Source organism: Sapajus apella, unplaced genomic scaffold (genome assembly GCF_009761245.1).
Source record: "Sapajus apella isolate SASKATOON/1434 unplaced genomic scaffold, GSC_monkey_1.0 scaffold12, whole genome shotgun sequence".
In the NCBI taxonomy this organism is placed as follows: domain Eukaryota; kingdom Metazoa; phylum Chordata; class Mammalia; order Primates; family Cebidae; genus Sapajus; species Sapajus apella.
Window position 1 is genome coordinate 30,961,517 of NW_022436952.1, and position 136,084 is coordinate 31,097,600.

Here is a 136,084-nt window from a genome sequence, read left to right on the forward strand (position 1 = left end):
GCGGTAGAGAGGGAGAGGTGCTGGCTAGGCAGGGAGGGCCCCGGGATCGGGGGATGGAGTCTCGGTGGCCTCATGCCGCCGCCCTGTGCTGTAGGTCTGGTTCCAGAACCGGCGCTCCAAGGAGCGGAGGATGAAGCAGCTGAGCGCGCTGGGCGCCCGGCGCCACGCCTTCTTCCGCAGTCCGCGCCGGATGCGGCCGCTGGTGGACCGCCTGGAGCCGGGCGAGCTCATCCCCAACGGCCCCTTCTCCTTCTATGGAGGTGGGTGTGCGCCGACTGGCGGGGCGCGGCCCGGTCGGGGCGGGCTTCGCAGGAAGCGGGTGGCGGCGCGGGGGCCACTGGAGAGTCGGGGCGAGTAGGGCGAAGGATGGGAGTAAATCAAGGGGAGGCGGCGGGACCGAGGGCCCAATTCCTGGCCTTGAAGGACGGGGGTGGCTAGTAAGGGGCAGCTCCGGAGCTTGCGCCCAGTCTCCTCCCTGCAACCAGGCTCGCGGGGGCGCTCCGCGGTCGGCGAGTTCCCCGAATGGCCTTCCCCAGCCCGCTCGAGGGCGCGCCTTCCTCCCTTGTGCTCCCGCCCGCCGCCTGCCCGGCCCTGACGTCCTGCTCCCTCCCCGTCGCTCCGCAGATTACCAGAGCGAGTACTATGGGCCCGGGGGCAACTACGACTTCTTCCCGCAAGGCCCCCCGTCCTCGCAGGCCCAGACGCCAGTGGACCTACCCTTCGTGCCGTCGTCTGGGCCGTCCGGGACGCCCCTGGGTGGCCTGGAGCACCCGCTGCCGGGCCACCACCCGTCGAGCGAGGCGCAGCGGTTCACCGACATCCTGGCGCACCCACCCGGGGACTCGCCCAGCCCCGAGCCCAGCCTGCCCGGGCCTCTGCACTCCATGTCGGCCGAGGTCTTTGGGCCCAGCCCTCCCTTCTCGTCGCTATCGGTCAACGGTGGGGCAAGCTACGGGAACCACCTGTCCCATCCCCCCGAAATGAACGAGGCGGCAGTGTGGTAGCGGGGTCTCGTACGGTCCGTGGAGTTCGTGGTTGTACAGAAATGAACCTTTATTTAAGAAAAATAGAAAAAAGAAAAAAACATAAAAAGCAAGTCCCCACCCCCTTCCTCCAGCCTCGAGAACCTTTCTCCTTCTGGGGAGACCAGATGGAAAAGGGGGACAAGAAATAGGATCCAAATCGGCCTCGAGGTGGGACTAAGATCCACGCACTGGCTGCCGAGGTGCAGAACTGGGGCTCCCCAAGGGAAACGCAGACCTCTCCCTACCTCCCACCTGGACCCGGATCCGTGGACAGACCCCGAGGGCGAGGGCGTGTGCGCCCGGAAGGCGGGCGGCGAAAAGACGCCCATGGCAGCCATTGGTGATGCCAGGAGCCGTGGGGAGGGAGGCCGTGAGCGCAGCCGGGTGAGGGACGTGAAGCGGCCGAGGGCGCTCCCCGGCCAGCCAGGAGGGTTCTAGCTCTGGGACAGCCCTCATTAGTGTTGTCTCAGAGCTCAACAACAGTGACGACAAACTCTTACAGCTTCAGAAACGCCGACCTGCCGTGCATCAGGTGGGACTATATATATATATATTATTTTTGTCTATCTGGATTTTTGGTTTTTGGTTTTGCCAAAATTGCAAGATTCTAAATGTAAAGCCCTCAGTATCAACTCTTCTACCTTCACAAAACTACACACACACACATACACACATACACGGACACACTAGATAGGATGGTCTCCCGCCAGACCGCTCAGTAAAATGACTTGAACATCAGCTATACAAGAACAATATTCTACCTTTACACACACACACAAATTTTTAAAAAGACTATTGAACTAAAAACAGTCAACTGTTTACGTATAATGTTAAATTCAGGAGTTCAGTGTTTTACTAATATATCCTGTTTTGAAACCTCTTGTTCGAAAACAAAATGTTTTGAGCAATCAACCAAAATTGTTCCTTTTCTTTTCCTGTAGATGTTCTGACAGATTTGCAGGGCTTTCGGCTCACTGTGCTAGTATGTAAAAAGGTGTTGTTTACACGAGGCAAAGAGAAAACATGCTATTCAGACAGTTGCCAAATAGAATAATTATAGCACAAATACTGTAAAGGTGCCTGGCACCAGCAACCGGAGAAAGTGTTTAAAAAAAAAAAAGTGTTACAAGGTTTAAAAAAAAAAAACATCTTTGCTAATTTTTTGTCCTGTTGAACATTCATGGAATTGTTAATATGACTTATATAGACCCACACAGGTTTTATTTTTGTGTCTTTAAAATAAAAGTCCAAAATATTTAAATTTTATGGTCAAATATGCAGTCAACAGCTGCTACTTTTTTCTTTATATATTAAATTTCTCATATGTCTTTTATTGTTCTAATAAACCTAAGCTTGTGTGACCTCCAGTGCATATTAGACCATTCACTGTATGAAAGAAAACATGTTGAATAAATTTGTGAGTTTTTAATAAAAATAGAAAATCTGATGTTTAGATAATTGGTGTGTTATTTGATGTTTTCAAAGGGGAGCCCTGATAGGGAGCTGAAGAGGTCCTCAGAAGCCAGGTGGAAAAGAGAGGCAGGATTGGGGTGATATATCTGTTTTTGCCTTGGCTGTGGCTGAATCCTTTTGCTAATGCCAGCCAAGCTTTTCTATGTGGCTTCCTGCTGTTATTAGCTACAGATTTGCATTCTGTGGATTTAACTGACACCATTGAAGAGATTTTTGCTGATAAGTTAATATAGAATTTGAAATAGAAATCAAATCCATGGCTAAAAAATGAGTGGTCCAGGTCTGTGATTAGGCATGAGATCTAAGGCATTCCCTCTTTCACTCTCCCTGCACATGCAAAACTGGGCTTGTGAATATCAGATACTTGTAAATACATAGTTAGAGGTGGTCCTTTTCAGTTTCAATTCATTTCCCATAGATAATCCGGCTTACTAATTTGGTGGTTTGAAAGATAATGTAAAGGCTTTCTAATTTGGTGGTTTGAAAGGTAATGTAAAATGAATGTGTAGTACAGCTAGAAATGAAATACTTTAATCCTTTCACAGAACTGATATGAAATTGTTGTTTTATAGTATTTGTTACCTTTGAAGTTCCCCAGAAAGAAAACTATTTTGCCTGGCACAAGATACATATTTTTTCTCTGAAAGATGAACAACAACAACAAAAAAACGAATATAGAAATCAAATTTCAACTGGGAATTGCCATAGGTTCTAGAAGTAGCTCAATTCTTTCCAGTCCTTCCCTAGACTTGGAAGAAATTTGAATATTTTATCTACTATGAAATATTCTTATGGATGTGTGTGTTTTAATATCAGATGCTATTAAGAGTTCCAGAATTTCCTTTCCATATCACCTAGATTTCACCCTGGATTATTTATTTTCTTATTTAAAAAGTCAAAGGTTTGACATTAAATTGTATATAATTTCCAGTGCTGTTTTCAAATTTTGTTAAGACACAGCCAAGTTTATCTTTCTTGCAGAGAGAGCTTTAAAATAAGCAACATTTCACTGCATCCATATGATGGCTTATCTAATGGGGGAGGAGGCTATCGGGAGGAATCTGGCAATGTTCTTTCAAAAATAAAAATTTATAAAATACAGAAAAGACTCTGGAAACTCCTAGCCTCTGCATGCAGTACATTTCTTTATTTGCTTTATATGCAATCACTGGATCGGCTTGTTTTTACCTTTTTAGCATTTATATACATTAAATCATAGCTAACTTATTCATTATAGACGCTACTCCCTAGCCCCCTTTAAAGACAATCATTTAACTGAACTGGGCGCATTGGGAAGCTGCATTTTCCTATCAAGGCTGCTGAATTATTTAGCAGCTTTATTGTGGAATCGGGGTATTTAATAAGAAGCGTTTCCGAGTTGAGCACACGATGTGGATTCGATTCTTCTAACTCGGTGGCAGTGGCGCAGTCTCTCCACTCGGCGCGGGATTCTGAATCCTGGCGAAAACCCGAACAGGTGGCAATGCTCAGCAGTCAAATTTGGAGCCGAAGGCTCTGAGGAGGAGGCCTGAAAATGTCAGGGCCTGTTCCCCTCCCCATCAGTGGTGTGCTGCCCCTCTGGCCCCAAGGTGCGGGGAGGCGCGGCACCATCCCTAGGCGGAGCTCCCGGGGGAGGCGCAGCAGGAGGGAAGCGCCACTGCAGTCCCCTCTAGCCTAGAAGAGCAGCCTGGTTTCTCCCTGCGGCCATCTTAAAGCACCACCTCTGTGCCTCCTGCCACCTGCCTTCAGGGTTCCAGCAGCGGGGAGCCCCCGTCTGCTCTGGCAAGGGAGCTGAAGCTCACCCACCCAACTTCTCTGGGCTGGCTACCGCTGGGGAGCTGCATCCGGTGAGGCACTTGGGCAAGTGTTACCCATGGAGAGCCAGGACAGGCATTGCCAGGGGCTGGGACCTGAGGGTGGACAGCATCTGAGGAGGGGCAAGTGGGAACTTGGTTTTCCTAAACTCTTGAAACTCCTGGTCAAGCGAGCAGACAGTTGTTTGGGACAACTGGAAGGTGTCACTCCTGCCCATCATCTGCTGTGCCTAATCACCTGCCACTTTGCAGCCCTCAGAGAGCAGGCAGAGGGACTGTGGACTGGGTGTCCCAACGCCTTCTCTGGAGAAGGCTGTTCTGTTGGGGAACTGCTCGCCCTTATTCTCTTCTCCCTGTTCCTCTCATCTCTAGAGCAGTCAGGGGTTGAAACTCCTTGCCACAGTCCACTCTCCATCTCCTACCCTAGCAAGAAGCCCTTCCTACACCATCTCAAGACACTGGAATTCAGGTAGGGAGGGGCCCCCAGAGGGAGTATTTGAGAGTTTGCTCCCCTGTCCCGCGCCTCAACTACTCTCAGTTGCATCTTAATTCCTAGAATTATTTCCTCTTCCCTCCACTTCTGGAGTCCTCTTTCTACCTTCAGTATAAGCCCAGGCAAGCATTTTGGGGGATGTGTGTGACAGTAGGACAGTCTCGATTCCTTGCTAAAATGGCTTCTGAAGTCAGTAGGGACCAGGACAGGGAAGGGAGAGTAAGTAAACAGGTCTATGGCATTTTCTGCAGAGTATTTGCCCAGCAGAGCCCCCAAATTGGCCAGCAGTGTCCTGTTTGCATGACAGCTTAGAGGTGGTCTCTGCACTGCTTCACCTCCCTTTCTCTCTTCTTCCTTCTCTTTACCTTGAAGGCCAGGTTTCTAAGCATTATAAGCGCCCAAAATAGCAAGGGAAGAGGAATGCAAGAGATAGTTTCTTAAATGTGGGGTTTGAAGCCCAAGGCAATAGCACCTCACCCAGGCCCAAGGAGCACACTTTTGCTCAGGAGGCCCAGATGCAGGCACAAGACTGCAATTAGAGGAAAACAAGAAACTGTCCTCCTAGGCTGAGTTCTCTTATGAATGGTGAAAAGCAGTTTTCTTCTCCTGAGTCCCCTGCCTAGCCTGGCATTCTTTTCCTTCCATATCTGAGGGCGTTTACCCTCAGTCAGGTTCTCCTTCCCCTCTGCAGCCCTGGCTGTCTTCATTCTTCAAGAGCCACTTTACAGGGACATGGAGCAGGCTCCACTAAAGTGGTGTCCTCTCATTGCTCTTGACCCTGAGGGCATATGATGATTGTGAAAGTCAGGAATCCTCTCTTCCCTTGGTTTCCATGGGAGACAGTGGGAAGCTGAGTGTTCCCCGGTTGTTCAGCTGTGGGATCCAACTGGCCTGGGCTGTACCCAAGAAAGGGGACTACCAGAGTGCACCACTAACGTCTCTTTTCTGGATCCTTTTGAGGTAGATTCTGTTTAGAGGGTTCTAAGTCTCCACAGGCAACATACAACAGATACCCTAAGAATAGACCACTTTGTACTCACACTTATCCCTTATTGCTGCTTCTGTTTACATGTTTGTCTACCCTCCTAGGTTCATCACGGTGGGGAGAGAATCCAACTTACTTATCTTGTATCTTATCTAGCAGTGCCTGCCACATAGTGGGCAGTCAGGGAATGCTTGATGAAGGAAAGAGGATGTAAAGGGATTGTGTCTTTCCGGGTGCAATTACTTTTATACTATTAAGTCCATATTTTAAGTCTGCCTCTCTAACAATAGACCTGAATTTTTCTGCATCTGTGCACCTGTTTAAGGTGTCTGAGTATGCCCTCATCTCTGAACAGCAAAGATAATCAATACCGAGGGGTGCGCAGTGGAGTAATCCACACCCCACCCCGAGCAAGGATACTTGGAGAAGCTACAGAAACTACTTTTAGCCACAGGGATTCCTAAGTATTCCCATTAATAAAGACCCCAGCAGTCCGCCGCACACTTACACATGCATATCTCTGACACAGGATCCCCCAATCCTGGCCGCTGAAGGGCGGGAGGTGTGTGCCTCAGACTACTCTAAATTGCGAAATGTCAAACCTGTTTTGGGTCCCAGTCCCTGCGTGCCCGAGTGCGCACCCGCCGTTCGAGCAGCTTACGCTTTACTCCCTCCTCCTTCCCAAATCAGCCACCGTGGGCCACGGCTACGCTATGCTTTATTCCTAAGGGAATCTCCCACAAATCTCGAGGCATATTTTGTGCATGGGGATACCGGCCGCGCGCATCGCAATCCCGGCTCAGCGCCAGAAGCGGTCACGTGCCCTCGCGCGCTTCCGCACCGCCTCTTCCCCCGCGCGCGCGCGCACACGCACACGCGCCCGCACCGCTCCAATCCCTTCAACCTTCTGCGCGCTTCCGCCTTCATCCTAGCAACGCCCGTGGTGACGCGCAGGCCCCGCCCCCTCCCGCGCGCCTCCCGGAAGTTGCCGGTCCAGAGCTGTAGGGTGGCCTCCGCGCGGTCTCTGGCGGTGTCGGGGAATCGGATTCGGGCGAGAGGAGCAGGCTGGGAGGGAGCTTCGGGGCCGGGGGTTGGGCCACACATTCACGTGCGCTGGGCGGAGTGGACCGGGACCTGGTGAAGATGGCGGGGCCGCAGCCCCTGGCGCTGCAACTGGAGCAGTTGTTGAACCCGCGACCGAGCGAGGCGGACCCCGAGGCGGACCCCGAGGAGGGTGAGGCTCGACTGAGGCAGGCCACGTGCGGAGCGGTGGGCCGGGCCCTCTGGGGCCCTGGGGAGGCCTGGAAGGGGCGTGCGCGAGGCCGCCGGGCCTGTGCTCCTTCGCTTGGCTCAGAGGAACCTCGCCTCCCGCGGGGGTGTCCCCCGGGCGCGGGAGGAGGGCTTCGACTTCTTTTCACACGTACTCGAAACTTGGTGCTCGGCCGGGGGGCGGAACAGACCGAGGGCTCAGGCCAGGAGGAGCTGGACTTCGGGTTCACTTGCTCCAGGGCTGTTGGAGGGACCCAGAGAGTCTGCTTGCAGGTTGGAAGTCAGCTTTGAGGATGCCCTTATACTGGCATTGCATTAGAAAGGGGGAGAAGAAAGTCACATGTTTTTAACTCTGGTTGCCCTTAAAAACTAAGTTGGAGACTGATGGAAGGATTTTCTGGTGCTGTTTAAGCCTCTTGAGGTCTCAAGACACTTGCTTCGTGGCTGATGACTGAGACTGCTGTTCTGTAAGCTGATGTTGAGAGTCTAGCTGGGGGTAATCCTGCTTTAGACTTGAGTCGGAACTGTGAGAAAGGGAGAATAGGGACCGATAAATGTGAGTGCTGAACCATGTTGAAGGAACCTGGGGCTGTTTAGCCAGAATAAGCAAAGAAAACTCCCCGAAGAATGGGATGGAGGGGAGAACGTGATGGCTGATTGAAGACATTGGAGTGGCTGTCACACATGGAAGAGGAATTCAACTAGTTTGGTAGGATCCAAGGTATAGAAATATATCCTACCAGTAGATGCGGGGAGTCAGCTTTCTGTTTAGAAACAGCAATAAGACAGTGTTCTACTTTGGGAGAGAATGAATTTCCTATTCCTGGAAGTTGGTGGGGATTTTGCAGAGGATGTTCAAGTATGAGATGAATGGGTCGACTGGGGTTCCCATGAAAGTTTCTGCTAACTTGTTCTGATTGCTTTTCCCTCTCCCCCAACAGCCACTGCTGCCAGAGTGATTGACAGGTTTGATGAAGGGGAAGATGGGGAAAGTGATTTCCTAGCAGTGGGTAGCATTAGAAAACGGGCATCAGCCTCCCTCTTGGACACAGACAAAAGGTATTGCGGCAAAACCACCTCTAGAAAAGCATGGAATGAAGACCATTGGGAGCAGACTCTGCCAAGATCATCTGGTGAGTAGACATTTTTGCGTGGAACTTTTTCTTCCCTAATTTTTTTAGCATTAAAATCCTCCCGCCACCCGCCGTGATCTCAGCAAGACTACTCTGCGTCCTCCTACCTGTTATCTTAGGAGAAACCATTGATTTGGTATTAGAAAGGGTGTTAGAGGTTACGTCATTTCGCTTCATAAGGAATCTAAAGCCCAGAGTGATTAAGTTGCTATACTCCTTATGTTCAGACTAATGGCTCACCCTAAAATGGAGTGACAGAGGAGGCAGTGGATACTGGATATTGGAGAGGGTTATGAGCTGAAAAAGCACTGTGTCTGATGAGCATGTTACCCTCGAATTGTGACCCCTGTCCTTCGGTTTTTCAGGTCTTGCGTTGAAGCACTGTGTAATACTAGTTATTTGTGAAACTCATTTTTTGCCATTGTAAAAATCACATAATCCTTGTTTTCCCTGCAAAAGAGTTAGGAGTTTGTGTGCTTATAGTTTTAAAGAATTATAAGTTTCTCAGAGTGGAAGAAAGGGCTAGATATGGTGATTATTGAGAGAATGCCATTTGTTTTCCTTTTGAAAGGTCAGGGGTATCATGTTGAGAATCCACAGATAATATAAAATGAACTATCATTTAGGTTATAATATCTATGATTTAGTCCTTGATATAGTTCTGGGAGCTCCTGATAACCTCATTTCATATTCTTTGCCTAGAGACTGATAAAGGGACCAATCATGAGACAAATGTAATATTTATTGAGTTCTCACCATGCATCAGGCACTAACGAGCTCTACAATTTAAATTCTAAGAGCCTGGGACACACTAAGTCCTCAAAAAACAGTGTTATAACATTACCTGGAATTAGACAGATTTTTATAAAAAAAAAAATCATCACTACGTCTATCACCTAATTTAATCCTCCCAATCTCCCACAAGGTTATTACTACTTAGTCCCATTTTACCGGTAAGCAAATTGAGGGACAAGTTGGTTAAGTAACTTTGCTCAAGGTCATATAGTTAGTGGAAGAACCAGGATTCAAATGAAGGCCATCTGACTCCAATATATACAATTTAGTAAACACTGTATGGATGTTTCTTAATCTGAGAAATGGCAGACATTCAAAGAATTTAAATAACAATTTCTGTTTACTGTTTTGGCACTTAGTTTTTGTGTTTATATTTTTGACAGCTTTGTCTGTGTCTTAAGTTTATGTCTAACTCTTTAAAGAAGTGCTGAAAGACCCATCACATTTTCCTAAAATCTTTATTTTATTGAAGAAAGTTTTTGGAAACCAGTCCCTGGATCTAAGACTCGTGGCTTGCAACACATGGGGCTTTTATGTTAAACCTTGGAACAGATTGGATACACTGTCAAAACCTCTAAGTATCAGATGATGCTCTAAGCATGAGGAAAACCAGGAGCCTTAACTTGCACTCTATCTGCTATAGGATCAAGATCAGAGTCCTCATGAAAGACAAAGACCCTTCTTGATTTGGTCCCTGAGCAACTTTCTGGTCTCATCTCCCATCACTTCCTGTGCATTCTGCACTCTAGTGCAGTTTCCTGTTTTTCTTACCCCTTCTTTGTCTCTGAGCTGTTCCTTATGCTTCATAAGTAAAATTATGTCTCCTTCTCCACATGAAACCATCCCTCACCTTTCCAGGAGAGTCAGGTGGTTCCATCTCCATATACTGTGTGCTAATGGCATTGTCATATAATTATTGACATGCATATCTACCACTCCTACCAGACCATGAACTCCCCTGCGGATATTAAATTCTATTTGCCTTTCCTTAGCCTCGGGCTCATAATAAGTGCTTAATAAGTATTTAGTAAATAGGTCACATGGGTGTGATAGATTGTACATTTTTTCAGATCAGGTTTGGGAAAACTGGTAATTCTCTTACACCAGCTGAAATGTTACTGTTCTTCAAGGACGATACCAAATGCTAGCTCTTCCTTATAACTTTGCTTGAATTCACTTGCCCCACCATTACAATTTCTCACTCTCTGGGTTACTGAAATTTTGTCAAAGCACTTCTGATTCTTTCCTGAGTTGTAATTTTGTGAATCTGTCTTTCCCACTAGTTCCTTTTGTTCTATTCATCTTTGCTTCTCCCTTTGCATTCGGAGATTGAAGATGTGTAATGAATATATTTGTTGAATTGAATTGAGTACAATAAGATATTTTTCCTCCTGATGCCACAGTGCTTTAGTTGAAATGAATTATTTGGCTTGATATTTTTCTCCAGGTAACACCCATTTTTCTCTTTCTTCCTTCTCTTCTTGTTCAGATGAGGAAATATCTGATGAGGAAGGGTCTGGAGATGGAGATTCAGAGGGACTGGGTCTGGAGGAATCTGATGAGGATGATCTGGGTACTGCTGAGGAACAGGAGTCTGGTGACCATAGGGAGAGCAAGAAGAGCAGAAGCTGCTCTGCAAAAACACCGGGCTTCAGTGTCCAGAGCATCAGTGACTTTGAGAAGTTTACCGAGGGAATGGATGACCTTGGGAGCAGTGAGGAGGAGGAAGACGAAGAGAGTGGCATGGAAGAAGGGGATGACGAGGAAGACTCCGAAGGTGAGAGTGAGGAAGAGAGTGAGGAAGACAGGGCTGCAGACAGAAACAGTGAGGACGATGGTGTGGTGATGACCTTCTCCACTGTCAAAGTTTCCGAGGAAGTGGAAAAAGGAAGAGCCGTGAAGAACCAGATAGGTTTGTACATGGTTTTGCTGATTGCCGGTTTTTCAAAATATCTGCATTTGGTCTGCTTTTCGTTTGTTTGTTTTTGGCTATTCTCTCTCTCCTGTGTCCTTTCAATTAGTTTGTGACATGCCCCACTTACCTAGAGGCCTAAAGCCCTATTCCTGTATGCTTAGCCAGCCATTTCTGCACTGAGCTGCTTAGCTGGTTCTGCTCTAGTACTTCCGGCAACTGGGGAAGATTGAAGAGTGTTTTCTCCTCTCCTTGGGTTTTAGCATTCCCACTCTGCTGTAGCAAATATTTGCTTCATAGATACTGAATTTATTTCCTATAATAGAGAATATTTGTTTCCATGGCATAAAACTGCTAAGCTGTGGTGCTTAGAGACTGGTGTGGTTTTCTGTTCTTCCCTACCCCTGCTACCTCACCCCTAGAACATTTTATTATTGAGGAATGGGATTCTCTTTTCTTCTTTCTCAGCACTGTGGGACCAGCTCTTGGAAGGAAGGATCAAACTACAAAAAGCTCTGTTGACCACCAACCAACTTCCTCAACCAGATGTTTTCCCATTGTTCAAGGACAAAGGTGGCCCAGAATTTTCCAGCGCCCTAAAAAATAGTAAGAATACGTATGTCCTCTTGAGATGCTTAAAACCACTTTGTCAAATGAAGACAGCTTTGATTGAAGTGGATTAGGAGCTAAAGCCATGTTTGTTCTGCTTTCTTCTTGCCTGCTCTTGTTCTCCCCTCCCCATCCCCCTTGGCTTTCTCAGTTGCTTCTTTTTCTTTTTTTTTTTGAGGCAGAGTCTCGCTCTATTGTTCAGTCTCAAGTACGGTGGTGCAATCACAGCTTACTATAGCCTTGGCCTTCTGGGCTCAAGCAGTCCTCCCCACCTCTATGATCCTCCCACCTTAGCCTCCTGAGTAGCAGGGACCACAAGCATTGAACCACCATGTCTGGCTAATTTTTAGATATATTGTAGAGACAGTGTCTCACTGTGTTGTCCAGGCTCATACTCCTGACCTCAAGCAATCCTCCCACCTTTGCCTAGGCCCAAAGTGCTGGAATTTGAGATGTGACCTACTGAGCCTGGCCCTGAGTTAACTCTTTAAAGCTCAGGGTATATTGTTTGAAAACCCACTGGTGTACAAAGGGAAAGAAAGAATGTCTAACTCAGCTTATTAAACTTGGTTGTATTATGTGCTTAAAAGATGCCTCCTGTGTTTGAGAGGTTTTTAAAACAATGTGCTAAGATGATCTTATTTATATCTTTGAGTGGCATAGAGGAGTACAGAGGGAGGAACACATTTTAGAGGAGAGTTACTGAGCTATAAATAATTCTAGAAGAGAAAAGGAATTGAGAGACTATTTTTTCCCAATGTCTTCATTTTACACTTGAGAGGATTGAGACCCAGAATGACTTGCCCAAAGTTGCAGAGCTTATTTGTGTATGGTAGAGATGAAGCTCCAGCTCTTCTACCCTATGATGTCGAAGTCTTTCCTCTGTACCACACTGCCTCCTGTGTGCTGCTTGCCTGTGTGCCCAGTGGCACCGAAGGACTGGGCAGAGGGAGATTTAGGGTGAGTGTGCTGTGTTTGGGATATATATATCTTTTTTTAAAGATAGACAGTCTTGCCACATTGCCCAGGCTGGTGTTGAACTCCTGGGCTCAAGCTGTCCACCTGCCTTGGCCTCCCAAAGTGTTGGGATTATAGGCGTGAGCCATTGCACTCAGCTGGGGTCAGTATGTCTTCTTTGCATGCTGAGACTTCGTGTTTTCATTTGTTCTTTAAACCTTGCTTTAATTTTTTATTTTTGGTGATGGAGTCTCACTCTGTGGCCTGGGCTGGAGTGCAGTGGCACAGTCTCAGCTCACTGCAACCTTCACCTCCCGTGTTCAAGTGATTCTCCTGCCTCAGCCTCCCTAGTAGCTGGGATTACAGGTGCCTGCCACTATGCCCAGCTAATTTTTTGCATTTTTAGTAGGGACGGGGTTTTACCATGTTGGCCAGGCTGGTCTGGAACTCCTGACCTCAGGTGATCTGCCCGCCTCTGCCTCCCAAAGTGCTAGGATTACAGGCATGAGCCACCACGCCCAGCCTGAAACTTACTTTGTTAGTATCATGGAGTAGAGTTGGAAGGGACTGAGAAGGATATCTAATTTGGCATTTGCCTGTAGGTAGAACCACCGTAAGCCATTCAAGATCAATGTATAGGATTTCCAGGGTCGGGAGTTCAGTGAACGTTTCTTGTAGGTGAATACCTGATGTAATTAGGAGTGGCTTCATTGAGTCCAGTTTTTTGTTTTGTGTCTTGCCACACTTGAAATGTGCTTCTTCCCCTGTGGGAAGTCTGAGCAGACCTTCCAGAATCCATGTGTAGCCTGTGAGGGTGAGGTGGGCTGTTTATATCCCCTCCCCTGTCTTTGCCTCCTTTCTCTCTTTCAAATAGATGACAGATTGATGGCTTTCAAGTCTTTTGAGATTTTTGGAGCACTTCTCTGCTATTTTTAGTGCCCTAGTACCCTACTTCCTGTTATGCCTTTGAAATGAGACCTAGACTGCTCTAGATTAAATGTTTTAAATGTTTCACAATAAGACCTTTTTCATTTTGTCCCTCATTCTTCTTGCTTGAGCCTTTTTTATTTTTAAAAATACATCTTAAAATATAGATATTTTAGGAGTTAGTCAGTGTCCAGTATAATGGACACATATTCTTGGATACCCTTTAATTTATTTTCTTTATGAGGCAGGGTCTTGCTCTGTTGCCCAGGCTGGGGCAGTAGTGTGTTCATAGCTCACCGCAGCCTCGAACTCCTGGGCTCAAGAGATCTTCCCGCCTCAGCCTCCCAAGTAGCTGGTACTACAGGCATGAGCTACCATGCCTGACTAATTTTTTCTTTTTTGTAGAAATAGAGCCTCACTATGTTGACCAGGTGGGTCTCAAAACTCCTGGTTTCAAGTGATCCTTCCATGTTAGCCTCCCCAGAATGCTGGGATTACAGGTATGAGCCACCATACCCAGCCCATTTAGTTTCTTTAATCATTGCAATGTTATTTAACTTGTGTTTTGTTCTAATCTTTTTACTCTTTTTTGTACTTAACCAATTGCCTCTTTGCCTCATTGGTGAATCTCAATTAATCTGTCAGTGTCTATTAATCTGACAGGGTGGGAGGATGGAGAAGAAAGAAAGTTTGTTTGGTATTACATGTGCTAAGAAGGGAGGGTAGGGAGATTTCTAGTAACCAGAATTTCTGTGAATTTGAAGAGTAGCTAATTTTTGTCTGTTTCAGTCTTCTTGTGGCAATATGGCATAATATGTTGTACACTCACCTATCTTGGTAAACAGAGTTTAAGAAAAAATTATTGGCCAGGTGCAGTGGCCCACACCTGTAATTCCAGCACTTTGGGAGGCTGATGTGGGCAGATCACCTGAGGTCAGGAGCTTGAGACCAGCTTAGCCAACATGGTAAAATCCCTTCTCTATCAAAAATACAAATATTAGCCAGCCATGGTAGTGCACACTTGTCGTCCCAGCTACTTGGGAGGTTGAGGCAGGAGAATCACTTGAACCTGGAAGGCAGAGGTTGCAGTAAGCCGAGATCGTGCCATTGCACTTCAGCCTGAGCAACAAGAGTGAAACTGTGTCTCAAGAAAAAGAGACAGAGAAAGAGAGAGAGAGAGAGAGAATTCTTGGGCATATTACTTCAGATGACCAATTTATATGGTACTATATCTATAGCTGGTGAATTTGTACCAACCCCAGAACAAACCCTGTGACTTACTGTCTTTAATTAAATCTCTTTTCAATTTGCTTGGTCTTACAGAGTAAAGTCAGACTGTCTTGGTTTAGATTTCATCTCAGTAATCGATTAGCCATGTGACCTTGGGCAAGTTACTTAACTTCACAGTAAGATGGGGATAATATGATAATATGGTTGTGAGGATTAAAGGACATAATCAATAGAAAGCATTAGCACAGTGTCTGGCACACATCTCACCATAAATGTTAGGTACCAGTATTATCTTCTTCTGCTGAAAGGCATTTGGCAATGTTCACCCATGTGAGTAATCACTCAATAGTTATCAGTATAACTGAGCATCACCAGTCTTCAGTATCTTTTACTTTTTTATTAGTATTTAGATTCTTTATGTGATTTAAATTAACTAATTGTTCTGGAAAGTGTCATAGTTTACCAATACTTAAAATGCAGTGTTGGCCTCTTAAAAACACTATGGAAAGATGGCTACAGATTTCCTTATTGCCAAAGCCAGCTGCTACCTCCTTGAAGTGTTTAACTTTGCCTTGAAATACTTTTCTTTGGCTTGGTGACATTACCTACGCTGTTTGGGTTCTACCTTTCTGATCTCTTCTCTGGCTCTTTTTGTATCCTCTCAATTTTCATTGCATTTAGAATCCTGTCTTCAGGCTGTGTTTTCCCAATATAGCCTCTCCTTGGCACTGTCACTTACTCTGATAGCCCTACTGTGGCCTCTAAAATAACAGACTTCCAGCTGTATTCTAGCCCCAGTAAACTCTTGAGCATCATGGCTTTGTAGCTCCAGCACCCTGAACTCTACTTTTCAGAAATGAAATGGCTATCTCCTTCCTCTCCACACGCCACCCCAAACACATGAACTTAGTCCCCAGTCACTTTGCTGTTACATGTTGTAATTTAAACTCTTGAACCATGGAAGTAATTTCAAAGACATCATCTGATGTTTTAGTGGCAGCATAAGTGGTAAGTCATGGAGTAATCTGAAGAAAATTAGGGGTTTTCTGTGCACAAAACCATTTGTCTAAAAAAGTTTGCTTTTCCTTTCTTTTAAAATTTTCTACAGTATTAGGAGGTATGTCTTTTATGTTGGTGGCAGTAATACGTAAGGAAGAAGGTAAGTTAAGGAAATCTCAGCATGAGTTGTTTAAAACTTTTCATTGTGGAATATATTAAATTCATATAAAAGTAGAGAAACAGCACAATGAGCCCCCATATGCCTTTACCAGCTTAAGTGATAATCAGCTCGTGGCCAGTCTTATTTCATCTGTAGCTACAACAGCCCAGCTTACCTTCTGGATTATTTTGAAGCAAATAATGCACATCCCCTCATCAGTAAAATTATAATACCATAATCCCACATAAAAACATTAACAGTAATTTAATAAACATAACTCTGCCTGGCACAGTGGCTCATGCCTGTAATCCCAACACTTTGGGAGTCTAAGGCAGGTGGATCATCTGAGGTCAAGAGTTGGGGACTAACCTAACCAACATGATGAAACCCCACCTCTACCAGAAATATAAAATAATTAGCTGGGTGTGGTGGTGGGTGCCTGTAATCCCAGCTACTTGGGAGGCTGAGGCAGGAAAATCACTTGAACCCAGGAGGCGGAGGTTGCAGTGAGCAGAGATCACACCATTGCGCTCCAGCCTGGGAGTCAGAGTGAAACTTCGTCTCAAAAAAATAAACAAAAAACATAACTGATTTAGATGGGTGGCACATTGTGAGTGCATGTTGTTTTTTTTTTTTTCCCCCTCTCTCTCTTCTGTAAGACAGAGGGTCCTAGAAAGAGTATTTCTGTAACAGGTATTCACTGTCTTCTTCAGAGTTTGCTCTATAGCTTTAAATGAAGTGATTAAAGGAAGGCTAAACTTCAGTCATACCAAGTTGACCTTTCAGTGAAATGCGTGTTATTAATGTATTTAATGAGATGCATTACAGACTGCAGTGAGCACCATGTTTCATTACAGGTCTAAAATGCAGTATCATTAAAGACCTTTAATAGAAACAATGGTTGACATTTTGATATTTCCCATAAGCAAAACATCCTAGAACACAGTATAATATAATATAAATACAGAGGAAGTATTAAGATTTTTTACTTGCCTAAGAGTATGAAAACAAATTTCACTATTAATAAATCATATTTTGTTTGTACCCTCTCATTTCCCACTTCATACTTACCCTCTCATATCTTTGTGGTCCTTCCCCAAGACCCCCACTTATTTTGATTTGACTAACATTTTTATTTTATTTTATTAATTTGAGATGGAGTCTCACCGTGTCACCCAGGCTGGAGTGCAGTGGCGCAACCTCCGCTCGCTGCAACCTCTGCCTCCCGGATTCAAACGATTCTCCTTTCTCAGCCTCCTGAGTAGCTGGGACTACAGGTGCATGCCACCATGCCCAGCTAATTTTTGTATTTTTATTAGAGACGGGGTTTCATCATGTTGCCAGGCTGGTCTTGAACTCCTGACCTCAGGTGATCCACCCTCCCTGCCCTCCCAAAGTGCTGTGATTACAGACAGGCCTGAGACACTGTGCCCAGCGCCTAGACTAAAATTTTTGATGGTAATTTGTCCTCAGCAATAATAGACACCTTAAAAAATAATGTTTTAAATTTTGCATAAGCTATGGGCAATTATGGAGTCTTGATAGATAATATTTTGTTTTAAAAATTTTGCTTATTTTAAAGTAGACAGTACATTTACATGATTAAAAATTCAAAAATACGAAAGACTATACAGTACAGTGATAATCCTGTACCCCTGCCGCCCAGTACCCTATCCCATAAGCAACTAATTTTTATCAGCAGAATCCCCTCTTTAACTTAGTTGCCTTAGGTGACAAATCCGTGAACACTTATTTCAGAGTTCTCTCAATTAACGCTTTATGGGTTCATGGCAGAGTTCTCACAACTATCTGTAGCATGTTGAAATATTTTTAATTGCTTGGAATGGGTTTAAGTATTGCTTGGGACAAAGGCACTTGCAACCTCCTCCAGAAGTGTAACATTGTGTAGGCTTAAGGACCCTTATTGTTGCAGACTTCATCTAGCCAAGGTGATGTGAATAAGATTGATCTTTTTGTTTCAGCCGATGGCTATCATTTTTTAAAATAGCTTCAGTGTTCTAATTATAAAAGTATGTCATGCTTATTTCAAAGATCAGAAAATACATAGAAGCATAACAAAGAAAATAAGGATTAGCTGTAATCCTACTGCCCAGAGATAACCACAGTTGTCATTTTGATGAATATCTTTCCAGACCTTTTCACGTGCGCGAGCACACACACACACACACACACACACACACACCACGCTTTAAAAAAAAAATGGAATCGTAAATATGTACTATTTTCAAGCTTATTTTTTCTACCGAATTCATGTCAGTATATTTAGATGTACGTCAGCAGTTTTAGGAGCTACAGAGTATTCCTTTTTATAGATTTGTTGCAATTTAGTTAACCAGTCTGTATTGATGAGTCTTAAGTTTATTCTAGCTTTTCGCTTGTATAAAACATGCTTTGATAAACATCCTTATACATACATATTTGTGCAGTTTGTCTAAAAGTAGCACTGTCCAGTAGGAATATAAGGTAAACCACATGTAATTTAGAAATTTTTAATAACCACATTTTTTAAAAAAGAAATGGGTAAAATTAATTTTAGATTTATTTAACCCAGTATATAAAAAACATTTTAATATATGATCAATATAAAAATATTAATGAGATATTTTACATTCCTTTTTTCATGTTAAGTCTTTGAAATCCAGAGTATGTTCTATAATCAACAGTTCATCTCAATTGGGACTACACACATTTTGAGTGCTCAGTAGCCATGTGTAGCTAGTGGATACTGTATCAGATTGCACAGATCTGTGTTCCCGGGAAATGTAGTTGCTGGGAAGAAGGACCCATACATTTTTTTTTTTTTTTTTTTTTTTGAGATAGAGTTTTCACTCTTGTTGCCTAGGCTGGAGTGCAGTGGCACAATCCCAGCTCACTGCAACCACCGCCTCCTGGATTCAAGCAATTCTCGTGTCTCAACCTCCTGAGTAGCTGGGATTATAGGCACCCGCCACCACACCCGGCTAATTTTTGTATTTTTGGTAGAGACCGGGTTTCACCCTGTTGGCCAAGCTGGTTTTGAACTCCTGACCTCAAGTGATCTGCCCCCATTAGCCTCCCAAAGTGGTGGGATTACAGGCCTGAGCATGGCGCCCGGCCTTGTACATTGTTTTTTTTTTTTAAAGGCTTTTAGAATATATTGCCAAATTGGTCCCTAGAAGAATTATAACAATATAAATTCTCATCTGTAACAGTTGTTTTCCTGTACTCCTACCTCCAAAAGGTATTATTGATCTGTTTTTCCTAAACTGTAGGTGGGAAATGAAGGCAATCATTTCTTGATAAGTTTCTGTTTTATATTTACATAATACCTGTTAGCATTGGAATAACGTATGCTGTGTTTTATCTTTGTATTAGAGAGTAGTGAGTTCTGTGTAGGAAGACTTTCCGTCCCTTTTGAGCTACAGCTTGGTCCAACTTAGTTAATCAGGCATTTATATAATGTAGAGAGTAAAGCTGGATCACAGATCAAGAGCTTTTCCAAAGTCACCAGGTGGTGGAACCAAGAGGGGAATGTCAGATTCTTATGCACTGATTCTACCTACCCTGAGAAGACGGGTCACAGAGCCATGGGAGCCAAGGGCGGCTTAAAAACTACTGATACCATTCTAGGTAGAAAATTCATTTTACTGTTTTGGGGTTGGATTTCTTAGGAGTGAGAGTTGTCTTCAGCACCAGAAACATTTTTTTTTTTTTTTTTTTTGACTGCTCCATAGACAGGGCAGGGCTATCCCACAGGCAGAGTGACCCAGAGTAGCTCAGAAAAAAAATTTTTTTTTTTTTTTTTTTTTTTGGGGGGGACGGAGTTTCGCTCTTCTTACCCAGGCTGGAGTGCAATGGCGCGATCTCGGCTCACCGCAACCTCCGCCTCCTGGGTTCAGGCAATTCTCCTGCCTCAGCTTCCTGAGTAGCTGGGATTACAGGCACGCAGCACCATGCCCAGCAAATGTTTTGTATTTTTAGTAGAGACGGGGTTTCACCATGTTGACCAGGATGGTCTCGATCTCTTGACCTCATGATCCACCCGCCTCGGCCTCCCAAAGTGCTGGGATTACAGGCTTGAGCCACCGCGCCCGGCCAGAAAAATAATTTTTAATAGTAACGAGTTAGATAAGAAAATTGTCCTAACCTGGAGTAGCTAGTAGTTCCATGGCAGGATCACTGTGTCACTATATTCGTGGTGAAGTTGTACATGTCATTGCACGATGGAGCCTCTTTATACTTGCATTTAATTAACTCAGACATAACTATATGTGCCTGGCCAAAAGAAAAAGAGGGAGAGACTGGGCACAGTGGCTCATCTGTATAATCCCAGCACTTTGGGAGGCCGAGGCAGGCAAATCACCTGAGGTCAGGAGTTCGAAACCAGCCTGGCCAACATGGAGAAACCCGATCTCTACTAAAAATACAAAAAAATTAGCCAGGTGTAGTACCCGATGCCTGTAATTCCAGCTACTTGGGAGGTTGAGGCAGGAGAATAGCCTGAACTCGAGAGGCGGAGGTTGCAGTGAGCCGAGATTGTACCATTGCACTCCAGCCTGGGTGACAACAGTGAAACTCTGTCTCAAAAAAAGGAAAGAGAAACTGTTTATATAGTGCCAGTAATTCTGCCTGCCATTTTATTCATGGAGTGTGCATGAAATGGCAGATGGAATTTTTTATTGTCTTGGCTATTTTTTGTTCTTGGGTACCTCTTTAGTGAGCATCAATAAACAGAATATCATTCTAGTGCTTAAAGTTACAGCATGCAGTCTTAGTAGGACAGTTCCTAAATAGAATCATCTATGTTTAATTGACAAAGTGCTGTATGGGCTAATGTCCGAGGGGAAAGACTGTTCAACTTATTGAAAGGCAGCACAATTCCATTTATTATGGACAATATAAGGGATTTTCAAAGTGGTTTTGTTAAAACTTGATTTTTTGCTTTATGCTTAGACTTTAGAACCTAATTGCTGCATAAGGTGATACTCTATTATTTATGTCTTAAAATCTGTTCTTAAATTGTTTTATTAAAATCACACAGGAATAAGATAAATATACAGAAGCCTTCAGGAAGACAATACTCCTTTGAGTGACATTCAGTTTCATTTGTTTTACTTCTGTAATTTTAGATAATTTGTTTATATCTCTGTCTTGATTTATTTATTCTCCAATATGAAAGGTGAGACTGCTGCTAATGGAAGTAAGATGGGGATTGAGAATTGACTATCTAGCAACATGGTGGGCATCCTTGATGAAGTGTGATGGAGTGGTAGGCTTACAGCCTTGACTGGGATGAGTTTAAGAGAGAATGGAGTGGCTGGGCACAATGGCTTACACCTGTAACCCTAGCACTTTGGGAGGCCGAGGTGGGGGGATCACTTGAGCTCAGGAGTTCAGGACCAGCCTAGGTAACACGGTGAGACCCTGTCTCAATTTTAAAAATTAATTTAAACAATATGAAACAAACAAAAAAGAGAGAATGGGGAAAATGAAATAGTAAGTTTAGGCAGCTCTTTGAAGGGATACTGCTTTCAAGAAGAGCAGAGAAATGGGACGTTAGATGGTGAAAGATGTGGCCAAGAGAGGAGTGTTTTGCTTGTTTGTTTTTAAGGTGAAATATCAGCATGTTTGTATGTTGATAGGAATGACCCCGCAGAGAGGGGAAAATTGATGATGCAGGAGAGAGGGGGCATCTGCTGTCACAGCATCCTAGAGTGGGTGACTGGAGATGGAATGGAGATGGGCCAGTGTACAAGAGTGCTTTAGATTGATGGCAGTGTGGACTGTCTCAGTCTGGCAGGTGGGAAAAGAACATATAAAGAGACTCAGGTGGAGTCTGTGGAAATTTTCTTTGAGTTGTTCAATTTTCTTTGAAATAGAAACCAAGGTCATAAGTTGCGAATGAGGAATGGAGAAGAGGTAGTGGGAATTTTGAGGAGAAAGTATGAAATTGTCATTTCATCTTCTTTCCACTACAGTTTTACATTCTGCCCTGCAACTGCAACCAGGATTCCAATGCTTTATTTATATGTTGACCCAGAGTGGAAATGCAATAAACTAGGCTGGGCGCGGTGGCTCGCACCTGTAATCCCAACACTTTGGGAGGCCAAGGCGCATGGATCACCTAAGGTCAGGAGTTTGAGACCAGCCTGACCAACATAGTGAGACCCTGTCTCTACTAAAAATACAAAAATTAGTTGGGCATGGTGGCAGGTGCCTGTAATTTCAGCTACTCAGGAGGCTGAGGTGGGAAACTTGCTTGAACCCAGAAGGTGGTGGTTGCGGTGAGCCAAGATCACACCACTGCACTCCAGCCTGGGCGAAAGAGCAAGGCTCTGTCTTAAAAAATACTAAACCAAAATAAAATAATAACAATAAACTGCATTTACAGTGTAAGTACCATGTAAAGAAGGTAGACTACTAGGACAGGGAAGAATTGGAAGATCATATTTTCTTCCCTGTTTTTTCAGTCATGGCTCCTAGCCCACTCAAAGGAGAATATTCCTAGTTCAAGTTTTTAGTTGCTCTCCATTACTTGCTTAAAATCATGCTATTTTTAGTCTGCTTCCTATTAATTTATTGTTTTTCCCCTTAGCTTTCTAATTTTTTGCCCCCCCCCCCCTTATGGCTCAGTTTTATCATCTCCATCCTTTTTTTCCTAAACTTTAAATCTTGCCATCTCTTGTGTTAAATTTTCCGTTTTGAGCTGGTTGTTCTCTGCGAGCAGTGCACAGCTGTACTCTCAGGCCTCTCTCATTGCTCTTCTGGAAAGAGCTACTGCTTTTGGGCTTTCAGGCTGTCTTCTGTTATCTCAGTTTACTCCATCAGTTTGCTGCCAAACATGCATCGAGAGTAAGTTATCCGAGTTCTTGTAAGGTTTCAAAATACTCTGCCCTCATTCCTCATTGATATATTCTTGTTTGATTGGGTAGACCTTTTTAGGTTGAAAATTACTTTCCCTCAGAATTAGAAAGTATTGCCTGTTACTGGTTTCCTCTTGCTGCTGTAACAAATTACCACAAGCTTGGTGACTTAACAGCACACATTGATTATCATATCGTTCTGGAGGTCACAAGTCCTAAAATCAAGGTGACAGCAGGGCATTGTTCCCATAGGATCTAGGGGAGAAATCTGCTTGCCTCTTCCACCCTTTGTAGGCGGCCACATTCTTTACCCATGGTCCTCTTCCATCTCCAAAGCAATTCCATCTTTCCAGCCTCTCCTTTCCTGACTCTGACCCTGTTGCCTTCCTCTTATAACGACCCTTATGATCATATTGCACCCATCTGGCTTATCCAGGATAATCTCCCCATCTCAAGACCCTTAATTTTATCTACAGAGTCCTTTTTGACTTTTGAATACATTACTGACAAAAGCCGCTTTCACATGTTCTGGGGTTTAAGATGTAGATAGCTTTTGGGGAGCGTTATTCAGCCTACCATGTGCCTTATTGTCTTCTACCATACTGGTGTTTTCCAGTGACAAGGTATAAATCTCGTTCCTTTGTAGATGACTTTTTTTGCTCTCTGGACATGTTTGCGATCGTCTTTTGATTATTTTTTTCTGTATTTGTATTTTTTACCAAGAGAGGGCCTTGGTCTATTACCCAGGCTGGAGTGCAGTGGTGCAGTTATGGCTCACTGCAGCCTTGAACTCCTGGGCTCATGACCCTCCCACTTCAGCCTCCCAAGTAGCTGGGCCTTAGGCCCCACCACCATGTCCAGCTAATTTTTTTCTTTTTTATTTTTTGTAGAGATGTGGTCTTGCAGTGTTCCCTAGGCTGTCATTATTCTTGATTTTTTTGAAATTGCCTGATGAGGTGTCTAAGTGTGGGTCATTTTTTCTTTATTATGCAAAACATTTACCAGTAAGTATGAAGACTGGGGTCCTTCAGTTTTGTGAAAATCTTTTCTAATATTTCTTTGATAATTTCCTTCCTTCCATTTTTTTCTGTTCTCTTATATTTTAAGCCTGGATTAGTGTTGTATCACTTATGTGTTCATTAACATTTTCCATCTTTTTGTGATTTTACCATGTTTATGTTCTGAAAGGTTTTTGAAGCTGATTTCCAGATTAAAAAAAAATTTTTTTTTTAATTTTTATTTTAAGCTGCTAAGTTCATGTTTTATTTTAAGATAGGGTCTTCACCTATCTTAAAATAAAACATGAACTTAGCAGCTTAAAATAAAAATTAAAAAAAGATTTTTTTTAAATCTGGAAATCAGCTTCAAAAACCTTTCAGAACATAAAAGAGGATGTGGAGAAATAGGAACACTTTTACACTGTTGGTGGGAGTGTAAATTAGTTCAACCATTGTGGAAGACAGTGTGGCGATTCCTCAAGGACCTAGAAATAGAAATTCCATTTGACCCAGCAATCCCATTACTGGGTATATATCCAAAGGATTACAAATCGTTCTACTATAAGGACACGTGCACACGAGTGTTCATTGCAGCACTGTTTACAATAGCAAAGACCTGGAACCAACCCAAATGCCCATCAACAATAGACTTGATAGGGAAAATGTGGCACATATACACCATGGAATATTATGCAGCCATCAAAAACGATGAGTTTGGGTCCTTTGTAGGGACATGGATGAACCTGGAAACCATCATTCTCAGCAAACTGACAGAAGAGCAGAAGATCAAACACCGCATGTTCTCACTCATAGGCAGGTGTTGAACAATGAGAACACATGGACACAGGGAGGGGAGCACTACACACCTGGGTCAGTTGGGGGGAAATAGGGGAGGGACGGTGCAGGGTGGGGAGCTGGGGAGAGATAGCAAGGGGAGAAAGGCCAGATGTAGGTGATGGGGAGGAAGGCAGCAAATCACACTGCCATGTGTGTTCCTATGCAACAATTTTGCATGTTCTTCACATGTACCCCAAAACCTAAAATGCAATAAAATAAATAAATGGGGAAAAAAAAAAAAAAAAAGATAGGGTCTTGCTGTGTTGCCTAGGCTGGAGTGTAGTGATGTGATCATAGCTCACTATAGCCTCGAACTCCTGGGCTCAAGTGATGCTCCTGCCTCAGCCTCCCAAGTAGCTGGGACTGCAGGTGTGCGCCACCATTCCTGGCTAATTTTTAAAAATCTTTTAGTAGAGATGAGGTTTCACTATGTTGCCCAAGCTGGCCTCCTGCAGCTTCCCAAAATGCTGAATTACAGGTGTGAATCGCCATGCCCAGCCCAAAGTTTTCTTTTTAAATCATATTTTTAATCTTTAAGGGGTCCTTTGTTTCCTGAGTGTTCCTTTTCTGTATAGTTAATAAGAGTATATTATGTAAATTTAAAGTTTTTTTGTTTTTGTTGTAAAGTCATTTTAATTCCTGGAATTGTTCCTGTCTCTACCAGATTTTTTATTTATCTTGGACATTTTCCTTTTTGCGGGGGAAGGGAGGGAGGGGATAGAGATGGGGTTGCCCACCATGTTGCCAGGCTGATCTCAAACTCCTGGCCTTAAGTGATCCTCCTGCCTGACCTACCAAAGTGCCAGGATTACAGCCATGAGCCACTGTGCCCTCATTTAAAAATTTGTATCCAGGCCAAGCATGGTGGCTTACACCTGTAATCCCAGCACTTTGGGATGCCGAGGCAGGTGGATCATGAGGTCAGGAGATCGAGACCATCATGGCTAACACAGTGAAACTCTGTCTCTACTAAAAATACAAAAATTAGCTGGGCGTAGTAGCATGTGCCTGTAGTCCCAGCTACTCGGGAGGCTGAAGCGGGAGAATTGCTTGAACCTGGGGAGGCGGAGGCTGCAATGAATTGAGATGGCACCACTGCACTCCAGCCTGGGCGACAGAGCAAGACTTAGTCTCAGGAAAAAAAAAATTTGTTCCAAGTTATAAATGTATACAATTGAAAGAGTTGGATAATTCTAGGAAGCTTGTTACGAAAGCCAGTAGTTGGCTGTTTGTGTGTATCACCTCTGTACCATAACCCTTTCCCCTGAAACAACAATTATATTTAAGTTATTTTGTTATACCTTTTTTTTTTAATTCATGGATTTCTCTAATTAACATGCTTTGTTTCTACTTGATTTTTTAGTTTTAGGCATTACCTGTTGACTCCCCTTTATAAAAATGAAGATTTAGCTCTTATTCCTACTACACTCATGCATACTTTCTGGTTATGTTGTTAATTTGTCTCTTCATGGTTATATTGTCGTCCGGTTAGATCAGCGTTCAGTATTATGACTGTAAATACTTCTCACAACTGAGCCATGTAATAAATATACTATGATTATTTTCCTTTCCCGTACATTGTTTTGTTTTCTAGAGTTAATTATTACATGTTTGTTTGTTTAGTTTTCTATGTAGTAATTCAAGCCCAAACTTGTCTCCTGTTAGCTAAATCTCAGGTCTTAAGTTGCATCAAGTATTGCCAGTTTATGTTCCATAAGAAGTCTCTCCCAGAGCTTTTTGACCTGCTCTCGTCTGGCCTGTTCACCACCTGAGGTATCCAGCTGTCATGCTGGGATCTGCCTTCACTATCATCCTGGGGGTTACCTTAGCTTCTTGCTTCTGTGGATCTATTCCAGAGTCTTTCTTGTCTACTTCCAAGTTTTGTTGCATATCCTCTCATAGCTTGCTGAGAAAGGGTGTGTGGGAGGTCAATGTTTTTAGACTTCAGTTGTCTGAAAAACCTTTATTCTGTCATCATGATTGATCTTTTGTATATAGAATTCCATAGAATATTACATTGTATTTCAGCTTCTAAAGTTGCAATTGGTAAGTCAGAGCTGTTCTGATTCCAGATCTTGCTTTTTTTTTTTTCTTTTTGGAAACTGCAGACTTTTCTTTTTCCACAGAATTCTGAAATTTCTTAATGAAGCACTGTAGTGTAGATCCGTTCTTGTCTGTTGTTTGGAGCAGTTGGAGGGTCTTTTCAATCTAGAAATTCATATCTTTCAGTCCTGGAAAATTCTCTTGAAATTATTTGGTTTTGTGTTTTCTCTCCTGTATTTCCTTTCTCTCTCTCTTCTCTCTTTCTGGGAGGCCTGTTATCTGACATCAGACTATTTCTGTGATTCTTTTTCTCTTCAATTTTTCATCCCTCCCTCTCTCTTCTAAGACATTTCCTCAGCTTTATTTTCAATCCTTTCTATTGAGTTTTAAAACTTTCTTCTATCCTTTTTTTTCTTTTTCTTTCTTTCTTTTTTTTTTTTTTTTGAGATAGGCTTTCACTTCGTCACCCAGGCTTGAATGCAGTGGCTCAATCTGGACTCACTGCAGCCTTGGACTCCTGGGTTCAAGCAATCCTCCTGCCTCAGCCCCACAAGTAGCTGGGACTACAGGTGCATGCCACCATGCCTGGCTAATTTTTTATACTTTTTGTAGAGATGAGGTTTTCCCATGTTGGCCAGGCTACTGTCGAATTCCTGAGCCCAGGTGATCTTACCTGCCTTGCCCTACCTAAGAGCTAAGATTACCGGCATGAGCCACTGTGCCTGGCCTCTTCTATGATATTTTAGTTTTATTTGCTGTTTGGGTTTGGTTTTTTTTTCTTTTTTTGAGACAAGGTTCCACTCTTTCACCTAGGCTGGAGTACAGTGGTGTGTGATCATAGCTCACTGCAGCCTCTAACTCCTGGGTTCATGTTATCCTCCTGCTTTAGCCTCCCAGAGTACCTAGGACTACAGGTGCATGCCATCCCACCTGGCTGTTTTTTATTTTTTGTAGAGATGAGGTCTCTCTGTGTGGCCCAGGCTGGTCTTGAACTCCTGGCTTCAAGTGATCAAGTGATCCTTCCTCCTCAGCCTGCCAAAACGCTGATATTACAGGTGTGAGCCCCAGCACCTGGCCTATGTATGGTCTTCCAGCATAGTCTGTTTCCTCCAAGCTGCCTTTTTTTTTTCTTTTCCTTTAACTCCGGTATAACATGTTACATGTTTTTCTCGGATACTTGGTGATCCTTTGAGCTCTCTGTTGATTTTTAAGTGTAGCATACCAAAAAGTTGATTGGGAACTTTGTATGTTGGATAGGGCTTTTAGTGTGTGGTTTCCATTGTAAAGCAATCTATCTGGGCCATTTTGGGAAAATTCCCCAATGGCAGTATCTTTAGATGTTTGCTTTTTATGAGATCAAAATCTAGAGGACTTCCAGTTTCCTGCCTGGTAGCCAACATTCTAGGAGCAAGTAGGCTTGGGGATCTCGACATTCAATCTGCAAATTTCAGCTTAGTCCCTGTTTTCAATATTATGCCTTTGACCTTAACTATGTCTGGAATCTCCCTGTCCAGAGACCCTCTCTTAACTCTCTTCAAGGATAAACCTCTAAATTTGGCCTAAGTAAGAAGATACAACATTTTAACTGTTCCAATTGTTTTTAGGCCTGCTTTGATCTCCTTTTCTGGAGGTGCCGGGCACTGCCAATTCCTGAATCCTCTGCATTCTGTTTCTGGACTGCAAGTGGGGTTGCATCTGATTCTTCATTGCTAGCACCCCAGTCTTCTTGCTCAGGTTTGCTAAGTCAGTTATTATTTATTCATTTGCTTTTTCAAAAACTGGTTTATTTAGGTATAATTGACAAAATAAATTGCCCATATGTCTAGTGTACAATTTGACATCTGTGTACACCCAAGAAACCATCACCACAGTCAAGATAATGAACATATTCCTCATCTGCAGAAGTTTCCTCAGCTTCTTTATAATCTTTCCCTCCTGATCCTCCCTGTGTGTCCCTAGATAACCACTAAATCTGCTGTCATTGTAGATTAGTTTGAGTTTTCTAGAATTCTCTATAAATGAAATTATACAGTTTGTATCCTTTTTAGTCTGGCTTTTACTCAGCATAATTATTCTGAGAGTCCTTCATCGTTTTTCATGTGTCAGTAGTTCGTTGCCTTTTACTGCTGAGTAGTATCCCATTGTATGGATCTACCACAATTTGTTTCCAGTTTTTGGCTACTGCAGATAAATCTGCCACAAACATTTGTATACATGTTTTTATATGGACATAGACTTCCATTTCTCTTGGGTAACTAAGAATAGAATGACTGAGTCACATGGTAAGTGCATGCTTAGCATTTACAGAAACTGCCGAGCTATTTTCCAAAGTGGTTATGCCATTGTACAGTCCCACCAGTGGTGTATAAGCAGCCAGCAGTTGCTCCACTTCCTCATAACATTTGGTGTGTTCTTAAATTTTAACATTCTAATAATTATATAGGTAGGTTGCAGAACTGAGTTGCTATCCTTTCTCTCATTCTTTGCCTTTCTTTTTTGGGTTTATTCCTTTTAAAAGCTACTTTCTAAAAAAGTTACTTTCTGAAATAGATCCATACAAATAATGAGCAGTTGACTTTTAAAGGTGCAAAGTCAAGTCAGTGGAGAATGGATAGTTTCTTTCTTTCTTTCTTTCTTTCTTTTTTAGGAGATGTTTTCTTATTTTGTGGAAACTGATGTGCAGTGGCACTATCATGGCTCACTGCAGCATTGAGCTCCTCGCTCACACAGTCTTCCCACCCTAGCCTCCTGAGTAGCTGGGACTACATGTGTATGCCATCATGGCCTGCTAAATTTTCTTTATTTTTCTTAAAGGTGAGGTCTTGCTATGTTGCCCAGGCTGCTCTTGAACTCCTGCCCTCCTGCCTCAGCCTCCCAAAATGCTGAGATTACAGGCATGAGCCACCATTCCTGGCCTGGATGGTCTTTTCAACAAATGGTGCTGGGACAGTTGTGCACTCTTCTTCAACTTGTACCTCATACTTTATATAAAAATTTAACACAAGACGGTCAATTTATATTGACTTAAATATAAATCATAAACTATAAAGTGTTTTGAAAAACACATGGGAGAAAACTCTTCATGCCATTGAGTTAGGCAAAGAGTTCTTAAATGCAATATGAAAAACAGAATCCGTAAAAGAACAAGTAGATAATTGGACTAAATCAGAATTAAAATCTTTTGCTCTGTGAAAGATATGTTAAAATAATAAAAAAGATAAGCTACAGACCAAGAGGAAATGTTTGCAGATCACATAATTAACAGTCAGCTTATGTCCAGAGTGTATAAAGAACTTTCAAAACTCAGCAATAAAAAATGCCCATTCAAAAAAAAAAAAAAAAAAATGGGCAAGAGATTTGGACACTTAACACAATATATGTTGTCAAATGAGCACATGAAAAGATGTTTAACTTAATCATTAATGTTTAGTGAGATGCAAATTAAACCCACATGGAGATAACCTCTACACACCTATTAGACAGACCAAACGCAAATACACACCTGACAGCACCAAGTGCTGGCAAGAATGTAGAGCAACTGGCACTTTCATACATTGCTGATGGGAATGCAAACTAGCACAGCCACTTTGGAAAAACAGTTTGGCAGTTTTTAAATAAAGCTAAACATATATTCATCACATGAGCCTGATCCAGTAGTCTTTCCTCTCCGGTATCTAGCGTACAGAAGTGAAGACACATGTTCACTTAAAGTCTTGTGCATGCATGTTCATAGCAGCATTATTTACAGTCACCAAAACCTGGAAACAGCCCACATGTCCTTCAGTGGGCAAGTGGAGAAACAAATTATACATTAGTCAGCAATAAAAAGGAATAAATTATTGATACATGCAAAAATGTGGATGAATCTCAAAGGTATTATACTAAGTGAAATGTGCCTGCCTCAAAAGGTTATATACTTGGAAATTCCATTTATATGACATTCTGGAAAAGGTAAAATTATTGGGACAGATCAGTGGCTGCAATGGGTTAGAGATGGGGAAAGGACTGAGTACAAAGAGGCAGCCCCGCTTTCTTCTTTCTTTTCTATGAGTTTCTATTTTCCTCTCCACTAATCTTGTTTCCTTGGAGGATTTTCCACCTGTTTTCCACAGTGACTCACTGTTGAACCCTTCAGCTTGGCTTGATTGTTGTGTACGTTTTGCTTGGATTGAGGGAGGGGGTATATGTGTGCTTATTCCCAGATAACTCTGGGAATATTTCTTATGGTAATGGATACATGATACAGTACTTGTAGGGATAGAGGAATGGGCTCCATCAACCTGTAGTGTCATTTTTGCTTGAAATATATATCTTTAATACTAAAACCTTACCCAGAAGAGAATAATAGATTACACAGACTTCTAGATTTTGATGTGGGTTAGAACTGAAAAATGAGATGTCTTTAAACTCTTTTTCCTTCTCTCTTTGATAAGTGATATAATGTGGTTTGGACACTCAGAGATTCCTGAGATTCCAGGTTCTGGTTGATGATTTACTGCAAAATTGCTTATAAATTGAAGTAGAAAATGTTTTGCAGACCTGGCAGCTTTCTGGCTTCACACCCATTTGTCACCCAGCATTTCCCTTTGTGTATAGAACAAGAATTAATTAGGCTGCACTGCAGGAAAAGTTTATAGCTATAATTTATATAGGATGAATTTTTTTTTAAGGAGACAGCATTGTTTTGTTACACCTATATACATATAAGTGTATGTGTATATAAAGTGTTTTTTTCCCCTCTTAAAGCAGTATCTGTAAGCTTCTGTGGTAAAAATTTTTTTTTTTTGCTTCTGTGGTAAACATTCTTTTTTTTTTTTTTTTTCTTAATGCAGGATGGTAGGGTAATAGATGCATTTATCGTGATTGCTTTCAGATGAAACTGTTGGATTTTTTAATTTGTTTCTTGTTTTTTAATTCGTTGTCTACTTGTGAGAACACTCAGTTTCGGGTTTGCATTTTAGACATTGGTCAGACTTGTCTGGTTTCCAGAGCTTTGTATTCTTTCTGTCTCTTAGAAGACTTGGGATTCTGTCTTTCTTAGGGTCTTGCTCATTCAATTAATGTTTTCATAATCAATGCAAGTCAGAACTTGCAATTTGTTCCTGATTTGCACATTAAAGAGCTCCATTAATTAAGAATCCTGGTGTTTGGCATGTTCCCGCAGGATCTGTGCATTATTTACATGGTGAAAGTGCAAGATGCAAGTTTCTCAGTTGTAGGGGCAATTGCAGTTAATCCTGCTTTTTCTTTCTTTTTCTTCTTCTTTTTTTTTTTTCTTTTTGCTTATGAGCAACAATTATTTCACAACTCATTGAAACTCCTTAGGGATACATTGTACCAAAATAGGAACAAATGGTTCAAAAGAGGGGGCCCTGGTGAAAAAGTAGAAAGTAAATCCTTTGTTTAAAGGAAAACATTTTCCTAGAAGGTATATAACATTTATGGGGTGGCCCCTACTTGGCTAAATGTATTACAAAACGTATAATAATGTTGAGTTGTAATTCTGTATATTCTGAATTTGTGGATTTTTCCACCTTGATAATAGTAGCTGTACTGATAAATGAAGTTGCCTTTCAAAACACAAATAATCTCAGAAATGGAGACAAGCATAACCCTATGCTTATGTCAAATACCTGTTTTGTAATATTCCTGTTCAGTTGCTTTTGCTTGAAATGACTTTTCAAGAGCATTCGGGTTGTTATCGTTTCTTTTGAAAGCCTTTGTCTAAACCAGTGGTGGTCTTCATCTTGATGTGTAAGAGAGTGTAAAAAGCAGTTGGAAACATGAAATCAGATCAGTGGTTCAGCAGGTTCCTCCTTTCTAGTTTTAACCATCACTAATGCTTTATCTATTCATAATATATATTCCTAATACTAGCTAGTCTGTCTCTATAAGTATCACTAGAAGCTGCAAAGCATTTTCAAAAATAATAGAGGCTTTTTTTCCCCCTGGTATTTATGAAAGTTGCTAAGGGTTTTATGGGACTTAGTTTAATTTGTCCATATGTTCTTCTATTAGTTATGTTAAAATGTATATATAGCAGTACATCTTCACTGTGAAAAAGTGTAAATAGTATAGATGTATATAAAGGAAAAAGTAACAGCTCTCCTCGTTTCCAAATTCCTACATCTACTTCTCAGAGAAAACATTACTAACAATATATATACATGTATATGTTTTACACATGTCTAGAAGTTGTTGTTAATATGTATATATTTTCCTCCATTTATATTTTCTTCTGTGACAGTTTGACAAGGAGAGGAGGCTGGGGATGGTGGGGTGAGGGAAAAAAAGACATAACATAGGCTGTAATGTTACTTTTGAATTTTCTGGCAGACAGGGTGGCACACAAGCATCTGTAGCCCTAGCTACTTGGGAGGCTGAGGTGAGAGGATTACTTGAATCCAGGAATTTGAAGTTGGAGTGAGCAATAATCATGCAGCTGTACTCCAGCCCAGGCAGCAGAGCAAGACCCTGCCTCTTAAAAAAAAGAACTATCTTAGAGAGTCTGTATGTCGTGATACCTTAAGACATAAAATTATCTCTTGATTATTATAATATTATAATTGTTATATTTGTAACCCTTGCCTAAATAAGTTTGCTCATATGACCTGCTTTGAAAGTTTGCTGTACATGGACACACTTACCTTTAGCTTGTGTTCTTAGGTAATTTTAAATGCCTTTCATGTAATATGGATTGTTTTGCTTTATGTTTAATCTCAAATCTACCAGTTCCTATTTTTCTTGGGACAGTTGAGTAAATTTGCCTCTGAAAAAATCCAAAAGGCTACTATTTTAAGAAATTCATACCAGCTGTTCCCACAGTTTCATACAAGGAAAATGTTTACAGGTGGAGAAGCTGCTCAGACAATCTCTTAAGGATTACATCCTAAAGATGAGGCATGGTATATGCTACACAGATGTCAACAGTGGTGAGAGTTGAGGGTAAGGGCAGAGACATTCTAACTCAACAAGTTAAAAAGCATTTTTGGTGTCCCCAGTAAGATGCACAAGATAGAAGAGCATGAGTAAAAAAAAAATTAAAAATAAAAAGATGACATTTTGAGAATAGGGATTAATTTTCTTCTGTCTTGGTATTTTTACTGTGCAAATACAATGCTAGATGCCAGCATATGCAAAAATAACAAAATAGCTCCCATTTGTTATTTGTGCAGTACCTCCCGTGTACTGTACTAAGCCTGTACGAACATCTCATTTAGTTCTCACAACAGCCTGTGCAGTAGGCTCTAGTAACTGTGTTGTACAGACGAGGAAATCAAGGCTTAGAGAGGTTAGATAACTTCTTTTGGTCACATGATTGGTGAGAGGCAAAGCCAGTGTAGAAACTGAGGCCAGCTCTGTCTCCCAAACATTGCTGTTGACCACACTGCCCAGTCACTGTGCATCTGGTTTAACTTGACTCTTTTATCTGAGGGTTTTCTCTCCTTTTCAAAGAAAAGTATGAGTAACCATAGATATGGAATAAATGTCACAGCTTAAAGGAATGAAGGCAGGAGAAATATGGAGATGAATTTGTTGTAGGACAGAGGTTTAGAGCACAAAAAGTAGACATGTCCTTCAGTTTTTCTAAAGACGCTATTTGCTGCATGCTGTTTTATTTTGTAAAAGATAGACTTTCAGGAGATCAACTGATCTAGTCCTTCTCTAGGTAGGTAAGACCTTTTTTAGGTGATAAATAATGGATTTTTTCTTATGATAAATTATAAATGTGTAATATGTATTCATTGTATAAAATTTAGAAAATAGCCAAGCAGTCTGGGCATGGTGGCTCATGCCTGTAATCCCAGTACTTTGGGAGGCCAAGGCGGGTAGATCACCAGAGGTAAGAGTTTGAGACCAGCCTGGCCAACATGGTGAAACCCTGTCTCTACTGAAAATACAAAAATTAGTCATGTGGACGCACCTGTAATCCTAGCTACTCGGGAGGCTGAGGCAGGAGAATTGCTTGAACGCAGGAGGCGGAGGTTGTAGTGAGCCAAGATTGTGCCACTGTACTTTAGCCTGGGCGACAGAGCAAGACTGTCTCAAAAAAAGAAAATAGCCAAGCAAAATTAAGGAAACATTTCTTCCCTAATCCTAGCAGCTAAGTTTTTTTGTTTTTTCTTTTTTTTTAAATATTTTGGTATATGGTAAATATCTTTTCCACCACTGGTTTTTTTTCTCTGTGGGTATGTACTTAGAACAAAAATGAGACCCTATTCTGTAATTTGTTTAGCAGTCTATTTTTTTCTACTTAACAGAGATCATGAATATTTTTCCCAGTGCTTAAATATTATTTTATAACATTCTTTTTAATGATAGCATAGAGTTTCCATTGTGTGGATAGTTTGTCCAGTTCTTTATTGTTGGACATTTGAATTGTTTCCAGGTTTTCATTTATATAAATAATGTAATAAACATAATTATTACTAAATCTTTACTCATATGCATGCTTACTTTGTAACATAAAGTAAATTTCTAAATGTGGAATTAGTACATTTTCTAAGAATATGCAAAATTTTAACACTTTTTATCTATACGACCAAGTTGCCCTCCAGAAAGTTGTATTTGTAGATTTTCACCTTTTTATATGATTGTCAGTTTTTCTTATTCTTGTCAACATTGGATGTAATAATTTTGCCTCATCTTGTCACTTTGACAACTGGTATCTGGGAAGTGGTGTCTGTTATTTTAATTTACATTTCCCAATGTTTAATGAAGACAAACACTTTGCCCCCTTACATTTATTGGTCCTTGCTATTTCTTTTGTGAATCAAACAGGGAAAATCTTGAACTAGTTCTAGGGATGGATGATCTCCTTGTCAGTCAACCTTAAGGCCACTGTAATTCTCCTATTTTTATTTTAATCTGTTTCTTCTTCTTTGGTTTTCTGGAGTTACATCTACCTCAGGAGACCTCCTTGTAGTGTTGAAGATCTTTATTTAATCTTAATTGCCTTAAAAAAATAATAAAAGTAAAACTTGTTTGTTGTGAAATATTATTTTTTTCAGACAATACTGAGTCTACTCCACCCCCAACAATGCTTAATGAAATATATAACATAGATTGTGAAAGTATTCTTTTTCCTACTCATAGAAGTGTCCTCTAGAGACAACCATTTTAAACAATTTATCTATCTTTCAGATGCTTATGTCAGTATAAAAATTTTTTCAAAACATAAATGAAATCATGCTTTACATCTTCCGATGTCAATGCCTGTAGGCCTACTTTTCCTTTCTTTAAAAAACATGTGTCTTGTATTTGTTTTTTTTTCTTTTTGAAGCATTTTAAAGTAAGTTACAATCATGCCATTTGCCTCTCAATATTTCTGTGTGTGGCTCTAAAAAAGGAGGATGTTTCATAGTAACACTATCATCTCACCTAACTAAATATTCCTAACATTATATGTGTACTTCATATTCAGATTACTTTATTTAGTCCAAAAAGTTTTTTTTTTTTTTCTTCTTTCTCTAGTCTAAGGTTTAATTCAGGTATAAATAGCCCAAAAAGGTTTTTATGGTTTGGTTTTTTTAAGCCAAGTTCCATTTTATCCTAATCTTTTCAACAGCTGCACTAAAAGTTATCTGGCTAAACTAAAATTAATTTAAGTAATCCCCTATAAAGGGACACTTAAGATGTTTGCAGAAACTATTATAAACAATGCTGAAAATAACATTTTTGTACCTACCTCTTTGCTTTAAAATTATTCCCTTAGGGTTAGTTTCTGGAAGAATAGTAGGGTCAGGAGCTATGCATGTGTAAAACTTGGATACATTTTGCCAGATTGCTTTCTGGCTATGTCATGCTAACTAAACTCATCAGTGGTGTACGCAGAGTGCCCCTTCCTCAAGTTCTTGCCAGCATCAAGCAATCAGAAAACTGTCCCATTGTTTTAAGTTTGTATTTAAAAAATTATTTTTCTTAGTAAGGCTAAGCATCTTCTCTGATATACGTGGGCATTTGAATTTTAGAGACTGTTAATCAATTTGTTATCATTTTTCTTCCAAATTCAGCAAGTATTGCTTTATCTTGCCTTACTGGACCTGCTTTCTGTCCATGTGATGTGGACTTCCTTTAGTTTCTCCACTGTTTTTTCAAGTGTGGGAATCAAATTTGGACATGACATTTTAACCGAATCTCAGTAGTGTTTTTTATCATGTGATAGTATTGGGGAAGGAAGTTTTGTCATTTTTTTAGTAATTGAAAATTTCATTACACGCTGTTTCCCAGATAGTTTTGATACATAACCCTCAAGGGCACATTGATCTAGAAAGTGAAAACTGTGCAATTGTTTTTTAAGCTTATAGTAATGTTTCATTTTCTGTATCTGTAAAATGGTGATTCAATAATAGTATCTATTTTAAAGGATTCCTGTGAGGATTCAAATGAGTTAATACATATAAAGTGCTTAGGTGAGTGTGTGGTGCTTAGTAGGTCCTAACTAAGTATTAACTATTAATCTGAATAGTGATAGTACAATCTTTTAAGGGTATAGCTCTTGGGCCACAGTATTTGTTTTCCTCTTCTTGAAAGGCTTATATATATAAATACAGTACTATACATAACAGTTCTTTGAAGATGTGAAATCTACATGTAAAAAATACATACCAAGAAAGATATTAGGATTTTATTTTTTCAGTTTTTCATTCAGTAACATAGAATCTACCATTTGCCAACACTAGACATACCCAAGTGAGTGGTTAACAGTTTCTGCTCTCAAGGAGCTCACAGTAAGGTATAGTTGTAGAGAAGCTACTTTTAAAGCATATTTAAGTGTTTTTACATAAACACAACCTCTCAATGTGTTTCATTTTGGGTTGGAGAATAAACAACCCTTAGTCTTACTAGTATTAAAAGAAACACAAAACAATCTTTCATTTTCTGAGTCTCGGTTTTTCAATTTAAGTAATGGTAATTACTAAATTTTCAGGAGAATGCATTGTAATGTGCCTAGCAAAAGTTGTTAATTAGTTTTGTTTTTAAATTCCTGTCTGACAAAATGGTTTTGAGACACTTAAGAGTAGCCTGTGTGTCATATGGTTGGTATATTAAAATAAATTGTTGTTTGACCACTTGCTTAACAAAAGGTCAGTTTGTTGAAGATACATAGTTGATACTGACGTTAGGAAATATGTAGTCTACATTTCATTTGCTTGTCAGCAGTTAGATTTGGAAACGGTCGTGTAATCATATTCTGCCATATGACTTAGGCAGCATCTCTCTGAGATGAAGAAAACATTTGTAGAATACCTTTTATGGCCCAGGTGATGTGTTGGATGCAGGATGACAGACTGAGGCTGCCCCGAAGCAGTTTTCAGACTCAGAGTACAAAATGGTAAGTCTTGAAGGATCCTGAGAGAGGAGTGATTAATTTTGCATTGGATCCCTGTTTTAGAAAGGTATTTTCGGAATCTCCATTTTCATCAGTTTTTTCTAGATCCATACTATAGAGGGAATCTGGGCATTTGGTTGGAGACAGTTTCACCACAGCAGAGGCTGTTTTTTTTAAAGACGTTGTAATATGAAAGAGTCAGACTTTTTAAAAATCAGAGGGGGTTATTTGGATTGTGGTTCTAATATTGTTTTTAATGAGTTTCTTTTCTTCACAGTTTTTTAAGTTTTAATAAAATTTTAAATTATAAAAGTAATATATGCTTATAAAATATTCAAACTGTTCAAAAGTATATCAAATAAAAATGAAACTATCCCCACTCTCCCTGGGTAACTGCAGTGAGACAGTTTAAACAATTACAGTACTTGTAAATAAACTTGGTTTTTAAGTACCTCATATTCTGAGCATTTACTCTTTTCTGTTTAAAGGGAGTAAATTTTCCTTTTTGGCAAAGTCCTCAACAGTGATGGAGGTTGTCTAGGAACTGTGAAGTGGAAGGTAACTGTCGTAGATTTCAGAAAGTACATTGACCAGCTAGATTGCGGTGTCCTACAGGGCTTTTTAAGGATTTATTGACACACTTCATCAAGGTATTTGAGAGAGTATTCAGGGAAACCTAAGAAATTCTGCAGTTCTTTTCCCTTCCTTATAAATTCATGCCTAGTCAGAAATTACAGCTTGAGTGGGATGTCCCTCCACAGAACTCAAATGCACACTATCTATCATGTTACTTAGTGTGGCAGTAATGTAAAATGGTAAGAATTTTTTTCTTTTTTTCTTTTTGCTTCTTTCTGTGAGGAGGCTTACCCAACATATATTTTATCATATGTCTCTTCATCTCTCCCTTATTTCAACTTCTACTTACTCCCCCAATTCCCCACATCATTCTGTTAGAAAAAAAATAAGTTTTGTCCACTGAGTTCTCTTTCCTATTTGATTTAATATATCTTGGGTTGAATGTTTCTCACAAAAACACTTTGCATTCAGAATTAGCCTATCAAGCTGTTTCCTCTGTAGACTCCTCCATAGATCGCATGCCTTTACTGTGGTGCCCGCTGAGATATGAAAAGCCACGTCTGCTTTTGGCTTAACCTTCTTGATTTTGGAGCATAAGTCTCTACGCTGTGCTTTGGAAAAGTTGTCCTTGTGGTTATTTTGTACCAGTAAAAAAAATTCTACTTTTAGTCCACAGAACTCACCTACATACTGGGGCAGAAGTCCTGTCACTATTCCATTTAAAACCATGGTCCTCATAGTAGCACACACATTTATCTAAATCTGAATATATATACACACATACCTGTATATGTGTATATACACAGGGATATGTAAAAATTCTAGTTGGGTATATGTTGGAAATGATAGTAACTTATCCAAATGGTTGATATTGAGGAATTTGTAACCTGCAGTCCTGTCTCTTACTGGTAACGCCATTCTGCTTGGGGAATATAGAACAAGCCCTAACAGTAATACTGACAGAATTCGGAATTATGATACAGTGGAGCCTTCACGTAATTCTTTGTTGAAGAAGTTAGGGCCTAAATGTTAAGGCTTATTGTTATTCTGAGTTGATAATCTCTGCCTTGCTTTAATAATTTTTCCTCATGCCTGGGTAGCCCGCGAGTTGCACAATAATCACTCACACAGCTTTGTAATCAATGCCCAAAGTAATAGGATTCCTCTGGCCACCGGCAATTAATAAATTTGTGTCTTTTTTAAAACACTAGCAAGTCGGGCCTGAAATACGACTGACTGGCTCTCCTCATTTGCATATTTATTGCAGTGGAAAAATTCTTACCAGATGATTGATGCTGAGCCTGCCTCTTGAATTCCAAGCAGCACATTATTATGAAATGAAAAATGCCGGCCATACAGTTGATTAAAGTTGAAGACAGTGGAATCGGTGTTTTTTAAGATTGTGGGAGAATTAAAGGCATATTTTAATAGATGTTGACAAGAAGTGAACTAACAAAAGCAAAGCAAAGGATTTGCTTGAAAAGATTTAATCAAACGTCTTTCTTGGGGGATTAATTGCTGGGGATGACTAGTGCAAGTGGCAGGCTTGTGTGGATTTGAATGAAAAGTATTGTTCTCAGGCCAATATATCGTGTGTCATTTTGACCTATAGTTTAGCTCTAGTTCTAGAGTTACTTTTGAAGGAGAAAAAAAAATGCTCTTGTAATCTGTAAATTCCAAATCAATGTATTTATATGGGGTAATATGAATGTGGGAGTTTGTGTATACTTGTACATAAATAATTGTAATGTTTGCGTATTTATTTAAAAACAACGATATAGATACTTAAAAACTGATAAAGTAAGCTTTATTTATTTAATACACTCACTCTTCCTGTTCCCACTTCACCCCATTGCCAGAAATTGCACTTATTGGTTTATAATCTAATTAATGAACTGTGTGTCCATGCTTAAACTTATTCCCTGCTTACAGTTTTGTTTATGTTGGACAGCCTAGATGAATCAGGGAAAAAAATAAAGCTGTTAGGTGAAAATGGTTTTTAGATTGGTGACATTTTATATATAGAATGCTTGCATATGGGTAGCATATAAATGAATACCTAAATAAGAGTCTGTGAATATTGTCCAATCCTAGTACAAGCAGAGCTTAAGATTTTTACCATGTGAAAGATGATTTTTGATAGAAATATGTTTTATAGCATTAAAAAATTATAAAATACCTTAACATATAATAACACAGTTACTATTTTTACCTTATTTCTGTGAGATCAACAAGAATTGATCCACATTTTATAAAGAATTGTCCACATTTTATAAATGAGAAAATTGAGACTCAAAGAGATTAAATTGGTCCATTCAGCATAACATGACTAGTTAGTGGCAGTGTCGGTTAAAATACAGGGCTCCTAACCCCCAGTAAAGTACTATTTACATTTACTCTCTACTGAAAATTATTCCTAAAACTGGAAGCCAGATGCTTAGGATGAATCTTGGTAATATGATGAGGCATATGTCCTTCTTAATCTCCTCTTAAGGGAAAGACCTTTTGAAATGGACCATGTAGGGTAAAATAAACATATATATTCTTGACAGTATCCATTTGTTTTGTGGCCATGTGCCAAGAGGGAGAGGGATGAAAGTATATGAATCTTTACTGCTTTTCTTAACTTTTAACTCTTATAATAATTGGGAGAAAAATTAGAGGTGAGTTAGAAACTATTGATTCATTCTGTTTATTATTCACAGGATTGAACAACTAGAATTCAGCCCTGTATGAATAATAGAGAGAGTTTTTAGAAAACAGTGGGTTTATTTGTTTGTTTTGGTTGGGAAGAATTCACTGTTGGATTTGAGTCTCCAGGAAAGAGGCTTTCCTCACTCTTGTCAGCTCTGGTTTGGAGGAGGCCTACCACCTGCAGCAAAGGATTGTCCCATTGTCTCAGGTTTTACATGCCAACTAGAAGGAAATGCAGCCCTAATATTGCAAAGAAATAAGAATTGTGTTCTGTCTTCTAAATCTCTCTATAGGAAGTTGTCTACATATTGGGCCGCTGGTGACATTTACTTTGATAAATTTTTTTTTTTTTTTTTTTGGTGGTTAGAAGCGCAGAATTGCAGATTTCATCTCTGGTGGGTCTCTTGACACTTTGATGCATGGTAGTGCTATCCCTGAATGGAGCCTAAATACTTCAGGGCTACTTTCTGACTGGGTGAAGGGGTGTATAAAATAAGAACATATGAGAGAGTATTAACAGAAAGGCACACTTTGATTTACTGATACTGGTTCTCTGCTTTCTTGTTGGATTGATATGCTGCCTAATATATCTGCAATGGATTTTTTAAAAACTGACTTGAACAAAATAAAAAGGCTCGTGTAGCTACCTGAAAGTGGCCCTTAAAAGTTGTAGTCTTTCGTTGGGTGTTTTCATAATTCTTGGGTATGCTACATGTTAGAGTCAGATTCTGACTTGCATGTTGGGGACAAGCAGCTATAAATAATATAGACAACTTTGCAGCTTATTCTCTGGGTAGTTCTTTTTTTTTTTTTTTTTTTTTTTTTTTTTTGGGAGGGAGACGGAGTTTCACTCATGTTACCCAGGCTGGAGTGCAATGGCGCAATCTCGGCTCACCGCAACCTCCGCCTCCTGGGTTCAGGCAATTCTCCTGCCTCAGCCTCCTGAGTAGCTGGGATTACAGGCACGCACCACCATGCCCAGCTAATTTTTTGTATTTTTGGTAGAGACGGGGTTTCACCATGTTGACCAGGATGGTCTCGATCTCTTGACCTCGTGATCCACCCGCCTCGGCCTCCCAAAGTGCTGGGATTACAGCCTTGAGCCACCGCGCCCGGCCTCTCTGGGTAGTTCTTGATTTTATTTTTTAGATCATGGACACGTGGTACTTACAGGAATTAAGTGCCAGATAATTTGCTCTTCTTGTTCTTTTAATTTTTTTCTTTGTTTTTTTTTTTTTTTTTTTTTGAGACAGGGTGTTGCCCTGTTGCCCAGACTTGAGTGCAGTGGCATGATCATGGGTCACTGCAGCCTCAAACTGCTGGGCTCAAGTGATCCTCCCACCTCAGCCTCCCAAGTACCTGGGACCACAGGCCTGTGCCACCACATCTGGCTGATTTTTTTTTGTACGGCCCTGGTCTCACTTCTCACTGTGTTATATAGATGGGTCTTAAATTCCTGGGCCCAAATGAACCTCCGCTTTGGCCTCCCAAAGTGTTGGATTTACAGGTGTGAGCCATGGTAACCAGCCAAATTTTTCATTGTGGTACAAAACGTACAACAAAATTTATTATCCTTACCATTTTTAAGTATATAGTTTAGTAGTGTTAAATATATTCACATTGTTTTACAACCAATCTCCAGAACTTTTTCATCTTGCAAAACTGAAACTCAACCCATTAAACAACTCCCCATTTTCCTCTTTCTCCAACCCCTGGTAACCACCATTCTGCTTTTTTCTGTGATTTTGACTACTATAGGTACTTCATATATTGGAAATAGTATTTGTCTTTTTTTTTTTCTTTTTTTTTTGAGATGAAGTTTTGCTCTTGTTGCCCAGGCTGGAGTGCCGTGGCATAATCTCAGCTCACCACAACCTCCGCCTCCTGGGTTCAAGTGATTCTCCTGCCTCAGCTTCCCAAGTAGCTGGGAGTAGCATGCACCACCACGCCCAGCTAATTTTGTATTTTTAGTAGAGTTGGGGTTTCTTCATGTTGGTCAGGCTCGTCTTGAACTCCTGACCTCAGGTGATCTGCCCGCCTTGGCCTCCCAAAATGCTGGGATTACAGGCATGAGCCACCGCACCTGGCCTGTATTTGTTTTTTTCTAGCTGGCGTATTGTACTTACCATAATGTCTCCAAGGTTTATCCATGTTGCAGCATGTCAGAATTTTCTTCCTTTTTAAGTCTGAATAATATTTCATTGTTTTTTTCCTGTTCTTTTTGAGTAGGTTCAGTTTGAAGGATTATAGACGACTCTTTTCTATACAAAGATGAACTGGGATGATGGGATTATTTATTACACTCTGGTTTTGGGATTTTTTTAGGTGCTTTTTTTTTTTTTAGATGGAGTCTCACTCTGTCACCCAGGCTAGAGTGTAGTGTCATGATCTCAGCTCATTGCAACCTCTGCCTCCCAGGTTCAAGCAGTTCTCCTGCCTCAGCCTCCCGAGTAGCTGGGACTATGGGTGTGCGCCACCACACCCAGCTAATTTTTGTATTTTTAGTAGAGATGGGGTTTCACTGTGTTAGCCAGGATGGTCTCGATCTCCTGACCTTGTGATCTGCCCTCCTCAGCCTCCCAGAGTGCTGAAATTACAGGTGTGAGCCACCACACCCAGCCCAGGTATTTTTTTTATAATGGTGGTAAAATAGACATGACATAAAGTTTATCATTTTAAGTGGACCGTTCATTGTCATTAAGGACATTCACATTGTTGTGCAACCATCACCACCATCTACCTCCAGAACTTTTTCACGATCCCAAACTGAAACTCCATATCCATTAAAGAATAATCCCCCATTTCCCCTCTTCTTAGCCGTTGGTAACTACTATTCGACTTTCTGTCTCTATGAGTTTAATTCATTTTAGGTACCTCATGTAATTGGAATTATACGGTGTTTTTCCTTTTGCAACTGGTTTATTTCACTTAGCCTAATAATTTCAAAGTTCCATCTGGGAATTTTTTTGTGTGTTTTTTTGTTATTTATTTATTTATTTATTGACGCGGAGTTTTTTGCTCTTGTTGCCCAGGCCGGAGTGCAATGGTGCAATCTCGGTTCACCACAACCTCTGTCTCCCAGGCTCAAGTGATTCTCTTGCCTCAGCCTCCTGAGTAGCTGGGATCACAGGTCTGCGCCACCACACCAGGCTAATTTTTTGTATTTTTAGTAGAGGCAGGGTTTCTCCATGATGGTCAGGCTGGTCTCAAGCTCCCAACCTCAGGTGATCCACCAGCCCTGGCCTACCAAAGTGCTGGGATTACAGGCCTGAGCCACCACGCCTGGCCTAGTGTTTGTTTGTTTGTTTTTTTAATTTTGAACAATTTTATTGTTAGAAACAGGCTCTTGTTCTATCACCCAAGCTGAAGTACAGTGTGGTGTGATCACAGCTTACTACAGCCTCCACCTCCCAGGATCAAGGAATCCTCCCACCTCAGCCTCCCAAATAGCTGGGACTACTGGTGTGTACTGCCATGCCTGGCTAATTTTTATATTTTTTTTGTAGAGACAGGGTCCCCCTGCATTGTCTGGACTGGTCTTGAACTTCTGGTCTCACGCAGTTTGCCCACCTCAGCCTCCCAGAGTGCTGTGATTACAGGTGTAAGCCACCACATCAGGCCTTAGATTTTTTTGTTTTTGTTTTTATGTTTTTCAAGATGGAGCCTAACTCTGTCATCCAGGCTGGAGTGCAGACACAATCTCACCTCACCGAAACCCCCACCTCCCGGTTCCAGTGATTCTTCTGCCTCAGCCTCCCGAGTAGCTGAGACTACAGGCATGCGCCACCACACCTGGCTGATTTTTTTTGTATTTTTAGTAGAGACAGGGTTTCACCATGTTGGCCAGGCAGGTCTTGAACTCCTGACCTCAAGTGATTTGCCCGCCTCGGCCTCCCAAAGTGCTGGGATTACAGGTGTGAGCCACTGAGCCCAGCCTGGTTTTTGCTTAAGATAGAGAGCAGCTGGTTGAGGATCTTGGTTTGGAACAAAGGCATTTTGGGTTTTTTAGGTGATAGTTCTGTATTACAAATTCTCCCAAGTGGTATGATATGCATATGGTAAAGGATTACAGAATTTAGAAATGATATGATCAAAGATCTTATTTTAAACAAGGAAGTTATATTTATATGGTTTTATATGCAGATTATTTGAAGGAATACAAAGTAGTTATTGGACCACTGAGTTCCTTCTGACTAGTCTCAGATGGCTTTCTCAGGTAGGTTGGTTCTCAGGCCTGATGTTGAAATAGTATGCTGTAGTATGAAATACATGGAGAACTTGTCTAACTCATGTATTGGTGTCCTACTGCTGTAAAAGGTTGGGATATAAACTAGTGAGAAGGCTGCTCATGCTGGACGGGGTAGAAGCAGAAGCGGAAAAGAAAGAGTAAGACCTAAAAATCATTTCACTTAAGTTTGTGTGGTCTACAGTTTGTGTGGAATGTAAAATAAAATCGAATGTCGGGATTGTTGAATGGAAGTAGAGATGCTTATGAGACTAAAGTTACGTAAGTGAAAGGGAAAGAGTGATAGAAGCATGGCCAGAGGTAAATGGGCAATTAATAGTGACAGTAAGAATGGAAAACGTAGAATTCAGCAACCAGTTAAACATCTAGAATAAGAGCACCCAAATGTGAGTGATCCATGAAAACACATTAAACAATGCACAGAGGTTCAGACAGGGAGAGGTATTAGGTAGAAAAAGGTTCTGTTTCTGACATAGTATGCTGAAGGAGTGATGGAAAAACCCCGTGAAGGTTTTCCAGTAGTTGCTGGAAATGGGAGAGTTTGATTATAGGAGAGGTGTCTTGAGTCCTTTCAAAATATAAATGGTGACTCTCAGTGTCTAGTTAGCACCTTTAGTAGAGTTATTCTGATAGAGAAGGTAAGAATTCTGTTGTCAGAGGACGAGTTTTGTTTTTTTTTGGGGGTGCGGTTTGGAGACAGGGTCTCAGTCTGTTGTCCAAGCTGGAGTGCAGTGGCATGATGATAGTTTACTGTAACTTCAAACTCCTGGGCTCAGGCAATCCTCCCATCTCAGCCTCCCAAGTAGTTGGGACTACAGCACACACCACTATACCCAGCTAGTTTAAAAAAAAAAAATTTGTAGAGCTGGGGTCTTACGGGGTTAACCAGGCTGGAGTCAAACTTCTGTGCCCAAGCAATTATCCCATCCCGGCCTCGCAAAGTTTTTTTGTTTTTTTTGTTCGTTTGTTTTTGAGACGGAGTCTCACTCTGTTGCCCAGGTTGCAGTGCAGTGGCATGATCTCAGCTTACTGCAACCTCCACCTCCCAGGTTCAAGTGATTCTTCTGCTTCAGCCTATGAGTAGCTGGGGTTATAGGCGCATGCCACCATATCTGGCTAATTTTTGTGCTTTTAGTAGAGATGGGGTTTTGCCATGTTGGCCAGGCTGGTCTCAATCTCCTGAACTCAGGTGATCCACCTCCGCCTCCCAAAGTGCTGGGATTACAGGCATGAGCCACTGTACCCAGCTTCCAAAGTTCCGAGATTACAGGCACAAGTATTGCCCCTGGCTGAGGATGAGGTTTGTTCTGTATGCATGGTGTTTTTTGGAGACAGGGTCTTGCCTTCACTCTGTTGCCCAGGCTGGAGTCCCATGGCGTGATCACTGCTCACTGCAGCCTCAACCACCTGGGCCAAAGCAATCCTCCTACCTCAGGGTCCCTCTAATAAGTAGCTGGAACTACAGGTACGTGCCACCATGCCTGGCTAAATTTTTTAATTTTGTTGTTGTTGTTGTTTTTAGAGCTGGGGTCTCACTATGTTGCCGAGGCTGGTGTTGAAACTCCTGGACTCAAGCAGTCCTCCTAGAAGACCAGTTTTTTTTGTTGGTTGGTTGTTTTTCAGACAGAGTCTTGCTCTGTCACCCAGGCCAGAGTGCAGTGGTGCAATCTCAGCTCACTACAACCTCTACCTCCCAGGTTCAAGCAATTCTCCAGCCTTAGCCCCACTAGTAGCTGGAAAGACAGGCACCCGCCACCATGCCCAGCTAAATTTTTTGTATTTTTTTTTTTTTTTTTTTTTTTAGTGGAAACAGGGTTTCACCATGGCGACTAGGCTGGTCTCAAACTCCTGACCTCATGATCCAGTCGCCTTGGCTTCCCAAGTGTTGGGATTACAGGTGTGAGCCACTGTACCCAGCTGACCAATTTTTATTCTAAAAGTTTTTACTCATAGACTATATACATAATCTTGACCAGCTATATTACAGATACATCTTATTGGCTACAAGGAGAACCAGGTGAGAATATATTCTCAATGCCCACATTTTTAATATACAATTCAGTACTGCAAATAGAAAGCCATTAGCTTGGGTTTTCATATGTGAACAGGAACTTTCCATAGGGATATGTGTTGAGAGATGGAGTGAAGGGTGTGGCAGCGCAAACCAGAGGCAAATGAGATCTCCTGGGGGCAGGGTGGAAGTGGTGGTGGTGAGGATTCCCAGACAAAGTCCCGCTCTGTAGGAGAAGAGAAGGAAGTGCCCAAGGAGCTGATTGGGAGAAGGAATAGTCCAGGAGGTCAGTGGGTAACCTGTAGGAAGATACCTAAGAAACAACGCCAGCACAACAAATGAATGGTCATAATGATGGACAGGGGAGGAGTTTGTGAAACTTAACACATTTAAGAGCCGACAATGCAGTGGACTCTATTTGCAGACACTTTTCTAAGCACCTTACACACATGGTCTTGCTTATTCCTCACAACAATCCTGTGAGGTAGGCATGTTGTTATTTCCATTTGCAAATCTATATTTCACAGAGTATTTAGTTCCTGTGTGTATCCTGTGCCTCCCCTTTACTCCCCATAGCCAGAACTCTCAGGGATCATGAGTTATAGGCATCACCTACTTTGGAGAATTGTAGGTAATTAATTGTCCTATTCTCTGTCCTTTATTTCCCAGGTCACAAGGCACTTAAAGCATTGTTGAGGTCATTGGTAGATCTTCAGGAAGAGTTGCTTTTCCAGTACCCAGACACTAGCTATCTCGTAGATGGGACAAAGCCCAGTGCAGGAAGGTAAGAGAACAGAACCATGGAGTTGCTTATTTTCTTTTTGTTTGGGTTAGTTTCCCATCATTTATGAAAGAGAAATTCAAGTTCTTTTCAGGCAGATATTAATGTTAGTAATATAGAGTCTCTTATGTTTAACTGGTGGTTAGAATGGCACATAGTTGGTGATTAGATTTTAGATTTTTGTATTTAGTTGTACCTGATATGCTTTGTGGTCTTAGACAAAAGGCTTGCCTTCTCTTTAGATCTATTGGAATTAGAAGATAAAAGCACTTTCTTTTTTAGAGATGGGGTCTTACGCTGTCATCCAGGCTGGAGTGCAGTGACGTGATCACAGCTCACTACAGCCTCAAACTCCTGGGCTCAAGCAATCCTCCTGCCTCAAGCCTCCTATGTAGCTGAGACTGCAGGCATTTGCCACCATGCCTGGCTGGTTTTTTCTTTTTTTTTGTAGAGACAGGTCTTTCTGTGTTTCCCCACCTTGTCTTAAACTGCTGGGCTTGAGCCATCCTCCTACCTCAGCCTCCCAAAGTGCTGAGATTATAAGCATGGGCCACTTTACCTGGCCAAAAGCACATTTTAAATATTAATGCTTAATTAATGTTTATGAAACCTTCTGTGCCCATATCATAGATTCGAATCACTGGTCACAGCTAGCTACCTCCTTTGAGTAAAAGCCATTATTTTGAAAGTTGGAAAAATTTCAGAAAACAACAGCAAAATAATCATTTTTCTCCCTGAAATTGTTACATTTAATGATTTTCCCCCTTTTGTTTATACCTGCTATAGATACCTGCTTGTTTTTTTTTTTTCCTTGGGCTTGTCTTTTATTTTTTGTCTACTGAACTAGTTAGGAGGGCAAAAAGGAAGCTCTCATTTATTGAGCACCTATTATATGTTGGGGTTAGTAATCCAGTGAGTACAATTGGCAGATGGTTGGAGGTTGTATTACATTGTCATGGCAGTTGCATATATGGCATTGCAGGTTAGTTAGCACTAATTCTGTTGCCTACCACTTTGAGTTTTCTTCACATTCAGCTTCTATTCTATTTGGTTCAACTAATATTATTTATCTTTCCTAAACAGTTGGTTACAGAGAGACACATTTCCCTTATTGATCTGGGGATTGAGGTCATAGACATATGATTATATGCTTCTTTTTTTTTTTTTTTTTTTTTTTTTTTTTTTTGAGACAGAGTTTTGCTTTTTGTGACCCAGGCTGGAGTACAATGGCACGATCTCGGCTCGCCGCAACCTCCTCCTCCTGGGCTCAGGTAGTTCTCCTGCCTCAACCTCCCGAGTAGCTGGGACTACAGGCATGCACCACTATGCCCCACTAATTTTTGTATTTTTAGTAGAGACGGGGTTTCACCATGTTGACCAGGATGGTCTCAATCTCTTGACCTCACGATCCACCCGTCTCGGCCTCCCAAAGTGCTGGGATTATAGGCGTGAGCCACCGCGCCCGGCCTATATGCTTCATTTTTAAAGATTGTTCTATAATAGTACAGTCCTGGTTTATACACATTTCTAATAATTCTTTTAAAACCTCATTTATTTTGATGGTTTGCTTATCTTTTAAAAAATATTTTGAAACTAGTTTTTTTTATATTTATTTTAAAAGTTACATGAGGCTGGGCATGGTGGCTCATGCCTGTAATCCCAACACTTTGGGAGGCCCAGGCGGGTGGATCACTGGAGGCCAGGAGTTCGAAACCAGCTTGGCCACCATGGTGAAACCCATCTTTACTAAAAATACAAAAAAATATTAGTTGGGCATGATTGCACACAGATGTAATCCCAGCTACCCATGAGGCTGAGGCATGAGAATTGCTTGAACCCAAGAGAAGGAGGTTGCAGTGAGCCAAGATTGCGCCACTGCACTCCAGCCCGGGCAACAGAGACTGTCTCAAAAAAGAAGTTACACTAGTTTTTGATTGATCTTGTGAACATTCTTCTCAACAGCAAAAGCTATCCTCATATCTTTGGTGTTATTTTAAATGGAAACAGAACAGGAGGCCTAAATATTCTCTCTCCTTTATGTGAGCCTAGTTTTTTAAATTTAAGTAATGTTTGTTTACATTGGCTGTAGTACTCTTACTGGTTTTCTAGTGAGGAAATTTCTAGTGAAGATGATGAGCTGGTAGAAGAGAAGAAGCAGCAACGAAAAAGGGTCCCTGCAAAGAGGAAGCTGGAGATGGATGACTATCCCAGCTTCATGGCAAAGCGCTTTGCTGACTTTACAGTCTTCAGGAACCGCACGCTTCAGAAATGGCACGATAAAACCAAGCTGGCTTCTGGAAAACTAGGGAAGGCAAGTGTGTGTATGCATGCATGTATGTGTAAGCTAGGTTGAGGCAACCTGAAGCAGTTTTAAAAAATTGGAACCACAGCTCATTTATGTGGATGTTGTCATGTTGTAATGGTAATCATTTACTTCTACAGCAAAATCTGCTGAACTTCTGGCACTGGGGTTTATACAATTCAGACTTGGGATTTTAACTTTATTAGAAAGAATGTTTTATCCTTAAAATTGAGGCTTTATAAGTGTTCAAGTGCTGAAAATACAAAATATTTCAAAGGAGTGAATTTCAAAGCAATAATTATTAAAATATCAGAAGTTAATCTGTGCGCATAGAAAAGCAATATAACCTGCTTAAGACTAACTTTTTTTAAAGAACAATTATAGCCACTCACAAACTCAGTCCTTTACAGAAAGTCTCTCCTGAAAAGACAATCGTCTCTCTGGTGACACAGAAAGATAGAGAAACCAGTGTAGCTGCCTTCAGCACTGATTTTCTGCATTATCTGACACTGCTTAATGTTGTTGCAGGGTTTTGGTGCCTTTGAACACTCAATCTTGACTCAGATCGATCATATTCTGATGGACAAAGAGAGATTACTTCGAAGGACCCAGACCAAGCGCTCTGTCTATCGAGTGCTTGGCAAACCTGAACCAGCAGCTCAGCCTGTCCCAGAGAGTTTTCCAGGAGAACCGGTAATAACTCTGTGATGCAGTGATTCTGGGGAATAGTTTCTATGAGGCTAATTAGCTGACAAATTTGTAGCTGTTATGTGTTTGTATAAGAGGTTAGTGAGAGAAAGGAAAGCAACACTACTTTGCTGGATTATTGAGAGAAATTTAAGTGTATGTTAAAGGAGAAAGTTTTTAAAAATGGAGCTTCTATTAACTCCTATGTGTCATTGTCTCTTAATTTTGAGTTTGATGCAGCAGTCTGGTAGTGGAAGCAGTCATAATCCAATTTTCAAAATCCAATTTTAAAGCTACTTCTGTAGAAATGTCAGTATTGAAACAAGTGTGTACTTTAGGCTCAATGTTTGCCATTTAGGTACTTTAGAACGGGTCCCAAAGTGGAATAGTCAAATTCTTTTGTTTAAAGGAAACATTTAAATTTTTTTAATTATAGAAGAAATATATACTTAATGCTTTTTTAGTTTATAACAACTTAAAATGAAAAGTAAAATTCTCTACTCTGAAAATTTCACTCCTCAGGTTTTACCAGTATTAATAGTTGTAACAAGTTTTTGTTTTTTTCTATTTGTGTAACTATATAGTAAATATATATATATATGAATATGGTTGCCTTTTTTAACTAAATGAGATAGACATTTATATGTGCATAAATATGTAAAATACTACAAGCACATTTAAAGTCTTGCAACTTTCAAAATCTAATGTATCCTAGATACTCTTTCCATTCATTACCTAGAGATCTGCCTCATTTTCCTAACGACTGCAGGGTATTCCATTTATGGATATGCACTATCATTTATTCAACAAGGGATATTATGTTGTCTCCAGTTTTAGAAACAGTGCTACAGGAAAGATTCCTGTACATTTATTACGTGTTCGTTTATAAACATGTAGGTAGATTTGTTGAAGTGGAAATGTTAAAGAAAAGACACCGAATTCTGATAGATGTTGCCAAATTGCCTCCAAAAAGGCTGCATAAATTTCCAGTCCCTCCAGCTGTGTTCTTTAGTACTAAGTGTTGCCATTCTTAGAGGTGAAAAATGGTATCTTCTCATTCTAATTTACACATACTTAATTAGAATGAGGGTAAACATGTTTTCATATGATTATTTATGGTTCTTTTTCTGTCAACTGCTTGTTAATGTTTTTGCCTGTTTTTATATTGGACTGTTTCATTTTTTAATTTTAAGAACTTTTTATATCTTAAGGAAAACAGTGCTTTGGCTATTCTACATATTATTTATAGTAGCTACATTAGTTAGATAGCCTTACCGGGATTCACTCTTTTCTTACTCCTTGTTAATGTAGGAGATCCTTCCTCAAGCCCCTGCCAATGCTCATCTGAAGGACTTGGATGAAGAAATCTTTGATGATGATGACTTTTACCACCAGGTGAGACTTAGACACTCTCTCATTACAAAAGGTTTTAGCATTTTAAAGCAGCTTATAGAATTCTCTGAACAAAAATGTTGCTTATTTTGGAAGGATAGAGTCAGACAGTGATTAGAACTCCCACATTCAAAACTGACTTATGGTGTCATTGTGGATTTGTTGCTTTTCTTCTATTTTATGTTTTCCCTTTGAGATGAAAACAGCTATAGTTAACTTTGTTAGTTGTTGCTTGAGTGTAAATTATCTGTAGAACAGTTTTAGGTTTTTCTTTGAGTCAAGTGGTTTCTTCTTTCTGAGCCATTTTTGAGGATGGAGGATTTGTTAGTGTTTGGTTTCTTGTCTCATTACTATTAGAATGGGACGTGGAACTGGAGGGCTGGGATCCCAGAGTTCTTGAATTGCACTACTGATTCTATTACTGTTAAATCTTGTTCTTAATGTCTTTTGTGCCTGTTGAAGTCAGTTAAGTATGTACTGAGAATGTCTGCAACTGTTGATTATAATAAGAGTATAGTGCATTGAAGATGGAACTGGTAGAAGTTGAAAGATAGCCCAGTTCGCAATATGTTTTCACAGACTCCCTCACTTCTTTCCCTGACATTACTCTCTGCTGGCATGCTGTTCTTTTTAATGATGCCTGCCGGAGACTGTTAAGATAGACTAAACATTCGGGCTATTCTAAAGAACTGAAATAACTTCCTGTATTCCTGAGTCTCTTGACAAGTTATACTTCTTAATAGAGAGTGTGTTGAGCTTGCTGTACCCTTTCTAGCTTAGTGGAGAATCAAGGACTCTGTTCAGCAGTGATATGTCAATTATTGTTCAGCCATTGTTTATCAAGATAATTTTTTTCTCTGTCAAATTTTTAATGTGCTAACTTTTGCCGAATAATTTGCGACTGCTTGTTGAGGGTTTAACCATGACTGCTGTACTGTGTCTGTGAATATGAAGAAAGGGACTTCTTAGGAAAATTACATGTAAAGTCAATATAGAACAAGTGATTCTATATTGGGGATACCTCTGGTTTTGCCCTAAAAAGAGAAAGATTGACTTTCTATTAATTTTTTAATTCATCCTGTAATGTTTGATAAAATTATTGCCATAAGTAAGTCTTAAAAGTAATGATGAGAGGGTACAGGAAAAAGGATTGGTGTGGCTGCCACTGTTCCCTGTCAGAAGTCCTGATTCTTTTTTCCGCTTCTCGTATTATATTCATTTGTCAGAAGAGTAAGGAACTCTATTTTGTTCTGGAGTGTCTAAGGAAGTACCTGATATGGGATATTAATGCTGTATAATTGTGTGAGATCACGGGAGACAATCAAAAATGTTCCAGTCCTCATTAATTGAAGTGTACATTGTTCGATGGAAAGTGCATCATAAATTAAATAGGCTTAATAAAATAAACTGAAATTACTGGGGAGAAGTTGCCTCTATTGGCAATCCTTACTCTGAAAGATTTTTTTTTTTTTTTTTTTTTTTTTTTTGCCTGGAGATCCGTTTAAAAAGAAGTAGCATTACTTGATTGGCCCTTCATCCCAATTAATAATTTTAACTTCGATAAATTCTGATTTCAGAGTTATGACTAGTCACATCTTAGCTTTTCCCCTTGCCGGTTAATTGGGGTGCTGGGGTTAATCTAAATTAAAACTTAAACTAATAGAGGTCAGCAAGGCAGCTGAAACACCTGAGTGAAACAAATGGGGCTGCCAGGCACAACTTTATCTTGGCTGTTTCCCAAGAGGGAAGTGGCAGCAAATTGGAGTTGTTTCAGCCTTCTGTAAAGGTGAATGATGGGTGACACTTGTTAATGTACAGCATCTCCGGAAGCATTCCAGATTGCTTTGCTGCTACACCAACTGCTGCCATCCATGCAGAGTCAGTAGGAACTGGACCAGTTGCCAACATCTGGCAGCACAGCAAGGAATGGGTGCAAGTCTTGAAACCCCGCAGATTCTAAATATGGTGCTTAGAACTGTGCAGGCTTTAATCACTTACCACTCTTTGGCAGCAGGCTACGACAGCTTATCCTAGCCTCGTACATCACATTCCGACATCTGCTGAGCTGCAAGGCAGCTGCACATTCATTTTCTTTTCTTGCCTTTTCTCTTTGCTTCCCATTCCCCTTTTTCTTCCCACTCCCTCTACCCTTCAGTTTTCCTCCCCCCTCCCCAATATGCTTCTTGGGAGAGATGATCTATAAAGATTACTGCTTCATTGTGTGCAAGTAATTGTGGTGATGCCAGGCCCTTGACAGACACAAGGTAGCACCTGTTCTGCTGACCTGGTTAATTTCTTCTGTTGAGTGGGATTTGCCAGAGATTGGAGCTGAAGCCAATTCAGTGATAAGGCTAAAGAAATCGGCTGTATGTTTTCTGTCACCTCCCAATTAAATTGGCTTCATAAAGTGCTTTCCTTTATTTGTTAGAGTAGTAAGCCTGAGCTAAGTGTTGCATTCAGAAGTGGTTCAATATATTACAGTGGGCCTGTGAGTTTTCATTTGTGTGTGTGTGTGTGTGTGTGTGTGTGTGTGTGTGTGTGTGTGTTGTGTGTGTGTGTGTGTGTTTTAACGTGGTCATATGGAAGAGCTGGGTGGTGAATATAACACATTTCAGTTTTTTTAAAACCATACTTGAAACCAGACTCTTTGGGTTCATGTTTTGTAAAGACGAGATTATAGCCACATTGAATTTTAATGTTCCATTGTAAGGGTTTAAAGGCTTACTTGGTTAATTCAGGTGTCTTGAAGCTGTGTAAATGCCCTAACTACTGAAAATGATGTGTGGGGTCAGAACACTCCCCCTCTACACACACGTACTCATTCACAGTTTTATTCTTTGTTTCTTAATGGGCTTTAAGTTACTATAACTTTTAAAATGCATTTGTATTATTTAACAGTGGTACGTGTGTGTGTGTGTGTGCATATGAGTTTTCATTTCTGTGTTTTTTAATGTGGTCATAATGAGTTTCACATATATGAAAACTTACATATGTATGCATATGTATGTATGTGGGCCATAGAAGATAGTATCTGATATCATAAATAATCTTATTTTTAGAGCTGAAAAGAACCTTAGAAGCAACTGAGACCCTGAGAAGTAACTTCCTGATAACATAGAGTAGAAGGCAACACTGGTAGTTAATCTCAGGATTTCTTAGACCAAGTCTTGTTCTTTCCATACCTTTATTTCTTTTCTTTTTTCTTTTTCTTTTTTTTTTTTTTTTGGAGACAGAGTTTCGCTCTTGTTACCCAGGCTGGAGTGCAATGGCACGATCTCGGCTCACCACAACCTCCGCCTCCTGGGTTCAGGCAATTCTCCTGCCTCAGCCTCCTGAGTAGCTGGGATTACAGGCACGCGCCACCATGCCCAGCTAATTTTTTGTATTTTTAATAGAGACGGGGTTTCACCATGTTGACCAGGATGGTCTCGATCTCTTGACCTCGTGATCCACCCGCCTCGGCCTCCCAAAATGCTGGGATTACAGGTGTGAGCCACCGCGCCCAGCCTATTTCTTAAATATTTCATTACTGAGCCATAAAGAGATTTCACTGTAGTATTACAGTTTTCAGTTTGTGAATAAGTAAGCTTTATTTTCATAGAACCAGAAAAAGTATTTTGTGTTAGAAAGCAATATTTTTCCTTAGAAGGCAAATGATTTATTCAACTTCTGTTACTTAACAATTCTAATGAAAAAATTAGCTTTATAGTTTTGTTACCAGTTTGGAAACTGGAATTGCTGAAAGTGTGAAGTATAGCCAGTGGTGAAGGTTTTACGAGAGGAACTGTTTCCCTGCTGCAGAAAAGCATTGCAGGATTTTACTTCCAAACGGAATTACTTTACATTTGGCCTATTTCTTGTCAAAGCTCATTCCTAAAGGCAATTTCACAAAACATGAAGGTTGTAAATGACCATGAAGGATGAGCCATTCAGAAACGTTTTCAGTATCTGCTTGTTATTGTCATGATCCTATCTGCTACTTTATAACATTAAGTCTTCTTCAGATGTGTTGTCTGTGTCACCATTTAAGGCTTTTGTTTTGTTTTGTTTTAAAACCATCAGATGATCTTTTTTAAAGAATCAGGGAAGGACCAGGATTTGCCAAACACTAGCGGCGTGCCAGTCCCTGGGCTAAGCAGATAGGTACTTGGCACGTGTCTTGATTTAATCCTCACAAGATCCTCATATTGTGATATAACTGCACTTAGCAATAAGCTATATAAAGTGATTGGTTTTATTCTTTTCATATCCCAGATCACAAACTAGTTTCTTGTCACTTCATGAGATATTTTGTTCTGAAAGGACTAATTGAGCCTAGATGTCGACAGATCAATACCTGGATTTCCAAGGGTTCATTAGGATTTTATATGTTGCTTCTAGCTCTGTTTAGTTTTGATCTGGTTTGTCCTGTCACTTTGAATCTAGCCAGGAGTGTCTAGAGAAAGGCATAATAGGTTTTGCTCTTTTGATGACCACTTTGATGGGTTAAATTTCTTCTTTCATTTGCCATCAGGACATGTCTATAACTGACATTGCCACATGCCGAACTTTTGTATCTAAGACGTTGGATAATGCCATAAACAAGTAATTACTAATTCAGTGAACTATTAAAAGTTGGTAATGTTGAGAAATAGAGAAGAGGCAGGGTTTCTGACAAGATGGTTTACTTTAATTGGTGAGTGATTAATATGGACAGGTGATGTGGTGGAATTGTATGCATTTAGATTTCAGTGTGAATAAGAGATGTCTCAAGCTACACTTATGTTAATGGTAATAGATATTTTTTATATATCTTGTTTTTATGTATTTATTTTGTTTGTTTGTTTTTGAGGCAGGGTCTCACTCTGATGCCCAGGCTGGAGTGCAGTGGTGTGATCTCAGCTCACTGCAGCCTCAACTTCCTGGGCTCAAGCAGTCCCCCCACCTCGGCCTCCCAAGCAGCTAGAACTATACACAGGCACCACCACATCCAGCTAATTTTGGTATTTGTTGTAGAGACGGGGTTTTACCGTGTTGCCCAGGCTGATCTTGAACTCCTCGGCTCAAGCAAATCCCAAAGTGCTAGGATTACAGCTGTGAGCTACCGCGCCCAGTCTGGCAGGATGATATTCTTACTATTGGCATGTATTTTTCCAGTGGTTCAATTGATGGCTAATAACATGTTTTAAAGTCTGACTTGAACCTGCCTCTATGAATGAGTTGTTGGATAATATATGCCTTCTGTTCAGGGCAGTATTTTGCTTTAGTTTTACTTTAAAATATTGCTGTTATGTGAGATCTGGATAGTGTTTCTTAAAAGTTGGGTGAAACTTATTACACATAGATTTATGATTATTTTAGAGAGGACATATGTATGAAGTTGATGAATTTTAAAATTGGCCAGCCATTGTGGCTCACACCCATAATCTCAGCATTTTGGAAGGCCAAAGTGGGTCAATGACTTGAGCCCAGGAGTTTGAGACCAGCATGGGCAACATGGTGAAACCCTGTTTCTACAAAAGCAAAAAAAAATTAGCCGGATATGATGGCTCATGCCTGTAGTTTTAGCTACTTGAAGGCCGAAGTGGGAGAATTATCTGAGACCAGGAGATTGAAGCTGCAGTGAGCCAAGATCATACCACTACACTCTAGCCTGGGCTACAGAGTGAGACCCTGTCTCACAAATATATACATACATGAAAATTTAAAATTGAAATTATGATTGAAGATATAGCATGGAATTAGGTTTCTCGGGGCATAGTAATGGTGTTTTTAAAAAACTCAAAGAAAATACCTACTGGGGGCCAATTAAATTCCAGTTTTAATAACTGCAAGATTATTTTATATACCATGTATAAGAATTTTATTGGAACTACATGGTAGTTTCTGCTTAAGACATTTTCCACCAACAGTGCTGCCATTGTATATCTGTCAGTGTTTAGACCCAGGTATGGCATCAATATTAGCATTTGGTTGCTAGCTTGGGCTCACTATTGTGGAAGCTGCACAGAACAGGAAGCAAAAGCCACATTTTAAATGCAAAGTCTAGAAATTTCATCAAACAGGAGTGTCAAGGTAAGGTGCACATGACTGGCCCTCATTTCTTTCGGCTTTCTTGCTTTAAAAAACATCAGAGCATGACTTTAGTACTACTACTTTGTTTAAACAAAGGTAAAACCTCAGAACGAAGCCTAAAACAGTACATTTTACAGGGCTAGCAAGGAACGAGATAAGAATTGGCTTAGAAGTATTGAAGAAACTTTTTCAAACACAAGTGATACCTGGAGAGTTTGCTAGGCAAATATGTGGCCAAAATTACCCTTTTTGTACTAGTGTACAGCTGCCCAGTGTCAGCTGACTGAGTATAAATTAAACACAGGATCCCAGCAGTATTTTAGCAGCCTCAAGTACAGAATTTGGCACTCCTCAAGAAATGGAGACATTACCTCTTCACTAAAGTAGGCATGAGGTCTTGATATTAATGTGTTGCTCCTTTAAAAGTAACGTATAGGAAAAAAATGATTTAGCAAAGAAAGGGGAAGTTAATAGGCATCTTCAAAAATGTGTATATATTATGAGAAAATCTTCACAATCTGTACATCTGACAAAGGACTGATAACCAGATTCTACAACAAACTCAAACAAATCAGTAAGAAAAAAAAAAAAACAACCCCATCAAAAAGTAGGCTAAGGACATGAATAGACAGTTTTCAAAAGAAGATATACAAATGGCCAACAAACATGTGAAAAAATGTTCAACATCACTAATGATCAGGGAAATGCAAATGAAAACCACAGTGTGATACCACCTTACTCCTGCAAGAGTGGCTGTAATCAGAAAGTCAAAAAACAGTAGACGCTAGCATGGTTGTGGCGAACAGGGAACACTTCTACACTGCTGATGGGAATGTAAACTAGTACAACTGCTGTGGGAAACAGTGTGGAGATTCTTTAAAGAACTAAAAGTAGAATTACCATTTGATTCAGCAGTGTCACTACTGGATATCTACCCAGAAGAAAAAAAGTCATGACTTGAAAAAGATACTTGCACACTCATGTTTATAGCAGCACAATTCATAATTGCAGAATTGTGGAGCCAACCAAATGCCTGTCAATCAACGAGTGGATAAAGAAACTGTAGTGTATGTATATGATGGAATACAGCCATAAAAAAGAATGAATTAACAGCATTTGCAGTGCCCTGGATGAGATTAGAGACTATTACTCTAACTGAAGCAACTCAGGAATGGAAAACCAAATATCATATGTTCCCACTGATATATGGGAGCTAAGCTATGAGGACACAAAGGCATAAGAATGATACAGTGGACTTTGGGGACTCACAGGGAGGAGTGGGAGAGGGGCAAGGGATAGCAGACTACAAATATGGTGCCGTGCACACTGCTTGGGTGATGAGTGCACCAAAATGTCACAAATCACCACTAAAGAACTTAGTCACATAACTAAATGCCACCTGTATCCCAATAACTTACAATTTGGATAGCATCTTAACTCTCTTTTTGCAAGTGAGGAAAATGGACCCTGAAGGAAGTATGTGACTGTTGTAAGATTACCCACTTAGTGAATTAGGACACTGAAACCTGCGTTCTTGCTCCCAGTTTGATTTTCTTTCTGGCACATTATAGTCCCTTCTTATTGGACAAGTTTCAAAATTCTTTGAGCATTTAATTTTCAAATCTCTATCTGTTTAGGAAATTTGAGATCTACTGTATCTTTTAGCACTCTGACAATTCACAAATATCACTTTTATACAGTTTTAAGCTTTATTCAGTTAACATTTATTAGTCTGAGCATGGTGGCTCACATCTATAGTCCCAGCACTTTGGGAGGCCAAGGCAGGAGGATAGCCTGTGTCCAGGAGTTCAAGACCAGCCTGGGCAATATAGTGAGACCCTGTTTCTAACAACAACAACAACAACAAAAGAACGCCTTTATTATGCCAGATGCTAGGTTTATAAACGCTAGTAAAACCAAAATCCCTGCCCAAAGAATTGTGTTACCTAACAAGAGTGAAGATCTCTCTAATTCTCTGTAGTCACAAAATTAATGTGACTTTAATAAAATTAAGGTGGAGAAAACAAATGTTGAAAAGAACAATCAGGTATTTGATATAACAATGCACATGTGGTTCTCTACCATTCTCACAAACATGCCTCAAACATTTATTAGCTTACTGGTTTACCCCTCAACATAAGCATGATCTAATTCTACAGTAATTTCTCTATAACATGTAAAAGGCCTTATGAGGCGCTATTTGACATAAACATTGGATAATACAAATTCCATATTTTCCAAGAATGTAATCATTGTTGGAAGTCAGATTGAGATGCTGGTTTCCACTGATACTTATTTCAGGATAGAAGAACCTTCAGACTGATGATAGGTAGAAGAGGGTTCATTTTGCTATTGTCTGCCTTTGTGGATGTTTGAAAATTTCTATAATAAAAAGTTAAAGATGAAAAAAGTCATATTTCTTTTTTCCTTCCATTCGTTCAACAATTATTTGAGTATCTCTGTGTATTTATTGAGTAACTGCTGTCCTAGGCTGTGCTGTCTAATGTTGTAACTACATGTGACTGTGGATTTAAATTTTGGTTAATTTAAAAAGAGTAAGATAAATGGTTCAACTCCTCAGTCACACTAGTTATATTTCAAGTGCTAAGCAACCACATGTGCTAGTTGCTGTTTTATTGGACAGTGCAAATGTAGACATTTCCATTACCACAGAAAGCTCTCTTGGAGCTCCATTACAGGCTGGAAGAAAACAAAGTTCCTGCCCTCATGAGCATTCATTCTAGCTTAGTGGCAGGATAAAACAGGGAACTACATTGTGACAAATGCAGTAGAGAATGATGAGATGGGGTATGGTGAAAACGAGCCCTAGGATAGGGAAGTGATGGTTACTGTTTTCACTTAGGATGTTTAGGAGATAAAGATATTTGAGCAGAGACCTGAGGAAGTGACAAACAGAGCTATGCAGGTGTCTGGGGAAGAGCGTTAGGGACAAAGGGGATGGATGATGGCAAGTGCACAGACTCTGAGGCAAAACCGAGGCTAGCATGTTCCAGGAAAATCAGGGAGGCCAAAGTCACTGGGGAACCGTGGGGGAGAAGGCAAGAAAGAGGATGGTAGGAGAGGAAATCAGAGGTAATGGGAGGCCAGGTCCTGTGAGACCTCGTAGGCCACTGGAGCACTTGGATGTGGCTGAGATGGGAAACTACCAAAGGATTTTGAATATAGAAGAGTAGTGTGATTGGACTCATATTTTAAAAAGATCACTGATGGCTGTGTTAAGAGTAGACACAAGAGAATACGGGACAGGGTGGTAGACAGGGGACCAGTTAAAAGACTCAAGTGATAATGCAGGCAACGAATGGCAGTGGCTTACACTAGAGTGGTTTTGGAAGAGAGAAGTGGTTGGATTCTGGATTTATGTTGGAGGTTGAGCTGACACAGGATTTGCTGGTGGATTGTATGTGGTATATGAAAGAGAGTAGTCAAGAATGACTATTAAGGTTTTGGTCTGAGCAGTTGGAGGTATTAAGTTGCTATTTACAGAGATGGAAAAAAACAGTGAGAGAAGCTAGTTTGGAAGAGAAATCAGAAGCTCAGTTTTGGTTATATTGTTGCCTCCTCCCAACCCCTGTGGACCTATATTGGCTTTATTTTGGTTACAGATTAGTTATATTGTTTATGATACTTCTGCCACATTCATGCGGAGTTGTTGAGGAGATAGATATATATATATATTTGGGGTTCATGGGAAGGTCCAGGCTGAAGGTATAAATTTGTGAGCCATCAGCATATAGATTGTAATTAATACCATGAGACTGAATGAGATTACCTAGAAAATGAAGGTAGAGAGAAAAAGAGAAGAGATTTAAAGCCCAAGTCCCGGGACATTCAAACATTTGTAGACTGGGGAGATGGGAAGGAGCAACAAAAGTGATGAAGAAGGAGCAACCAGTGAAGTAAGAGAGAATAAAGAAGAGTTATTTTCCAGGTTGCATGTAAAGAAAGTGTTTCAAGGAGGGGATCGCTTGAGCCCAGGAGTTTGAAGCTGCAGTGAACAATGATCACACTACTACGCTCCAGCCTGACAGAATGAAACTCTGTACCAACCCCCTCCCCCACAAAAAAAGGTGAATTCAGTATCATCGTGATACCCAAACCAGACTAAAACATCCCAAAGAAAATATTATAGGCCAGGTGCAGTGCCTCATGCCTGTAATCCCAGTATTTTGAGAGGCCAAGACAGGAGGATTGCTTGAGCCCAGGAGTTTGAGACCAGTCTAGGCAATGTAGGGAGACCCTGTCTCTATAAAAAGCAAAAAATCTAGCTGGGCATGGTGGTTCTTACCTGTAGCCCCAGCTATTTGGGAGACTGAGGTGGGAGGATCTGCTTGAGGTTGGGAGGTCGAGGCTGCAGTGAATTGTGATAAAGAGAAAGAAAGAAAAAGAGAAAAGAAGAAAGGGAAGGGAGAGAAAGAAAGAAAGAGAAAAAGATAAGAGAGGGAGGGAGGGAGGAAGGGATGTTGAGGATGTAGTGAATTGTGATTGTGCAAGGAAGGGAGGGAGAGAGGGGAGGGGAGGAAGAGAGGGAGGGAAGAAGGAAAGAGGGAAGAAAGGAAATGAGGAAGAGGAGAGAAAAAGGGAAGGAAGGAGGGAGGGAGGGAGAGAAGGGAGGGAGGGAGGAAGGGAGGGAAGGAGGAAAAGAAAGGAGAGAGAGAGATAGAGGGTTGGGAGATTGAGGCTGCCTTGAATTGTGATAAAGAGAGAGAAAGAAAAAGGCGAAGGAAGGAAGGAAGGGAAAGGAGAGAGAGAAAGAAAAAGAAAAGAGGAAAAAAAGAAGAGAGGGAGGGAAGGAGGAAGGGATGTTGAGGCTGTAGTGAATTGTGATTGTGCAAGGAAGTGGGGGAGGGAAGGGGAAGAAGAGAGGGAAGGAAAAAGGAAAGAAGGGAAGGAAGGAAAGGAGAGAAAGAGAAGGAAGGAAGCAGGGAGGGATAGAAGGAAGTGAGGGAGGGAGGGAGGGAAGCAAGGGAAGGGAGAAAAGGGAGGGAGGGAAATAAATTACAGGTAGTGCTCGACTTGCGACCACGGTCAGTACCGCGGACCGGTCATAACACGATTTGGTCATAAGTTGAGTAGGCTATATGTACAGTTGAAATGGTGCATGCGGAGATGGTAGTGCTGCTGGAAGCTGGTCCGCACTGTCATACGCCCAGCTGGGCCACGTTTGCACTGCCAGATGCGGAGCAGTCGTGGCTAGTGATTGTGGTCGTAAAGTCGAATGGTCGTAAGTTGCATAGGTGGTAAGTCGATCAATACCTGTACAAACCAATATGTAAAATTCAGCAAAATACGGGAGGGAGGGAGGGAAGGAAGGAAGGAAGCAAAGAATTACAGACCCATATGTAAAAGTCAGCAAAATACTAGCAAACAACCCTGCACCAAGGATTATACACGCTGATAAAGAGCATCTATGAGGGCTGGGCGCAGTGGCTCATGCCTGTAATCCCAGCACTTTGGGAGGCCGAGGTGGGCAGATCATGAGGTCAAGAGATCAAGACCATCCTGGCCAACATGGTGAAACCCTGTATCTACTAAAAATACAAAAATTAGCTGGGCGTGGTGGCACACGCCTGTAGTCCCAGCTACTCGGGAGGCTGAGGCAGGAGAATTGCTTGAACCCGGGAGGCGGAGGTTGCAGTGAGCCAAGATCATGCCACTGCACTCCAGCCTGGCGCCTGGCAACAAAGTGAGACTCTGTCTCAAAAAAAAAAAAAAAAAAAAAAAGAGCATCTATGAAAACCACAAATTACATCATACTCAGTGACCAGAGACTGAATGCTTCTCCTAAGAATAGTGGCAAGGATATCTGCCCTTGCCACTTATTCAGCATTATAGTAGAGGTTCTAGCCAGGGCAGTTAGATAAGAAAAAGAGATAAACGACATACAAATTGGAAAAGATGAAGTAAAACTATCTTTTATTTGCAGATGATACAATCCTGTGTATAGAAAGTACTGGCTGGGTGCAGTGGCTCACGCCTGTCATCCTAACACTTTGCGAGCCAAGGCAGGTGGATCAGCTTGAGGCTAGGAGTCGAAACCAGCCTAGCCAATATGGTGAAACCCCATCTTTACTAAAAATAGAAAAATTAGCCGGGCGTGTTGGTGCACACCTGTAATCCCAGCTACTTGCGAGGCTGAGGCAGGAGAATTGCTTGAACCTGGGAGGTGGAGGTTGCAGTGAGCCAAGATAGCATCACTGCACACCAGCCTGGGCAACAGAGCGAGACACCATCTCAAAAAAAAAAAAAAGTACTAAAGAAGCCACCAAAAAATTACTAGAGCCAATTAATAAATGAATTCAACAAAGTTGCAGGATACAAAGTGAATGCACAAAAATCAGTTGTGTTTCTATACACTAGCAATAAATGACCTGAAAAGGAAATTAGAAGAATAATTATTCTTACAGTAGCATCTAAAAGAATAAAATATCTAGGAATAAACTTAACCAAGAAGGTGAAAGATTTAACCTATGGAAAATTATAAATATTGCTGAAAGAAATTAAAGATCTAAATAAATGGAAAGCTATCCCATGTCCATGGATTAGAAGACTTAGCATTGTTAAGATGACAGTACTCCCCACATTGATCTAAAGCTTCAAAACAATCCCTATCAAAATTCCTGTTGCCTTTTTTCTCTTTTTACAGAAATTAACAAACTGATTCTAAAATTCACATGGAAATGGAAGGACCCCAAATAGCCAAAACAATCTTGGGCGGGGGGTAAACAAAGTTGGAGACTCACACTTTCCAGTTTCAAAACTTACCACAAACCTCCAGTGATCAAGACATTGTGGTACTGGCATAAAGCTAGGCGTGTAGATCAATGGAATACATTTATAGTTAATTGATTTTCACCAGGAGTACCAAGACAATTCAGTGGGCAAAAGAACAGTTTTTTGTTTCATTTTGTTTTTTAACAAATGATGTTGGAGCAACTGGATATCCACATGCAAAAGAATGAAGATGGAGCCTTCCCTCACACCTACACAGAAGTTAACTTATAGTGGATCATAGACCCAAATATAACAGCTAAAACTATTAAACGTTTAGGAAAAAACAGGAGTAAATCTTCATGCTGCAGGTAGATCAAGTAAGACGAGGGCTGAGAGAAAGAATTGATCTTGGTTTTAGCCAGTAGAAGCCATTGGTGACCTTGATAAGAACATTTTTTTTTTTTTTTTTTTTTTTTTTTTTTTTTTTTTTTGAGAGGAGTCTCACTCTGTCCCCAGGGCTGGAGTGCATTGGGGCTCACTGAAACCTGCATCCCAGACTCAAATGATCCTCCCACATCAGCCTCCTCAGTAGCTGGAACTACAGGCATGCGCCACCACACCTGGCTGATTTTTGTATTTTTAGTAGAGATAGTGTTTTGCCATGTTGCCCAGGCTGGTCTCAAACTCCTGATCTCAGTGATCTGACTGCCTCAGCCTCCCTAAGTGCTGGGATTACAGGTGTGAGACACTGAATCTAGCTGACAAGAACTCTTTTAGTAGAGTGGTGGAGAGAGTTCAAGAGAGAATGGGAGGAGGGCAGGCATGGTGGCTCATGTCTGTAATCTCAGCACTCACCTGAGATCAGGAGTTGGAGACCATCCTGGCCAACATGGTGAAACCCCGTTTCTACTAAAAATGCAAAAAATTATCCAAGTGTGGTGGCATGCACCTGTAGTCCCAGCTACTTGGGAGGCTGAGGCAGGAGAATCACTTGAACTCAGGAGGTAGAGGTTGCAGGGAGCCAAGATCACACCACTGCACTCCAGCCTGGGCAACAAAAGTGAAACTCCATCTGAAAAACAAAAGAATGGGAGGAAATAAATTGGGGACAGTGAGTATAGACAACTTTGAGGAGGTTTGCTGTACGGGAATAGAGAAATGGGATAGCTGCTGGAAGGTTTGAGAGAGAGTTTTAGATAAGAGATGTATTTTGTATGTGGATGGAAATGATCCTGTAGAGAGGGAAAAATGGACATTGCAGGAAAGAGGTAAGAACTTCTGGTCAGTACCTAAGTAGGGAGGGGTTGGTGTGACAGATAGAGGGAAGGCAAGACGTATGAACACAGTTGCAGGGAGGTAAGGGCTGAGAGCATGTGCGGAGTCCTCATGTGAGTACCTCTGTGTTATTTTATGTTATTTTTTATGAATGAAGGAGCTGAGAGTGATAAGATGTAGGAGGAGATGGGGGTTTTGAAAAGAGAGGGTAAGAAAAAGTCACCTCAGAGAGTGAATGGACTAGGAAATCATAGTTGCACTGTCAGGTAGCCCAAAAAACCCACAGAAGGTTACTGGTGATCATATGAGAGTGAGGCCAGCTTGCAAGATCTCGTCTTTTCTCTCACCGCATTCATCCATGTGGATGCAGGTACTGAGATTTAACATGGCTTGGGGTTTTGCCAGGGAAGTACAGGTAAATAAACCTTTCCCCACACTTCTGAGATTAAAAATCTGAAAACTCATAGCTTTTGTTTAAGCTTGGCAAACTATTGTGGTAGCAACACCTGATGTGAATGAACATGAAGCTGCGTATAGGCCTTATTTATTCCCTTTATGTGGGAATATGTATTTTGCTACAGAAATTTTGTGTTTGACTTTGGAGTGCTGCCCCAGACTCTGCTGACACGTTTCTAACATATGCAATGTGTTACCTTTCTAAAATACGAAACATTCTGAATTCCAAAATACACCTATCCTTAAGGGATTGTACAACAAAGGGACAGCTTGCAAGGGAGTTCAGGGAGTATGTCAGGGGTGATTATCCTGATGGATTCTGGAATCTCATTCACCTGAGTAAGGAGGGAAGCGAGCCCAGGAGGAGAGGAAGAGGGATGCTGAAAAGGTAGCAGGATTGATGGTTTATGGATTCTGGTGAGGCTGAAGAATTATTGGCATCTGAATGCTAGAGGGAGAATGCTGGAAATACAGGGAGAGATTAGTTTCAGCTGGGCTTTTGGTTCTTAAGGGACATAATTACAGAATACAAGTTAGTACTGCCCTTTCGCTTTCTTGTGAATTCTTCTCTAGTTCAGAATGACTTCCTTTTTATTCTTTAAACACAAATGACATATCATATAGTAAAAGAAACCTTGCTAAATAAGGAATGCTAAAAAATAGTAGCTGAGCTGGTATCGGAGAGGATCTATAACCCTTCTTCCTACCTTTATTATAAATGGAGGGGGAGGTACCCACCCAAGACATCCATCTAGTGATCAGTGGGCAGAATTGTTGAAGTGGAAACTCTTGGAAAATCTAAACAATAGCCCCTTCCGTACATTGTTACTTTTAGTATTGACTAGAAAGTATAACTTGCTGGGTATAGTGGCCCACTCCTGCAATTCCAACACTTTGGGAGGTCAAGGTGGGAAGATTGCTTGAAGCCAGGAGCTTGAGACCAGCCTGGGCAACATAGTGAGACCCCATCTCTATAAAAAATAAACAGTAAAAAAATTAACCAGGCATGGTGGCTTACACCTGTGGTTCCAGCTACTCAGGAGGCTGAGGTGGAAACTTGAGCACAGGAGTTCAGGTCCGTACAGTAAACTGTGATTGTGCTGCTGCACTCCAGCCTGAGTGACAGTGCAAGACCCTATCTCTTAAAAAATATATAAAAATAAATAAAAATAAAAAATAAAAAAAAGACTTCCTTAAATTTAAAAAAGAAAAAAAGGGGGGCCAATGGCTGTTGCCTGTAATCCCAGCACTTTGGGAGGCCAAGGCAGGTGGATCAGTTGTTTGAGACCAGCCTGACCAACATGGTGGAACTGTGTCACTACTAAAAATACAAAATTAGCTGGCTGTAATGGTGCCTGCCTATAATCCCAGCTACTAGGGAGGCTGAGGCAGGAGAATCGCTTGAACCTAGGAGGCTAAGGTTGCAGTTGAGCTGAGATCACACCATTGCACTCCACACCATTGCACTCTAGCCTGGGCAAAACTTCATCTCAAAAGAAAAAAAAGAAAGAATGGCATAAGTCAGTCGCCAAGTCCTTGTAAAATTCCTTTTATTTGTTGGAAACAGAAAAGCAAATTGGCAAGAAGTTCTTTAGCATTCGAATTGCTTAATTCTTACTCTGTCTTCACTCATCAGGGCCTAATACTAAGAGTGATTTACTTACACTTCTAGTTAATAATTAGACATTGGGAGACATTATATATCATGCCTAATGGAATATATGGGGTCTGATGAGAAAGTTTTCTGTGTTGACTAATAAATTTTAACCCAAATGGCCAAGCTTAGTGAAATATTATGGCCTTTGAAGTATTTTAGGGCTTTTGCTGAGAAAACAGTACTGCTTTATTCAATGAATGAATTTATCATTCCTTCCAAATCACAGGCCTTAGCGCTAGCTCCCGAGTGGAGGCACGCTGCAACTTGGAATCAAAAAGTGGAAAAACTAATCAAATCCTTAAAGACCAAGGGCAATGAGGCAGAATTAGGCTGACTTTTTCAGTGGTAGCCTCTGGCTATACATTCTCTTATTTGAGTAACCAAAAGTGAACTATTTGTAACTTTAGTATTAAGATGCTTCTTAGACTTTATTTGCACACCCTGATTTCCTTTCATTCTTCCCTGTGTTGTTCTTGTAAATATTGCACTTCCCCTTGCAAAAGGTGGCTGCTTTTCATGCTTGTTGACAAGATCTAGAAGACTGATTGCTACTTGACTCTTTGATTTTAGGAATATTATTTTGAGATAGGATCTTGCTCTGTCACACAGGCTGGACTGTAGTGGTGCAGTCATAGCTCACTGCAACCTCACATTCCTGTGTTCATGCTCTCTTTCCATCTCAGCCTCCTAAGTAGCTAGGACTACCTAGCCACCACACCTGGCTAATTAAAAACAATTTTTTTTTTTAGAGACAGGGTCTCACTACATTGCCCAGGCTGGTCTTAAACTGCTGGCCTCAAGCAGTCCTCCTCCCTCAGCCTTCCAAAGTGTTGGGATTACAGGCATGAGCCAGTGTGCCCAGCCCTCAGAAATATTATTGAATAATCACTGTATGCAAAGGCAGTGTTGGAGTTCCAGTTATTAGGGGTGAGAGTTTGCCTTAGACGTATCCCCTACCTGCAAGAAGCTTATAGTCAGGCAAACCAGATGACGTTATAAGCATAATAACCAGAATGCTTGGTTATTATCTTATCTGGTTGTAAACATCAGTAACATGTAAACCTATATCTTGTCTGGTTATAAGCATAAATAACCAGAATGCTTGGTGAGGGTGCATTGAAGAATTCAGAAGAGGGAGAAAAATAATAGTTTCAGGGAATTAGAGAAGGCTCCAGGGAAGAGGACATGGCATTTGATCTGGGCTTTCAAAGAAGGATAGCCAGGATTTTAGATAATCTAAGTTTGGGAAAAGGCCTTCTACATAAAGGAATTGGGTGATCAGGAGATTTTGGGGAAGCTCAAGGTCAGGGAAAGGGAATCACAGGTAGTTCAAATAGAATAAATGGTAAGGGAGAGGATGACTTTTGCTCCAATTTATCATGGTCTAGTTTGGAAAAGTTCTACAACCAACAGCATACTTTTTCAATGTATGACTTAACATTTTTGTGGATTTTCTATACTTGATACATTTTTATCCTTTCACTCTTACTTGTTACACATCTTATTTGTTACCTACTTTTGAAAATCAGTAGAAAGGAAAATTGAATTAGTGTACTTGTTGATTGTTAGCAGCTGTGGTGATTTAGCTGTGGAAGATGATTTATTTTAACCTAAATGGGGTTTAGGGATTATCTATGAGCATGATCTGATGTTCACAATATTTCTGTTTATTGAATACTTATGTTTTGGTGAGTGCTTTACTTTTATCATCTTCTTAATTCCCAAAACAACTTTATGAGCTATAATTACCACTATAAGATGAGGAAACTGAATCTCAGGGAGTTCAAGAAACTTGTCTGAAACTACACAGGTAGTAAGGGGCAGAGCTAGAATTCAAGATAGGTAAGTTAGACTCTTTCGCAGATAGTTACAGTTGAACTGTGCAGCACACACACTTCACGTAAGTGAAAACTGATACCTAGAAGCATTAGATCTTAGAGAGTGGGAGATGGAAACTTGTAACTGGTATTTGACAAGCCTATTTCATAAATAAAAGATATTTAAATAGAAAACCCTGTAACTAGGCTGGGCATGGTAGCTCATGCCTATAATCCCAGCACTGTGGAAGGCTGATGCAGGAAGATCACTTGAGGCCAAGAGTTCAAGACCAGCCACGGCAATATAGTGAGACCCCATCTCTACAAAACCTAGAAAAAATTAGCTGGGCATGCATGCCTGTAGTCCTCGCTACCCAGAATGCTAAGGTGGGAGCTCGGGAGGTCGAGGGCATAGTGAGCTATGATCATGCCACTGCATTCCAGCTTGGGCGACAAAGCAAGGCCCCATCTCTAAAACCACACACACTGTAACTGAAATTAATTCAGACTTTTATTAGACAGATGTGAAGACATACGTCTTGCAGTAAAAGGACCAATACACATGCCTGTAAACTCAGCATTTTGGGAGGCTGAGGCGGGTGGATCACGAGGTCAGGAGTTCGAGACCAGCCTGACTAACATGGTGAAACCCTGTCTCTACTAAAAATATAAAAATTAGCTGGGTGTGGTAGTACACACCTGTAATCCCAGCTACTCAGGATGCTGAAGTAGGAGAATCACTTGAACCCAGGAGGTGGAGGTTGCAGTGAGCTGAGATCGTGCTACTGCACAGAGCGAGACTCTATCTCAAAAAAAAAAAAAAAAAGGACCAACTTAAAGAGACTACAGAAAAGGTTAAGAATTGTGGGGAGTATAGAGGAAGCACCAAAGATGTGCTTGCCCTCTTTTCCTGAAAAGAACCAGCTCTTTCCTTTAATAAATGAGACACAAGAGGGAGCATAGATCTATATCATTTTAATAGTCAAAGAATGAGTTTACATAGTTTAATGGCATGTGTGTGTTTGTGTGGTTTTTTTTTTTGAGATGGAGTTTTGCTCTTGTTACCCAGGCTGGAGTGCAGTGGTGCAATCTCAGCTCACTGCAGCCTCTGCCTTTGAGGTTCAAGTGATTCTCTTGCCTCAGCCTCCCAAGTAGCTGAGGTTACAGGCATGTGCCGTGATACCTGGCTAATTTTTTTTTTTTTTTTTTTTTTTTTGTATTTTTAGTAGAGACGGGGTTTCACCATGTTGGCCAGGCTGGTCTTGAACTCTTGTCCTCAGATGATCCACCCACCTCGGCCTCCCAAAGTGCTAGGATTACAGGCGTGAGCCACCGTGCCCGGCCCCAGTTAAATGGTTTTTTTTTTGTTTTGTTTTAAATTCAAGTACTCTTGGAACGGTTAAAAAGAGGCTAATTCTCATCCACGTAAAACCATCCAGGCTTGTTAAATAGGCCATTCTGTGTATTTGTTGTGTAGGCCATCTGGCCTATGTAAGACATGTGAGAAGGAGAATATTGTAGTCATATCATTGAAAACGGCAATGACAAAGACAGTTCAAAAACAACTGACAAAAACAGATAGGCTTCTCTATTCCTAGGTAGATAATGGTGCCCTGGATTAGAGCCAGGTTATTATATTAATTCCTTTTGTGTAGAAACACTGAAAAGGTATGTGTGTGTGGCCAGGGAAATGACAAAGCAAACACAAATTTGGCATTTTCTCTCAGAAATAATTGTTTTACCCTCTGTGTATATATGGAGCTCCTTCAAGGGGCCCCTGCAGGGGCTAGAGTGGTGATTGTGTTCAGATGGAGTCTCTGCTCTCACACAGCACACAGTCGGCAAGGGGAGGAAGGAGACATGAATCAAGGAGTCCCTGGGTAGCGTGTACAGTAAGAACAACAAAGATACGGAGCCTGCATGTGAGTGTAGCTGTGGTTAAGAAAGGTTTAGATTTAACAAATGAGTGGAGGAGGAGGCGTGGGAGGTCAGTGGCAAGGGAGGCCTGTTCTGGCAGCGCATGTGCAAAAACAGCCTGCGGTGCAAGGGCCCTAGAGCATTTCACATACAGGATAAAGCCTGGTGGGACTGCAGCCCAGAGGCAGAGGTGGGTTAGGATGGAGAGGTAGACAAGGGACCTGTTAAATGTCCTGACACATTTGCTTTTTGAAAATACTACTCTGAGTACAATGAGGAGACAAAAATGGAGGAGGGACAAGAGTAAATCATTATACTGCCTCAGGTGAGACCATGTCTCCAGTGTACTCAAAAAATATGTATGTGGGCCAGGTACAATGGCTCATGCCTGTAATCCCAGCACTTCAGGAGGCCCAGGCGAGCAGATCACCTGAGGTCAGGAGTTTGAGACCAGCCTGGCCAACATGGAGAGACCCTGTCTCTACTAAAAATACAAAAATTAGTGGGGTGTGGTGTTGCATGCCTATAATCGCAGCTACTCGGGAGGCCCAGGTGGGAGAATTACCTGAAACTGGGAAGCAGAGGTTGCAGTGAGCAGAGATCGCACCACTGCATTCCAGGCTGGGCGACAGAGCGAGACTCCGCCTCAAACCAAATATATATGTATGGGGTAAACAAAGATGATAGTATCCTATACTGGGTGAAGGCAGTGGAGATGGTTAAAAGTGGACGAATCTGTGAATATAAGACTTGAGATAGATGAGATATTGGGTATAAGGGAAGAGAAATTTCCAGGGATAACTGTTACGTAATTGAAGCCTTGAGAAGAAGAGGAGGTTCTTGGGGGAAAGCCTGTGGAGTGAGAAGAAAAGGAAGATTGGAACTGAGTCGTGAGGAGAGGTGGTATTTAGTGGCTGGCTAGAGGGGCCAGCTGAATGCGGAGCAAAGCCAGAGAGGTGCCTCACCAATGCCAAGAAAAGAATGTTTCAGTGAGGGGAGAACATCCAGTGTCATTTGCTGCTTCAAGATGTCTAATAGGACGAGTAGTGCCGGGTGCCCACTAGACATGGAGATCTCCATACCTTTGCACAGGTTGTTTCAGTAGAATAGTGGAAGCAGAAGCATTAGGTAGCGGACTTGTTGGTTTAGGAGTGAGTGGGCAACGTGGAAAGGGGACATATAGTTGGGGAGTGGGTCATTTTGTGCCAAATTGTACTATAGGCATGTATAGTAATTCCTTCCGAACTATCTGAAATTACAGTATATGCAATTTATTTTTTGTATGCCTCAAATGTGGTGTTTAAAAATTGCAAGTGACTTCTTTTTGGGATAGGTTTTTTTTTTTTTTTTTTTTTTTTTGAGACAGAGTCTCACTGTGTTGCCCAGACTGGAGTGCAATAGTGCACGGCTGACGGCAACCACCATCTTCCAGGTTCAAGTGATTTCTCCTGCCTTAGCCTCCCTAGTAGCTGGGATTACACTCATGTGCCACCACCCCCAGCTAATTTTTTTATATTTTTAGTAGAGACGGAGTTTTGCCATTTTGGCCAGGCTGATCTCGAACTTCTGGTTTCAAGTGATCCACCTGCCTTGGCCTCCCAGAGTGCTGGGATTACAGGTGTGAGCCACCAGGCCCAACCCTTTTGGGGATAATTTGAAAGACTAGGGAGCTGAGAACCAAAAAAGGTGGTAAGGCTGGAGACAGAGCAAAAGTAGTTATATTTTCACTAAGAATTCTTGTGGAAGAGAGAGGGAATTCGCAGGAGGAGTAAACCCAATCCTTTGAGTCTGCTTTTGTATCTCCCAGTGAAGAAATTTGAGGAATCCTGACCCAGCTAGCCCAAGTTAGTTCGATAGAGGGTTGCTCCAAGCTTTTTCCATCTCAAGCATCAGTGGCTATGAACTGTGGAAGCCAAAAAGTAGACATCAATAACTCTGGGTGACAAATACAAAAAGCCAAGGAATATGTGGTTATAAAGCCAAAAGCTTTTAAAAATTACTTGGTTTTTCAACAAGGGTGCCAAGACAACTCAGTGGGGAATATCTTTTCAACAAATGGTGTTATTGGATATCCACATGAAAAGAATGAAGTTGGACCCCTACCTTACACTATATACAAAAATTAACTCAAAATGGATCATAGACCTAAATATGAGAGCTACACTATTAATTATAAACCTCTTAGAAGAAAACATAGGAGTAAAGCTTCATGACCTTGGGTTGGACAATGGTTTCTTAGATTACAAATCAAAACACAAATGACAAAAGAAAAAATTGGACTGCATCAAAATTAAAAACTTTTCCGCTTCAAGTGATACTATCAAGAAAGTGAAAAGACATTACAGGAGGGAAGTGAATAAGGGACTGGTATCCAGAATATATAAAGAACTCTTACAAGTTAATAACAAAAAGACAAATAACCTCATTTTAAAATGGGTAAAAGATCTGAATACACAAATGGCCTTACGTAAGCACAGGAAGATGCTCTGCATCATTAGCCATTAGGGAAATGCAAATCAAAGCTGCAATGAGAATGTATCACACCTGCTAGAATAGTTGTCAGTGTTTACATAATTATTACTAAGCTAATGTTGTTCTCAAGTGTCTTAGTCTGTTCTGCCTTGCTATAAAGGAATACCTGAGCGTGGGTAATTTTTTGAGGAAAAAAGGTTTCTTTGGCTCACTCTTCTGCTGCTGGGAAGATTGGGCTTCTGGTGGAAGCCTCAGGCTGCTTCTGTTAATGAAGGAAGGTGGAGGGGAGCTGGCATGTGCAGAGATCACGTGGCAAGAGAGGAGGCTAGAGGACTGAAGCACGCCAGGCTCTTTTCAACAGCCAGCTCCCGGGCTCTAATAGAGTGGGAACTCACTCACTCCCCACAACCAAGGGAGGACTTTCATCTATGCACGGCCCAGACAACATTGAGAGCAAATTTCAACACGAGCTTTACAGGGGACGAACATCCCAACTATAGGAACAAGTGCTATATTATGATTACGTTTTTCTTACAAATTTGTTTTTTCCTAGAGTTAATAATGCCTGTTTTTAAAAGATTTGCTTAGTTTTCTGTGTTAACTATTGCTGTTTTTCCCTATATGCTCCACATGCCTTGAACATATAGAATAACCTATCCTTTTGCACCTCCCTCTTACTTCTTTCCCCCCTTGGGGACCTCAACCTAGAGCTCTCTGGGCTCTTCTGGTATGGCTGCACAGCAGGCCTGCTGGCTGTATTCCTCGGACTTGCCTTTGCTTCTTTCCTAGTTAGACTTCTCTTTTCTAATATCTTATGTCTTGATTTTTGTATACTCATTTACTGAAGTACATCTTCCTGTGAAAGAGTACATAGGATGTAAACTGTTGAGTCCTTTCGTGTTTGAAAAATGCATTTATGTAACTCTCATTATACTGGGTTAATAATTTGGCTGAGGAGGCGGAGTTTGCAATGAGCTGAGATTGCACCACTGTGTTCCAGCCTGGGTGACAGAGCGAGACTGTCTTAATAATAATAATAACAGTAACAAGGCTGTACATGGAATCTGAGTCTGGAAGTCATTTTCTGTAGAATTTTGAAGGTAACTTGCTGTCCTGTGCTATCTGCTCTTGCTGTTAACTTGTCTTTTCCCATTTAGATTTTCATTCTTTAATATGTAGGGTGACCGTATAATTTGTTATCAAAAATGGAACATGTAAGGTGCTAGCCTGACAGCATATTAGGAAAACAAGTATAAACCAGGACTTTCTTGGGTAAACTGGGACATATAGTCACCCTATTCATAGGTAACCCATTTTTTTCTTTAACTGCTTAGGATCTCCTCTTTACTCCTGGTAATCTGCATTTCATGCTGATGTATCTTGACAAAGGCCCTTTTTTATTCGTAGCACTAGGTCTTTGCAGGTGCATTCCTATTCTTTCTTTGATTTTGGAAAATTTTCGGTATTACTCCAAACATTTTCTCCCAGCCTTTGTTAGTTAGATATTTGACTTTCTGGATTATCCTCTAAATTTTTGTCTTGTCTTGCAAAAAAGCAAGAAGATATTATCTTGTTGCCTTTTGGTTTTCTTTTTATCAGAGATTTTCATTCATTTAAGTTCTTCTGTTGGATTTAAAAAATTTTTCTGGCCGGGCGCGGTGGCTCAAGCCTGTAATCCCAGCACTTTGGGAGGCCGAGGCGGGTGGATCACGAGGTCAAGAGATCGAGACCATCCTGGTCAACACGGTGAAACCCCGTCTCTACTAAAACTACAAAAAATTAGCTGGGCATGGTGGCGCGTGCCTGTAATCCCAGCTACTCAGGAGGCTGAGGCAGGAGAATTGCCTGAACCCGGGAGGCGGAGGTTGCGGTGAGCCGAGATCGCGCCATTGCACTCCAGCCTGGGTAACAAGAGCGAAACTCCGTCTCAAAAAAAAAAAAAAAAAAAAAATTTCTGTTTAGTGTTTATTTTCCCATTTTAGTTGTTTTTCACAGTATCCTGCTCTCATCAGAGTGTACCCTCTTCCACTCCTCTGGGATATTCCTTGTAAGTTTTGGGGCTTTTTCCCTCCTTTTTAAGCATTTATTTTGTTCTCTGCATTGCTTCCTCGAGCCTCTTTTCCATTTGCTTGGTCTGTGCATGAGGATTCCCTCAGTTGCAGGCAATCCTTAACTGTCTGTTCATATTTAAGAATAAAGCATTAAAGTTTATTATTTGGAATCGCTGACAGTTGGGGAGAGCTTTTGGCTTCTTTAAATATAATTATGTAGTAAACTGACCTCTTTGTTAAAGTAGCCTTGGATGTCGGAATTTGTATTTGTTTGCCTAGTTTTCTATATGTCTATTTGTTTGTGCTGCTATAGCAAAATACCACAGACTGGGTAATTTTAAAAGAGGAGAAATTTATTTCTCACAATTCTGGAGGCTGTAAAGTCCAAGAACAAGGAGCTGGCAGTTTCTGCAGTTTCTGTTGTCTGGCCAGGGCTGCTCTCTGCTTCCAAGATGGTGCCTTGGTTCTGAATTCTCCTGAGGATATTCACGTAGGAAAAGGTGGAAGGGCAAAAAGGACAGACTCCCTCTATCAGGCCCTTTTAGAGGAATGCCTAATCCCATCCACGAGGGCAGAGCCTGCATGACTCAGTCACCTTCCAACACTGTTCATTGGGGATTAAGCTTTCAACATGTGGATTTTTGGGGGACACATGCAGAAGAACATAGCAACTTCGAAATCTAATTTTGGGGGTGGGGGAACAGACACCATTCAGTTTCTTCTAGAAAAGACTCCTCTGTTTTCCTGCCTAGGAAATTATAGCATGGGCTGTTAGCTTTCTACAAATAAGATGGGCGAAAGGGAGGTGTTTTAGAGATTAACATAGAGCTTTTCCTTTGTACCTCATTCCAGGCTTCTTTACTCTGGACCTTCTGTGGTTCAGTTTTTCCAAAGAATAAAATTTCTTTTCTCTCAGCGAGTGGGGGGAGGTGGTAGAGATGGTTGCCACTTGGCTCTGTGGGATAATGGAGAAAGCCCAAGTGGTTCTGCTCCTTCCCTTTTTCCCACCTTGCATGGTACCTGCCAGAGAGCTGATCCTCGTAGGAATTCTGCGGCCTAATACAGTGTCTTCATCTTCACCTTTATTCACTCTGGGCATTTGGGTGATAACTCCTCCATCTTCTTACTGTCTTGGAAAAATTTATGAAAATGTGCACTCATTAGCTCTCCCTTTCTCTTTTTTCTTGTGGGTTAATATTTATTTTATTCTTCAGCTGCCTCTTAGAGGGGTTGAGAAGAGATAAACTAATGTGTTCAATCCGCCGTTTTTAGCTGTTAGCTGTTTCTAGGGTGCATTTTTTCTAGTGTGAGTGTTGCAAATGTTGATTGGATGCTGAATAGTACTGTTAGTACTTTTCCTCTTGTATATTGGTATGGGTTAAATAGCTTTCCGTGGCCGACCTGAAAACCTAACTGTATCTGTGATTTTCCCTTAGAACTAGAGGTGTAATCAACCCTTTCTGAATTGATTATCCAGAGGAATTTTAACGGACTAGAGCAAAAACATTTTCTCTCTCTCTCCATTTTCCAAATCACATAGAAAATTATTACAAATACTAAATCATCATTGTTGAAATAAAAAGCTCTAATAATTGTAACAGAAACTTGAATTTTAGTAGAAAAGTTTATTTGTAAAGTTAAAGCTATACAAGTTAAAATCAGAAGTAAAATCAAATTCTTCAGCCAGTATCCCCAGAGCTTTTTTTTATAAGTGAGTTTTTTGAAAACAATTTTCTAATTAAATTTAAAGCCAGTGATAGTGGTAGCTACGGGAAATAGTAATAGCCATGGGAATCATTTGTTTAACTGTATTTTTTGTTGTTGCTTTCTTTTTCTTACCGTGGACACAACAGAATCTTCTGAAATATGGTACTGAATAAACTTGACCTGGCCAGATAGACCAATAAAACAATCTTCCAAGTCATGAATGACTAGGAATAGTCATGCAAAGCACTTGTGTGTGAAAATGCAGCTCAGAATATGTATAGTACACAAAGTGCTTGAAAGTAAATGCTACACCAACTTGGTGTTTGAATTGCAGAGACCACTGCAAGTATAATAGATCCACTTGTGAGCTCCAATTTCCAGCCTTCAGCAAGGGCCTGTGAGGCTGTCTTCCCGAGGGTCGGCCCTGTGGTGCTGGGGCAGCCTTCCATGAGTGCCTGCTCCCCAGTGACCCTGACTGCCCAGTCTTAAGGGATCTGAGATGATTAGGAAAACCAGAAATGGTTATTGTAATCTCTTGTGTGGCTCGAACAAGGTAAGGGCAATGAAATGCAGTTATTCCATTATTTTCCTTCCTTTTTATTTTTCTTTCTCTTCTTTTTCTTTATTATTATTAACCACTCCCCCTCACTCCCCCTACTCCTTGCTTTTGACAGAATATTGACTAGGAACCAGAAGCCCATTTCTGCTTAGCCTTAAGGGCAGCTGTTTACACAGCAGCAGTGTTACATAGGTTTACTGTGTCGTATGTCTGTGTAACACTGGATTTGGATCTTGTATTTAGCTGCCAGAAGTGACTGTGATGAAGTAGGAGAGATAAACTGATAGATTGGCTGCCAGAAAGATGTTGGGAATCAATCAGATAAACAGGGTAGAGAAATAGCTTGCTGTTTTCTAGTGATAATAAAACCAGCCGCTTCTGGTCCCTGCATTCTTAAACATAATTGCTGTGGTAATAATGTCCAAAATAAGCAAATGAAAAAACATCATGGGAGGTTTTCTAATTGCAGTTGAGATATCTTTTTCCCTTTTGCAATAGAGATTCATCTTTTGGAAGCGAATATTTTTATAAATTTGTTTTACTTCTTCCAGTGCCTACTTACATAAACAAATGAAATTAGAAAGAGACCTGCTTTCAGAGGAATTTATTCCTCTTTCTTCATCTTCTCACAGGCTTCAGCTATTTGATTTGGTGAAATATCTCTATTGCCACCATGTCTCACCTACAAAATAATTGCTAATTTTTATGAAGAAACAAGTTTTAGGGTCAAGCCTGTATTATTGTCAGATGATTAGCAGAACTAGTTTATCTTAGTGTCTTCTCCTAAGTTTCTCTCCGAAGATTTTTGGAATTTTAATCTCTATTTCTCTTTCTCCCTAGATAGCACTTGTAGTTTTATTATCATAATTTAGAATTCTTGTCCTTTAGTGTTTAACTTTAAAATCCATTGCCTCTCTTTACCCAGGACTTTAAGATCCGGTGCAGATTCTTAAGTCTGTATGAAAGGTACAGATGTAGATTTCAGTTGGGTGCAGTGGAGTCAGGATTAAGATGACAGTAGGAGAGTCATTTAGAATCACGCCTGTGGAGTTAATTATATGGGATGAGAGACTAGTCCTCTGTCATATATTTTCAGTATATACAAATCACTTTCTTTTTTTTTTTTTTTTTTTTTTTTGACGGAGTTTCGCTCTTGTTACCCAGGCTGGAGTGCAATGGCGCGATCTCGGCTCACCGCAACCTCCGCCTCCCGGGTTCAGGCAATTCTCCTGCCTCAGCCTCCTGAGTAGCTGGGATTACAGGCACGTGCCACCATGCCCATTTTTAGTAGAGACGGGATTTCACCGTGTTGACCAGGATGGCCTTGATCTCTTGACCTCGTGATCCACCCGCCTCGGCCTCCCAAAGTGCTGGGATTACAGGCGTGAGCCACCGCGCCCGGCCTACAAATCACTTTCTTTAGGTTCCCTCTTAAAATTTTTGTGTCTATGAATGTGTCGGTAACATATGTAGTAGCTAAATCACTTAATAGCAAGCTTGGTAGAGTAGCAGCTATGGAAAACAAGAATATGATGCCCACACTTTTAATTATATGCAATAAAGGCTTTTTGCCTGAGGAAGACCTTCCTGACTGCTGGAGGTTATAGTTCAGAAGTTAACCTTGTGCCATTATCCTATTGGCGAGAAGCTGGTGTATTTTTCCCTTTTTGCCACACAGCCCTCCCACCTGACCTTTTAAAGATTCTCCATTAATATCGATGGAGTAGACAAAACTAATTATAAAAACAATGAAGGGGGCTGGGCGTGGTGGCTCATGCTTATAATCTCAGCACTTTGAGAGGCCAAGGTGGGCAGATCACGAGGTCAGGAGATCGAGACCATCCTGGCTAACATGGTGAAACACCATCTCTTCTAAAAATACAAAAGATTAGCCAGGCATAGTGGCATGTGCCTGTAGCCCCAGCTACTCGGGAGGCTGAGGCAGGAGAATCGACTGAACCCAGGAGGCGGAGGTTACAGTGAGCCGAGATTGTACCACTGCACTCCAGTCTGGGTGACAGAGTGAGACTCTGTCTCAAAAAAAAAAAAAAAAAATGAAGGAAATGCAGTACAGTAAGTCTTCCAAATGGGCTTCTGTTCTTGGCTACCGCTATAGCCACCTTTTTAAAGATATATAAATATGAAAGGGTTAATAGGAATTCAGTAATGCTCTTGCCATTGGGTTGTCCCTTATTGATTGTAGTTTTAGAGCTGTCACTATGCCATTCAAAATTCCTTCTGTCCCCTTTTAAAGTCAGTTGTACTGGAAGATGATAAATAAATCTGTTGCTTTCCTTTTTCCCCTAGCTCCTTCGAGAACTCATAGAACGAAAGACCAGCTCCTTGGATCCCAACGATCAGGTGGCCATGGGAAGGTAATCTAGATTTGCTTTCTGTTCATGCAAACAGCCAATCTAATAGTTTCTCCTCTTGAGTCCCTTTAATTCTACCTGCAAAGCAATGATTGGTCCTGTACCTACTGAAGTTAAGCAAGATAATAAGAGCTAGAAAGACAATGTGACCAACTGTTTACCCTACATTGCCTTAAGTGCAATTTGAAAAGGAATTATAAAACACCTATGTGTTTATTTTTAGAGTTTATTTTCCGGAGCTTTTCTTATGCTCTTTGCTCCCTGGTTTGCGTTGTGATTGTATCCATATCAATCTGTTGACCAGTGGATACAAAGCAGCCACCCAAATGTGTGCTCTCAGCTGTCAGAACACGGCACTTTGCACAACAGGTTCCTTGCTCTCAGTCGAATCTGCTTTGTTAGAGTCTGCCCTAATTTAGACCTCCACCCCTTCAGTAAAAGCTTCAGCACAATTAGAAATGGAACGTGGCAGCATTACCCAGATGTCGGGTTAGAATGTAAAGTAGTGAAGGAAGGCTCTTGTGTGTATGCTTCATCCTGTGGTTGGAAAATAAAAAGTGCATTTAGAGTGCTACCTAATGAATAGTGTACATTTAAATAGCCATGAGTTATAATTTGCAAAAGCATGAAAGGAAACAAAAGCCGAAAGTGCCAGAATGGGATTCTAGGCAGAGCAGCCTTTCGAGAAAGCAATGAAAAATTTGTGTTGATGAAATAATTTTGAGTAAAATATTTGAATTTTATGGTAGGATGTTGTTGATATTTCGTTTATCTCTGGAATGTTATGGAGAGCTGTTCACTATAAATTTAATGTGATAGAGCAAATTGCATTTAACTGGTGATTATATTGTACATTTATCTGACTTTACAATAAAATAGATTATGGTAATTAAGATTATATTAAGATTACAGTAATTGGATTTCTCTAGATTTTTTTTTTTCTGATGTTGAGTTTTCGTTACATAAATCATGTAAGATGACTAGCTGCTGCTGCTATTTCTCCTTTTTCTTTTTTTCACTTTTGTTCATATAAGCAATTCATGAAGATTTTCTTAGCCTAGTATCCCTTATTGAAAAATTAATTCCTTCTTATCTAAAATGACTGTAGAATATGTGACTCTTTTTGGGATTCTGATCCAAACAAGCCAACTGTAAAATTGAGACATTCCAGGAAATGTGAAGACTGACTGGATATTTGATAATAAAGAATTATTGTTGACTTTTTTTTTTTTTTAGATGTGGTAATGGTGTTGAGATTGTATTGAGAGGAGAAGAGTCCTTGTCTCTTCTCTTGTATGGCAACATGTACTGAAATATTTGTAGATGAAATGAAAATTAACAGTTTAAAACAAGTAAAACAAATATAAACAATTTAAAACAAATAAAAACTAGTATCAGTAGTGGATAATTATTTAAAAATTAGCAGAAATTTGGAAAGCACAAGAAAAAGCACTGGAGGATTACCAAAGGGAAAGTTAGATTTAAAAAATTCATACACTCAAACCAACCAGCAGTTGCAACATTAGTAATAGAACATGCTGCATAGCTTAAACATTAAAAAGAAACCCAAGCAGCTATGCTCAGTTTGATGGGTCTGCCTGCAGACTGGTAGATTTAGTGCTTGTCACAGCAACTTCAAATACTAAGGAGCATTGGTAACCAAATTTGCTGTAGAATTTCCCAGCTGCCATTTGTTTTTTACCATTGCACAAATCCTGTTCAATTGATTAGTCAGTCTGGCCCCAAACTAGCTTGAGAAACTTGATGTAGGTTGATGATTTCTTTCTGCAGGGTTGTTAGTAAGAAAAATTCCAATTTGTCAATATGTATAACTATTTCTGTTAGTGATGGTGCATAACATTGTTCGTGAATTTTCCAGGCAGTGGCTTGCAATCCAGAAGTTGCGAAGCAAAATCCACAAAAAAGTAGATAGGAAAGCCAGCAAAGGCAGGAAACTTCGGTGAGTTACTTTTTCGAAAAATGTCAACATATATTGTATGTGTATATGTTGCATTCAGGCTGTTAGGCTGTGTTTTCTTTTCTTCTGATGATTCCGTTTTTAAGGATCAGGAAAATAATTAAACCAATATTTGAAGGTTTATCGCAACTCAGGTTTTCTTATTCTAAGATGGAAATATAGTTCCATTGACTTTTGTGCTACTGTTGTGAATGGATGGGTGAAATAATGTATGCATTCCTTGAAAGAGAAAAAATAAGAAAACAAAAGTAAGATAGTTGAAATTATATTAATTTTAATAATTTATATAGAATGATATAAAAATATTACGGCCAGGCACAGTGGTTCCTGTACTCGGCAGGCTGAGGCAGGAGAATCACTTGAACCCGGGCAGCGGAGGTAGCAGTGAGCCAAGGTTGCGCCACTGTACTCCAGCCTGAGCAACAGAGCAAGACTCGATCTCAAAAAAATAAAAAATAAAAATGTTATTGTCTTATTGATCCATTTTCATGATGCCATATGTGCACACAGTATGTTAAAAAGACATAAATGAAGGACTGCAGGAAATGTTAACAAAGTTATTAAATGAGATGGGAAATAAAATGTTTATGGGAAAATAGAGAAATTTTCTGACTTAGAAAATCCTCCCCTGTGAGCCCTTTAAGGAGTTTTATAAGGGTACAGATGAGAAGGAGCAAGAGTAGAACCTGGCATCGCTATACTTTTAGACTTGGTAACTGTCGTGTATGTGTGTGTGTGTGTGTGTGTGTGTGTGACACAATATCATCACACAAAGTCTCCGTATCAAAGAAACTACCTGTAATTCAGGTGCACACTGAGAAAATCGTAAACTTGTGTTAGGACAGTTTTAGACAGACAGTTAATCCCACATCCTTTTTAGAACCTACCTATCATTAAATTCCCTTTAGACAAATGTGAGTCTATCTGATTTTTTAAAGATCTTCAGAGAAGTAGATTTCTCAATTACTTGAATTAACTTGTTTTAGTATTTAACAAAACTCATCAGGAAATGCTTATTTTTCTTTAACTTCGCAAAAGTACAAAGTATCATCAACTTTGGAAAGCATCATCCTTTGATTTAGTGTCTCTTTTTTTCAGTCTCAGGTTAAATTGTTATAATTTGTTAATTTCCAAATCTTCATCGTTCTCTAGGTTCATTTTTAGAGGTTAAGAACATGGATTTAAGAGGCAGACTGCCTGAGTTTGAATCCCAGCTTTGACGCTGATTAGTAGTTACTTTGGGCAAGACCCTTAAACTCTGCTAGTTTCTTCATGTGTAAAGTGAATATGACAATATACAAGCCTTGAAGGGTTCCTGTGAGGATTAAATGAATAGTGTATGTATGGCCGTTAGAATAGCGCCAGGTACATAGTAAGCACTATATAAGTGTTTGTTGCCATTATTACTGTCATTAGTATTGCTATCAGTACTCCAAGGTTGAATTTGTCTCTTTTCCTAGTGTTCATTTATTTGCTTACTGACATGTCTCTTCTGTACCTGTCTCCCCCACCCCCAGCTCCAAGGCTTTAAAGAAGAATGTTACTAATAGTACTTCATAGGTGACCAGATTAGATGATTACCTTATTCTTTTTTTTTTTTTTGAGACGGAGTTTCACTCATGTTACCCAGGCTGGAGTGCAATGGCGCGATCTCGGCTCACCGCAACCTCCGCCTCCTGGGTTCAGGCAATTCTCCTGCCTCAGCCTCCTGAGTAGCTGGGATTACAGGCACGCACCACCATGCCCAGCTAATTTTTTGTATTTTTAGTAGAGACGGGGTTTCACCATGTTGACCAGGATGGTCTCGATCTCTTGACCTCGTGATCCACCCGCCTCGGCCTCCCAAAGTGCTGGGATTACAGGCGTGAGCCACCGCGCCCGGCCTAACCTTATTCTTTATTTTTGGGATCAAATTTTTCTCCAATACTATACTTTTAAAATTATAATTTTATGAGGACATAAATGTTCTATAGAAGGAGGAGCTCAAGATTTCAAATCACCAGACTTGCGTTCACATCTTGGCTCTGTCTGGCAATATAATTTTGGTTGTTCTTTATTCTCTGGGCCTCACTTTTCTCATTTACTGAGTAGAGATAATAATCCCTGCTTCAGGGATTTGGTATGGAAATTAAATTAAATCATGTGTAAATATCTGGTACATAGTAGGCACTCAAAAATGTTTATCAGTTTGAAAGAAAAAAAACAGGATTTTTTTTTAATAGCAACTGCTTTTTATATTAATGAATTCAACTAATTTCATTAAATTGTTCATTACAGGTATGTGTCAATGCAATTAGATAACTTTGCTTTTTCAACATTTTGATAGCAGTGGAGATTCCCATACATTCCCATATATCCAGAGGTAGTAAAATCTTATTCTGGCAACAGACAAGCAAGAGGCATTGTTTTTAAACAGGGTTAAACATGAAAATATAATAAGTAGTTTTAGTGTCCTTCTCCTTCCAAGAAGATGGTCATTAGATGGTAGGTAAGACCCAGTCTGCCCTCAGGGAACATTCGCAGTCATCCGTGGTATCTGTGGAGGATTGGTTCCAGGACGTACAAACAGTCCCACACCCCCACCCCTGCAGGTACCAAAATCCACGATGCTCAAGTTCTTTATATAAAATGACGTAGTATGTGCATATAACCCACACACATCCTCCCTGTACTTTAAATTATCTCTAGATTACTTGTAATACCTAGTCTAGTAGAAATGCCATATAAATAGTTGTTACACTATACTGTTTAGGGGATAATAACAAGAAAAAAAATTGGGACATGTTCAGTACAGACACAACCATTTATGTCTTAAGTATGTTTGATCCGTGGTTGATTGAATCTGTGGATGCTGAACCTGCAGATACAGAGAGCCAACTAGTCTGGAGAGGGTGGCAGGCCCTTGCCGACTGAGGTGCTGTGTGGGAGCTGCAGCAGTAGAAATAACCCTGCTCCACCCTTGAGGGATGCAGACTGCTCTGGAAGACTTGCACAAGATATGACATCCTCACTGAGCCTTGAGAAATTAGTAGGCATTTGCCCAGTGAAAGCAAAGAGAATGTGTGCAAAAAGGTTTGTAAGCTTGAGAGATTGTGGGGTCCATTTTGGAAACGCAATTATTTTGTTTTGGCAGAGACTTTTGTAGCAAACTGAGATTTGAACTAATTGGTCTGATTCCAGACCTGTTCTTCTAACCTTCTTCAGTGAGTTGTTTCACTGGCAGGACCAACTGGCCTACATAGCCACCAAAAGTGAATATGTGAGAATAGCAGAGTGAGGCTACATTCATGGGTGAGTGCTAGATCATGGCCATGTTAAGAATTTTGGGCTTTGGGCCGGGCGCGGTGGCTCAAGCCTGTAATCCCGGCACTTTGGGAGGCCGAGACGGGTGGATCACGAGGTCAAGAGATCGAGACCATCCTGGTCAACATGGTGAAACCCCGTCTCTACTACAAATACAAAAATTCAGCTGGGCATGGTGGCGTGTGCCTGTAATCCCAGCTACTCAGGAGGCTGAGGCAGGAGAATTGCCTGAACCCAGGAGGTGGAGGTTGCGGTGAGCCGAGATCGTGCCATTGCACTCCAGCCTGGGTAACAAGAGCGAAACTCCGTCTCAAAAAAAAAAAAAAAAAAAAAAAAAAAAAGAATTTTGGGCTTTATTCTGTAGATTGACTCATTGAAAGATTTTAGAGAGAGGAATATTATTATCACATTCACATTTTAGAAAGATAATTGGCCAGGCGCGGTGGCTCACGCCTGTAATCCTAGCACTTTGGGAAGCCAAGACAGGCGGATCACCTGAGGTCAGGAGTTCGAGACCAGCCTGGCCAACATGGTAAAACCCCATCTCTACTAAAAATACAAAAATTAGCCGGGCGTGGTATTGTCTGCCTGTAGTCCCAGCTACTCAGGAGGCAGAGGTTGCAGGAAACAGAGATCGCGCCACTGCACTCCAGCTTGGGCCACGGAGCAAAACTCCGTCTTTAAAAAAAAAAAAGATAATTCTAGGGGATTTTCTATAAAGGACTAAAAAGTTATGAGAGCAAGGCCTGGAAGGAATAGGAGATGACAGATTGAGAGACATTTATAAAGGTGAGTAGTTATTACTTAGGAGTGGCCGCCCATGAAGTGGTAAAAGAAAGTGAGAAGGCTACAATGACTCCCAGGGTTTCAGGGAACTGGATAGGTCTTGGTAGTAATCACTGAGATGTATAAGAGATAGGCTGCAAGAAGAAAATCTTTTTTTATTGTTTTTTTGAGGGAGGGAGAAGATTCAGTTTCTGAATATGTTGAAGTTTGACACAACCTTGAGAAATCCAAGTTGAGATATTTTTTAGTTGATAGAAGGATGTAGGTGTTTATTAGTTGATAGTTTGGCAACAGTTTAATTGCTGTTTCCCAGGAAGGTACAGTGTGACAAGAATGCAGAGTGACAAGAGTAGAACCCTGAAGAATGTCAACATACGTGAGATAGACAGGGTAAAAGAATCCCATAAAGAATGCTGAGGAACAGTGGCCATTGAGGGAGGAGGGCAAGGGGAAGTTAGTGACAGCAGTGAATACAGGGAAGTGTTTAGTAAGGGGTCAGGAGTGCCTGGTGCCTCCGACAAATCACCAAGGGCAGCATCGTTTCATTTGTGATCACATTTCTTCACATGAAATGCCTTTGGTTCCTGAAGAATTCCAGAAACTGCAAACTAAAACTGCATGCTTGAAAGGCCTCTAGAATTTCTTCGTAAACTTTTACTGCCTTGATTGGTTTGTTTCATAAAAGCCTTTTGGAATCAAATTGATGTGCCATCAAAAGGTCCTATACCATTCCAGCTATTAAATGTAGAGAGGATGAGAGAAATAGAAAACCACCACTAGGGAAACCCCATAGTAATATTTTTTGCAGGCAAGGTCCACCAATAGATGATAAAAATCAATGGGCAAAAGTTTGAGGAGAGACTGTATTTGTATGGTCTCTAAGTATCTCCCTCAAGATATTTGTCCATTACAAAGAGAAACATCGTGGCTTTACAGTAATCTAACAGATGCCACCTTAACCTAGTGTTCAAGATGAACAGCACCAGTAAAAAGACATGTCTACACCCCTCTGTCTTCAGTAGAAGGATACAACGTCATTTCTGTGGTATTCTTGCCAAAAATGCCTAACCTTAATCTCATCATAAAACCGGCATACAAATCCACATTGGGAGACACAATACCAAATAACTGACCAGTACTCATCAAGTGTCAAAGTAATGAAAAAACAAGGACCGAGAAGCTGTCATAGATTGCAGGAGACTAGGGAGACATCACAACTAGGTGTAATGTGGGGTCTCAGGAGCCTAAAATTATTACGGAATAAAAAGGTTTTCACGTCATAGATAAGTTCATGTGTGTTGAATTGGTTTGGGTTTTGTCATCTTGTACTCACCTGGCTCTTCTTGAGACCGTAAATGTGAGGAAGTGGTCAGAATCAGAGTAGTCTTTACTCATAGCAATAGCATAGCAACTAACATCTCCAGAACTCCCAGGTCAGGCACTGCTAAGCAATTTACATGCAGAGGCAGAAAGAGCACAAGCCCTGGAGCCCACTGCCTAGGTTTGAAAGCTGACTTTTCATTTCCCAGCCTTGAGACTTCAGACAAATGACTTTACATCTCTGTGCTTCAATTTCCTCATCTGTGAAAGGAATATAATCATAGAAGTGACATTTCATAGGGTTGTTATGCAGATTAAACGAGCTAATTCATGTGAAGTAACATCCCCAGCGTTACATAATTAGTAAGTAGCAAACTGGGATTTGAACTAATTGGTCTGATTCCAGAGTCCATTCTTCTAACCTCTGGATGTTGAGTTGTTTCACTGGCAGGACCAACCCTATAAAGGCACCACAATTACATCTTGGCTACCTTAGCATTCTTTCCTAAAGGGTTAAACCAGGGGGCCCCCCAAGCTAGATGAGAATATTATAAACAACTTTCTTGAGTTAGACTTCAAGAACAGACAATGTATGGCCAGCTGTCATTGCTGATACTAGGTCCCACCATTGAGTAATTTTTACTCTTTTTTTGTGATAGGGTTGTATATATAAGAAATGTTGTAGCAAAGATTAACATTACCTTCTGGAAACAGTTTAAATAATAACACATCATTAGTTTAAATGATACAGCTTGGTCAGACTTGCTAATTGGATGCTACAAAATAACCTTTAAAAAATTTGGGTTTTTGGAAATACAGTAATTATAATTATTGATTGTCAGTATTCTACTCAGCATTACATATAAGTGGATTTGGTTATGATTTAATCAGAAATCCTAATGTAAATTGATCAAACTCCCAAGCCTTTAATAATATGATGTCTTACTTTCTTGGGTCTGTTCTTCCACAACAAAATATATTATCTTTTCTTAGTATAGTTGGTAAAAGGCAACTTAATATTAAAACATGCGCCCATTTTCAGTGCACTGAGATTAGAGGAATCCATTGCACTAAGTATACTAAATAGTCTTTAATCTGATTTCTTCATAAAGCCTGTATTTCATCATGTAGTTTTAATAGTTATTGATGATATTGTATTTAATGTAAAGATATTCTATGGAGTATTTCCATCTAATAAAAATATTAATGTGTATTATATATGCAGTTTTAAATGTTCTAGTAGCCACATTAGAAAAGCAAAAAGGTGAACTTAATTTTAATAGCAAATTTCATTTAACTCAATATATAAATATTTTAACAATTTACTATTTTAAGAATTATTAATGGCTGGGCGCGGTGGCTCACGCCTGTAATCCCAGCACTTTGGGAGGCCGAGGCGGGTGGATCACGAGGTCAAGAGATCGAGACCATCCTGGTCAACATGGTGAAACCCCGTCTCTACTAAAAATACAAAAAATTAGCTGGGCATGGTGGCGCGTGCCTGTAATCCCAGCTACTCAGGAGGCTGAGGCAGGAGAATTGCCTGAACCCAGGAGGCGGAGGTTGCGGTGAGCAGAGATGGCGCCATTGCACTCCAGCCTGGGTAACAAGAACGAAACTCCGTCTCAAAAAAAAAAAAAAGAATTATTAATGACATATATTCTTTTTTTGTCCCAAGTCTTCAAAATCTGGTTTGTATCTTATACTTAATTACAGTACATCTCAATTCAGACTAGTCACATTTCAAATGCATGGTAGCTATGCGTGGCTAGTAGCTACTATATTGCATAACACAACTGTAGGGTATAGTTCACAGTCTTTGTCCACACAGCCAAGAATAGTAGTTATACTTTCAGATGGACACTGAAGTTTGGTGAGGCCTAAGGACATTAAAATATATATGTAATTAACAGTATTTTTGCTTTATATTTAACTAAAAAGGTTGTTCATACATTGACACAACTTTTGGGAGGGCATTTTGACTTAGTCAAGTTTACATATACATATCTTTCAACTCAGCAATTTCACATCTAAGAGTAATGTTTTGGCTGGACTCAGTGGCTCATGCTTGTAATTCCAGGGAGGCTCAAGTGGGAGGATTACTTGAGCCCAGGAGTTCAAGACCAGCTTAGGTAAAAGTGAAGTCCCATCTCTTAGAGAAAAAAAAAAAGTTATCTGTTAGGTATTAGCCAGGCATTGTGGCATACACCTGTATTTTTAGCTACTTGGGAGGCTGAAGTGGTGGATCACTTGAGCTCAAGAGTTTTGGTCCAGCCTCAGCAACATAGCAAGACCCTTCCTTGTCTCTTTAAAAAAATAAAATATATATATATAGTATTAATTTTTTGGTGGTTACCAGAGGCTGGAAAGGGTAGTGTGGAGAGCAGGGGAAGAAGAAAGGTTGGCTAATGAGTATAAAACTATAGTTAAACCAGAAGGAATAAGTTTTAGTATTTGATAGCACGGTAGAGTGACTATAGTTATCAAGAATTTATGGTATATTTCAAAATTGCTAGAAGAGAAGATTTGAAATGTACCCGACAAAAGAAATTATAAATGTTTGAGGTGATAGATATCCCAGTGACCCTGATTAGCTCGTTACACATTGTATGTGTGTATCAGAATACTGCATGTACCCCATAAGTATGTACAATCATTATGTATTAATAAAAAACTTTAAAAGTTATATATTTTATAATAAGAAGCTAATAAGCAGACTTCAAAAAAATTTATGTGACTGGACATGATGGCTCTTGCCTATAATCCCAGCACTTTGGAAGGCTGAAGTGGGAGGATCACTTGAGTTTAGGAATTTGAGACCAGCCTGGGCAACATAGCAAGACCCTATCTCTAAAAAAAATTTTTTTTTAAATTAGCCAGGAATAGTGGTGCATACTCTAGTCCCAGCTATTTGGTGGTGGTGGGAGCTGGGAGGCAGAGGTTGGAAGGATGGCTTGAGCCTGGGAAGTCAAGGCTATAGTGAGCTATGATCACACCACTGCACTCCAGCCTGAGTGACGAAGCAAGACCCTACCTCAAAAAACAAAACAAAATGTCACCAACAAAAAACAAGGTGACATAGAGGCCTTTTTTCATTTTATAAAAAGTCAAGAATTAGACTGGGCATGGTGGCTCACACCTGTAATCCCAGCACTTTTGGAGGCCAAGGCAGCTAGGTAAGTCCAGGAGCTCAAGACCAGCCTGGGCAACATGGTGAAACCCCATCTCTACTAAAACTACACATATTAGCTGGGCATAGTGGTAGGTTTCTATAGTCCCAGCTACTCTGGCCAGGTTTTTTTTTTGCTCTTTGTAGAGACAGGGTCTTGCTATGTTACCCAGGCTGGTCTTGAACCCCTGGGCTCAGGTGATCCTTCTGCCTCAGCCTCTCAAAGTGCTCAGGTTATAAGCATGAGCCACTGCAATGCCAACTGCATGTGTTTTGTGTGTGCTTTGTTTTTAAATTTTCTGTATTTTATGCCTTTTCTATTATTTTTTTCTAGTGTGTGGGGGGTACAGATGGGGTCTTACTGTGTTGTTCAGGCTGGCTTTGAACTCCTAGCCTCAAGCATCCTTCTCCTCGGCCTCCCAAAGTGCTGGGATTACAGGCATGCACCATCACACCCTGCCAATATTACTTGTATAATGGGGAAAATCTTATCAGTATTATTCTTGTAAAATTTATTTGCTGAGAAAAAGAATTACCTTTAGGAGGCTGAAACTGTGGGTGGTATAATAAATAATTAAATTATTTGACGTGTAAAAATGTTCCTAAAACTTTAAAACATTATGTATTAAATACATGAAAATATCACATTTTGTTTACGGATAGTGTTTTGTGCTAGTAGAGTTTTTTGGGTTAGAATTTCATTTTTTGTGTATAGAGAAGGCACATTAAAATGAGTGGAAAAGGATACCCTTTTGAATTATCGTTGGTATGATTTGGTCTGTATAAGGTCATATATTTTCTAGAGAATCTTAAATATATCATACAAAAGAAACTTTTTTTTCCAGTTTGTGGGAAATGTAGGTGATATAACTTAAACTTCGTAGTACCTAGATTGAAGATCTAGGAATCATACTTACTGTGAACTCAGTTGTGCTTCTCCATTTAAAGATGGGGGAAACAAAAGACCCCATGGATTTAGTGCATGGAGATGCTGTGGAATTGCAGATGCCTTTTCTGACATGGGGAACTAGTGTCAGTGAGTGATGGTGTTGGTGAGGTGTTGCATTCAGATGCCGTACCACTCACTACCTGTGCTGCTGCCAGGAAATGACTTTTATGACATCTATTAAAATGAAAAATGTTTAAGATATATGTAGAGGAGGAAAATGAGGTAGTCAATTCCTCATTGTCTTTAGTCTGGAATAATATTTAAGGATTGTATATTGTTCAGCAGCACAAGTGCACCTATTCTTTTTTGGAGCTGTGATATAAATGAATCTGTGTTGAACTGTCATTTACAGTAATCTGTTTCAGACTTTTCTCCTGTAGCATTAAGGAAAAAGAGGGAAATGTAGCAGTCACCCCTACATATTCGTGAGTTCCACATCTGTGGATGCAACCAACCATGGATTGAAAATATTCAGGCATGGGGAAAGGATCGTTGTGCTGTACCTGTGAACAAGTGCAGACTTTTTTCATGTCATTATTTCCTAAACAATACATTATAACAACTATTCACATAGCATTCATATTGTATTAGGTATTTTAAGTAATCTAGAGATGAGTTAAGTATGTGGAAGCATGTGTGTAGATGACATGCAAATACTATGCCATTTTACATATGGAAATTGAACATCCATGAATTTTTGTATCCATGGGGATTTCTGGAACCATTCCCTTATGGATACCAAGGAATGACTGTAGTTGGTCATCCAACGACAGTGCTAAGTGCCTATGAATTTTTTTCCCTATCCCGCTTTGTAGCCAAATGTTCTAGTGATCAGTTCTGGAGTTTGTTAACTCATGGAATGTTTTTCCTTTCCTAGGTTAATAGTTACTAATGTTGCTGCCTGTTTGCTTCCTGCTTTATTTAGGTTTCATGTCCTTAGCAAGTTGCTGAGTTTCATGGCACCTATTGACCATACTACAATGAATGATGATGCCAGGTGAGTAATGGATTAATTATGTGTCTCAAATGGCTTCATGACAACCTGATATTGACCTGTTCTACAGCCTTTGCCCTCTCCATTTCTTCTTATCAGTTAACCATTTGTCATTCTCATCATAGTAAGGGTCACATCTCTTCACCCTCATAGTTACTATAAAACCAAACCAGAGGCCGGGCGCGGTGGCTCAAGCCTGTAATCCCAGCACTTTGAGAGGCCGAGGCGGCTGGATCACGAGGTCAAGAGATCGAGACCATCCTGGTCAACACGGTGAAACCCCGTCTCTACTAAAAATACAAAAAAAAAAAAAAAAACTAGCTGGGCCTGGTGGCGCGTGCCTGTAATCCCAGCTACTCAGGAAGCTGAGGCAGGAGAATTGCCTGAACCCAGGAGGCGGAGGTTGCGGTGAGCCGAGTTGCCATTGCACTCCAGCCTGGGCAACAAGAGTGAAACTCCGTCCCAAAAAAAAAAAAAAAAAAAAAAAACCAAACCAGAGACTCGCATAAACCTCAGTGCTGCCTTTGGTGGTTTGTTTGTTTTTCCTGTTTTGTTTTGAACTTTAGCCCACCTGCCTGGGACATCTGAGCTCTCTAGGACAGGGCGGGTGGCCCACGTGCTTGCCATTTCTACTTGCAGCTGTTGTGCATATTCTTTCCTTTTGAAAGTGGCTCTAGTGACTGCTCTGGAGATGTGCATATGTTGTATTTGTTGGGGATTGTGAATGTTTCTACAAAAGATGTATGTACTGGCCAGGCATGGTGGCTCACACTTGTAATCCCAGCACTTTGGGAGGCCGAGGTGGGCGGATCACCTGAGGTCGGGAGTTTGAGACCAGCCCAACCAACATGGAAAAACCCCATCTCTACTAAAAATACACAGTTAACTGGGTGTGGTGGGGCATAACTGTAGTCCCAGCTACTTGGGCAGCTGAGGCAGGAGAATCGCTTGAACCCGGGAGGTGGAGTTTGCAGTGAGCCGAGATCATGCCATTGCACTCCAGCCTGGGCAACAGAAGTAAAACTCCATCTCAAAAAAAAAAAAAAAAAGAAAAAAGTGTCCTCATAATATTACTATTCAAAGATAACCTTTTTAAAATAACAGTTTCTTCTGTATGTATTAATTGGCATTCTATAATGAAGAGCTCCCTCTTCTCCCTCATTTACTGTTTATTTATTCATTTATATCAATATGGACTTGTGTTTTCCTATTTTATTCAATGGGTTATATTTATTTTGATGATAAAATTGTCCCAGATAGTGTAAGTGCCTTCAAAGTTGTCTTCAGTCATTCTTTGAATACTTCCTTACTTTCTGGCACAACAAGATGTTTAAGGCTCATTTTAGACTTTCCATCTTCCAGCCCTGAAATCAGTCTTTCTTGAAGGAGCCCTGGTTCTGTTTAGTAGTGCTTTTAAATGGTATTTAGAAACCAAGATCTAGGTACTGGGGGTGCTCCTCATTAGTGAGTACTGTTATTTCTAGGCCCTGTCAGCCTACCGAGATAGAAAATGTATGTGTATACATTCACACATACACAGAAGACAGCCGCTTTGAACATCTCACAGTATTTCATTCCAGTTTTTATAAGTTCCTTTTCAGTATGTTCCTGTTTTTCTTTTTTGTATAATTGAAATTATATTTGGGAAATATTTTATATACTGAGAGCATTTTCATGTCATTAATTTAAAATTTTTTAATGACTAAATAATATTGTTACAATATTTATTTAGCCATTCACTGGTTGTTGGACATTTAAATGGCTTTTAATTGTCATTGTTGTAAATAATGCTGTGAGGAACATTTTTAAACATATTTAACAAGTGAAATTATTGAGCATAATAAAGGCACAGGTGGTTTTTGCTAGTTTTATCCCTCAAACTACATATAACCTTTTTATTTAAGAGTATTTTGTTTGCTACCAAATGCCATCAGATTCCCCTCCTTGCCTGAAAAGTATGAGATCTGCGAATTTTGGCAAACACTGTTATTATTTTTTATTTGGTTTATTTAGTGCTTTGAGCACAAAACAGTTTATGGATGGTTCTGAGTACATTTATATCTAGCTTTGTGACCCCCATCTGCTGTCCTGTGCTTTGCAAGTGCATGTCTAGATATGGCTGTGGCTTTTTTGTTCATTTCGAGATCTAGCCTGTTATTGCACAGTAAAATGAGTGCCTCTTAGATTCCCTGTCAGGATGCAAGGAAAAAATGGCATCAAGAAGAAAGCAAAACTAGATTTTGAAAATTAAACCAAGCCCTTTAAGGTTACGTTATTATCCCAGGCACAAAATGAAACCTGGTTTAGAAATTAGTGGCATCTTTTGAACATAGCACTATAAAATCATTCAGAAATCAATGGTATGCCATTCTTTGTTGGAATTTTACTTGAATCCCTAGAGGGGTAGTTTTTCCAGAATCTTATCTATATTCACTCAATTTTTGAAGGTCTACTGTTTGCTAGGAATAAAAATTATTTGAATGTGACTCTATTAGGATTAATTTGGGTATGGTCTATAAGAAATATATAACCTGACTACGAAGGCATAAGCAAATGGAAGTCCATCTTTCCGACAGGATAATTCTCGGGGTGAGAGGCAACTGTTGGCCATGGCTTTTGCTTCTCAGTGGTGTTTAGATCAACATCTCTCAGTCTTTCCCCTGTAGTCCCAAGATGGCTGTTGCAGCTTATGCCATCAGGCATGCATTCAATGCAGGAAGAAGAGGAAAGAGTTGTGCCAGCCATACCTGTTTGTTTTTAATCAGAAAAGTAAAGCTTCCCCAGAATTCCCTTCAGCAAACTTTTTGTATTTCACTTGCCAGAACTGTGTTACGTTGCCACTCCAGGTAGAGCAGGCAAGGGAGAAGGGGTTGGGAATGTGTTTGCTGGGTGACAGTGACATAAGGAAAAAGGGCTATTCCTTGTGGACTGATTGCTAATTACCAGCATTGTTCTCCAGCTGGTTTAGCTACTTAAGGAATGTAATAATAGTCTTGTAGCTGGAGAACTGAACATTGTTTTTACCAAAGTGCACGCCATTCTCATTGTGTTTCCTAAGGATAGAGAGACGCGTCCATATCAACTACTCGTGCTTTTGGTTTGAATAGGCCAGATTAACCATGGGCACAGTAACTAGGCATTAGCTCTCTCTCCTAGTATCAAAACTTTTAGAGCCAGTAGGTATTGTTAACTTTATCTTAAGAAAAAGGAAGCAGTAATAGCTTGTCCTTCTTTGTTTTTCCTTACTGGAAAAACGAAAGTGGAAATAATCTAGTACCATTCCATCCTGCGTCCCATTTGTACACCACAAATAGGAAGCTTTTATAATTGTTAGAGTATCAATATTACTGCATGCTACTTTTCCTCAAGTAAATAGTTTTGGTTTTCCTAAGTTACACATATATCATTCTTGGTGTGCTGGGGGAGTAGAGAAAAAATTTTTTAATGATTTTAAGGTAGTAAAGAACTTTATAAGCATGACTACAGGGCCAGAAACTATAAGGAAAAATATTAATAGACCTGACTACACAAAAGTCATATTGAAAAAGACATCAAAAACAAAGCTAATAGGTAAATGATGAACAAAAAAATCCAGCAGATGACATATTTTTCTACTATGTAAAGAGTTTTTACAAATCTCTAAGAATATCCCAATAAGAATAATAGACACAGCACGTCAACAAGCAGGCTTCAAAATCAAAAAAGAGGGCCAGGTGCAGTGGCTCACACCTGTAATTCCAGCACTTTCGGAGGCCATGGCAGGTGGATCACAAGGTCAAGAGATTGAGGCCATCCTGGCCAACATGGTGAAACCCTGTCTCTACTAAAAATATAAAAATTAGCTGGGCACGGTGGCATGCACTTGTAGTCCCAGCTATTCAGGAGGCTGACGCAGGAGAATCTCTTAAACCCGGGAGGCAGAGGTTGCAGTGAGCCAAAATCATGCCACTGCACTCCAGCCTGGGCAACAGAGCAAGACTCCATCTCAAAAAAACAAAATCAAAAAAGAAAAATTTCAAGGGCCAAAAATCAAAGAAATGAAAGTTAATATAATGAGATTTCTTTTTATTATTTTTTTTGAGACAGAGTTTTGTTCTGTTACCCAGGCTGGAGTGCAGTGGCACTATTTGGGCTCACTGCAACCTTTGCCTCCAGGGTTCAAGTGATTCTCCTGCCTCAGCCTCCTGAGTAGCTGGGACTACAGGCGTGCACCACCATACACACCGCCTCCCCTTTTTGTTGTCCTTATTCAGTTAGAAAACATGAAAAGGATTAGTAACACCCAGTGTTGATGATGTAAGGAAAAATGCACTTTTGCATACTGTTGTTGGAAATGTAATTGGCAAAATCTTTTGGAAGGACTAGTTGACATTGTGTTTCCAACTTTTTTTTTTTTTTTGAGATGATATCTTGCTCTGTTACCCAGACAAGTGTGCAGTGGCTCAATCTTATCTCCCTGCAACCTCTGCTTCCTAGGTTCAAGTGATTCACCTGCCTCAGCTTCCCGTTGGTCAGGCTGGTCTTGAACTTCTGACCTCAGATGATTTATCTGCCTCAGTCTCCCAAAGTGCTGGGTTTACAGGCATGAGACATCGTGCTTGGCCTTGTTTCTGACTTTTAAATGTGTCTGTTAACACAGAAAAATCTACTTGAAGGAGTTAACTAAGGAAATAGCTATTAATAGTTACCAAATACATTGTGTCAAGGATCTTTATTGCTGTATTATTTGTAGACAAAAAACAATCCAAATGATCAAAATTAAATAATCACAGTACAATCATTCAATGAATTTATTACTTTTTTTTCTTAGTAGAGACAGGGTCTCACTGTATTTTCCAAGCAGGAATGCAGTGGTGCAATCATAGCTCCCTACAACCTCCAATTCCTGAGCTCAAGTGATCCTCCCACCTTAACCTCTTGAGTAGCTGAGACTAACAGGTGCACACCACCACACTCCACTAGTTTTAATTTTGGTAAAATACACGTAACAGAATGTTCTGCCCTTTTGATTTCTTGTTCCCAGAGACACCTTTGCTTATGGTTCTTAGCTTACCCACATCCGGAAGAAGAAGCCCTTTTCTTTTCCTTAGTTGCTCCTTGGTTCCAGGTTTTATCTTTCCACACGTGTGCCTAAATTGGATTACTGCTCAGTGGTTTTGCTGGGGGGGGGGCGGGGTGATGTATCCAGTTGTGCATCCTTGAATCCCCCACATATCCCTTTTCCAGTTTGAACTCAGTAAATATGCCCTTGTTTGACTTAAATTGAAACTGGAACATAGCTTATTAAGGGAGAGAGAGAGATCTTTAACACAGGGTATTATCATGGTGGAGAGAGAAATGCTATCTTTAAAAGGATAGTGGTATCTTCATTTTGTTTCTCCTGTTTTGTGTTGTGAATAGTATTATCTGTTTAGTTAATTTTTGCTGATAAAAGTTCTTTTCTCATGTTAGGAATTTTTCTCTTTGAGGGATCTATTTAAAAAAAAAAAAAAAAAAAAAGACAACTTTTAAAATGCAAAGTGGCCAAGTTGTGTCCCTGTGTTGCCAAGTTTCCCTTTGGGACATTTCCTTCTAAGTGGACGCTGGACACTGATTTAATGTTTTTGGATCTCCTTTGTTAGTGAAAATCTCATGCAAACCCTGATATTCTGTGTGCTGGTCTAGTAGATCTTTACTCTTCTCCATTATGAGGTTTATAGGTGGTTTGTATTGCATGCCTGATGAGCATTCCTAATATTGAAAGAAAACAAAAGAAAGCCCAATTTGTCTGTGTATTATGTGTTTGCTTGCAAGGGAATAGGTTACCATGAGCCTAAAAATGATCCCTGACTTTGCTAAACCCTTGATACTGTTGACATGGAGCAGCTCATCTCTAAGAGGCAAAGGACCACTTGATTCTGTAGAAACAGAGCTATCAGTGACCTAAGGAAAAGTAAAGGCTTGGCATCTCATTGGTAGAGAATCCTCTAAGCATAGTATCACCAGCAAGGGCAGATGAGTACTTCACTTGCATGATTTGCAGGCTGTTGTTCAATTCTCTATTATAGTTATTCTAAGCTCATCAAGGACCTTTTAGAAACAGTGCTTATATTGCCTAGTGTGAAATCCCACCGCGCCCCATGCTGTTAGACCAGAGGGAGTATGATGTGAATATTAAACGTTCTATGTGGCAGGGTGCGGTGGATCACACCTGTAATCCCAGCACTTTGGGAAGCTGAGGCGGGCAGATCACCTGAGGTCAGGAGTTTGAGACCAGGCTGACCAACATGGAGAAACTCCGACTCTACTAAGAATACAAAATTGCCAGACATGGTGGCGCATGCCTGTAATCCCAGCTATTCAGGAGGCTGAGGCAGGAGAATCGCTTGAACCCGGGAGGTGGAGGTTGCAGTGAGCCGAGATTGCGCCAGTACACTCCAGCCTGGACAACAAGAGCGAAACTCCATCTCAAAAAAAAATTCTATGCGTATATCAGAATATCACATGCACCCCATAAATATATACACATATTATCTATTAATAAAGAAAAAGAAGTGCCAGTATTGGATACTAAAATGGTTTGAATCTGTGTCCCAGGCAAATCTCATGTTGAAATGTAATCCCCAGTGTTGGAGGTGGGGCCTGGTGGGAGGGGACTGGATCATGGGGGTGGATTTCTCATGAATGGTTTAGCAGCATTCCCTCGGTGCTGTCCTCATGACAGCGAGTTCTTGAGCGATCTGGCTGTTTAGCAGTGCGTGGCTCCTCCCTGTCCCCACTCTCTCTCTTGCTCCTGCTCTGGCCATGTGAGGCATCTGCTCCTCCTTTGCCTTCCGCCATGATTGTAAGCTTCCAGAGGCCTCACCAGAAGCTGGACAGATGCCTGGCACCATGCTTCCTATACAGCCTGTAGAACCGTGAGCCAATTAAGCCTCCTGTCTTAATAAATTGTCCCGTTTCAGGTATTTCTTCACTGCGCCACAAGAATGGCCTAATACAGATGCAGTCCAAAAATAAAAATAAAATAAATGCAGATGATCTTTTACTATAGTTCTAACAAAGTGAAGAATTTGGGGTTATGGAAATAAGCATCTGCTTTTTGCCTGTGTTTTTGACAGACCCTATAAGGCAGAGTTTTAAAGAAGTTAATTGTCATTTGTTGTGTGGATATAAGTCAGTAAAATGCTAGTGTGAAAGAGCAATCAATACTGACTGAGACCCCTGAGACAGGAAGAGCTGTGTTCCTCAGAACTGACCTCTGACTCAAATTTGGGAAGGGGCATCCGTGTGAACCTGCTCTGTTGGCATGGGATTTGGTTGTCAGGATGGAAAGGGTCTGGTGACAGCAGTCAGCTTGATGCATGCCAAAGAAAATAGGTGTCTGCCTTGCATTAGGTGCTGCCACAAGGAGACATTACTAGATAGACGTAATCCTGGTACTGTCTGTTAAAAGTGTAATTATTGAATTTTTTTTAGTAGATTCCTCCCTCATTCCAAAAATGGTAGCAAGATTAACATTTTGTTGGTACTCAATTCCTTTGCAAATAACTTAAAGAAATTCTCAATATGTACAGCAAGAGTTTCAATTTTAGCTCCCTGCTCTGTCCCCAAAAATAAAAAACCACCTTTTCCACTCCTTTTATAAAGCTGCTGGCATTAAAAAAGAACAAGGAGAGGATCCTTGAATGATAAGTACTGAGCACCAAATACATTATTGTTTTATATCTGGAGTTTTAGAAAAGAAATGTACAAATGTAATCCAGCCTTGTAAAGTGCTTTGTCAACATCACTGCCACGTTGTTCTTGAGATGCCTTGGTATAATAGAATTTGTACAGGCAATTTATCTTCGGCTTGTCATTTTTGTGTATGGGTCTGCACCCTAAATATGGGCATATTCTATCACTCTACTGATGATATTCTTTTCCCCCAGTTGGTAACCCAGAGTTTAGTTAAACCATTTCTTACTCCTCCTTACCTATATTATAGGAGTATGCACTGAATCATGGTGAGATAGTCTGGCGTAGCTTGTTCAGCATTTGAGAACACATCAGCTAATAACCCCTGAAATACCCTCCATAGAACGTTTTCTGTTGGTTAAAAACTTGCAAGCAAGAATGGTTAGAGTACAGATGTTTTCTCTAAGGCTTCTTATCTCCTAAAAAGACACAGGTTATTCTGACAGGTGAAACAAGACCAGGCAAATATGCAACATTGATCTAATCAGCAGGAACAAGAGCAATGTTTTAACTGGGGCTGCCTCTTACCAGCGTCATTAAAGGCTCCCATTACTCTTTTATTAGAGGTTCCCTCTCTTCCTTATCAGATTACAGAATGAACATAACTCATGGCAGTGATTTGATCTCTTGTTAAAGAGGATTACAGCTTTGCATTACCTCGGATTGACACAGTTTATAATTCGCTTGCTGATTCTCAGGCGGGTAGCACCAGACGTTTGACCCCCCAGCACTGCTGAGGGGAAAGGACCCGCATATATCATCATTAAAGATGGCGGCCAGCACAGAGATAGGGGGCACAGGACCTTCTTCCTCCAGTAATGTCAGAAAGGACAAAAGAAACACTCTCAAGTTCAAACCTAAGGCTTGGGCCAGCATTTTAAAACTGGGTTGGAAAGAAAACACTGCTGTTGTCTCTTCTCCTTTTCCTGATTTGCTGCTGTTCAGTCTCTTATTCTAGAGAATTTGCATTGTCAAAATGAAGCCTTGGCTCCAAGCAGGAGGTAGCATGATAAAAGCGCATCTTCTAGAAAGAGATTTGTAGATGCTGAACAGATAAATCCTTCCTCAAAATGGGCCTTTTTGACTATAGTTCTCATTTCTGCAGTTATATTCTCATCGCTTCTTCAAAGGATTATAAATCCTTTTTTCCCCCAAAGGGATATTTCACATTCTTTAAAATGTGTGTAAATGTTTCTCTTAAGGAGTTGTTTTAAAATTTTTATTATTATTGGCTTTCTAAATATATTGCAGTATCTTATAGATATTGTATTAATCACAACTAAGTAACTTACAAGTTACTTGTGAGCGGGTAGGCAATAGCTAAGTTTTTCGACTTGATTTAGTTAGTCATAACTATGTTATTAATATTTCCCACAGTGATCACTGAGCCAACATTAGATTGCTAAGTTACCATTTCTAAGTGCAGTTGTCCTTCGCTCTCATTTATCCACTGTAAGTCTGTGCCCTGTGTCTGATGGGCAATGAAATGACATAGAATAATGACATCATATTTCACTTACTGAGCATTTACTATATGCCAGACATTGCATTAAGTCCTTCACATACATATTCTTTTTTTTTGAGACAGAGTCTTGTTTTGTCGCTAGGCGCCAGGCTAGAGTGCAGTGACGTGATCTCGGCTCACTGCAACCTCCGCCTCCCGGGTTCAAGCAGTCCTCCTGCCGCAGCCTCCCAAGTAGCTGGGACTACAGGCACACACCACCACGCCCAGCTGATTTTTGTATTTTAGTAGAGAGGAGGTTTCACCATAGTGGCCAGGATGGTCTCTATCTCTTGACCTAGTGATCCGCCTGCCTCGGCCTCCTAAAGTGCTGGGATTACAGGCATGAGACACCGTGCCCAGCCCATTTTCATTTGTTCCTTATTTTAAAAAAAAAAAAAAAAGAAAAAAAGAAAAACAGTGATTGACGTTATCCACTTTTATAAGAATATTAAGGTGCTCTTGAAGCTCGGCAGTTCAGGACTTGTGATATCTGCTGTGGTCACGAGGGACGAGCGGCGGCCTGGTTGGCAGCGAGTAGCCTGCAGCATTCGCCCGTGGTTACGATGAGTTTACCCCTCAATCCCAAACCTTTCCTCAATGGACTAACAGGTGAAACTTAAGTGGGGAATGGAGTACAAGGGCTATCTGGTATCTGTAGATGGCTGCATGAACATGCAGCTTGCAAATACAGAAGAATACATAGATGGAGCATTGTCTGGACATCTGGGTGAAGTTTTAATAAGGTGTAATAATGTCCTTTATATCAGAGGTGTGGAAGAAGATGGGGAAATGAGAGGATAGCATATTTTGTGGGAGATTTTTTTTTTTTCCCTGACCCCAGCCCCCGGGATATTATATATGTGTGTGTGTATGTATATATATATATATATATATATATATATATATATATTTATATTTCTAGACAATAAAGATTTGTTTGTTCTTAAAAAAAAAAAAAGAAAAAAGAATATTAAGGCATAGAACAATTAAGTAACTTGTCCAGTTGAACAAGTAAGTAGTGGAACTGGTATATGCATCTAAGAGTGTGGCCCGTAACCTCCACTCCTGTTTCCAAGAAGTTAACAAGCTTTGAGAAATACTTGGGAATGACGTGCCAAAGGGAAGCCCTCACCTCACCCCTAGCCACTCTTTAAAAAACTTCTTTGGGGAGAAAAAAACGACTTTGGATTAAAATACTTCCCCCCACTTTCTTTTATAAGAGAGATATTTTCTATGCAGGAAGGTTTGGCCTGTCAGTAATTCATATTTGAGTATGAATCACTGGATTTCCAAACCTGGTTTTATTTTCTATCATTCTGGTTACAAAGACTTTAGACCTCATAATTAGCTTTGAATCCTGATCCAGTATATTTAGTCAGTTTATGCTTATAATTCTGCTCTTTGCCATAGTCAGGCATCTGTCACCTACTTTTCTTAGAGACAATATCTTTTTCCCTTATAATAAAAACAGTACATGCTTATGGAAGAAAATTTGAAAAACATAGAAAGGATAAAGAAAAATATGTCATCCTCCTATTAAGAATAGAACATTATTGAAATGCAAATCAAAACTAGAGATACCACCTCACCCCAGTTAGAATGGCGATCATTAAAAAATCTGGAGACAACAGATGGTGGAGAGGATGTGCAGAAATAGGAACACTTTTACACTGTTGATGGGAGTGTAAATTAGTTCAACCATTGTGGAAGACAGTGTGGCGATTCCTCAAGGACCTAGAAATAGAAATTCCATTTGACCCAGCAATCCCATTATTGGGTATATATCCAAAGGATTATAAATGCACACGAATGTTCATTGCAGCACTGTTTACAATAGCAAAGTCCTGGAACCAACCCAAAGGCCCATCAGTGATAGACTGGACAGGGAAATTGTGGCACATATACACCATGGAATACTATGCAGCCATCAAAAACGATGAGTTCGTGTCCTTTGTAGGGACGTGGATGAACCTGGAAACCATCATTCTCAGCAAACTGACACAAGAACAGAAAATCAAACACCGCATGTTCTCACTCATAGTTGGGTGTTGAACAATGAGGACACATGGACACAGGGAGGGGAGCATCACACACTAGGGTCTGTAGGGGGAAATAGGGGAGGGGCAGTGGGGGGTGGGGAGTTGGGGAGAGAGATCATGGGGAGAAATGCCAGATATAGGTGATGGGGAGGAAGGCAGCAAATCACGCTGCCATGTGTGTACCTATGCAACAATCTTGCATGTTCTTCACATGTACCCCAAAACCTAAATTGCAATGAAAAAAAAGAACATTATTAATACTTTTACATGTTTTCTTATAGAAATTTTTGTGTATGTATTTTATACAGATATATACATATGTGTTTGAACTTTTCAGATTAACTTTATAGTATAAGCATTTTAATGATGTATTTTTAAAAGCATTTTAATAATATATTATAGAATATTATTGTTGGACATTTAGGTTGCTTGCAGTTGCTTTCCTTTATTTTCAGGTAGTGCTGCAGTGAGCATATATATACAGAAATCTACGTTCTCGGTTTTGCTGTGTCTATAGAATAGATTTCTCAAAACAAATTTCTCGAAGAAAAACATTTTTCTTTATCCTTTCTATATTTTTCAAATTTTCTTCCATAAGCATGTACCATTTTTATTACAAGGGAAAAAGATATTGTCTCTAGGAAAGGTAGGTGACAGATGCCTGACTGGCAGAGAACAGAATTACCGAATGACTAAGTAAACTGACTAAATATACCAGATCAGGATTCAAAGCTAATTATGAGGTCTAAAATCTTTGTAACCAGAATGATAGAACATAAAACCAGGTTTGGGAATCCAGTGACTCACACTCAAATATGTAAACTTTCTAATGATTCTTGATGGGTTATTCTAAGTTATATGACTCCTTTCTTTTCAGCTGAGGCTTATGTCATTTTATCTTTGCTAAGAGGGAAAACTATCTTTTTCCTTTTTCTTTTTTTCTTTTCTTTTTTTTTTTTTTTTTTTGAGACAGAGTCTTGCTCTGTTGTCCAGGCTAGAGTGCAGTGGTGCAATCTCGGCTTACTGCAACCTCCACCTCCTGGGTTCAAGGGATTCTCCTGCCTCAGCCTCCCAAATAGCTGGGACTACAGGCGTGCGCTATTATGCCTGACTAATTTTGTATTTTTAGTAAAGATGGGGTTTCACCATGTTGGCCAGGCTGAGCTTGAACTCCTGACCTCAGGTGATCCGCCCCGCCTTAGCCTCCCAGAGCACTGGGATTACAAGGGTGAGCTACTGTGCCTGGCCGGGAGAGCTGTCATTTTAAAAATATTGTCTATTTAGTAATGATAAAAGTTACTTATTGTTTTAAAGTTCATAACAAATGACACCTTACTGAGGACCTATAATGTAGTAGGCAGTGGGCTATAATCTAATGTTTATTTTCTCATGTAATAGTAAATTTGAAGAATATTAACCATTTATTTGTATCATTTGCAGTTCTGTTTTTATCCTTTGCCCATTCTCTTTTTGAGTTTTAGCTTTCCTTTATGAATTGTCTTTGTCTATGAATTCTCTATATTACGGTTATATAACATTTCCTGGTTTTTGTAGATTTTTGCATTTTGCTTGCCTGTCAATATTAATGATTTTTATTGGTCACATAGAAGTTTTACTTTTTAACCTAATTAAATACATAAAAACTTTTTGGGGGAATGTTTTTCACTGTTTTGTGATTAGGTAATCTCTCCTGTATCCCAGATCAATTACTGTTCACCTATATTTTATTTAATTTCATCTGATTTTTTTCCTTTCTTTTAATCTATTTGGAACTTTATTTTAATATATTGCTCAATGATCTTCACTTTTTATTTCTACTGCCTCTTTTTTTTCCTTGTAGAGACGGGGTCTTGCTATGTTGCCCCAGCTAGTCTTGAACTCCTGGACGCAAGTGATCCTCCTACCTTGGCCTCCCAAACTGCTAGGATTACAGACATGAGCCACCCCCCCTGGCCTTTTTAATTTTCTTTTTTAATTCCCACATAGACTATTACACTAACAGCCTATTAACCAGTAGTCTCTGTTCTTATCCGTTCTGTGTTTCATGGCCAGATTCACCTTCCTCAGGTTTCATGCTACTCTTTTCCTCTAGAGTAAACCCATACTCAAGCCTGCCAGTCAAGGCCATCGATGACTTGCTACCTTTCTCCCCTTATCGCCTATTTCACTCCGTGTTCTGTCTGGAGCAGACACCTGCAATCCCTGGGGCACACTGTCTATTCCGCATGTCCGTTCATTCTGCTCACTTAGCCTGCAGCATCTCCCACCCTCATCTCACTGTCATTTCCTGTTGAAATACTCAGTCACAAGGGCACCAGCCTTTCTAGGGAGACTTCAGATTCTCCACCCTCACTGAGCAGGTGGCTTTTTCTTCTTTGAACTCATTCTATTTGTTCCTCCCTAACAGTATTTATTACAGTTCACAAATGCACTTATTAGGGTTTTTTTTTCTTTCTAAGAATGTTAACATACAAGTCAAAGAAGTATGCCTTTGTTTACTGTCATCTTGTATTTAGTATTAGGATTTTATGTTCATGTATTTGGAATAATATATTTTAATTTCAATTATAGCTTGTCTTATATAGCATTTTGTAGCATTTTAGTATTTGCAAAACACTAATTTAAGGTCTTTTTCCAGTTGTCAGCTTTGTCTAAGCTCAGCAACTGCCTTAGTATTCCTGAGCAGTCATGCCTTCGTTCCTATGCGCTGCCTCCCTGGGAAGGCTTCTTTATGTGCCGTGGTTTCTTTTACATAGTGAAAATAGTCCTCTTGTTCACTAGATTCTTGAGAATAAAATGTTCCTTTTAATTTTTTAATTTCTGAGGACAATTTTAAATGTAATCCCTAACAGATAATTATTTAAATAAACAAAATTTGTGTTTTCACATCTGTGTATTACACCACTATCCCTCAGCATGAAATACAGACATACCTATTTCTGTGCAAACTTAAAAAAAAGTTGGATAGAGGCTTCCTGTCTGAGATGCTTTTAAAGGCCTCTGCATATGTTTGTTTACAGTTTGCTGTTTATAAGATTATTTTTGCAACTGTCCTATAAGATGAAGATGAGTTTCTTGCCTCTTTTGCTGAAATCTCTCCAAATCATCTTACTTCTTTAATATACTTTCCTCTACTTCCATGTCACTTTGTCTGGGTCCATATTATATATGGCGTCTACCACCAGGTTGCTTCCTAATTATTCATAGGTTAGGCCTCCATGTGAAAGCATCGTGCTGCTTGAGGGCCAACGCCTTATTTTGTTCTTAGCTCGTGGCCATGTTGGAAAAGCCCCAGAATGAAAGGTTCTACTCTGGGACTTCTCATTCCCAACCCTTTGCTTAGAGGGTTTTTTGTTTTTTTTTGAGACGGAGTCTGTCTCCTTCACCCAGGCTGGCGTGCAGTGGTGTGATCCTGGCTCACTGCAGCCTCCACCTCCCACATTCAAGTGATTCTTCTGCCTCAGCCTCCCGAGTAGCTGGGACTACAGGCGTGTGCCACCATGCCTGGCTAATTTTTTGTATTTTTACTAGAGACGAGGTTTCACCATATTGGCCAGGCTGGTCTCAAACTCCTGACCTTGTGATCCGCCTACCTCAGCCTCCCAAAGTGCTGGGATTACAGACATGAGCCACTTCACACAGCCTTTAAGGTCATTTTTACTTAAGATTGAACCTTGGGAAAAGATCTCTCAAGATCACTCTTACATTTCCATCACATTCAAGAGTGTAGACCCTAAACTTTGTACATGCTATAGGTTTTCTCCTGCTGTATGCTATATACTATAGGTTTCTCCTGATATATACTATAGGTTTCTGTGCTGTTTAAACCAGGTTTTGTTCTAGTGGCCTTCCTGTAAATTATTACAGGTTGAGGATTACCTATGGGGAATTCTTAGGTCCAGAGGAATTTCATATTTCAGATTTTCTTGGATTTGGAAATATTTACATTATTCCAGTTCAGCATGTCTAATATGAAATCTAAAGTGCTCCAGTGAGCATTTTCTTAGAGCATAGTTTGTGTCAGTGCTTAAAAAGTTTCAGATTTTGGAGCATTTCAGATTTCAGATACTTGGATTAGGGATACTCACCATGTAGTTACTATGGAACATGAAGAACACCAGCGGAGCTCTGCAGTGATTTATAGCTTCCAGTCAGTTTTCTGGACTACTTTCAGGATTTGTTTTCTTTACGAAGAAAACAGTTTTGGAATGGATTCTGTAAGTACATTAACAAAGCATAAAGGCCTAGCTACCTTTTGTTATTTTCAGTGTTGGTATTAAGTGTCAGCTAAGAAAGGATATTTAGATCAAGGACCTTGCCTGTGATACTTGGAGTTCAAGTTGCTGGGAACACCTGGCAATGGGAAGCTCTCACCAGCCAGCCTCGGACGGACGTGAGGTCTTGAAAGAGCCAAAACCACGCCCCATGCCCTACCATCGTCTCCCTGGGGAGCAGAACACTTCATAAACATTAATTATTTGACCCCCGCTGGGTGCTTCCACGTATAAGGTAAATAAGACTGAAGGCCTTTCTTCTGCAATATAGATGAGGAAACATCAGCCCAGAGAGGGAAATTACTTGATCAGAGAGGAGCAAGCAGGCGTGGGCCCCAGGGTGTTTGGAGTCTCAGTAGCTGACCTGCAGCAGCAGTGGTGGCTGCTGACACCCAAGAGACACAGTCCTGTTCGGTTCCCTTTCTGCTTCTCAGAGAGTGGTGGGGGTTGGGCCTTTTGTCTCTTGTGTGGAATGTGAAATGCTGCAAAGACGAGCAATTGTTCTTCAATGCTTTGTGCTCCCCTATAAGAAAGAAGAAATCAATACACATTTTCTCATACACACACTTGGCAGCGCTCTGCCTCCTCTTCCACAGCTCGGTCCTACAGAGGGAGGCACAGCTATGCAGCCAGACAGACTCTCCAGCGTTCAGGGGAAGAAATGCAAACTGCTCACTTTGCACTTAGCAGTCAGGATTTTTAGAGCCAACCATATAACTGGCTGAGGTAATCAAACTGCTGGCTTCAGGGACTAGTTGGTGAAACTGGCATGGGAGAGACCCTGTTACAGACCCCCTGTTGCAGGCCTGCTCAGTGCTGCTGCCGAAAGCCCACTGGCAGGTGTCTCGGACAAGTGCTCCTTTTGCTAAATTTCTCTCTATATTGCAGAGCCAGGGAGGAAGTTCTTTGAAGGGTACTATTAAAAACTAAAAAGTATGGACAGCCTTTAGAAAAAAAAAATCAGTTAATAGGCATACAGTCCAAACAAGAGCCCCATCTCAGACTGGATTTTATTTTTTCATCAGAAAATATGATATCTATATCTGTAATTTTGTCTTACAGCTCGCTGTCATTAAACAGTTGTGTGGTATGTGAATAAAAAAGAATTTGCTACCATTATTAGGAGAAATGGCAGCTTGGGTGTCAGGAGAGCTTTCCAAGATAGGAGATGAGTTCAGGGCTCGGGAGTGCGGGAGAGGGTTGTGGGGTCCTTTGCACAGAGGAGACCATTAGACCTTTAGAGTGTGTGGGGAGTCACCAGGGGAGCATGTCGAGAGGGGGGAGGAAGCCGAGAGCAGAACCTGGGAGAAGGAAGGCAGAGGAGAGCCAGGAGAACACATGCTCCTTGAACGCTGGGGAGGAGGGTCCTGGCGGGGCAGCTGGCCAGCAGCTGGAAGGGCATGCTCCTGAGGCCCCAGCCGTCCTCTGTGTCCTGACTCGCATTGCGGAGCTGGCACTTTGTATTTGCCCACTCGGTAGTGCTCTTGTGCACTTAGATTGGTACCGGATTTCTAAGCAAAACAAATCCTCCCAACTTTACCAGAAGTAATAGCAGAGTACCTTGCTGAAACTCTGTGGGTTGACATTGAATACCCTCACTAATTCCTGCGTGTTTTGGCCCCAGAAAAGTTGAAGTTAAGCTAGAGGTGAGTGATGTATCCTGTGCGCCCCCAACACACACACACAGACACACACACCCAAGCCCTGGGTTGTTGGGCAGCATCCTGATACGGATACAAATGTAACTGGAGTGTCAGTCTCACCTTCTGTGTGGTTGGAGGAAGTGATTCACGTCTAAGCAGTGAAGCATCCCCTGGCTTTTAACAGGAGCTGTTAGAGGGGCTGCTGTTTGAACAAGGAGCTTCATCTTCCTGAAGCCAGCAGTCACAAAACCGTAAACACAACACTGGCCAACTCTATTGCGGGGACCGTGGTGGTTTGACGTTAATATTAAACATCTCCAGCAAGGCAGAGAGCTCTGCAGCCCAGCTCCGGAATAAAAATAAATAAAAATAAAGAGAAACCCTGCTAAAAGCAGTGTGATGATTTGTCGTCTTTCCTTTGTGAGGCCATTTGTCTTCTCTCACATCAAATCTGTTATAAAACAGTCAAACTGTGAAAGTGGAAATCATCCCGGGAATATGGAATATTAATGCGCAGGAAGGAGCGGTGCCCCTTTTGTCTGAAGAGTGGCTCCTCCCCCATCCGCCCCCCCTTTTTTTGCAAGTCCACTAAGGTAAATTATTTTTCTTTAAAATAATATGGAAGATTTGAGGCTAGTAGTAGGGATGGTGGAAGTTTGGAGTGTTTTTCTTCCTTTGTGAAAGTGCAGGGGATTTGTAACCAGCTTGAGTAAGGACAAAGCACAAGTGAGAGGGAAACCTGTACTCATGCGGTCCCTTCTCGCCCCGTCCCTCTTCCCTCTCCTCCCTGTTCCCCAGCCTCTCAGTTCCTTTGTTTGGGGCCTGAACCTGCTTCTTGGAACATTTATAAATCTTGAGTCTGTCTGATCTTTAGGAGACAGGCCACAGGCCGCCTGTCACCACGTGTAATTTAGAGCTGTAGGGCTAAAAGCTTTTGCAGAGGTTTGAAGGACCTAGTTCTGACCTGACCAAAAGAACGAATTGGAACAGACCTTCTAGAGTCTCCTTCAAGCACAGGGGAGGATGGTGATGAGAGCAGACACACCAGGTAATTTATGGGCTCCCCTGACTGGTCGTTGGGTCCACTTAGAAATGAGTCATGTACTGCCACCTTGTGGTAGATTTGGGTGGCTGCGGTTTGGCTGCTTTGGAACCTTGTGAGGAGTTCAGCTAGTGTCCGATTGGACATGATTTGCCTTGTATCTAGATTTAGGTAATTACTGATAGATGAGGGGTGTCTCTGAGTTACTCTTATATTGCTGATTTGATCCTGTTAGAAATAAGTCTTAACTGGAAGAAGGTTGCTTTCTTTCCCCTCTACCTCTTTTCTTTGGTGTGTGATTTTTTTGTGGGGGTTTTGTTGTTCAGGTTCAGTTTGTTTTCTGGTTTGGAGTTGTGACGAGATTTCAGGAAAGAAGCCTGTGATGCTCCTTTGCTTGTTGGGGGATAAGAGGAGAGTGAGGGAGACCTAGTACCGACTTTTGGGCCTTATTCGGAAGTCCAAGTTTTTCTTCTATAGTGATTTTTGTGTTATTCTGACTAAATACTAACTCCTTATAAGTACTGTCTTTTTACATGGATTACCTTCCCAGCAGTCCAGCCTTCTTGGGGAGCCAAGTTCTTTTTTTCTTTTTTTTCTTTTTGTTTGTTTCGAGATGGAGTCTCACTGTTTGGCCCAGGCTAGAGTGCAGTGGCACAATCGTGGCTCACTGCAACCTCCGCCTCCCGGGTTCAAGCGCTCAGCCTCCCGAGGAGCTGGATTACAGGCACGCACCACCACGCCCGGCTATTTTTTGTATTTTTAGTAGAGACAAGGTTTCTCCGTGTTGGCCAGGCTGGTCTTGAATCCCTGACCTCAGGTGATCCACCCACCTTGGCCTCCCAAAATGCTGGGATTATAGGCATGAGCCACCATACCCCCCCTGCCTTGAGGAGCTAAGTTCTAATATGTGTTGCCTGTGTGTGAGCCCGTTCCCATGATGTACACAGGGCTGCCCCTACCACATAGCCCCAGGGAGCACAGGGCAATTGCCTGCCGTTTGGACCAGTCTGTTTCTCCTTGTAGGTCAAAGAGACACTTCTCAGCTATTTTTCTCTCACTTGTAAAGTCACTGATAGAGAGTAGGATGGATTTGGGTGGGGGAAGCCAAATGAGTGATGAAAGGAGGGTACCATTTTGTCCCTAGTGTTGGTAGGGAGCAGCCATAATGCCTTCACACGGGTTCTCAGCATGTTGCTGTCTCACTCCGTTTCTCATGATTGTAGATGACGATGCCATTTATGCAATGGGGACTTTGCTTCTTGCTCTAAAAACAGTATATTGTCACCAACTTACCGGTGAGGAAGCCAAGATTCACAGGGGCTAAGTAATTTACCTAAGGTCCTAGACCCAGTAAGGACCCAAGCCAACGTCAGAACCAGCTCTGACAGCAGCTTCCAGCCCCTCCGCATTTATGATGCCATGCTGCAGGCCGTGGAACAGCATTCGCCTTGTTCTGTTTAACTATTCAAGATGTGTATTAAGCTGGCTTCTCTGTTTAAATATAGAAGAAAAGAAAGCTGCTGTCCTGTGATCTGTAGACATTTTTAAGAGGAAGTTGGAGGAGTGAGCAGCCTTTGCCCTTTGACATGTTGGTCTGCTTTGGTTTCTGACAATTAGAACGAAGGCACATGTTTTCTTGGAGAAGGGTCCCTTTGTTTGGTGCCATTAGCACGAGCTAAGTGACAGTTGGCAAGCCATCTTTTTCCGCAGACATTTGGGAGGCCCTGGGCGTACTGGCAGATAGAACAGAAGAGAGTGGAGGCCTTGGGAAGACAGAGAAGTACGAATTCAGAGTGCAGGAGAGGTGGGGTCCTGCTCCCCTGGCTTTGGCTCGCAAGGGCTACACAGAAATGTTGGGATTGGCTTGAAGGTTCTGAGGACCTTGCTTCTGGAGCTTTGGCAAAATCCTGGCTCAGAGGAGTGAGTCAGGATGGCAAGCAGGCTTGATCACAGGAGGAATGGAGGGAACGGAGGCCGCTGAACCTGGAAAGGAACAGATTTAGTTAGAGGAGCCAGGCGCGGTGGCTCAAGCCTGTAATCCCAGCACTTTGGGAGGCCAAGGCGGGTGGATCACGAGGTCAAGAGATCGAGACCATCCTGGTCAACATGGTGAAACCCTGTCTCTACTAAAAGTACAAAAAATTAGGTGGGCATGGTGGTGCGTGCCTGTAATCCCAGCTACTCAGGAGGCTGAGGCAGGAGAATTGCCTGAACCCAGGAGGCGGAGGTTGCGGTGAGCCGAGATCGCGCCATTGCACTCCAGCCTGGGTAACAGGAGCGAAACTCCGTCCCAAAAAAAAAAAAAAAAAAAAAAAAAAGAGATTTAGTTAGAGGAAGACATCAGGTAGTTGACGTGCTGCCACAGGGAGTAGTGGCCAATCTTACTTCTCTCCTGGCTTTAGTGGGACAAGAGCCCATGGCTGTGAGCCCCAGAATGGCAGAATTGGCTTCAGCAGGAGGAAGAGTGTATTTGTGTCTCCCTAGATGGAGTGGTTTGTGAGAGACACACTTAATGCATGTATTCATCTTCCCGATCTAGCTTCTGCTATGCCTTTCATGTCTTTGTAAACCTCCGCAAAATCTAACAAAGTTCAAATAAGCATTCAAATAGTTTTAATTAATTGATTATACCTGTAGTATGTTAGATTTTGAGGCCAGGAATCATATACATCTAGTACATGTTTAAGCTTCCACCACACTAAGCAAATTGTTTTCAAACACAAATGTGAAAAAAGACAGCATCGGTACATCTCCAGTAATTTTAAAAGCATGCATCTGTCATCGGCGACCACACTGGTCAGTGCAGAGCAGGCGTGCACGTGAATCTCTGCACTGACCACATCTGGGCAGATTCTCCTCGCAGGGTTTCAGATCTGATCCAGACCCTGCTAGCCATGAGTGCTGCTGTGATTGGAACCCTTTTCTGACTTGCCTGTCATGTGCTTTCTTCATTTCTCTTGAATCTTCGATGTTTATTTGGGGTTGAGTTAAGGCAGAAGTGAATGCTACAGCACTTTTGTGTGCAGTGTGGGAGAGGTAGAGGACTAGAAAGGAAAGAAGGGCCAGGACGTTCTGCCGTGTGTCTTACATATTTAGAGAGAACCCCACCCCTAAGAAGCAACAAATGAACAATTTTTAATTAGTCAAAGGCAAATTATGTGTACCATTTTATTTATTTATTTATTTTTAATAGAGACAGGGTTTCGCCGTGTTGCCCAGGCTGGTCTCAAACTCCTGGGTTCGAGTGATCCTCCCACCTCTACGTCCCAAAGTGCTGGGATTACAGGCATGAGCCACCACACCTGGCCTGTGTGTCAGGTTTAATCTGGAAAGCAGCATTATTGTCTCCGCTGGCTCCTTTGGAAGACTGGCGTGTAATACTTGCTCGGAGACTGTGCTGTGCTTTGGGAGGCTGCCCAGGCTTCTTCAGGGAGCAGTGGGATGGCCGCACTCTTCCCACTGTCCACCTGTCTTTGGCCACAGGAGTGGATAGGTACAGCTCAGGGAGGCCTTGGAGGCTTGAGGGTTTCAGGGCCAGTGCAGGAGGAGTGCGGTCTCCTGTAGAGTGGATGGTACAGCTCCTACAGAATCCCCAGTGCTGCAAGCTACTGACCTAGCAAATTGAAAGCCCCACACAGATCATTTGCAGGTTTAATATGCTCCTTTGTACTGTTTGCCAAATGACGTCGTGAAAGACAGTGATCTGTGTTGCGGTTGGGTGAGGAGTGCACATGTGGAACTGAAGGGAACATATTTGGGTCCACGTCCGCAAGAGGCTGCATTCTTATACACATACACCCCCGTTTCACTCAGAGCTTTTAAAACTTACCTGCCACTCAAGTGATTGCAGGTCACAGCCAGCTACCATGTGCATACTTTAAGTCTCTTCAGAAGAATCACAAAATAAATAAGCCAAATCCTAAGACACACACACACACACACACACACACACACACGTGCGCACACACACATACACACACACATGTACATTCTGTCTTTATGGAAAATGGCTGCTAATCCATGATCATTTTTTTTCTAGAAACAGGTTTTATGATAATATAGTAAAAATATTAAATTAGAAAATGCCTCACTAAGGGTTATAAAACCTTACTACACTAGAGATAGGTAATTATCCCCTCTACAGCCTAAATGACAGTTTAAAAGAAATAAAAATGTTAGTGCTCATTACTTGCTTTTGTAGGTTGCAATAAAGGGTAAGTTAAATTTTAATTCAAGGAAGAGCCCCTGCTATCGACCTTCTACCTCAGGTCCAAGTCCTGCTAATTACTCCAGAGGCTGCTCCCCTGCACAAAACCAGTGTAACACGTTGTCGGCAGCGCACCCTCCCACTGCCCATCAGTGTGTGTGTTGGGGGTGGGGGATTACAGATCAGTGATTCACATCTTGGTTCTTAATGTGATAGGGAGCAGGAATTATATATGTTAGAAAAAAAAGTTCATTATGCACATAGCCTTAAGGGGACCTTAGGTATGAAAGAGTACACTTACCCTGGAGAATCCGATGGAGACAAGGCCCACCTGGAGGACTGGTAGTTTAGCTTCTCCACGTGGCTAGATCCCGGTTGGGAAGATGCAGCCAGGGGACAGGTTCCTGCAGGAGAAGGCGGTGGCCCTCGGTCCCATGGCACCTTTTTGTAGCCTCGTCTTTAGTTGGAGTTTTGTTTTTCTTGTGAAGGGGTGAGGGCTATGGACGTGTTTTGCTTCTTTTCAGGATGTCTTTGCCTTTTCCTAAGCACCGAGGCACCTGCCTAGGTTTGAGGGAAGAATTGCTCAGTGTACCCTGCAGCTCAGTCTTCAGACTGGGGTATGCAGAGACTTTCCAAGGGGAGGGTGGACACAGATAGGAGTCAGTCTCTAGGCGTACACTTTCCTAAAACTGTCTGCCCCAGAGCAGGCCTGCGCTGGAGGGCACGGTCTCCTTTTACCCTCGTCCTTCTCCAGCCTTGAAAAGCCCCCCACCAGCCCGTCCTTAAAGTGACAGGGACCTCTAGCTACCACGGGAAAACCTCCAGGGCCTCAAACACAAAGACAGCTGGAAATAAGGGTACAGAGATTAAGAAAGGAAATGCCTAAGGACTAGATGACAAGCCCTGTGCGGGCCGGCTGTTCCTGTGTCTTCATCTGCAGCACAGTCGCATGAGAACATGAGTTGAATTGAGTTGTCAGTTGGTTGATCATTTGGTGACAAGTCACTATGCAATTTGTGTGTGTGTGTGTGCTGCATAATTCAGAAAGAATGAAAAGAATCAAGTGGCATTGCTGTGACAGAACTCTATCATTCCTATCTGCTTGTTTATATGGCATTTCTCAGTGCTTACGTCTTCAAAAAAGACCAAAAATAGGAATGCTGAGCCCATTTCATTCTAGCAATAAATAATATTCCTCCATGAATCCATGAACAAATGGAGGGAAAAGGCTCATCCATATCATTAAGGGGTACATTTTCAGTAACATTTTACACACGTATGGATATTAAATTTTCACTAAAATTAGAATATATTGTATCATGTTATTATATATTGATTGTATCCTAATAATAACTCAATCCAGAGGAAAATTTTAACTACTTAGAGCCTTATAACGTCAAACAATTAAAATATTTTTATGTCAGTTTTGTTGAATTTTGAAAATTTTGAAAAGTGTTTTTATTTACAGACTAATGTGGCCAAGAAGTATGATAAAGGTGATGGATAAAAGACATTCAAGCATAAAACCATTACACTAGGACCAAACTCTGTAGGGAAAAAGACAGATGGAAATAAAATTTAAAAAGAAAAAGATGCTATAAAATGTCCAAGTTAAAGAGTTTATGTGAGGCCGGGCGCGGTGGCTCAAGCCTGTAATCCCAGCACTTTGGGAGGCCGAGGCGGGTGGATCACCAGGTCAAGAGATCGAGACCATCCTGGTCAACATGGTGAAACCCTGTCTCTACTAAAAATACAAAAAATTAGCTGGGCATGGTGGTGCGTGCCTGTAATCCCAGCTAATCAGGAGGCTGAGGCAGGAGAATGGCTTGAACCAGGGAGGCGGAGGTTGCAGTGAGCTGAGATCACCACTGCACTCCAGCCTGAGCAACAAGAGCGAACCTCTGTCTCAAAAAAAAAAGAGTTTATGTGTCATTGTGTTACTTAAATGAATAAACGGTGAGTATCAAATCACTATGGCACATAGATTCCGTTGCAGGCATTACAAAAGTTCATATTCTCACAACATTCTGGTAATTATATATTTTGTAACTATTTAAACTTACTGTGAAAAACATTATAAAAATATGCAACCTTCCCTTCTCCAACCTAGCAAAGAGGCAGGCCAGCTGCTCAGGGCAGGAGCCAAAGCCAGGATATAGAGGAAGGGCTGAGGCCAAGCTGAGCCGCTGGAATCTGCAGCAGGGATGGGGTGGGGTAGGGTGGGGGAATCTTCATCCAGTGGTGCTCCTGGGCCCCAGGGAGGGTCTGCTTTGTCTGTCTCAGAGAAGGGAGTGGAAGAGTCAGCCAAGAGGCTGTCGCCATGTTTTGCATGAGAGATGGTGAGACCTGAGCTCGTGGAAGCCTGGAGGAGCTGTGAAGTTTGAGACGCTTTGAAGGTAAAAACGGTCACTAGCTGGTGGTAGTGGGTGAGGAAGACATAAAAGTAGAAATTGCTTGGGGACTTTTAGATTGAAGTAATCCCCTATTCATATTCTCTCTCTGTGAAAATATTTTAAGAACCCAGACCACTCAGCTTCCCAAGTTGCCTTGCCATGAACAGCTGCATATGTTTGTCAGCTTTGCCCACCTGAGTGTGAAATGATGTTCTATGAAAACATGGGTTTCAGCAATTCACTCTCTGCTCCTGACACGCGAACCCTGCTGCGGACAGTAACTGCTGCCTTCGGCCCCGGCGTTGCACTGATACTGCGCGCAGAGTGGAAGCATTTGCTCAGTGGTAATGATGGGGTCTGGTGCAGGCAAGCACGGCGAGGCTGGGAAGGGTATGATTGCGAAGCGCTAAATAGCATCGCGCCTCTGCATTTCCCTCTCGTCAGACGTTGTCGTCTTAAAGTCACACTGTCCTTTTGTCATGGTGACTCTCCCTTTCACACCATTTAATTTTTTCTGTGGAAATGGCTAGAGAGACTTGTCTTTATTGGCAAATAGGCAGGCCATAGTGTGATGAAGTGCAGCCTGCACCGGGCATCGGGGTGTCAGTGTCGCACAGCTGGTTGTTTGGAAGCCGGGGGTTTGCGTTTGGCCTGGGGCTGCCTTCCACCTTGGCAGGGCTCATCTGGGCTGACTGAGGGCGAGTCGCGTGGATGTGTGTAACAGAAGAGCAAAAGAGACGGGTGAAGCTCGGGGGGCACCTGTGTCCTTTGTCTGTGGCCCAGGGGCCTGCTGGGTAGTTCAGGGTGAAGGCACCAACACACTCTTGGGATAAAAATCCTGTAATAAAATTGGAGGCCTGTTGTTTTCTGGCTTGTGCTTTCACTGCCTGTCTGTCCCATGCTCCCCAACATGATCAAGCTAGCTTACATTTGTGGCTTCTGGAGTTTCTTCCTTAAGATGTTTTTCCTTTTACTTTTTTAAAGCTTTGATACTCTATTACTTTTGCTGGTTTTCTATGGTGCTTCTGTTCCTGTCCACAACTATAGTAGAGCGACTTCAAAAAAAGACCAATAGGTTTTTGGTGTTGAAGCCTTGCTGTTTGAAAGATGGGATTTTTGGTTTTGTTTTCAAAGTCAGATGTGCCGATGCTGGCCCTCAGATAGTGAGAGCACTTTAAAAAGCTTGTTTTCCTAACAAGATGGCAGGCTATAATTTGAGTTCGATCTTGAGAATATCCGAGCAGGTGTAGATTTCTTCTGGGGCTGCTGACTCCTGGCCCGTGACCTCAGCCCTGTGTGCGCCTGCCCTGTCTCCGTGAGGTCTACTGGCTGGGCCTTCTGCAGAGCGTGAACATGGATGACTGCCTCTGTGGCCACCTGCTGCACACCCACCTCCCTGGTGGCAGGGATGTCCTCACGCAGGTCTTACCTGCTTGGACCCTCATGGCTCCCTCATACCTCTGGAGGGAGGATCTGCTCTGAATCCACAGGGGAAAGGGTTCTGGAGCTTCTGTCTCAACGACAGGAAAGATCCCTACCCCATCCAAACCGCTTTCAGGATTTCCAGGCCGTGGCAGATGGCTTTGGCCAGGTGTTTGTGTGTATGTTGCCTTTCAGAGCAGGAATAGCGGTTGAAAGTTGTCATTTACTTTTCTTTTTAGGGGCCAAGACACAGTCATGTTATGATTGTTTTAATGTTAAAACCCAACTTTAGAAATAAATTAACCCATCATATGATTTATTAGACAGAATAGAGACAGGGCATCTGGGGAGTGGGGAAGAAGCTTGGTTCTCCTCCTGAACAACCGCACGGATGATAGTAATTGGAATCTTGTTGCTGGGTCATTTTCATTGTTTTTCAAGTACTGCCAAGTCCAAGAAAATGTATGAAAACTAAATTATATCCCCTACATCCCATGTCTGATTGAATCCTCCTCATCGGGTGGTGGTCTCCTACATCCTATTAAAATATTCAATCTTGTTTTCTTACTTGAAGAGCCTGTCTGCAAAGGGCAAACTTAGAGAACACTCATTCCCTGGAGACAGGTGTCTGGCCACACTGGACTATTTACATATTTTACTGTTTGATTGGGTTTCTTCCTTCTGTTGTGTTTGTGAATAAGAGCTTCGGGATGCATTTTTAATTCCATGGTTGTATTTTCAACAGAAGAAACAGATTCGGGTATTTCCCAGCTTCTGCGTTCCTTTTTAACCTTGAACAGTGAACGAGTGTGTTAACCAGTTTGCGGTGTTTGTCTTCTAGGACAGAGCTGTATCGCTCTCTTTTTGGCCAGCTCCACCCTCCTCGTGAAGGCCACGAGGATAGACATCACCCACCTCCGACACCCAGCGGCACCGTGGCTGGTACGGCTGCTCGTCCAGATGGAGGAAACCAGTGACGTTATGGGGATGCGCTAGCAGGGAAGTCCCTGGAAGGTGCTGCGTTCAGAACATGTGCCTGATACGTGCAAGGGCGCCGCCCTGTGCTCCAACCCCACCTTTAAACGTCACAAATAAAGAGCATTGTTACTGCTACCACCACTTGTGAGTTCTTAAGAGGCTGAGAGTCCGTCTGATTTGGTGCTTTAGTGGATCACACATTTATTGCGTTTTCTTTTTTCTAGTCCAGTGGCCTCTTCATACAATATCAGAGTTTACGTTTTCTTTATCCAGTCACCCCGATGGACATGCAGATTGCTTGCATAGCTTGGCTGTTCTGAGTAGAATGAGTGTGTGAGTGCAGATGTCCCTTCAACATAGGAATGTCCATTCATTCATTCATTTATTCTGAGGCAGAGTCGCTTTGTCACCAGGCTGGAGTACTGTGGCATGCTCTCGGCTCACTGCAACCTCTGCCTTCCAGGTTCAAGCGATTCTCCTGCTTCAGCCTCCTGAGTAGCTGGGATTACAGGCGTCCACCACCACGCCCAGCTAATTTTTGTATTTTTAGTAGAGATGAGGTTTCACCATCTTGGCCAGGAAGGTCTCGATCTCGACCTCATGATCCACCCGCTCAGCCTCCCAAAGTGCTGGGATTACAGGCATGAGCCACTGCACCTGGCAGGAATGTCAATTTATTTGTATATATGCCCAGAAATGAGATTACTGGATCATAGGGTGGTTGAACTTTTAGTTTTTTAGTAACTCTGTACAATTTTCCGTAATGGCTGTGCCAGTCCACGATCCCACCTGCAGCGTGCCAGCGCTGTCTTTACCAACACTGTTATCTTCCATCTTTTTTTAAGACATGTTTTTATTGCTATATAATAGTTGTACACATCTTAGGGGCTCTTCTTTTTGGTAGCAGACAGTATAACAGGCGTGAGGCAATGTCCCGTGGTGTTTCTGTGCATTTCTCTAATGATAAGTGATGCTGAGAATTTTTTAATAAACTTGTTGGCCATTTGTATGTCTTCTTTTGAGAAATGTCTGTTCAGATTCTTAGCCCATTTTTGAAGTGGGTTATTTGTTTTCTTGTTATTGAGTTGAGTTTCTTATCTATAAAGAAAATGGGGCATAGGTGCACAGTGTAATATTATTCGGCCTTAAAAAAGAAGGAAATTCTGACACCTGCGACAACGTGGTTGAACCTGGAGGACATTCTGCTAAGTGAAATGATCCAAGCACAGAAGGACAGAGACCACCTAATCGCAATTATATGTGGAATCTACAAAAGGCCGACTCAGAGGCCGGGCGCGGTGGCTCACACCTGTAATCCCAGCACTTTGGGAGGCCGAGGCGGGTGGATCACGAGTTCAAGAGATCGAGACCATCCTGGTCAACATGGTGAAACCCCGTCTCTACTAAAACTACAAAAAATTAGCTGGGCATGGTGGCGCGTGCCTGTAATCCCAGCTACTCAGGAGGCTGAGGCAGGAGAATTGCCTGAATCCAGGAGGCGGAGGTTGTGGTGAGCCGAGATCGCGCCATTGCACTCCAGCCTGGGTAACAAGAGCGAAACTCCGTCTCAAAAAAAAAAAAAGGCCGACTCAGAACTGAAGAGTAGAATGATGGTTAACAGAAACTGAGGGGGTCGGGGGAGCAGGGAATATGGGGACATGTTGGTCAAAGGGTACAAAGTTATAGATCAAAGGAAGTTTTTCTTTTTTAAGATAGAGTCTTGTTCTGTCACCCAGGCTGGAGTGCAGTGGCGCAATCTCGGCTCACCGCAACCTCTGCCTTCCAGGTTCAAGCAATTCTCCTGCCTCAGCCTCCTGAGTAGCTGGGATTACAGGTGCCTGCCACCACACCCAGCTCATTTTTGTTTTATTTTGTTTTTGGTAGAGACAAGGTTTCATCATGTTGCCCAGGCTGGCCTCGAATGCCTGACCTCAAGTGATCCACCCACCTCAGCCTCCCACAGTGCTGGGATTACAGGCATGAGCCGCTGTGCTGGCCGGAGGGGGAGCTCTGAGAGCTGTAGTACAGCAGGGTACAGTCAGTAACGTCTTTTTCAGCGTAACTCAGTAAATTTCAAATGTTTCACCAGCTACTCTGGGCATACTCCCTATGGGGTAACCCTACTCTGCAAGGAGGTGTTTTAAAATAATAACAAATTTAAAAGGTTTGAATTTTTTTTTCTGGTGAGACAGGGTCTTGCTCTGTCTCCCAGGCTCGAGTGCAGTGGTGTGTTGTGATCATAGCTCACTGCAGCCTCTACCCCTCAGACTCAAGCAAATCCCCTCCCACCTCAGCCTCTCAGGTGGCTGGGACTACAGGTGTGTGCCACCACGCCAGGCCAGGACGCTGCTGAGTAGCTGGTGTTTGGTGGTTTATATGGCTCTGAAGAGCAGAGACGCCCCCAGAATCCTAGGAGCTTTAATTTGGAGCCATGTGCCTACTGTCACAAATACATGCTTGTTTGACGACTTGTCTCCTCTTTTCACCTATAAAGATTTCTTCCAGAGTCCTTTTCCACTCTCACCATTCCTAAATCACTTTATTGAGATTAGCTCTGGTGTAAATCTAGCAGGAGGAGATGATTCACTTGTTTTTCATCCAAAGGTCAAAAGCTGGAAATTAAATCCCCATAAGGGCAATTTATTGGCTTGCTGTGGTCAATATGAGTGAAGATGATCCTGAATAAGTAATGTGCGCATATGAGTGAGTGGCCAGCATGCCGGACTGAACATCTCATGGGTCCTTTGCCCAGCTCGCTATTTAGAGCTGTGGGATTAGAGAAGCAATGTTGGTTCCAGGCAACTGAGTTGAGTTGCAGTTACTACTTGGGCTCTTTGTTGTTTTTTGAGACAGTTTCTCTCTGTCACCCTGGCTGTTCAGTGGTGCCAACCCGGCTCACTGCAACCTCCATCTCCCAGGTTCAAGCGATTCACTCTGCCTCAGTCTCCCAAGTAGCTGGGATCATAGGCTCATGCCACCATGCCTGGCTTAATTTTTGTAGTTTTAGTAGAGACAGGGGTTTCACTATGTTGGCGAGGCTAGTCTTGAACTCGGGACCTCAAGTGATCCTCCCACCTCAGCCTCCCAAAGTGCTGGGATTACAGGTGTGAGCCACTGCACCCGGCCCTAACTACTTGCTTTCAAAGTAGAGTTTTGATATTGCTTGGAAATGTCAAAACCAAGGGACAGATTTTTGTGCCCAGGAATCCTCCATTATCATTGCCGTGGTGTCGGGGACTGCCACATAGTGCCTTTGGGCTAGAACGCAGAAGCGAGGCCCCACGTCACACATCATCTGCATCACAGTTGAGTTTTAACATAAATGTTTGGGAGGCCGAGGAGGGTGGATCACACAATCAGGAGTTCAAGACTAGCCTGGTTAAGATGGTGAAACCCTGTCTCTAATAAAAATACAAAAATTAGCCAGCCATGGTGACAGGCGCCTGTAATCCTAGCTACTCAGGAGGCTGAGGCAGAATTGCTTGAACCCAGGCAGCAAAGGTTGCAATGAGATGAGATTGCCTCAGTATACTCCAGCCTGGGCGACAGAGTGAGACTCTGTCTCAAAAAACAAAACAAAAACAAAAACATAAATGTATCTGCTGACCTCAGGATGTGGCGGATAGGAAGGAGGAGGGTTTTTCCATCAATATTAATTGGACCTTGGTATGTGGTGACTTTTCTTGTCTCTGCAATCACCTCTTCAGCTCGACTGTCAGGGAAATGTTTAATTTTCAGTGTGTCTCCAGTTAGCCAAAAGATCAACAGAAATAGGAGAATTCCCCCACATTCACTGCTTTCAAAATGATCGCCTTTAAAATACACAACATCCAACATTGTCCATCTAGCCTTGGGGGTTCCAGATAATGCTTGGTAGGTCAGCAAGGAAATGACCTCTTAGCAATGAACTTCCTATGAGCCTGATGCCAACCAGAGTTTCCTAAACCGATAGAACCTTTGTCCTCGTTACTTTGATGAAGAAAAGGATTTAAACAGGTACTTCAAAATACTTGGGAGTCCAGCAGGTTTAATTAAAATGAGTTAAAAATGAGAGATGAGAAAGAAGGAACTGACAGAATTTTCACTAAAGGGAGGCTTGCATTTTAAAATTCAGAGGACCACCCTCCTTCCAGCCACGAATAAATTGGAAACTATTTTAATTGACACAGATACTGCAATTCAACTGTTACTAGAAAGACAGATTAGTTGATTGATTTGCATTTTAATAAAACTAATACTTAACATTTTGGTAGCTAATGCTGATTTTTAAATGAGTTGAGAACAGTTATCAAGAGTTTCAATCCAGAGCCCTTTTTCAGTGTTGACTGAAGCATTCCTCTCTTTTGTGTGGAGTTTGCGTTTATTTTATTTTTGCCCAGCTGACTGCTTCACACGCGACACTCATAAACCATAGACCTTCAATATCTCGCCAATACGGCGAGGCGGTGAGCTGGTCACACTGAAACTCGGCCACAGCCCCAGCCCCACCTGCCCGGGTGGGAAGGAGTGCAGTGGGCCTCCCGTCAGGGGAAAGGAAATGCTGAGGCTGGTTTTCGTCTTGTTTCATTTTGTTTTATTTTATTTTTGAGACAGGGTCTTGCTCTGTCACCCAGGCTGGAGTGCAGTGGTGCAATCTTAGCTCACTGCAGCTTTGATCTTCTGGGCTAAGGTGATTCTCCCACCTTAGCCTCCTCAGTAGCTGGGGCCACAGGCACACACCACCATGCTGGCTAATTGTATTTTTTGTGTGGATGCGCTTTTGCCATGCTGGTCTCCAACTCCTGAACTCAAGTGATCTGCCCACCTCGGCCTCCCAAAGTGCTGGGATTACAGGCATTGAGCCATCACGCCCGGCCCCACTTGTCATCTTTTGTACTTTGTGGTCCTCTTCTGTGTCTAGAGCCAATCATACAGAATAGACCCTGTGGTTTTCAACAGGGGAGGAGCCAGGGAGCCGTTTGCAGGGGAGACTTGGTTTTTACTTCTGGACTGTTTGAAATGTTTTACTTATCCTTAAAAACAAAATGCTCATACAGCCACGTCTGCCACCCTGCACGCATGTATACCAGCTGAGAAGCAGTGGCACACAGTATTCTGCATTTTTTTTTTTTTTTTGAGAGAGAGTGTCTCTCACCCAGGCTGGAGTACAGTGGCACAATCTCAACTCACCGCAACCTCCACCTCCTGTGTTCAAGTGATTCTCTTGCCTCAGCCTCCCAAATAGCCGGGATTACAGGCACCCACCACCATGCCCTGCTAATTTTTGTATTTTTGGTAGAAAGTTTCACCATGTTGGCCACGCTGGCCTCAAACTCCTGATCTCAAGCGATCCACCTGTCTCGGCCTCCCACAGTGCTGGGATTGCATGTGTGAGCCACCGTGCCTGCCCTTCTACATTTTAGTATTAATAGTACCATCAGATTATTTCCATGCTTCTGCAGATGTCATACTATCATTACTAACTAGTCATTCCGTTTGCAGCCTGTGTCAATATTTCACCAAATCCCGTGTTTGGGGACATTTACATTGTTCCTAGGTTCCTGCTCTTAACACACAGGATCATAGTACAGGAGAATATCTGTGCATAAAGCTTGTTTATTGTGGTTTTGGAAACTTGGTTTTCTTGGCATCTATCTTTAGGAGTAAAATGAATCAAGAGAAAGAGTCTGGGTGTTTTTAGGGCTCTTGGGACATCGTGGTGGCGTCAGGGCCCTCATACACTCCCACTCACCTAGGCCAGGCCACCTGTAACACAGGGCGTCAGGGAGCCGGGAGGACACTGGCCCTGGAGTTTGATCCTGGGTTTATGTCTTGCTCCCCAGGGACCCCTTCAAATCAGCACGCTCCTCTGGGAGGATTAAAAAGCTGCTGCCTGTAATGTGCTTTGAAATGATACTCCAGTGAAAGATGGTGGATAAATCGAAAGTGACACCGTCGTCTCCCTCCCAGGCCCCCAGATCTTGTCCCGGCTGCGGGATCGCATATCATTTGCTCTCCACATGCTCCTGCTGTTTTCATGCTCTTGCTGCTTTCAGAGCCTTCATCCTGCAGTCTCCCGGGTTGGTTTTTCTTGTCCTCTAGACTTTGGTTTTGGTGTGCAGCCATTTCTCTCCAGGAACACTGGCCAGGCCTCCCTGTTGAGCATCATTTGGAGCCCCTGGGCGTGTGAGAAGACGCAGGAAAGCCAGCCCCCACGCGCTCCAGCCGCTGATCCTGCATCGCCAGCTTCAGGATGCAGTTTCCTTGTTAGAGGTCAGTTTCCTGCTCTCCACACACATTGCTAAACCCTCCAACAAAACTCTCAGTCTCACCATTTAATCCAAAGAGAGCAGAGTTTGAGGCTCAGAATTAATCCAAATATGATGTTCTTTATAAAGCTGGGTACCAGTCCCCAGGAAGAGAGCAGTCACTCTGTACATGGAATGTGTTAATGCCAAGATCCGCGTCTCCCCGGAGCCAGGCACACAAATGAGGTAGGCGCTTGCCTCAGCAAAACCTCGCAGACGGTGGAGGTGAATGAAGGGTGTCAGGAAGGGCCCAAGGCTGGGTGCAAAGTGTGGGTGTTTTATGCCTGGGCCACAGCCTGCCCCTCTGGCGACACCAGAATAGTGGCACTCAAAGTGCTGTTCTATTACCTGTGTTTAATAAACACAGACGCAACAGTGAGCCTGGCCCAAAATGAATGAACTTTGTTTTCTGTATCTCAGTTTGTGTTTTTACTTTTTTGTTGTTGTTTTGAATCAGAGTCTCACTCGGTTGCCCAGGCGGGAATGGTGTGATCTCAGCTCACTGCAACCTCCACTTTACAGGTTCAAGTGATTCTCCTGCCTCAGCCTCCCCAGTAGCTGGGATTACAGGCATGCGCCACCACGCCTGGCTAATTTTGTATTTTTAGTAGAGACGGAGTTTTGCCATGTTGGCTGGGCTGGTCTTGAACTCCTGACCTCAGGTGATCTGCCTGCCTCAGCCTCCTGTGTTTTTAATTTTTATGTATGTAGCTGGGCACAGTGGCTCACACCTGTAATCTCAACACTTTAGGAGGCCACGGTGGGAGGATTACCTGAGCCCAGAAGTTTGACCTCGAGATCAGCCTGGGCAACAAAGACACCGCCCCCCGCCGTACAAAAAACAGAAAAAAACTTAGCCAGGTTTAGTGGTGTGTACCTGCAGTCCCAGCTATTCAGGAGGCTGAGGTGGGAGGATCACTTGAGCCCAGGAGGGCAGGGCTGCAGTGAGCGATGATTGAGCCACTGCACTCCAGCCTGGGCAACAGAGTAAGACCCTGTTTCACAAAATAATAATACAATGTATGTATGTGCGTGTGTATTGGGGCATTGTGCTAGAAATTAAAGCTTTCCTTCATGAAGAAAACCATTTTCTTTTTAAGTTTACCGCATTTTCTTTCTTTTCTTACTTTCTCTTTCTTCATAACATTTAAAAAATAATTGCCAGCAATTTGGTAAGTTCATTAACTAATTCTCCCTTAAGTCCGGGCTGCACATCAGCCTGCCGACTGGTGTGGATTCGATTTGTCCAGCAGTTCTGTCAATGGAGCCCTCATTACCCGCTCCTTGTGTGTGGAGGAGAGCGGGGTTGTAATGCAGCCTGACTGCGCCTTATCTAAGTTTTGTTTTTCTTGTAGATCTATAGATTTCCTTTACTGTGCTTTCTTGCCCATCGTGTGGGGCCTGCCAATAGGATCATTGCCTCGGCTGCATTTATATTCCTGAGAAGTTTACTCGGTTTATTTCCCCTGGTTCTGGGTTCTCGGAATTCATTTGTTGAGGTCAAGGACGCCATATTCTCAGGAAAGGAAAATTTTAAAGAATGTGAAAAAAAAAAAAAAAGCAACAGTTGCACATCACTGATAGGGTAGAAAAAAAATATAAGGATCCCAGTAGACAACCTGACGGTAACACATGACGGGTCCTGCCTGCCCCTCCCGCCCTGTCTGCCTCTTTACGACTGGATTGGAAATGAGCTCCACATGTGCAGGCTCCCGGCACCGGCGATGGCTGCTCCTCTTTTCCGTGATCTGCTGATCCCTTACTACCAGGTTCTAAGAGGGACTTAGGAACACATCGCTAGTGCTGGCATGGGCTGGTGTGATGTTTTGAGCAGAGGACACGTGTGGATGAAGGCTGGAGTCATGGAGAGAATCCTGGACTAGAAATCAAATCTGCTGGGGTCTGACTTTGAGGAAATTGCTTCCCTCGGGGTCCTCATTAGTGATCTGAGGGTCAGCTCGTGGCTGCTCAGGACTTTCCCATTCTGAAGCTGCTGTTTCTGAGTGAAAGCAGCGTCGCAGACTTGGGTTTAGTGCGGTGTGAGGATGTTGTTCAAGTCCATTCCTTCAGGTATTCCTTGACCTCCGACTGTGTGACAGGCACTAGTTGAGGCTTCGCAAGGGGCTCTTTCTGCAGGTGACCCAGGCTCTGGGTGGTTTCTGCTGCCCTTCTCTTCTGCAGGGTCTCTAGACTTGGGTCTCATCAAAACCCGCTGCCCCCACTGCAGTTGCCTCTTAATCTTGGCTGGAACTCCTGGAGGCTCGGGCTCTGGAGCCATTTTCACGCTTAGCATCACTTTCCCAAGGTTCTGGGGAAAAGCAGCCTGGTGGGAAGGCAGGAGCCCCGGTGCTCAAGGGCCCTTACATCCTAGGGCTTCAGAAGTCTGGCTCTGAGGGGCATCTCCAGGAACACCAGGTGCACTAGGATGCAGGTGTGCTAATACCCAGCACAAAGCAATTAGCCTGCTGCTCTGCAGTTTCTGCCTTTCCCCAAGAGTGTGGCTCCAAGTTTGTGTTCCTTTGCTCACGTGGCCAGCACCTTCCTCTCTCCCCTGGCCTGGGGGCTCCAGGGGGTGCTGTTCTAACTCTAGACGTGGCCTGGAGCATCTAGACCAGAGCTGTCCAATAGAACTTTCTAGGACGACGAGAAGGTAATCCGGCTGTTCTGTGCTATCCCACGTGGTTGCCCCCAGCCACATGTGCACTCGCAGTGTGACTAGCGACTAATGTATGGGACAGTTCAGATCTGTATGAGTATTTTCCAACTTTTTGCAAGGCACAGCAAGTGCCAAAATTAAAGATGAGGTAAATGGTCAGCAGGTGGGGTGGAGGAGCTCCAGCTGTCCCAGGGCTGAGGGGCTCGGTACCTTCACACACCTGTGCCCGCCCCAGCAGGCTGGGTGGAAGGTCCTGATCTAGACCTGAGCTCGGGCTGGTGGTGTACCCTGTCTCCACCGATTTCTTGGCCCTGAGACCTGGGGTAAGTGAAGGGTGTAGGGAAGAGGTGGTCTTCTGCCTCGGTGTCCAGGGTGGTCCTGGGCGCCTGGGAGGCTGACTCAGTCTCCTCTCCTCCTGAGGAACTGGGCTGGGAGCTGACTCCCTGATGCCATAAAATTATTTTCCAGTTTGACTCCTATGTCCTTTAAAGTTGTAGCACACTGCACTTGGTTTTAAGAGCTAAATGTAAGGTGAATACGGAGCACTTTAAATGTGATAACTGAGTTCATATTGTTTGAGGAGATAAGCAGAGAGGAGAAGGTGCTTTGAATTCACTTATCGGCGTTTCCGCAGGCTCCTGTCCCTCCGCACCCCCCGCCGCGGGTGCTGTGATGTTCCACGAGGATCTTGGAATTGGAGGCTTCCCCGGGCTGTAGGGACACCGTTTCATCCACTCACCTTGCTGGTAAGTTCGGGGCTTTGTTCCCAGGAGTGCTCAGGCCCCAGGTGTGTGTGTCCGGGAGGCTCCTGCCTGGCCTGGGAAGTAACCCCCTGTGACGGGCTCCTCAGGCCTCTGGAGCCCTGGGGAGAGTTTGCATTTTAAGGTCACATCTCCATCCTCCAGGAGAAGGAGGAGGGGGGCCGGCCTTAAGTCCTAGTTCTCAGGTATATAATTAAACAGAGATTTTCCTTCCTGAAGGCACAAAAAGAGGCCAAGGACAGCGTAATTGAAACCTCCAGACTGCTTTCTCCAAGAGTGGCCTGAGCAAGTGGGCCAAGGGAGATTTGCAGCTCTGGCTGGTGGAGTGGCCTGAGCCAGCGGGGCCCAGGTCTGGCTGCTGACGCGGTCCACAGGTCTGCTGGCCGGGGTAGCCTCTGCCTTGCTTCTTTTTAGGGTGAGCCTTTGGTTTTCCTGGCCCAAATGGTGCGGGGAGGGTACGTGTGAGCTGGCAACACACACTGGCCACCACTGACCACTCCTGCTGTGCTGGCCCTCCCGCCGCCTCCCAAAACAGCAGCCGTAGTGACTGGTCTCAAGTGCCATCAGAAATGTGCACCGCTTTATCTACGAGGCTGTCCGCTAGGCTGGCTCTTCCAAAGTTGTTCATTACCAGATAAGTGATGGTAAAATAGTGATGCTTTATGAATTGCGGATATGGCTGCTAATTAGGTCCCAGGCATGGGTTTTTATACCTGTTTATACACACTTGCTCCCGAGCGGAAGGACTTTCTCATCTCTCCTTGCTTCTCCCCCACCCCCAGAAGAGAATTTCAACTTTAAGACAAACAACTTCATTTACAAGTGTGTCTCTAATTAGCTGCAGAATTAGGAAAGCTGAGCTTTCCCCCATAGATCCGCTCAACCCTCGAGGGAGACTGGTGGAATAGAGAGAATCGCATTTCCAATTATTTTGTTGAATTGCTAATTTAGTTATTGTGCCTGGTGTAATTGTGATGGGTATTGGGTGTGCAATTCAATTTGTTTTAAATATTTGTGGGAAGGCTGATCAGTAATGGAGCTGACCTATTTTGTGGCCCAAATTGAGAAAAAAAGACTAAAACACAACAGCCACAAAGATGTAGTTTCCATTTTTATTTTGATCTCTCTCATCCCTCTTAAGACCATTGATGCAACAAAAGGATTAAATTAAAAGATGACAGCACTTTGATCTTCTCCCTTTGAAAGCTTCACTGTCCTTGGTAGTTTAATATGCAGATATTTGAGGGTAGAGTTTAGATGCATTGCCGGAGTTGAGTAGTTTCTACCTCCTAAAATTGCATTTCTGCATGTGCCCGAAAGTGATTTGGGGCATTTAACTTTCAAATAGTGTGTAAAGTAGTGGACGTGTATCTGCAACAAATCATGCAAAGCCATAAGAGCCACAATGGCACCACTCCTACTGGGCAGAGTCTGGAAACTTCCCTCCAGGCAGTGCCACATACAGGGGCTGGTGGCCAGGAACCCCACCCCACCCCAGTCATTTTCACAAAGCTCGCCCCTTGGGAGCCCTGCTCCTGGTTGGTTTGAGCCTGTGCAGGTGAGAGGAGGGCTAAGTGACAAGTTCCCTCACAGCTGGCAGTGGCTCTGTGCAGCTCCTTGAGGGCCAAGCTCCAGTTTTCCTCTTCAGCCAGTGTCTGGACCGGGAGGGGGCTGATATCTGTGATGTAATGTTGCTCACGTGTCTATTGGATGCTGAATCATAAACCCAGCCTGGGCCTGGGCCAGGGCTGTGGCTTGAATCAGAGCTCTGCTGGGACCTGAGGTCACAGAAATAGATGGCAGGACTCAAGCCTTGGACATGTACGGCCAAGGTTGCTCACAGGTGACTGGAGCCCCTCACCCTCCACAGCATGCTGCCGGGCCACCGGGCCTCCTCAGACACAGGCTAACTAGGGCTTGGTTGGACAAGATCTGAGGGTGGCAGCCCAGAGCAGATTTTGAGAAAAGGTCCTAATAAAATGGATCATAGACACGGCTGTTGTAATGAATTTGATCCTAAAGGATTCATTTTGTAACTTGATTAGCTTAGCAAGGTGCCAGGGTCAATTTCTGTGCTTAGCTGCTGAAGAGAAGCTTCAACTTCATTACTCCTATGCGAGAGCTTGCAGGGACCAACAGGAGCAACTCAGCCCAGGGTGGATCCCTTTTAAAAAGCTCATGGCCGCAGCTGCTGATCCTGAGGAGGGACTGGGTCCCGTGTGAGGACAGACAGGAGGGCGATCACTGAACCAGCCAGGCTGGAGCCGAAGAGAAACTGGCAAGCAGCTGGGATGTGAGGGGGAGGGGGCTTTCGTGGAGATAGTTGCAGAGCAGGAAGGCAGGCTGCTGGGTGTCACTGGTAAGGTCCATGTAGCCCCTAGCCCGTGTGGTGGTGGTGGTGATTTTTGAGACAGAGTCTGTTGCCCAGGCTGGAGTGCAGTGGCATGATCTCTGCTTGCTGCAACCTCCACCTCCCAGGTTCAAGCGATTCTCCTCCCTCAGCCTCCTGTGTAGCCAGGATTACAGGTGCGTGCCACCACACCTGGCTAATTTTTGTATTTTTAGTAGAGACGGAGTTTGGCTATGTTGCCCAGGCTGGTCTCCAACTCCTGACCTCAGGCGATCTGCCTGCTTTGGCCTCCCAAAGTGCTGGGATTACAGGCGTGAGCCACTGCACCCAGCCTCAATTTTTTTCCTACAGTGTTGTTGAGGTAGAATTTACGTACCGTAAAACTCACCCATTGTAAATGTCCAATCCCGTGGTTTTTACTACATCTGTGGAGCTGTGCTGCCACCAGCACGGCCCATGTTTAGGACACTCTCATCACTCCACAAGTTCCGGCTTTGCCGGAACTCCCTGCTCCCAGCCCCAGCTGTAACCTTATCTGCTTTCTGTAGCTATAAATTTGCCTTTGTTTCTGAATATTTCACTGAAAAAGAATCGTACCATCCGGAGTGTTTGTATCTGGCTTCTTTCACTTGGCATGAGGTTTATGTCTCTGTTCTGGCATATACAGCAGCTTATTCCTTTTGATGGCTGACTAGCCTTCCGCCGTGTGGATGTACCACATTTCCTTCATCTGCTTGCTGACTGATGAACGCTCTGATTGCTTCCAGATTCGGGCTATTGTGTATGAAGCTGATACGAGCAATCACAAGTCTTTGTAAAACATGTTTTCACTTCCCTGGGGCAGATACCTAGGCATGGGATTGCTGAGTATGAAAGCTTATATTTAGCTTTTTAAGAAGTTGCTCGACTGTTTTCCAAAGTGCCTATGTCACTTTACATTCACACAAGCAATGTGGGGCTCCGACTTCTCCACATCCCCACTGGCACTTATTATTGTCTGTCTTCCAATTACAGCCTTTCTGGCAAGCAGTGGACTCCCGTTGTGGCTTTGTTTCCCTTTTGACGAAGGATAGTGAACATCTTTTCATGTGTTCATTATTCGTGTATCTCTCTTCTTTGGTGAAACATCTATTCACATGTTTTGGTCTCATCTAAATTGAGTTGCCTTGTGAGGATTCTTTATATATCCTGGATTCAAGTCTTCTATCAGATATATGGTCTGCAAATGTTTTCTCCCAGTCTGTGGCTTGTCTTCATTTTCTTCACGGTGCCTTCGGAATCACAAAAGGTTTTAATTTTGATGAAGCCTAATTTATCAATTTCTTTTTTCACTTATGGATGATGTCATATCTAAGAAATCTTTGCCCAATCCAAGGTCACAATTTTTTGCTACGTGTCTTCTTGTGGATGTTTTATAGTTATAGTTTATATATTTAAGTCTGTAATATATTTTGAGTAAATTTTTACCCATGTTGTAAGAGTCTAAAAATATAACTTTGTGGCTGGGCGCAGTGGCTCATGCCTGTAATCCCAGCACTTTGGGAAGGTGAAGCAGGCAGATCATGAGGTCAGGAGTTTGAGACCAGCCTGACCAAACGCCATCTCTACTAAAAATACAAAAATTAGCCAGTCATGGTGGCACGTGCCTGTAATCCCAGCTACTCAGGTGGCTGAGGCAGGAGAATCACTTGAATCTGGGAGGTGGAGGTTGCAGTGAGCTGAGATCACGCCACTGCACTCCAGCCTGGGTCTGGGTGACAGAACAAGGCTCTGTCTCAAAACACACACACACACACACACACACACACACACACACACACACACACACACACACACACACACACTTTGTGCCTGGATATTCGAATGTCTTAGCACCATTTCCTGAAAAGGGTATCCTTTCTGCCATTGAATTGTTTTGACTCCTTTGTGGAAAATCAACTGACTCTGAATGTTAGGATGTATTTCTAGACTCTCAGTTATGTTCCATTCTATTTGCTTGCGTTTATATTTGTGAATGTGTTGAAATCAGGTAGTTTAAGTCTTCCAAATTTTTATCAAAATTGTTTTGAGTATTCTGGGTCCTTTGCATTTCCATATAAATTTTAGGATACATGGCCGGGTGCAGTGGCTCACGCCTGCAATCCCAGCACTTTGAGAGGCCGAGATGGGTGGGTCACGAGGTCAGGAGATCGAGACCATCCTGGCTAATGCGGTGAAACCCCTTCACTACTAAAAAATACAAAAAATTACGCACCTGTAGTCTCAGCTACTCGGGAGGCTGAGGCAGGAAAATTGCTTGAACCCAGGAGGTGGAGGTTGCAGTGAGCCAAGATTATGCCACTGTACTCCAGCCTGGGTGACAGAGTGAGACTCTGTTTCAAAAAAAAAAAATTAGGGGCCGGGCGCGGTGGCTCAAGCCTGTAATCCCAGCACTTTGGGAGGCCGAGGCGGGTGGATCACGAGGTCAAGAGATCGAGACCATCCTGGTCAACATGGTGAAACCCCGTCTCTACTAAAACTACAAAAAATTAGCTGGGCATGGTGGCACGTGCCTGTAATCCCAGCTACTCAGGAGGCTGAGGCAGGAGAATTGCCTGAACCCGGGAGGCGGAGGTTGCGGTGAGCCGAGATCGCAGCATTGCACTCCAGCCTGGGTAACAAGAGCGAAACTCTGTCTCAAAAAAAAAAAAAAAAAAAAAAA

General features: G+C 41.9%; 2 protein-coding genes, 1 long non-coding RNA gene and 1 pseudogene across 4 annotated transcripts in view; all 4 read left to right on the forward strand.

The window, feature by feature from the left end:
• LHX1 (LIM homeobox 1) overlaps nt 1-2,478 on the forward strand; it is a 7,094-nt gene extending 4,616 nt beyond the window's left edge. The window contains exons 4-5 of the mRNA XM_032280770.1: nt 95-260; nt 625-2,478. Coding sequence (XP_032136661.1) covers nt 95-260; nt 625-1,004 — 546 coding nt within the window. The 3' untranslated portion in view covers nt 1,005-2,478. The remainder of the gene's footprint in view (nt 1-94; nt 261-624) is intronic.
• Nucleotides 2,479-6,687: 4,209 nt separating this feature from the next.
• On the forward strand, nt 6,688-121,464 carry AATF (apoptosis antagonizing transcription factor). Of its 2 annotated transcripts, XM_032280771.1 has the most exons (12): nt 6,688-7,024; nt 8,001-8,192; nt 10,477-10,899; nt 11,368-11,505; nt 48,051-48,165; nt 50,272-50,473; nt 50,993-51,157; nt 52,463-52,546; nt 81,548-81,615; nt 83,492-83,572; nt 94,043-94,114; nt 121,193-121,464. In XM_032280771.1, the coding sequence occupies exons 1-12, from the start codon at nt 6,934-6,936 to the stop codon at nt 121,326-121,328; spliced, it is 1,767 nt and encodes a 588-aa protein (XP_032136662.1). In that variant the 5' UTR covers nt 6,688-6,933; the 3' UTR covers nt 121,329-121,464. The 2 variants fall into 2 exon arrangements, with proteins under 2 accessions (XP_032136662.1, XP_032136663.1); XM_032280772.1 differs by lacking the exon at nt 11,368-11,505.
• LOC116553353 lies at nt 103,766-104,273 on the forward strand (annotated as a pseudogene).
• On the forward strand, nt 113,105-117,671 carry LOC116553354. Its single transcript, XR_004269721.1, has 2 exons — nt 113,105-114,350; nt 114,663-117,671. It is a non-coding gene; the product is annotated as an uncharacterized LOC116553354 (long non-coding RNA).
• Nucleotides 121,465-136,084: the final 14,620 nt, after the last annotated feature.

What these genes read in the sequence shown, in the direction of transcription:
- AATF (XM_032280771.1), top strand. Translation starts at nt 6,934, where the DNA reads ATGGCGGGGCCGCAGCCCCTGGCGCTGCAACTGGAGCAGTTGTTGAAC. An exon ending in ACAAAGCCCAGTGCAGGAAG is followed by an intron (nt 48,166 to 50,271) that starts GTAAGAGAACAG and finishes CTGGTTTTCTAG; the next exon opens with TGAGGAAATTTCTAGTGAAG. An exon ending in CTTCTGGAAAACTAGGGAAG is followed by an intron (nt 50,474 to 50,992) that starts GCAAGTGTGTGT and finishes ATGTTGTTGCAG; the next exon opens with GGTTTTGGTGCCTTTGAACA.